The 144179-nt window shown below is 48.3% G+C and overlaps 1 long non-coding RNA gene across 1 annotated transcript; it reads left to right on the top strand.

The window, feature by feature from the left end:
• The first annotated feature begins 51540 nt into the window (after window positions 1–51540).
• LOC146856775 (uncharacterized) lies at window positions 51541–103373 on the top strand. The gene is made up of 3 exons (XR_014979812.1): window positions 51541–51623; window positions 69635–69782; window positions 102817–103373. It is a non-coding gene; the product is annotated as an uncharacterized LOC146856775 (long non-coding RNA).
• Window positions 103374–144179: the final 40806 nt, after the last annotated feature.

Raw genomic sequence — 144179 nt, forward strand, 5'->3', positions numbered from 1 at the left:
AAACTACTTGCCAGGGCTTAAATTCCCCTTTTCTCACATATGTCACCCCTAATGTGGGCCCTAGGTAGCCCTAAGGACAGACTGTTATGTCAGTAAAAGGTAGGACATGTACTTTTCAGTTTTGCATGTCCTTGTAGTGACAAACAACATATTTAGTTTTTCACTACTGTGAGGCCTACTCATCTCAGAGGTTAGCATTGGGGATTCCCCTATATACTTTTTAGTGGTACTTTCTGACCAGAGAGGAGTAAGTAGCTTCTTCATGTTTCCTATTTATGGAATAGTAATTACAAATCCGCCTTACTGATGAAGTTGTATTTCACATTACTGTTTTAGAAATGCCACATTTAGAAAGTGACAATAGAAAAAACAGCTAAGTATGCACTCGTATTGCACAAAATTAACAAATCTTCCAATTTAAACAGGAAATCAAATAACAATATTTTTCAGTGTGTGCACCAGAAAAGTATGTGACCCAGCCGTGGACAGGAAAAAAGATCATGTTGAATTTTGATGCGAATTGCAATACACATCGTGATTTATTTGATTAAATGCCCGTGCGAGTCGGGGCGTGGCCAAGATGGCGAGGTGAGCGGACGGCTTCTCCGCCGGCTCCCGCTTCGTTGGCCCTTAGACCGTAATTAGCCGCTGTATCTCCCCCCGGAGGACCGGGGAACAAGCGGTGGAGCCTCAGGCGTGCTGGAGGGGGCGACCCGGCGGATCGGAGAGCAGGAAATAAGCCCGCGGCGCCCGCCGGAAAAGAGCGGAGATCGCGACCGAGAGGGGGCGGAGCATCAGGCCGGAGCAGGCGGCAGCGAGCCCGGACGCCTGATCAAGAGAGCGCCCGGTCTTGGCGTGGAGATCGGCCACGGCACGAGGGACGGCCGAAACAACAGCGGGGGGCCCCGCATCGGCCTGGACTGACGAGAGCTGCGGCACGGAGCTGCTGTGGGCGTGGCTGGACCGGGGAGGCGTGATCCTGCCCCCGACGGCGAACAAGAGGTGAAAGCACACGGAGTGCAGGATCGGGGGCACCCCCGCGTCCCCCGCTGAGTGTCGCGGAGTGATTTCTGGCCCAAAGAGCGGACAACGGCGGCGGACTTCGAGGCAGCACTGAACGGGACGTAGCCCCGAGTGTGGGGTACAGGCCCTCCACCCGAGCAGAAGCGGGGCAGCAACGAGACAGACGGAGGCCGGCGAGACGCGAGTGAGCCGTTTGGTCAGAGGAAGGTACGGTGAAAGGGTCCTGATGCGGGTGAGGACACGGGAGCACGACGGTACTGCGACCAGAGGATCACCAGTGGGGTGCAGCAGCAGGAGCAATAGGGGGGTGACTAGGTGAGCCCCCCCCCTGGTCCCGCGCCCCCGCAGCCCGCGGGCCCAGTTTGGAGACTGAAGAGGCCTGGATGCCTGAGGGGCGTGCCTGGAGAGAATCGGCCCACGAACACGGCGGTCGAAGGTAGGAAGGCTGGAGTCCGACCTACGAGTCCCCCACAGAGGCGCACGAGTGGAAGGCGCTAGCAGCGGACGGACCGGGAGCGGCAGAGGACTGACTGAGGAGGGGAGTGAGCGGAGAGCTCCCGGCGGGACGCCCCTGCGGACCGCCGGACCGCTTAAACAGAGGCGGGGGGCACTGCAGAGAGAGGACACGGCGGTGGGCGCCCAGGGCCCCGGAGCCGACGAAGCGGGACAGAAGCCCTCGGGTGGCATCGGTAGCACTGAGGAACCGACCAGTACTGTGTCCCAGAGCACATGGCGGGCAGCAGAGGAGGACGGAAGGGGGAACGCACCCTCCCCGAGCTGCTGGGCAGGAACCAGCAATGAGTAGAGCGGGGACAGCAATCGCCCAGCCCCTCTGGAGGGGCACCGGTCGCCGATGGCGGAGAGCCTCCGATCACCAGATCCTTCATGGAAACCCTTTTCGGCTCCCTACGGGAGGATTTCCAAGCCCTGAAGAAGGAGGTGGCCAGCGAAGTGCGGGAGGTCCTGAGGGAGGTGGACAGCCTGGGAGAACGGGTGGCCACGATAGAAGATACCGGACGGAACAGGGATGAAGAACTAGAGCGACTGCAACAAGAGGGGCTCAGCCTCAGGGATCAACAGATCGACCTCCAGGCGCACGCAGAGGATCTAGAAAACAGATCGCGGCGCAACAATATCCGGGTTCGAGGCGTTCCGCTCACAGAGGAAGGGACGGACATGGTAGGATACCTGCAGGCCATGTTCTGAGAGGTCTTGGGAGAGTCGGACGGGCTCCACATCCGGATAGACCAGGCGCATCGAGTAGGGCCGCGGCTCCGGGCGTCGCTGCCGCCCCCGGACATCCTGGCCTTTCTCCCGGACTTCCCGCTTAAGGAGCGCATCCTGGCAAAGGCTCGGAAGAAGCAGCCCCTCACCTTCCGGGACCACCCAGTCGCCTTGTATCAGGATCTGTCAGCCAACACGCTTCAGAAATGGAAAGCGTTCAAACTCGCCACCGACTTCCTGAGGTCGCACGAAATACCATACGCATGGGGACACCCGTTCAGACTCATATTCCGATGGAATGGCACTGTGCATCAACTACGTTCCCTGCAGGAGACATGCGGGGTCTTGGGTATTTCGGTACCGGAGGAGGAGGTGGCCCCACGGAGGCGGGGACGTGCCGACAGTGGCGGATGGCAACGGGTTTCGAGGCGGCACAACCAGACACGAGTTGCGAGGCCAGACTCACCCACCATTAGAGCCAGCATGGCGGAGGCGGTGTCCGAGGTGGCGGAGAATACCCGACTAAGTGACATGGCGCCGACAGCATAAGTCTGCTCCGGGGAGAGATCATCACAGCCTTCTACACTGAGCAGGTTTGGGGGCCGGATGGGGGCGGGGGTGGGGGGAGGGGGGAGGGGGGTTCGGTGGCAGGACGTCCACTGGAGTACTTTACCAAAGACTCGTCCCTTGAGGACTGGACTTGGACAATGTTGACTCAGGTTGCGGGGAGTGAGAGGGGGGCATTGCGGGAATTGTTGGCACGTTGCCGAGGGGTGGGTGGCGGGGTGGAAGGGGTGCTTGTTGCAGGAATTGGGGAGGGGAGGGGGAGAGGGAGGGGACTACGGGAAAGGGGTGGGGGGAGGGGGGATGCAGGAGGGGTGGGGGGGGGAAGTCCAGCACGCGCCCGGAAACATGGCCGCAGTAGCGGCGCACATACTCAGTTCCGTGGGTTCTTGTGGGAGCCCTGCTGTCAAACTTGCCACCGCCAATGACGCCCACGGCACTTAAAATTGTCACATTGAATGTCAGGGGCCTCAACAACCCGATCAAACGGCGAGCCGTCATCTCCCTTTTGGAAGGCACCCGGGCCGATATTTGTCTTCTACAGGAGACACACCTCCTGCCCCGCGACTGTGCTAGACTGCGCTCCTCAGCTTTCCCCACCCAATTCTTCTCGTCCAGTAACACTAAAACAGCGGGAGTGGCGATAATGGTTGCCCGGCACTTCCGGGGAGAGGTGCTCCACAGACGGAACAAAAAGGCAGGCTTTTAGCGTATAGATTCAGGATAGCCGGCCTCCCCTTCACGGTAGGGTCCCTTTATAACCCTAACGAGCATCAAGAACGTTTCCTCAGCGCGGCGCTAGGCGCGGTCACAGCCACACTGGATAGACACGTTATTGTAGGGGGAGACTTTAACATGGTCTTTGATGCTGCCCTCGACAGGTCTGCGCCCCGCTCACCGCAGACTGGAGAGTTCTCGGCGGGGTGCAAGGCTCAGCTGGCGGCTATGGACCTCGCGGACCTCTGGCGTCACCTACACCCGGCGGAAAGGGATTATTCCTTCTATTCGCACACGCATAAGACCTACGCGCGGCTAGACCATTTTCTGGTCACTGGGCCAGTATGCGGACTGGCCACGGCAGCGGATATTGGGGTGGTCTCCATGTCAGATCACGCCCCGGTGACGGCTACCTTCTGTCTGCCGCCGATTTCTCCGCCCCCCAGAGTCTGGCGTCTACGGGACGCATTACTACATAGACGAGAGGTGGTCCAACAAGTGACGACGGCGATTCGGGACTATCTGACCCACAACAAGACCTCAGACACGTCGCGAGCGACACAGTGGGCGGCCCTAAAGGCGGTACTCCGGTGGGGAATTTATTGCGATCTCCGCGGCGGATAACGCAAACCGACGACAGAAACGGGAGGAGCTCACACAGCGGGTCCGGGAACTGGAACACATACACAGGAGGACAGGTGCTCCACGGGTCTGGCGGCAGCTCGTGGGAGCAAGGAAGCTCCTGACGGCTCTAGACATGGACCGCGCGGAGTACGCGGCGCTACGCCTTCGGCACGCCTATTACACAGGGGGGAACAAATGCGGCCGGCTATTGGCGAGCAAGTTGAGAGTAGCGCGGCAGAGTCAGACGGTGAAAGCGATCACCAACCCCACAGGGCCGACGGCCACAGAGGATGCCCAAATCGCGGAGCTCTTTCGTAGGTATTATGCGGACTTGTATGCGGGGGACCCCCCGGCTGCGCCCGCCACAGCGGACTACCTTGACTCGGTCTCTTTGCCGTCCCTGACACCCACACAGGTGGAAGCACTGGATAAGGAGATCCGGATAGAGGAAGTTATCTGCGCCATCGCCAAGCTTAAGCATGGTAAATCCCCAGGCCCGGACGGGTATACCTCCCTCTTCTATAAGACGTTCTGCGCGTCGCTCGCACCGATCCTCACACGGTTGTTCAATTCTTTTGCGACGCAGGGAGCCATACCGCCGGACCTGTTGCGGGCGTCCTTAGTGGTCATCCCCAAACCGGGGAAGGACCGGTCACAGTGCAGCTCTTATAGGCCTATATCGCTCTTAAACATCGATCTCAAGCTTCACACCGGGATCCTGGCGAGCCGCTTGGCCCCACTCCTCCCGGGGTTAATAGATCCGGACCAGGCGTGTTTTGTGCCAGGGCGACAGACAGTGGACAACACCAAGAGAATCACACACCTAATAGAAAAAGCGTCGTGGATCCCCGGGGAAAGAATGCTGCTGTCAGTGGACGCCGAGAAGGCGTTTGACAGGGTCCACTGGCCGCACTTGGAACACGTTTTAACGAAGGTGGGGATAAGGGAGAAATTCCGCTGTACGATCTTCAATTGCTACCGATCCCCGACCGCAGTAGTGAGAGTGAACGGATATGGCTCCCGGAGCTTTGACATAGAAAGAGGCACGAGACAGGGCTGCCCGCTGTCGCCTTTACTTTTCGCACTATATATGGAACCCTTTGCGCAGCGGGTACGGGACAACCCGGCGGTGAAGGGGGTGAAGTTCGGAGGCTTCAGTCATGCCGTAAGTCTATATGTGGATGATGTGATCTTCTCCCTGGATGACCCGCTTTCTGCCTTGCTGGCCTGTATAGCGGAACACACTTCATTTGCGGCGGTGTCGGGATTCCGGATGAACATGGGGAAGTCAGCGGCTCTGGATCTCTCCTTAGCGCCGGGAACCAAAGCTCTTTTACGGCAAAGGGTTCCGATACTTTGGTCTTCGGACTCGGTGTCCTATTTAGGGATCCAGCTAGCCCCCACCCTGCCGGCAATGGTAGCAGCAAACTATACCGCCTTGGGCACGAAGGTTCGAGGGGAACTAACTCGATGGGACCGAAGTACCCTTTCATGGCGGCAGTTAAAATGACAATCCTGCCTCAGATATTATACTTGTTTCGGGCGCTCCCGCTGCAGCCTCCGGCGGAGTGGCTTCGGAAGATGCAATCCGAACTGGGGCGTTTTATCTGGCAGGGCTGGAAACCCAGGATGCGAAGGGCACTCTCGATGTTGTCGGCGGAGGCGGGAGGTCTCGGAATCCCGGATCTGCGTAAATACTTCTACGCGTCACAGCTACGTTATCTAGTGGAATGGAGCCGCTGGGAGTCAGACAAACACTGGCTCTTCCAGGATCAGGCGGTAGCGGGGCGGCCTCTACAGGAGGTACCATTCCTGCGTCGAGTTCACCGCCCGGCTAATCTTTACGCCTCCTTCATCACTAGAGTAACCTTGCGGGTCTGGGATGCCACAAATTTGGTGCATGGCTTGACGTCCTTCCCTTCCCCGCTGACACCAATAGTGGATAATCCGGACTTCACTCCAGGACTAGAGAGAGGAGCGTTTGAGCACTGGCGGCCGGCCGGATGCCGGGCTTTGTGCCATTTGTACGGCCCAGAGGGAGTCCTTCCCTTCACAAGCTTCAGACAGGAGTATGCGCGCCCGGAATCCGAAAGATTGCGATACCTGCAGGTTCGCCATTGGGCGCTGCACCCTCAGGTACGGGAAGCGGCTGGCAGGCGACTCCTCCCTTATGAGCGCTGGCTCCTGACACGCACATCCGACACAAAGCTAATCAGTGGCCTGTACAGGTTTCTCCAGACACCCGCTTCACACTTATATAACCCGGGCAGGGAACGTTGGGAAAGAGAGCTGGGAAAGTCCCTGAGTCCCGCCGAATGGGAGCAGGTCGCTTATAGGGCCAGACATTCGGCCTATCATGCCGGCCTCACGGAGACCTTCACCAAGGTCTCTACGTATTGGTACTACACTCCGGAGTGCATACACGAAATGGACCATAGTAAGCGGGATAATTGCTGGAGGGGTTGCAGGCAGATAGGAACGCTGACGCACGCATTGTGGGAGTGCCCCCTGCTAGATGCCTTTTGGAGGGAGGTGATCGATAAGGTGGATTCACACTTTGACACCGAAATACCGCGCTTCCCGGCTTATACCCTATTAGGCCTCCCAAATGGGCTAACATATCCCTTAAAATCCCGCAGAGGCAGACAGATTGCCATTGCTTTGGGGTCGGCAGTCCAGACAATTCTAGTACATTGGCGTTCACCTACGGTCCCCACAGTCGCGGGCTGGTTGCACAGATTGTGGCATGTGCTGGGGATGGAGAAGATGTCGCTGGCGGTGGCGGGCGACGAGGAGCAGTTTAACGACCTCTGGCAGCCGTTTCGGTCCCTACTGATCACGAAATTCAGAGAATTGACCTGCCCGAGAGATCTGCGACTCCTGCGGCTTACTGCGCGGGAGGAGGAGGCCTCTTGAGGTGCCTGACGGGAAGTATTAGTTTACGGACTCGGGGACCGGGAAGGTCCCACCGGAGGCGCGCGCTGGATTGAGAGGAGGTAGGGGAGGGGGGGGGCTAGAGGGCAGGGGGCATTGGGTGTTGGGAAGGGCGGGAGGGTTAGGGGGGGTTGTTGGGGGTAGAAATTTGGTTCCTTACTAGGGATCGGAGCAGCAGGTGTCCCTCCTGGACAGGACAAGGGAGTGGAGCTGGCGACACGGGAGGGGGTTCGGAGCAGTGAGGGACGGTAACCTCCCAGCGGTTTCTTAAGACAGCTTGTATCACAGGAGGGGCACGCACGGGGTTCGCTTTGGAAGACAGTCTTACAGTGCTCGTCCGTGGGAGGGTAGGGGTCTCTTTTGTTCCGTTTTAGACTAATCGCGGCCGGCCCTGCGGGGTTGTAGGCGGCATGCTGTGTATAGTGAAGTCCTCCTAACGCGAGTCACTGGGCTCTGAAATAGGCTGATTATTTTGGGGAGTAACGTGCCGGCCCGCAGGGTTGTAGGCGGAAGTTACTGATGTTGTCGGTGATACTTGGTTTGGACTAATAATAAAAAGATTTAAACCTAAATGCCCGTGCGATAAGTACTATGTGGGTAAAACTGAGAGGGTTTTACGTATTCGCATAACTGAACATAAGAGCAGAATACGCACCAAAACCATTAGTTCACCATTAGCATCGCACTGGTCTGAGATGAAGCATTCTATTGCGCAATTAAGATTCTGCGTTCTTGAAAAGATTGAACCACGTTTGGACAGAGACATGGCAAAATTTCTGTATCAACGTGAATCTCATTGGATCTGGTTTTTACAAACTTTACTTCCAAAGGGGCTAAATGATAAATTTGAACTGACATGCTTTTTGTAAAAAGATACCTTTGGTTGATTCCTGTCGCGCATTATGTATGTCAATGATTGAGTAGTTGTTGTGTATTTATCCCGCATTGTTAATATCACTGTTTAGGTTGTACCAAATGTTGTATATTAGACATTGTGCATAGTGTATTCACTATTCTTTCTTTCACTTTTTCCTTCTTTTTCCATTTTTTATTTTATTTTAACTTTATTGTTTCCATTAACGTTGTGTACTGACATCGTCTTTATGGTGATGGACTTCCTGTTCCAATATGGCGGCTGTAGTCACAGCCTGCTCATTAGTCCTGTTTCGATGCTAGGGTTTCAGTCCTTCTTTAAAACTTTGGACCGCAGTCACGTAACGGTAGTTGAGTCAGTGACTCGGCGTTCATGGTCGTGGATACAAGTTTGGTGGATTGATCTTTTTTGAGGTAAGCGCAAGTTAAATAGTTTTGAGCTCTATGGTAGAGTACAACCCGTCATTTTTAAAGTTGCAGCATTTCATTCACATCTTTTTCGGCAGATTTAATTGTCCAACTCTTCTCTCAGTGGAAAGACGGGCATAAGATTCAGTTCGTTGATGCTACGCTTTTATTATATCTTGGTAAGCGAATTTCACATCCACATTACAACACTTTTTTAATTGGCATCCGATACTTAGTGAGTTTCCTTTTGGTTACAGAGAGTTTATTAAAATCACAGCCTTTCACCTGCAGAGGATTGATTCAGCACTTTTTAATTTCGTAATCCACGCACTTCAGTAATCCTTAGGTATGTGTCTCAGTTTTATGCATTTGCATACGCTCGCAAATTGGTCACCAGAGTTATTCTTGAGTTTCGGACTGTTAATTACTCCCCAAGCTGCTTTAAATTGATCGTTTTCAGTGCACACGGGTGTCGCTTTTCTTGTTCTTTCTTTTTAGTGCTTTTTGGTGTGATGGTACTGTATTTTCGGTAGCTACACGGTGGATCTATTCGTTCTTTTCTTTTTTTTCTTTCTTTTCTTGTATTTAGGCACACACGTAAATTCCTGGCTCCGGTTGAGCCCACAAGTAAAAATGTTTAGTATGGAAGCTTTGGTTTTATATTTACAATTGATATACTATTATTGCTTACATTCCTAGATTCCCCTGATGAAGGGCTCAGTTGAGAGCCCGAAATGCATTGGGATTTTTTGTTAACATGTGAAGCTTTCACAAAGCACTTATGCTGACTACAAGCAACATTCTGTTTTGTTACAAGAAAGAAGCTATTTGTATTCAACAAGAATAAAAGCAGAAGACTTTAATTAGTTTTTCGACTATTCACATCACTGTATGTGTGTTTTTTTTGGTTATATTTCACTACTTTTGGTGTTCAATTGAAAAAATTGTGTATAAATGTTTTGAAAGTTGTTGCTCAAAGATTGCTATACATGAGTACGCCCCCTTCGGGCACAAAGTAGTGCACTGGGTATTTCTAGACATTGCTCTAGAATACTTAACATTTAGAAAGTGGACATTTCTCTGTGCTCATAACTCTTCATGCCTGTCTCCATTACACCTATGGGCTGTGTGACAACTACACTTTTTGCATTCCTTTTAGACAAACACAGGGCTGGGTGTGACAGAGGACTCCTACAGGAAGACAAAAGAGGTACGGTGTTCCTGGGTGGCAAGTTGGCCACCTCGTGAATACTCAGAGTGGTGGGGAGGTGGGAAATACCTCCTTTCGGAACTAGGACCCTCACACACCCAGCAAGCTAGGTGTCATGCTTCATCATATGGGTCTGCTCCTCGTCGAGCCGGCGCTGCAATGCTCGACGGGCACCCGGTAACAGGTAAGGGAATCCTCTATAATTATTTTTATTCTGGAGAGGTCACAACCTGATTAAAAAGTAAAAAGAAGAAGGAGGGCGACTATTTTGTTTTAATCTGACAAATTACGCTCTACCCCTTAGTGGTCAACATGTTTCTCGCCTATAAAATGTCTCTAATAGATCAGTTGGCGATTCCTCAGGATCTAGTGACTAAATGAAAAATATCTATAGTGTGTGGTGTGGCTCTACATACCACTTCTTCTCTCGGTAGGATGTTCCCCCGGAGAAAAGCAGCCAACCTAGAGTACAAACATAAAGGATCAAAAAACCAAATGGAGATATCGGTACCTTGTCCTATTAATTTCAGTGGGTGTATTTCACCGTACACAACCTCTTTGAATCTATACAAGTGGTAAAAACAACGTGATTTCATACATATCACATTCTAAGTGTGCCTTCATTTGTATTTAGAATATAAAAACCTCTGTATAACCAGTTAGAGTCATTGAACATCATGGTGAGTGTGTATCAGCTCACCTCTTAAGGATTCAAGTGCGGCTTCATCAGACCGAAGCGGAGTATATGGACACTCAACGTAGTGTCGCTGTTTATTAAAAGGAAAAAACAAACAACAAGTATGTTGGGTGTGGGCTTGTAGGCACAATGTTTAGTTGCTAAGGCCATGACTCTAGAGCATTAAAAGTGAAAATAGGCATGGTTCAGGTTAAAGTAAGCCCATAGTCGTGAAATTGGTATCATTGACAAGGTTATTCAACAGACTCAAAAGTGCCCCAGACCTGCCTGCGTAGCTGCTGGCGCCTTCACCATGCGCTCCGATATTATGCGAATCGTGCGGTGTGTTAAGAGCACCTACAGCGCCCAAGCTATGTCTTAGTGCAGAGCTCTACAGAACATCAGAGTCAGCGTACCCTTCCCAAAGACCAGCGGTAACTTGTCAGCAATTCCCAGCACCTCTTACCTCTCTTAAAAGCTTGTGACCAGGCATAGTTTCAACGCGTAATCCATACTCACCTGCTCCCGCTCAGAGCAGTCCAGTTCACCTACCCGCTCCGCTGCATCAGGAAGGAAAAGACAGGCTGCCGGTTCCTGTCTTAAATACCCTCTCCTGGTGCCGTTAAGCATGGTAAATCAGCCGCACCTGGTGTGTGGTGTGATGGTGTTGGCATGACATCATCTACAGTGTAACCATGGAGGCCATTTTTGAATGTGGTGAAAGTCTATAGTTCTGGCTATTACCTTGCTGTGGATGCGCATCACGGGCTTCAAATTTGACATTGAGTGGCGCGGTTTTGTCAACAATGTTAACAAGAATATATACAGTGCAAAAGCGCTCACGTCACTGCGCTAAATTCATGCATAAGTTGCTGGCGACTGCTGATTCGGAGATTCGTATGTCGCATGACATCATCTACAGTGTAACCATGGAGGCCATATTTGAATGTGGTGAAAGTCTATAGTTCTGGCTATTACCTTGCTGTGGATGCGCATCAAGGGCTTCAAATTTGGCATTGAGTAGCGCGGTTTTGTCAACAATGTGAACAAGAATATATACAGTACAAAAGCGCTCGCGTCACTGCGCTAAATTCGTGCATAAGTTGCTGGCGACTGCCGATTGGGTGATTCGTATGTCGGGCATCTTAGAGTTTAGTATTGTACTCTATTGTTAGTTATTAGATATGTCGTCCTAACATAGCCGAATCTCCATATCTGACTAGCCTGATGTCGATATCATATGGCAGAGATGTATTAAGAGGTGAGAGACTAGCGTGGAGTCCTAAGCTGATATACTCATTTGTTAAAGTTGCGGACAATGGTTCTATATATCAGATTAATTAATGGTGCTACAGGGTATGGCCTCATTCAGGCCGTCATTTGCTAAGTCAAGACGGAATACCCACCTTTGTTCAATCCTGAAAAAATCAGTCTGTGTTATTTGTTGGTGGGATTCTAGGATGACCCAGCGTAGACTCTCTGGGGGGGGTCCGAGTTCAGAGAAGTGGGTGTATAGTTTGGTGGTAGTTTTATGGCAAACGAATATTGCTCTTGTGCTCAGTGATTCTGACCTTAACGGGCCTCATGGTCATACCAACATACCTCTTGTCACAAGGGCAGGTCAGCATGTACACACAACGTGGGGTGTTACAGTTAGTGTGTTTGATCAGCGTCCATGTAAATGTGTCTGATAGAACCAATTGTTTGGTGTGTCTGGTCTGTGGGCACACAGTACAAGAGCCGCAGGGATAGTGTCCTGTCACGGGTGGAAGATCCCACAGTTGCCTCTGGTTAGGGATGTTGCTCTTCTTGGGTCTAGTGTGCACCAACATATCTTTCAAATTGTTGGTACGTTTAAACGCAAACCTTGGTTTGGGTATTGACAGTGTACCCATGTTCAGAATTGCCCAGTGTTTGTTCACTGCCTTCTTTATTAGATTGGATATAGGTGTGTACGTAGTCACACAGGTCAAAATGTCAGTGGGTTCTTTCTCATGTACCTCTAGGAGGCTTTCACGATTATTGTTTCTTGCTCGTTTCATGCAAGAGTGAACCTGTTTCTTAGGGTATTGTCTCTTCAGCAGATTGGCAGCCAGTATCTCTGCTTCAATTTTGTAGTCCTCTGTGGAACTACAATTTCTTCTAATTCTTAGAAATTGGCTGAAGGGAAGGTTATTTCTCAGTGTAGCAGGATGATAGCTGCTGTACAGTAGCAAGCTGTTTCTGTCGGTAGGCTTTTTGTATAGGGATGTTGTTATTCTACCCTCTTGTAATCTGATGGTGAGATCTAGGAAGGCAATGTTCGTGGCAGATATAGTGTGGGTGAATTTCAAGTGCTGTTTTTTTTATGTCCCCCTGCCAAAGGATGAGGATGTCACCTATGTACCTCTTCCTCAGTCTCAGGTTAGCTCCGAAGGGGTTACTCGCATGTTGAATGGTCTCTTGTTCAAATGCCGCCATATACAAACATGCCACACTGGGGGCAAAGGTACTCCCCATCGAAGTACCCTGAGACTGGTGGAAGAGTTGGCTGTCAAACTCAAAAAAGTTTTCTATTAAGGCCAGGGTGGCACATTGCATGATGAACGAAATGGGTGTTTCTGCTGTCCATTCACTCCCACTTAGTGCAGATTCCATTACTGTCAATGCCTCTCTCTGTGGGATATTGGTATACAGTTGTTCCACATCCAAGGTGACCAGGAGGTCAATATCGCCTGTGTTTTCTATTTCACCTATAACACAGAGGATATCTGTTGTGTCCCTGATGTATGATGGTGTCTGTTTGACCAAAGGTTGTAGGTAATGGTCGCCGAATTTTGCGAGCGGCTCTAAGAGTGAGCCGATTCCTGAAACTATAGGTCTGCTCGGGACAGGGGTGGTCCCCTTATGTATTTTTGGTAGAGTGTAAAAATAGGGTATTTTGGGATGTTTGGTAATCAAGAAATCAGCTTCTTTACCACTGATCCACCCATTACTCTCTGCCTCATAGACCATGGTGGTTATCTCAGTCGTTAATCAAGTCGTGGGGTTTGTTGTTATCGGAGTATAGAATTTACTATTCCGTAGTTGGCGTTGGCACTCGGTGTTGTAATCCGAAGTGGATTGTATGACCGTGGTGCCCCCTTTGTCAGCTTGCTTTATTGTAATGCTATTGTCCTCAGTCAATGATCTAATCACTACATGTTCTTGATTAGAGAGATTATGGAAAGGAACTCTGGTATCCTGGTTCTTCAGTTCTTTTAAGACAGCCTTCTCAAAGGTCACTACCTCCACAGGTACCATGCCAACGGTAGGTGTGAAGGTCGAGGGATTGCGAAGGCCTGAATTAAGTCTGGCTGGTTCCTCAGTACCATCGAAGTGGGCTTTAAGGCGTATTTTTCTAAACAGGTTCTGGATTTCGCATTGTTCCCGAAAAATGTCCTCTTTAGGGGTGGAGACATAGCCAAGGCCTTTCTCAAGTACTGTTTGTTCCGTAGGTGTCAGTTGTCTATGTGACAAATTAACCACTAGACTCTCCTGCCCTGTGTTTTGCTTCTGGTTTCCATCATATTCGGTTCCTGGTCCTGCCACTGGACTTGTTTTTGTCCTCCTCTTTTGCGCCCTCTTCCTCTGCCCCAGCCTCTGCCTACAAAAGGTGGATTTCTGGCAGGGAAGTATTGCGGTTGGCCCTGTGGATACATCGGGAAAGGCCAAAAAGGAGGCTGTGGCCCTTAAAAATTCTGTACAGGGTAGTGGGGGTTTTGTGGATAATTCTTTCTCCTCTGATTCGAACCCTTCCAGCTCCCATTGCTGGAGTCACTGCTAGCTGAGTCTCTTCTGTCGGATTCACTATTTTCATCAGAAGAGTAGCTAGTTTTGCTGTTGGTATAGTCCGTTTTCAGATAGGGGTATATTTTTTCTTTGTTAAATCTGCGTATATCCTTCTGAAGCTTGCTAACCTTCTGCTTCATCAGAAATTCCTTGTGCTCAGCAATCTCATGGTTGAGTTCTGTTAATTTGGTTTTAAATACAGTGCCATGTATGGTAGTCTTTATGGCCCCTTCAGCAACCTGTATTCAAATAAGGAGGGCATCAGCTATCCTCTTTGCTGAATTAATAATGAGGATAAGTAAGTTCCTGGTGCATTTCCATGCTACCAGGGACCATTCCTTTTTAAAGACAGTCATCCAGTAAAAGTCTAGGGAAGTTCTTGACTATTAGGCCGTTTGGTGCAATATTGGCCCTCAAGTACTCCGTCATCATTGCACCGTGGAGCGTTATTTTCACCCAGTCTCTTTTCATATTGGTAAGGGAGGTGCAGTCCTCAGATGGTGATCCAGAGGCTGATGAACCTTCACCTCCCAGGATAGATGGTGTATTCCTGAGAATTTCTGCAGCCATTGCATCATCAAAGCTCAGTCCGGGATTGTCATCCATGATGACTGGTATGTCAGAAGATTTGGGGCAAGGCAAAATAGAAGGGGCGGGACTAAATAATAAGTCCCAGAAAATGGACCAATAAAGGATAATCTCCTTCTGGTAACCTGAAGAGTCCCACGGGAGGTGCCGTGCAATACTTAGTAAACAACAAGGGGGACAATGAGGGCTTGATAAAAGTCCACCATACTTGCCCTGGGTAGAACTAGAAGACAGAAGAGGTACGGTGTTCCTGGGTGGCAAGTTGGCCATCTGGTGAGTACTCAGAGTGGTGGGGAGGTGGGAAATGCCTCCTTTCAGAACTAGGACCATCACACACCCAGCAAGCTAGGTGTCATGCTTCATCATATGGGTCTGCTCCTCGTCGAGCCGGCGCTGCAATGTTCGACGGGCACCCATAAAGGGGCTCTTTATCGGAGATCTTTTGTTCCTTGCCGTATAGGTGCCGTGGGTGTGAGGGGCCTGGTAAGATGTAGATGTGGTGTGTGGGTTAAAACAGGTAAGGGAATCCTCTATAATTATTTTTATTCTGGAGAGGTCACAACCTGATTAAAAAGTAAAAAGAAGAAGGAGGGCGACTATTTTGTTTTAATCTGACAAAAATTACGCTCTACCCCTTAGTGGTCAACATGTTTCTCGCCTATAAAATGTCTCTAATAGATCAGCATCACACTCAGGGGCTCAAAGGGAGCTGACCGCAAAGCACACACAGTGGCGTAGCTAGAGCTTGTGGCGCCCGGGGCTACCCCTCAGATTGCCGCCCCTGGAGAGGGGGGGGTGCTGGGGGAAAAGGGCGGCGAGCACTTGAAAGATGTCCGAGAGACACGTAGTATCGCCGCTAATAGTTACCTTGATCATGCAAATTACATGCATATACATGACGCGGTCCAAGGCTACACAGTTGAATAGAACGGCGACTGGCAGTACAAAAGAGAACACACAGACTGCATGATCCATCTGGGGACTCAGAAAAACCACATGTGCCATCCATCTGAGAGCTACATGAACAATTACCTGGTAATCCCCTCAGCACAATGCAAACATGCACATACATGACACTGTTCAGGGATCCATCATCTACAGCTGACATTAAATGACCATACATCATGGTCCCCCCATTAAAGCAGTGGGGACCTGCACAAACAATATGTGCTCTAGGGATCCAAAACCAGCTTAACAGTGGCGAAGCCTGTAATTCTTTATCTTTCAAAAACAGCAAATTAATTATTCACAGGAAATGACTCACTGTGTGCCCTTAGAACTAAACGCAGCACAAAGGGGTCAATCAGCTCCACCTTGCCAACACAGACCGGATACAAAGCCCACTCTGGTGGCCCAAAGGCAACAACCAGGGGTCGCGCCCTGTCATTACTTCTAAGCAGCAGCAACCAACTCCCTGGGAATGAAAAGACGTGTGCTCCTGGGACCAAAAACCAGCTTGTAATAGTGCATCTCTCCTTCATAGCAGCCTCAGAACACACATGGTGCACAGCCTGCCCCGGGGTCCAAAGCTAAAAAACAGGGAGGGGGTGAGACATTATCATCACAATCCTTAAACACAGCTGTAGGGGCCATGGGATCATGTTCAACTCTATCCGAGGCCCAGGACAAACTGCTCCGGCGCTGCGGCACTCCATGAATATTCAGAAGAAACAAGGAACATTACATTTTTCTGCGATTTTGTTTTCACATTACTTTCATGGTAACCAACAGTGTTAAAAGTCTACAAGAACAGTAAAATGATAATAATGTGTCAAGTACGGAACGCCAAGGCTTGCACACATCCCAACTTGTCATTCTTTCATACACCTTGACTTCTATGACCAAAAGAAATTGTCAGAGCCACCAGTCGACTAACCCCTCCCCTTGGATAAAAATACACTCCAAAGTCCAAAAGGTTGTGTGAATTAACTTTGCATTAACTACTGCTCAGGATGATGTATAGATAGCCATTCGGTTCCTACTCAGGGTTTTAGCATGTCTGTTACATTAGTAGATGTGCCAGTAATAGTCTAGGTAAGTTTCTATTTGTGAATCGCCAGGACTCGGACTGAAACAACCATGCAGCCACTGAACGACACCAACCAGGGCACAATTCCGGGGTGCACAGCGTCCACCCATTATTTTCACAGGGTGAACGCTGTCCACCCTGCCAAGAAATTGGCCCCACAGAAATATGCTGAACTTGTCCAGGTATCATTATCAGAGTCCTAGACACGTTCAGCAGCACCTGCACAGTGACTGCTTTTCATTCCCAGCAGCAACGTGCAGGCAGCGAGGTTTTTTTTTCTTCATATTTATCTCCAGCTGAACCAAAGATAAAGGGCAAGTTGAGGGGCCATTAGGCCTCCTTTTGATAGAGTGGCCTGGAACTTCACACTTAAATGTAAATACAATGGAGGAACAAAAAAAGCACACATCTGGTTATTTCTTCACAGGTACTTGAGGCTTTTGACTTTGTTAGGCCCCTTTATGTAAGTGCATGAACTGGAAGTATCTCAGATGTGTTGGTCGGTGCCAGTATTTACACACAATTTTAATAGCACTATTTTACTTTCTTTTATAAAGCTACACATACCAATGCAGTGTCAGAGCGATTTACATAACATACAGATTGAAAATAAATCATGCAAGCGTGTAAATCAGTGTACAAGATGTGTTGCATGAGTCAGTGAGGGTTAAAATTTGTAGCAGTCACATATCCTAAATAGCTTACTGTGCTTTATTAAAAGGCTTACTATTTATGAACTGCAAGTAACAAAAGGATCTGTGTTCAAAGCAGTAACCTTAACTAGCTACATTAAAAAAAAAAATCTGTCATCTGCATATTACATGATGTGCTTTGCAGGCACATTAACCTTCTATACTACTATTCTAGCCTACAACAAATCAGGACTATTGGCTTTGTCAATGGTTATTAGTTGCATAAGATAAATAAGCTGCAACTATGGCTTGTTACATATAATATTGAAAAAGCTTCCACTTAAAGCCCTGGTGACAATACCACAATGTTGCTGCTCTTGTATTTCAAAAAGAGAGCAGCAGGGCGCAATGGGGCTTCAAGCCACTGTGAGACATTAGGATGATCATGAAAAACGCTAATTTTCCAGTTCACAATGGCCTAGGGTGGGCCTGGCCCACCCTCTAGAACCGAGCCTGGTTGTAGGTATGATGTTACTTGTTGTATCACATAGCTGGATGCAGTGATAGAAACAGCAAAATATAAGGCAGGCGGCACACTATACTAAACACAGATTTTTAGGGTAAGTGTTTTAAAGCCACGCCCTTAATTAAATCGGCCACCCCCTTTGAGAGACCCCCCCAGTTTTTTCATCCCACTTAAAGCCCTGTTGGCAGCTATGCTGCCACTCTGCCACTCACTAAGTATCCCCAAAACTATTCTCTTACCTCACTCATGACTGCCTCCAGAGTCTCTATAGCAGGCAGAGGGGGCGTGGGGGGGGTGGGGGGTGTTGGGGGAGTTGGTTCGAACGAACTTCAGCAGCCAGACCAGTCTACAGAGCCAACAAATTGCCCAGAGATCAGCACTGCCACAGACTGCCCCAGGCCCCCAGCCCCCGGCCAGAATGAGCGCGAGAGCGCGTAGCGCGTCACTGCTACGTCGTTCGTTCTCATCGCGAGGGCAGGGCTGGCCATAATAAAATCATTTTTTTAATGTCGCCAGGGCCGTCATTGGTAGCGCTCGCGCGCTACAAGATTGATTGACGGCCCTGGAGGCTAAGACGGACCAATAGTAACGACTAGAGGTCTATAGCTGAGCTAATAGAAACGCGGGACGTCGTAGCCGCGATTTTGGAAAGCACTTTTGACTGCCAGTGCCGCTGGCGCACTAGCAGTTTAACAGCAGGTCAGTGCGCACTTTCAAACTGGGCCGCGCGCGCTGGAACCCGTTGCGGCCGCGGTGGCCTTTATAATTTATTTGGGGACACAGTGTCCCCAAATAAATGATAAAGGCCGCCGCGGCCGCAATGGCCCACCAGTGCCGCGCGGCCGCCCTCAAAATTGTGCCGCCTGGGGCGGACCGCCCCCACCGCCCCCCCCTAGCTACGCCAGTGAGCACACAGCACCAACAGAAGACCCTAACCAGGCACCAAGGTCTCAACCATGGTCTTCTGGAGGAAAAAACTTTGCAACAACTGGGATACTAACAGAACCACAGGCTCACAGGCTGAACCTACTAATGGCCCTCACAGCCTCTCACTGAGCCCGCAAAGAGGACACAGCCAGACCCAAGTCGAATCCCACCGACAGGAATCCAATATACGCACAGGATCCCCCTCCAAAGCAGACCATCCGCGAGGTGCACACAAACCCCGAAAAGAAACCCAAAGTGGCGCAAAGGATTTTAGAGGCGAAGGGCGCCGGGAACGCTGGACCAACTGAGCCACCTGAGACACAGCAGGATAAGACCCCATAGCCACCAGGTCCAGCCTCCCAACAGCCAACCTGCCAGCTGCAAGCTGTCGAGACAATCCCGGGACAGAGGGAGAAACGACAGGGGACCAGGAACCACAGCCAACCACCAGCAAGGACCCACCGCCAACCTCAACAACAGAGGGAACCAAGGCCACCAAGACCAAGGAAGAGCCACCAGGACAACAGTGGCCCTTGCCAACTTGACGCTCAGAAGGCCCCACGAAATCAAGGCAAGCAGGGGAAGGGCACACATCAGTCCCCCCTCCCACCTTAGTCTGACCGAACCAGAGAGCAAACTACTCCCACAAGGCAGCCCCCAGGGCAGCAAACAGGTCTATCACCGGGACCCCGAACCTCTCCAACAGGCCCCCAAACACCTCCAGCGACAGGCACATGACGGACAGGAAGGGAAACAATCTGGTCAGGCGATCCGATTCCGAGATCAAAACCCCCGGCAGATGCAACGATCTCAGAGAAAACAAGTTAACTCTGCCCACTAGGAAATCAGCAGTGCCAGCAAGGCGAGGGAAGCCACACATGCACTCCCCCGGCGGGTGACATAACACACCAGAATGTGCTGTCCGACCGCCCCAGCACAACCCGCTGCAGGACCCAAGGAAGAAAAAGAGTCAAGGACAAGAGCACCGCTTTCAACCCACTCCTATTTGAGGGCAACTCCGCCACCTGCACCAACTAGACCCCAGGAACAGAAGCCAGGGCAAACACAGCCCCCAACCCAGTTTGCAGGCCTCCATAGTCAGCACCAACCTCTCCTAGGACACAAAGGGAAAGCCCTGCAAAAGGTACCAAACCTCCAGCCATCAGGACAAATCCCTGACAACTTCCACACCCCCCGGAACAACCGTCCAAAACCTGAGACCCCGGACACCAGCGGTCCATAACAAGATTCACCAGGGGGTACAAGTGCCACCGGGCCCAGGCAACAATCATCATGGCAGCAGACATCAACCCCTTAACCCGCAACCACTGTCGAACCGTGGAAGACAGGGCTACCAACTCCATACATAGCCCACGCACCAGAGGCAGTCTGCGAGGCCCTGACAGGAAAACCGTCCCCATCTCAGTGTGGAAGACCTCCCCCATTTTCTCAACAGTTCCTGAGGGGGGCACAGATGAGACTTCTGCAAGGTCAGAAACCCCTCGAACTACTGAAGGACCCGGCAAACCACCCGGGTAAGTGCTCGAGCCTTATGGGAAGAAGAGGAAGAGATCAAACAGTCTGCCAAGGAAGGAAACACACATAACCCCTGAACTGGCAACAACCCCACCAAGGGTGCCAACACCTTCGTAAACACCACAGGCGAGGCAGACAGCCCAATGGCAATACCCTGAACTGGTAACAATTGATGCCCCCACAGAACTGCAGAACCCCAGGGAAGCCACAGGAACCAGCACAGGCAAGAAGGCGGCCCTGAGAACCGGAGAAGCCAGGAATACCCACAGACAAGAAGGGCAGAAACATCTGCGACACCACCGCGAAGGAACTACGAGGGACGCACACTACACCGCCTCCTGAACAGGACGGAAGTCCCCATTTGGGTATTTCGGATCAGAAACAGGAGCGAGGAACCCCCCCACCCTGTTGACGCACAGGCACCCTCACCACAGCCCCTTTGGAAACCAGGTCCCAACCCCCTCCCAGCAGAGCCCGACAATGGACCCAGATCTGGGAACAGGGGTAGTCCAGAACACATTAACCGGTGGAACCCTACACCCGATCTCAGAACCCAGCTCAACAAACCTCAGGACCCACTGATCCCTAACAAACTTGTCCCATACCGGAAAAAGCTGTGAGTCAACCCCAACCGGTGGCCCAAACGAACCCACACAGAGACACGATCTTGAAGGCACCGGAGAAGGGGAGGCACCGTGCCGACCACGGGAGTAGTGGAAGGAAGAGACCCCCTGGCCACGTCCCCCACCACAAAAGGGCGGGGCGGCCAATGTAGACTGAAACGCCGGCCCAAAGCCCGCCGCTAACCAGTAAACCTCCCCGTCCGGCAAGAGTCGACCGGAGTCAACAACTCCCTGCCCCCTGCCAACTGTGTAATCAAGGACCCCTACGGAACCCCAAATAGTACAGAGCCTGTGAAAGTAATATCCACGAGGGCAGCTGGTGCGCAGCCTCTGCTTTCCAAGATGTAAGCCACAACTGACTCCTAGCCGCCACCGTGGCCCCAGCCGCCACAGCACTAAGGGAACCAAAGGTGAAATCAGCCAGGAAATGCAACAGCTGTTCCAACATAGCCAAAGACTCAGAGGGTTCCCCATCCTGTAAAAGACGCACCAAATACCCTGACAGTCCCACCGAAGAGACCAAACCAGGTAGCAAGCGAAGGCCAGAGGCTGCAAAGGACCACCACAAAGCCCTCAACCCTCCAGTCACCAGGAACAGAGGGAACTGTTTTCTCGGAAACCACCAGGCACTGAGTGTCAGGCCCCAGCCCCGGTAAACACTGACGGCGTCGCAAGGGGCAACCAGGAAGCGTTATGTCCGCCCAAAACTACATTACCCAACAGGCTTAGCGGTGTCGCGTCACACGTGACCTCCGCTACGCAGGGAATCGGATATAGGCGCACACTCCAAACCCAGCGCTGCCGAGTATTCTCGTCCCGGAGGGCGTTCCGTGTAATGCCATATCCTCTCAAAGACCCGGCGGTGTGAGGCAGCATCACTCTGTGTGGTACCGTGAGTACACGGAAGTCTGCCTTTTGTTGACGCTGGCGCTCCGCTCGTTCTTCTGTTGGTGAGACAGCCTCCCGGCGTCTCGTGCAGAGGAGCGCGCTTGCGCCCTTGAATGTTTCTGTGTACTGGTACACTGGACTCCCGTATTTACTCCTGCACCCAAAGCACGCCTGTATTTCGTTTCTCTGTTGGCGAGCCTGCACAGCAGAGGCACGTCAGATAAAGAGGGGGAACAGCTCCTTCTCCCCACATACTCCTCCGTTGGAAGAGACCACGTAGCCGTGGGCCTCATTGCAGAGGAGATTCCAGTGAGATTTCTATATTCCTGTCTTCCGTTGCCTATAATCATAGGGAGACCTGCTGGGTTTCGAACCTTATCTCCTGCAGTCAGGAGCCAAACTCCATGCTTTCCCGTATATCAGCGGCATAAGAAACTATGTGGAGTAAGGTGCAGTACTGTTAGCCTGGGAAACAGTTATCGCAGTACCTATGGATTATTGCAGCACTGTACAGAAGATGAATGTACTGTAGCTGTTGTATCACGTTGTTTTTATTTGCCTATTATATAACATTTCCCTAGGAGAGAGAGTCATTGGAGGGTGTGTCGGTAGCTGCAGAATTGCACCGCTACAGATCCGTGCTTACCTCTGGGTAGGTTGGGGGAGGTAGATATAATCTTTGGGGGTCGCAAAGAGGGGGTGGTGTTGTGAATGGACAGCAGGGACTAACCATGTGATCTTGTGTCCCCTCAGGTCTCCCTCCCTGCAGTCCCCATCCTTTCCTTCCCTCGCTTAACTATCTCACTAGTCCGAGTATATTGCTTTCCGGACTTAGGGCAGTTGAGAGGTGGACACCTTTGAGCATCAGCACAATCCCGAGGACTCTGGACGGCGGACCCTGACACTGAGATGCAAGACCCACCAACAGGGAATCCACCATCACCACAGGTGGAAAACCATTTGAGAACCCCTGCAAAGGATACCTCAGAGCCAGCATACCGGGGAAAAGTATGCCTGACAATATCCTCCAGTTCCCTCCCAACACAAACAACACAGATTGAAGAATAGGAAAACCCTCAGGCACCAGACCCGGAAAAGAGGCCAAACACAGTCCTCCAACTCAACACCTTCAGAGGGAACAGGGAACCCCAAATCGTCCCGCACATGCAGCAGAATACTGTGTAGGTCAGCCCCGTGTACAAACAGACCCCATACCGCCACAACCGACCCCTCAACGGGATCCGGGACAGCCGGATCATCCAATTACTGCCTCATAGGCCCCTTGGAACCCCCTGCTAGAAAGGCTGCTGCCACCACGGCTTCAATCATATGTTGCACATCCGACAAGAAAGGCGCCCTGGAAGGCCCAGTAACCACCACCTCCTCCTCCTGGAGCCCACTCCCCTCCGACTGCCTCCCATAATCAAGGACCCTATCCATGAAGACCAATAGCCAGAGGAGCACACACTGAAGAATATACACCAATCAAACGAGGCCCAGCAAGGGCCAATCCCAGGCGGTCCCCAGTGAAACCATCCGAAACAGTAAGGCACATCACTTGGAATGTCACATCAACGACCCACCATTGTTCTAGAGAATGCGAGAAAGTGCAGAAAGGTCTAGAAGCCAAACCTTAACATACCAGTCAGTGAAACACCAGGATTTTAACCTTTAACCCACAACCCATGGGGAATGAGCCTGTGACCCTAAACACGAGGTAACCGTGACTCCACTGAAACCACAAACCCGTGGCCCCAGTACTGAAAACCCCAGAAATAGAGACCTCAACCACCGGGCCACAGGGACACAGATCAACGCAAGGCACACCCATTGCCCAGGACAGTGGAAATGCTGAAAAGCTCAATTATGCACTCCCAGCGAGTACCACCACCTCCTGTGGACCTGCACAGCAACCGGTCATGGTAAGGGAGCCGTAGGCGACACACAGGCACCGTGTGCTGCAGACGCCAGCAGTAAGCCAGCATCTAAAGTAGTGAGCCAGCGCAAACCCGCTACTGACGGGACAAGCGCCCTGAAACCAAAGCCCGCCTTCCCCAGAATAGGGGCTGTCCCGCCACACAACAGGTGTGCTGAGAAAGCACTGCAACGTACCCCGCAAATCCCCCACAACCCCCAGGCAGTCCCCGCTACAGCAGGGGATCGAAACTGGAAGAGGGGAACCATAACCACCTGAAACCCCAGGAAACCAAAAAAGAACTACGAGGGCAAGAGGCAGCAAGCTGCAAAAATGACAGCACAGTCCCGCTCAAGCAGGGACTTGACCCCTAACACCTGCACAATGGACGCTAGAGCAGACCGCCGCACACTCACCTGTAAACAGCAGGAAGTCTTGCAAGGAGCAGTTCGCAGAAAATATGTGGGAGTGGTCAGGAGGGTAGGGGTGGGCTAAGGAGTTTTGCTTGGATGTTCTGGGGCGGAGCTATTACTCATATGGTAGTGACTGTGATGGGGAGGTCTGACGAGGAGGTAATGCAGGGGGTGGGGGGCAGGTTTGGGGGAAGGTACTAGTTTCAAGCACTACTTCTGCTTTTGTTGCAGGGGACGAAATTGCAGCACTGCTGCAAAACCGGCACCCTATAACAAAAGCTGCTCCGAAACTGCCCTACACCCTTCCAGCCCACCGGGAAAACGCCTGGTACACGTTATGGCTAGTCCGGCCCTCCCTAGCTTCCATATCAGGTGGCCATTCTCAGTGGACAGTCATGGTGTGATGTGGCATGGCGCCCATTCCAAGCCTGCATGATTTTTAATGATCAGTAGTCAAACTGATGAAGTCAGAAAAGTAGCAAAGCATGTTCATGAGTTTTTTAGCTCCTACAGGGTATTCTGACTGCTGTGACTAAAATACTCCATTGCTAGTGTAATGTTTTATTGAGGGAAGCCTGCACTGCTGCTGCTGGCTGTGCTGTACTTAATCTGGTGGTTTCATTGTTGGTTTCCCTGCTGTTACTCATGCTGTCCTTCAGTGGGCATGTGCTAGGGAAACATGCCCTACTGCCCTTATTCTGTTTCATTGACATTTGCAGTGCTATTTCTACCTGGGTTGTATTTAATATTTAGGCTTGATGGCAATTTGCGCTTCTGCTGCCCCTCTTGAACCAGGACAGGGTAAATGACGGTACATTTTATCACTACTCCCCACACCCTACCAGTCGGATTTTAAAAAAGAATACTTGTATTGCAGCTGCTCATGCTGCACCAGTTTGAATCTAGTGAAGGAAGCTTGCACTGCTGCTGCCCAATCTGTACTTGTTCAGTTTTAGTTAAGTAAAGTTGTTGTTGTGCTTCTCCCCGTGCTATATGAGTTTGTAGTTCGCGAGGGAAGCATTCAAATGCTGTTGTTCATGCTGTATCTTTTGGAATTAGTGAAGGTAGTTTGCAGTTCTTCTGCTGTTCCATTTTGGTACTTGCAAAGGAAGCTTGCAATGCTGGTGCCCATGCCGATCCAGTGAAGCACTGGCTGGGGTGGTTTCTCCATTAGGGATCTGGGGATGCGCCCCTCTGAAATTTCTACACATTTACATAAAAAATAATCATATACATCGATTTCTTTGGAGATATGATTGTATCTCTAAACAAATCGATGTATTTAAGTGTGGGCTGTCTGTCCCAGGCTGCCTGCCCCCTCGCTCTGAAGCAGGAGACAGAAGCCACGCAGTACGTTAACTTTCTGCACTGTGACGCATGACGCAGAGCTTACCTTTCTAAAGCTCTTCAGTGCCATTGTGCTCTATGGTCGTATCCACTGTAGGCCAGTGACACTAACAGCGTCACGGTTTTGCATGTCGAAGTCTGTATCCCTGCATGATACCAGACATCTGTTATTCACAGGCATAGATCCCACCCTTTCCAATTCGTCACAAGTAGGTGTGGATGCAAGCACATGTGATTTGGTGCCTTGTCCTAGGTGATGATAAGTGCTATAATACTCATTTTGTGTTTTGTTTATGGTACTGAGACCCAACGTCACAACAGTAGTGACCAACACGGATAGAGGTGGGGGGAGGGGGTGGGAGGGTGGGAAGCAGATATTAAAAAACTAAAACAAATAGAAATAAACTTACCTTCTCATCGCTTCCTTGCGCGCATCTCTCTTCCGTAGTCCTCCCTCGCTGGCCTGAACAGGAAGCATTCCCAGGCTCCCAGTCAGCCAATCACAACACTGCCTTAGGAGCACTGTGATAGGTCTGAGCGCCGCATTTTGGCACTCAGACTCTGACTAGTAGCCTGGGCATGTTCTCCATGCGGGCTGTAATGCAGCCTCCATGGAGAACATGCAAAGTGCGCAAGACTGTTTGGACAGCCCCAGAGGGCCTGCCAAGCAGTCATTCCACACTTGGGATGGTGCTACCACTCCTCTCCTGCCCACGCCCCCTCACGCAAAGCTGCCGGAAGTAGAAAAATAAAATGATAATAACTCAAGTTATTTTCCCTTTATTTCACTGCTAAAAATCAGTGGGGCGACGCTCCCCCACCTTAGCGGAGGAGCTGCCACTGTGTCACGCTAACCTTCCCCACTGTTATACCCCAGGCCCTGGCTACAGGAGCTGCCCCCTTTAGAAGTTGAGCTGCTGTATTTGTTTCCCCTGCAATACTGATCCAAAAGACAAGCAGGGTTCGTGTTCCCTTGCAAAGTTGATCCAAATATCTGAGTCAAGCACAAAGCGAGAAATGCTTGCTTACAGTAGAGACAGTTATATGCTGTATGGCGTTAAAACCGGCCCTTTCTTCTTGCCCTTAACATTAAAGCCAAAAATATAGATTGATTTACGAACAATGAATGTTAACAACATTAAGGTCAAGTATTAGATTTGGGGGTCTCTAGTTGGCAGAGGTAGGTACCTTTGACCAAATAGGGGCCCTTGAGTCACCTGTTCCCCTCTAGGTTCCAGGGCATCCCCCTCAGGGTCTGCCTCCTGGACCGTGAGAACTGTGGGGGCGTCTTCTCTTCAAGGTAGGTACCTGGGGCACTCTTTCAGTCTCCAGGTTCTCTTGAACACCCTTACTGGCTGCCATAGACCGAGTGGTCACGCAGGCCTACTCAGGCAGACCCAACATCTCCAAATGAGCACTTCGCTCCACCTTAGCCCAAGGGGAGCTCTCCAAATCGTTACACAACTGTCAATCAACAGGCATGGCTGGCCTCACAGCTACTTGGAGTCCCTGAGACCCCCCCCCCCCCCACTGAAAGGGAACCTGAGCTACCTTGCAGTGGATCTCTGTGTTGTCAGCGTCTACTACTGGGTAAAATGCATTGGGGACAACCTGCTCCTTAGACACCAGCTGACAGCTGTCACACTGGCTTCGGTGTCTCTCAGAGCCTCCACCCTTTGGCCATTAATGGTCACTCACTGCATTTATTTCTTAGTGTTATCAGGCAGTGGGTCCTGGGGACCACCTCACAGTCTCCTAAAGAGACTAGGGACATCTCTGTGGGACCCCACCCACCTTGGGCACCTATCTCCTCCCCCAGGGCTACACTAGCCAACTGCCGGGGCGCTGCACCAGTGGGTGCTATCTTCCCAAACTGGGGACATGTAGATCCCATGAACCGTGCCCCGCTAGGCCAGACTTAAAACAGGTCAGGGGCCCTCTTTGAACAGGTTTACCTGTCAGGGCCCCTTGCTTCTTCTCAAGGGGAGGCTGGGAACCTTTCCCTCGGTTCACTTGGGAATTACTTTGGGGCCCTTTCTGGAACTCCCTCTGTTTACCCTTCTCCCCCCCATTCTTCTGCTGGGGACCACCCTTGGTGGAGTCTCCCACGTGACCCTTGTGGACCCAGGTGCTCACCCAGCGGTCCACCTCCTAAGCAAGCTTCCTAGGGTTAGTCAGCCTACTATCAATCAGGTGCTGGCGTAGCTCTGGAAAACAATTACTTGACAAGTGCTCCCATGCAATTAAATCAAAGAGCGCCTCAAAATCATTTACTTTGCTACCCTTCACCCAACCATCCAATGCTCTGCAGAAAAAAGTGACATATTCTACCCAGGTACTGCCCTCTAACTTTTTGCAACTCCTGAACCTCTGCCTATACAGTTCAGAGATCAACCCATACCTGGACACTAATGCATCTTTTATGTGGCTATAAGAATTGTGGACTTCAGAGGGCAAGTCCAACAAGGTATCCCACCCCTCACTAAGGAACCTCCCCCACAACCCCTCTCCCCAACCCTTCTCAGGGACCCGGTGGGAGGACAAGGCTACCTCATAGGCCTTGAACCATTGCCCAATGTCATCATTTTTATTAAACTCTTTCACCACATCCTTAGGGATATACACTCTTGCTTCTACAGGCATGGACGGTGTGCTGCCATCAGAGGGAGTCATCTCTAAGCTCCTCGCTTTGAACTCCAACTCCCTCAAACTTCTCTTATGCTCCATTTGCATCCTCTTTTCCTCTAGGGCCAATTTCTTATTCTCTAACTGCCCATTCAACTTGAGCTTGGCCAGCTCCATCTCATGCATCCTACTCTTCTCCCTGTCCTCCAGCTCCTCTGGGGACAGGCCCTTGGCAGAAACACTGCTACCCGTTGGGGAAGGTGCTCTCCTCCCCCCTGGACCAAGCTCCCTGCTCAACTGCATCTTCAGCCCCCTCCACATGCTCTGGGGTACTCCTTACTTTCACTCAGGCCCTCAGCGCCTTCTGGAACTCCTCCTTCTTGGAGAGACCGGTCATAGCAACTTTAAATCTCCTGCAGAAGTGCTTTAGCTGTTTCACATTGTAGCTTTCTGGTTTCTCCTATTCAAAATCATAATCCACAGATGCGATGGATGTTGCTTTATTCATGCTGATTAAACTTGGCAGTTCTTGGCAAAAATAGGAAATCCCAGGAAAAAAAATCTACCAAAACATATGTGGTTGTGTTTGGTCTGCACTCACTAGTAGTGTCCACCAATCACTGTATATGAGTCACAAATGCCAGTCCAGAATCCCACCGCTGCCACCAATGTTAGATTTGGGGGTCTCTAGTTGGCAGAGGTATGTACTTTTGACCAAATAGGGGCCCTTGCGTCTAGTCAGGGTGAAGGGGTACACTCCTAAAATAACCCCTGCTCACCCCCTTGGTAGCTTGGCACGAGCAGGCAGGCTTATCTCATAGGCAGTGTGTAAAGCATTTGTGAACACATACAGTAATACAGTGACAACACTACAAACGGACACCACACAGGTTGTATTATAAAAATAAGTATCTTTATATAGACGTACCACAAGACCACAAACGACAAAAATCCACAATACTGTACTTTAAAAATGGTAGAAATAGCTTGGTTCTCTTTAGATGGTAAATGCGACACTTAGCGTTCAATGTACCTTTGGACGCGTAACGCAATACAAACAAAAGAGTTGTAGGGAAGGTGATGCGTCGGTTCCTTACATGCAAGAACAGTGATGCGTCAGTTCCTTGCTTTGGGGGAGGTGATGCGTTGGTTCCCTACTGCTGCATAGGGGACGGTGATGCGTCGGTTCCTTACCAGAGAGGAGATGATGCGTCTGTTCTTCACCGCGTGGGGAGGTGATGCATCGGTTTCTTACTGCGCTTCTGTGGCGATGCGACTAGCAACGCCGCGATGCGATGACGACCCGGTGCAATGAACAAAAATGGTGTCTTCTTGATGTTGCGACAACAAAGGGGTGATGCGTGCACACCCGACTACCGTGCGGCGACTCTGTCAATCTTCTTGAGCCACGACAGGCCCTGCGACACGCTTCTCTTGTGATGCGACGGCGTCTGCTGCGACGGCAACACTCTTCTCCAGTGATGCGGGCGCTTCGGCGATGCGATGGCGGCAGCGGTGGCACGCTTCCTCAGCGATGCTGAAGAAATAAAAACCTTTTTAGGGGTTCACTAATACACCTGGTCCTTTAACCCAACAAAGAAGAGATTGGCACAGAAGCTGCAATATAAAAAAGAAGAATTTATTAACCTCACATGAGGGAGACTGCGTCATACAGTACCCTCAGGCCACTGTAGGAGACAGTCTAAGGAGTGCAGGGAACAGGGGCCTTTTATACCCACACAGGGGCTCAAAAGGAGGTGGTACAAGTACACATGAGAAGAGTTACACACATAGATGGTCATACAGAAAATGCACAGTCAACAAGTAGGAAGAGTAATGAGTTGCTGACATCCTGACAGTTACAGTCTAAGGCAGGTGCATGAGCAGCTACAGACTCTTCTGAGCATGTGCAAGGCTCTGGCTCAGTGCTGAAAGAGTTAACTATATCACATGACACAAGCAGAATACAAGGGCAGTCAACAGTGAAGAGGTAGAAAGCACATGGCGAGCACATGGCCAACTAAAATGGCTCAAAAAACAAGGAGAGAGCAAGGGAAGGAAAAGGGGGGTGCGTCCGTATCCCCTGTGTAATATATGAATTAACAATGATGGACAAACCCAAGTATGTGTGGTACAGTCACTGCAAGGCAGTGTTTGGGAACCCACTGGGTTAGTTAAAAGACCCATCACACACCAACCTGGTTGGTGTCATGCTTCATCATTGGGGTCCCAACCGGGAGGCCGTATGCCCCCCGGTTGTGCTACGACGCCTGATTACAGCAGAGCTGGTGTGGTGCAAAGGTGTGATGTGGATTAAAAATATCTCTGAGAATCCTTGCCTTTCTAATTTTATTAATGGCGGCTCAGGATATGATTAAAAAATTCTTAGTGGTGCAACTAAAAACAGAAATAATTATCTTGTAGTTGTCTATGTGATAGGTCTACATGTTTCAGCCCGCAGAGGAATGTAGGTGGTGCTTTCTTCAGGACCAGTGAAAGTGGTGAGTGGCAAAGTGAGTAGTGCCACGTGGAAAGTGAAAAAAGTTATTTTGTACCTACACACGCGCTAAGGTGTGTGGACTAGGTGTCTAAGTACTTACGGACACCAGAGCGAAAAAAAACTGTAGGGAAAGAAAGAGACAGCACACAACATGTATATACATATTATAGATAGATAACATGATATTCAGTAATCATTCAGCAATTATAAAATGCAATCTTTAGTGCTGTGGTCAACTTAGTGGGTCTGCCAAGTGATGGTACCTAAGGATGCAATGAAGACATACGGTGCGCATGCTGCATGCTGTGGCGGTGCAGCAGCTGGTTTAAAATCTGGTCTTAAGGATGCTATGAAGCTGTGCGATTTACACATGCTTACCTAGTGGCAACCAAGGGTTGTCATGAAGTTGGTTTGGTTCACGGTGAAATGAAGTGCGGGAACGCAAAAGTGTGGAGCCTTGTCACAGTGGAGGCATAAGTGAGAAAGCCGGCAATAGCCATCATGCGGAGCGCGTGGCTATCTCTATATGCGGTATTGAAAAACAAGGGGAGCGGTGCTTGGTCAAGGGAGTATAATTACACTATGGTTGAGCGTATCTAGCTGATCGGGGCTCGGGAGGAGTGCGCTCCTCTAACAGACTCTGGGGAGAGAGAAAATAAAATTGTACGAGTAAGAGGCATGTGAGCTGTGGGGTCGCGAATGCTCACAGGGGGCCTCAATGGGATATATACCGCGCAACCTTACTTGGTGTCAGAGCGTCACCCGCCATAAACCTGTGCTGGTCTCCCGTCGTCCTGGATGGTGTCGGGGGGCGGCGAGTACTCTGGTGTATATAGCTGCTGACTCCATGGAGTATGTGTCGGTTGTGGGCGAGTGCCAGGCCCGGTAGTGGGCGTGGCAGTGCGAAATGAATGTATTGCTCATGTTATGTTATGTTATGTTATGTTAGCCGGATTTGTATAGCGCACAGATGCCCCAGCAAAGGGGCGTCCCGGCGCTTTGAACAAGTAATCGGCACACAAGCAACCCAGTGAACAGGCGATGACAGTGCTAAGCGTTCAGGGAAAACAGGAAGGTCTTAATGGCCCTCCTGAAAGTCAGGAGATCATCAATGGCCCGGATGTGGACAGGAAGAGAATTCCAGAGCTTGGCCGCAAGCACACAAAAAAAGAGCGGCCACCGGCCCTAACCTTTTTAAAACGTGGGACTGAAACCAGATGAAGCCCTGAAGATCTTAGAGTACGCGAAGGTGCATACGGCGAAATAAGATGTTTCAAGATCTGAGGGGAAGAGTGATTCAAAATTTTGAACGAAAGGCAAAGAGATTTAAACTTGATCCTCTGGGATACAGGAAGCCAATGGAGTCCATAGATGGTTTTTTTGGCCGAGCAAAATCTCGGCAGGCCAACCAGAGCCCTGGCGGCAGCGTTTTGAACTCGCTGGAGTCTACAAAGTTCGGCTTGATTAACTCCAAGTAAAAGAGAGCTCGCATAATCCAACCGAGACAGAATAGTAGCCTGTACGATGAGCTGTCTGGTTGGAGCATCAAAAAATGTAAAAATAGGTCTGAGCCTACGGAGAATACCGAAACATGTGGCAGCGATTTTCTTGGTATGAGAAACAAAACTAAGGTTAGAATCTAGCCAGATGCCTAGATTCTTTACCTCGGTAACAGGAAGAGGGGTAGGGCCAAGCTCAGAAGGCCACCAGTAATCACCCCACAGATGGCTCTGACCGCCGACAACAAGCACCTCAGTTTTCTTTGCATTCAGCTGCAAACAATTGTCTGTCAGCCAACGAGCCACTGACCTGATTCCCTCACGAAACTTTGGGGCCTCTATGTCAGAAGCCCCACTTATCGCAACCGCCAGCTGAGTGTTGTCAGCATAAGACACCATGGTCAGATTACAGCGCTTGACGACCGCAGCCAGCAGCTGGACAGAGATATTAAAAAGTGTGGGGCTAAGAGCCGACCCCTGCGGAACCCCCTGTGTGATAAAGTGGGGTTTAGACTGATAGGGGGGTAGCAACCCTGAAGGTACGACCAGATAGAAACGATCGAAACCATTCAAGTGCCACGTGATCAACACCAACCTCAACCAAACACTGTAGTAGAATTGCGTGGGAAACGGTGTCGAACGCGGCACTAAGGTCTAAGAGCACAAGGGCTGCCGTTTGACCAGAGTCCACCAAAGTTCGTAGGTACTCAACCATAGAAAGAAGCGCGGTCTCAGTACTGTGGCCAGGTCGGAAGCCATTCTGTGAAGGATCTAAAATATTAGCAGAATGGATGTGGTTGCAGAGAGTAGTGTTAACATGAGCCTCAGTCAATTTTGCCACCCAAGGAAGGAGGGAGATGGGGCGATAGTTCTCAAATTTTAGAGGATCCAGAGCAGGTTTTTTTAGAATGGGTATCACCTGCGCTTGTTTCCAACTGTCAGGAACGGAGCCAGACATCAAAGATAGATTGACCAGATCACGTAACAGAGGAAATTCAAAATGTCGCAGATTCTCTGAATTGGACAGGTCGTAAAGGATCCATAGGAGAACCTGATTTGATTTTCGTGGCGATTTTATTAAATTCCTCCATCGAGAGCTCAGAAAAGGAGCGTAAGGACAGAGTAGTTTTCAGGCCAGAATCCAGTTTCTCCAGAGAAACAGATGAGGCAGGGAACGAGCGATAAATGGCCTCCACCTTTTCTACAAAAAAGGTTGCCAAGCCCTCACAATGAGTGGCCGAACAAATGTCGGTGTCTGGGGCTCTACTAGCTGTCAAATCCTTAAGCACCTTGAATATAAGTTTAGTGGGATTAGTGCTAATATTAATTTCACGGGAGAAATAGGCAGCACAAGCTTTACAGACCGCCTTATGATAAGTTTTTATCCTGGAGAGATACAGAAGTATTTATCAGACAGGTATGACTTATGCCAGGCTCTTTCCGCTTGTTTGCAGGATTTCCTTTGGAGCCGAAGTGAGTCGTCATAGCAGGGATTGGGTCCAGCACGACGGTGCTTACTCTCAGTCATAGGAATCAGACAGTCTAGGGCTCCCGTCAGCCAGTTACAGAAATGATCATAGCCCGCCTCAACATCCGTAAAGGAGCCCAAAGGATGTGAGCTAAGAAGCCGGTGAAAATCCGCTAACTTTAGCTTTTTCCATGGACGTTTAAAAGATGCAGGCGCAGCTACTCTAAGAGGAGAATCCTCAATCCAAAGATGTAATTCTATAAGATAATGGTCAGTCCAAGCCATAGGCCTTGGGGGTAGCACTTTCACCATCAATAGATTAGTAAAAAAAGGGTCTAAGATGTGCCCACCAGTATGAGTACAGTGTTTTACCAACTGAGATAGCTGAAGAGCTTCCAAGTCAGCAAGAATACTATCTGTCGCAGGAGAATGCAAAGCATCAAAATGAAGATTTAAATCCCCAATGATGCTAAAATTAGCAGCCTTTAAAGCTAAAGCGCTAACAACTTCAGGTAAGGCAGATCTAAATTCCGCATCAGGCCCTGGCGGCCGGTAAAAAGGAAGTCCGGAGAAGGTAAACTGCGGACTAACAGAAATACGGAAATAGGCACATTTGCAACCAGCTATATCCAAGGGCGTCCATAAGCAAGTATAACAGGATTTGACCGCGGCCGCAATACCCCCACCTCGCGAATTGCGGTTATGCGTATATATCACGTACTCCGAGGGAAGAGCCAGATTAACCGCAACTAAGGCTTCGTCATGCAGCCATGTCTCTTACATGAATAGAATGTCCGGACTTTCCTCCGTAAGAAGGGTGTAAATATCCAAATGATGTTTGACCAACAATCTCACATTAAGATGACAGATCTTAAAGTCATGAGAAGCCTGTGGAATCTTTGGTGGAGGATTTGGGCAATCAGAGCACTCAGGAGGAGTTATCTTATGGCCAGTAATGAAAACAGGAGATGTAAGCCTGAATACACACTCCGGACACTGATATGGGCCAGAGAGGGATTGTAAGCATACCTGAGTACAGCGCGATGAGTAGCGAAGCCTAAGCAGCTCATTTCGCAAATACATTCAGAACGTGCACTGGAGCCTGCCTCGAGCACTGACTCGGCGCGGACGAGTGCAGACGGGCAGGACTCTGGCACGACTCCGGCGCAGGGAGGGCGCTCCCGCTGCGCGCTGAAAGGGCTGGCTTACATAGGGTGACAGCGTAGAGGCTGCACCGCTAGGACGCTAAGATGGCGCCCGAGGAACGTCCCAACAGCTCCCAATCCAAAATGGCCGCTATTTCCCCAATTGTCAGACCCCTAGGACAGGACCCGCTCTAGCAGCGGTGAAACAACCGATTTATGGTGCAGGTAAGAGGGCGACCCCCTAGCAATAAAAACAGGGCGAAATAAATGAACTGAACGTAAATACAAAACGCGGTAATTTTTAACCCCTTCAGTGCCCGCCCCTTTCCCCGCCCAGTGCCGGCCGTTGCATTAGCGGGCGGGGTCTATGACGAGCTGGACTCGTCATGGGCACAGCGCCACCGCGGCCCATGACGAGTCCAGCTCGTCATGGGCACTGAAGGGGTTAAAAATATAAAATATGTAAAGCGCGCCTTCAGCAGAGCAAAGCGCGCGAGTCCACTGATACTGATGACCGGGATATCTTGACAAGGCTGGCCCCCTGAAAGTACCGCCTTAAATAGGGTGACAGCGTAGAGGCTGCACCGCTAGGACGCTAAGATGGCGCCCGAGGAGCGTCCCAACAGCTCCCAATCCAAAATGGCCGCTATTTCCCCAATTGTCAGACCCCTAGGACAGGACCCGCTCTAGCAGCGGTGAAACAACCGATTTATGGTGCAGGTAAGAGGGCAACCCCCTAGCAATAAAAACAGGGCGAAATAAATGAACTGAACGTAAATACAAAACGCGGTAATTTTAAAAAATATAAAATATGTAAAGCGCGCCTTCAGCAGAGCAAAGCGCGCGAGTCCACTGATACTGATGACCAGGATATCTTGACAATGCGGAGGAGTGAGTGTTGGGACTCCCGCATGCGCTGAATGGGTGTTAGGAATAGCATAACGCGCATGCGCAGTGTAGCAAATAGCCACGCGAAGAGTGTGCCAATGTTCAGTGGACTCCAAGGACTGCTATGTGAGGGGGAGTCCTCACCCGGGGTGCAATGATTGAGAATAGGTAATGTCCTGGGTGATAGTGGAAGTATGGTCACTTTAAGGGGTCTGAGACTACAGTGAATGAGCTGGTGACCCTCAAAGGTGTTATAGGAGCTGTCAGCCTAGGATAGGAGGTGTCCTATCTAGTGTGGTGAGGCACGATACTGTATGAGGGGGTCTCATAATATAGGGGTTCCCGAAATGTGTGCTGAGTCATTGTTCAAGGGGGACCCCTGCTGTATGTGCGTTGACTAGAGCAAAAGATGATATGACTTTGACACATGAAAGGGAGGTATGCTTGACAGTTTAGTAGCAGGTGGAAGTCTGTGATCTACTTAGACTGTTCCAGGTTATGTTATCGTTCAATCCTGTAATGTGGCTTGATAGGCGATATATCCATCACTGTTCTTTTTTAAGAAGGCGGTTCTGGATGTTGGGGGAGTTGGGGTCTAGTGCTTCTATGACCACCCATCTCATGTCGTTGGTTGTGTGACCCGTCTCAAGAAAGTGGTTGGTCATCCTGGTTGTGTTTTTCTTGCATCGTATCGTGCTGCGGTGTTCACAGATCCTGGTTTTGATTTTGCGGGTCGTCATGCCGATGTATGTGAGGTTGCAAGGGCAGACGATCCGGTATATCACATGTTCTGTGTTACAAGTAGTGTGTTTGCGCAGTTCCCATACTTTTCCAGGTTCCAGGTTGAGGTTTTTAACTGTCTCAGTGATGTGGCAGACACTACAATTTCCGCATGGAAAATGGCCTGTGATGTTGGGGAGTCCCCACGCGTTTAAGACCGTGCTTGCAGGTCTTTGTGGAGGTGTAGGTCCGGTAGATACTAAGGCGTCTTTTATGGATCTCGCTCTCTTGTTGGAGAGAAGGGGAGGGTCCCAGTTGAAGTTGCCTGTTTTCAGTATTTTCCAGTGTTTTCTGATGATTTGTGAGACTTGTCACAGTGTTATATGTAGTCACACATGTTTGTGGTGGTGTGGTCGGTTCTCGCATGTGGGTTTCGATGAGTCCTTCACGGTTCTGGTTTCTGGCCCTCTTGTTGGCTTTCTTCGTTATGCGTTCAGGGTAACCACGCAGTTGTAGTTTTTGACTCAGGTCTATGGCTTGACTTTTGTAATCTTTTACTTTGCTGCAGTTTCTGCAGAGCCAAAGGTATTGGCCATATGGGAGGTTCTCGCGGAGTGATCTAGGATGGAAACTGGTGAAGTGTAGTAGGGAGTTGTGAGCAGTAGGTTTGAAATGAGTCTTGCTCTTGAGTCCTCCTGCTACTGCTTCAATGTCCAAATCCAAGAATGTCGTCTGATGTCTATCAGAATTGTGTGTGAAGCGAAGGTTAGGATCACATGTGTTAAGCCAGTCACAGAATGTGGCCAGGGAATCAATAGTTCCTTCCCAAATCAATAGAATGTCGTCGATGTATTGTTTATAGAATTTGATTTGGGGGATGCGTGGTTGGTTGTTGTCGAGAAGGTATTTGGTCTCGAAACCCGCCACACTTGGAGCGAAGACGCTCCCCATGGAAGTGCCATACTTCTGGAGGTAAAGTTTACCCTCATATTAAAAAAAATGTCTTTGAGTGCAAGAGTTGCACATTCCAGAACAAAGGAGGTGGAAGTGTGGTATTGCCAGTTGGAGTTGTTCAGAGTTTTTTCTAGTACTCTGAGGGTGTCATCTTGTGGGAGGCTGGTGTATAGGCTCTCCACATCAAGGGATACTAGGAGTGAAGTGTTAGGGACATAAGATACATGGCCAACTAAAATGGCTGCCACAAACAAAATGGCTTCAGCAGATGCTAACAGCTACTGCAGCTAGTTTTCCACAATGCGACGACAGCTTATCCGGTGATGTGACGACGTCTGCTGCGACAGCGACACTCTTCTCCGGTGATGCGAGGCTTTTCGACGATGCGATGGTGACAGTGGGGGCACGCTTTCTTGGTGATGCGACAACAACTGCTGCGGCGGCGACGGGCTTCTTCGTCTTGAGTCGCGCTTCCAGCTCCCAGCGACACGCAGTCTCTCAGAAGGCCTAGCTCAACAGCAGGCACTTCAGATTCCCAGCAAGGGAACTCAGGGGAGTTGGTTGGTGAATTCTAGTATCCCTGAGACTTCAGGCAGGAGGCAAGCTCTAGTTCAAGCCCTTGGAGATCTTCTTACAAGTTGATGAAAGTAGCACAAAGTCCTTTCTCCTTTCTTTGGCAATCAGGTAACCACTGCAGGCCATTTCCTCAAACAGCCCACAGCATAGGGATAGTCTCCTCCTGCAGTCTCTCTCTCTGGTTCCTCACCTCAGCAAAGGTTCTTCTTGTTTCCCAGAAGTGATCTAATGTCTTGGGGTCTGTGCCCCAGGATTTATAGTCATATTCTCTTTATTCTCTGAAGGCAGAGAGGCCTTTACCTAGTCCAAACCAGTTCTGGTCAGTCTTGGAGCACTTTGTTTACAGGACTGCTTCTTTCCTTTGACAGTGTGGGCCAGGGACATCAGACGCACCACGGGAGGTGGAGCCAGCATTGTGGAAGGCAGGCACAGCCCTATTCAGGTCCCAGGTGCAACTCCTCCCACCACTCTACATGCAGATCTCTCTATTCAGCCTTGTGCTGACTCACCCTGTCTCCTTGAATCCCCCAGCCCCTGTCACTCAAACTCCAGGCAAGGAATACACAACCTAGCAGAGGCAGGCTTGGATAGTTAGGCAAGAAAATACCTACTTCCTAAAAGTGGTATTTTCAAACACAGAATGTTAAAACCAACTTCACTAAAAGATGTATTTTATCATTCTGAGTTCAGGCATACTAAACTCAAATTTCTACCATGTTCTCTGGGTCAGTTAGGATTATATGGTGTTATAATCAAACTGCCCATTCTGGCCTATGGGGAACAGATGCCTTGCAATAGTGAAAAATGAACATGGCTGTAATACACTATTAGAACATGCCACACACATCAGGGCATATCCTACCTTATACTTACAATGCACCCTGCCCTTGGGCCTACCTTAGGGTTGTCTGATATGAAGAGAAGGGAAGGTTTAGGGACTGGCAAGTAGGTGCACTTGGCCAGTCAACGTGGCAGTACCAGACTGCACATAGGCTCTGCAATGGCAGGCCTGAGACACACTTTACAGGCTGCTTTGGTAGGTGGCACAACCAGAGCTGCAAGCCCACTAGCAGCATTTGATTTACAAGCCCTGGGCACACATGGTGCACTGTACTAGGGTCTGACCAGTAAATCAAATAATCCAATCATGGAGTCACTAATCCATACATCAATTTACCATAGGGAGTACTTGCACTGTGGCACTGATTAGCAGTGGCACAGTGCCGAAAGCATCTAAACCCAGCAAAAACATATGTGGCAACAGCAAAAAAAACGGAAGGGAGGCCCACGCCAATGGTGCCAGGTCTAACATAAAGCATGGCAGCAATTTAATTTCTCTCTTATGTTTTCACTTAATCTTTTGTTCCCTAAGAGACTTAGCTATCTCATCATGTTGTGTTTCTGTAGTTTTTTTTCTAGCATCTTATTACCCCTGCTTAGTGCATACTTTGAGTTGTACCAGGTGTTTATGCGGGTTTGTTTTATTTAGGTATATTTTAGAGTGCTGGTGCTGACGCTGAAGGCAAAGCAATGTGCCTGCCAGCAGGTTGGCATCTCTGCAAAGCACACAGAACAATGGTCATGCATTCCAGTTGCAATTGAAATTCCATGAAAATGTGTGTGAAGGAGGTACACAGATGTCAAAATATTTACAAAGTAAAAGGAAATAAAGTGCTTAAATGTGAGTGAGTGCAATGTATGTTTGGGGACAGCGAAATGAGGGAGATGAGATGAAGTACATTGGGAGGGGAGTGAAAAGACGGTGCTGAAGAGGAAAGAGAGAGGGATGCAAATGTGCAGATGAATGGGATGTGCCAAGAAAAAAGGCATACATATCTGACATAAAGTAAACAAAACTGAAGGCCAAAGGCCTTAATAATATGTGATTCACAGTCCTACAATTTTAGAACATTTCCAATGTTAATTATTTATGCCAAATCATTGTTCTTGCTCATTTCTCTTCACAGATAACAACCGTTGACAAAGTCAATCGTACTGACAAGTTTTAGGTGTATGTAAGTTGTGTTGTATATCAAGATGCAATAACATGTCAGAGAGAGACCAAAATACTGGTCGGGTGGCCAACTATGGAATCACAGACATTTCTATTACTTGTTCCCCTTCAAACAGTCCCTACTTTTTTCACCCCATTTTGAAGACCTGTCTGCACATATTTCTTTATGACTGATTGCAGCCAGCAGCTGTGAGTGCTTCCCAAAGGCTGGTTACAGCATTTTCTTCCAAAGTTGATGCCTTATGCAGTGTAAAGACACTCGGCAAGCACACACTTTAGAAGGCCTGAAGTTGTCGTGCTGTACAATTTGCACTTTTATGCCCACCGCTTTTAAGTGTCATAACCTGCCACTGAGTGTTAGTATAGAAAGCTTGCTGTTCTGTATCTGCCCATGCTGTACAAGTTTGCTAATGAAGGAAGCTTGCAATGCTCCTGCCCATGTTGTATCTTTCAGGGCTAGTGGGTGAAGCTTGCAATTAGTTCTACTGCTGCTGACGCTGCTCGAGTTCGGTACTTGTGAGGGAAGCTTTCACTGCTGCTGCCCAGGCTGTAACAGATCAGTCCATGTTAGTGCAGTAATCTTCTACTACTGCTAATGCTCCATAACTATTTTGTGTGGCGGAAGACAATTTCTATTGCCTTCACCCCTGCAGCTCTTTTCTTTGATACACGTAGAAAAATATCACCAGAATATACGGTATCAAGACGGTCACCTCTCTCCCGAATGAGCTTTGGGGACAGACGACCAAAGCTTGGTGTACCCCCATGGACTTTAGGACAATGGGTCAGCCCAGCCTTCATTTGGCTTCATTGGGCTAGTCCTGGTTTATATCAAGTTGGGCTAAATGCTCCATATATATGCTACCATTTTATAATTGCAGGCACCATTTTGTTGGTGTCACGGTGGCTGTTCAAATAGCAAGTGTATTTTCCCTCCCACCAGGCCTCTGTCCCTATGGTTCTTTCCTTTTCGTTATGGATTGGCAATTAATTGGTATTCCTGGGTGGTTGGTTTGTTGAGCACAGGACCCGGGTTGGGGGGGGGGGGGGGGGGTGTCTTTGTATTTGTTTGTCATTTGTAGCAGGTGCAAAAAGGCGGGCAGTTTCCGTTGCCATGCTTATACATTATGATGATGGTTGTGAACATAGAGGAATCAGGACAATGGAGGTGGTTATAAAATTAAACATGGAAACAGCAACAAATTAAAAGTTGAGACTTAGGATACATAGATAGTTATATGTTAATAGATGTAAGTTAAAGTGATAATGATATAAAGGTTATCAGTTCAATGCCAGGATAGGACTTACAGTTGCAAGATAAAGATGTTAAAGGGGGCTGGAATCTTACGGGTTGGGGACGGGGAAGTGCATGAAGTATTGTATTGTGCAGTGTAGTTTTGTGAGAGGAAGGCCTGGGGTTTGGGTTTATGTGATGTGCTCCTGTCTTCAATTAAGCGGCCTTTTTCCACACAATAAACCAGTGTGTGGTCTGTGCTGCTGCTTTTTGGTCCAATGAACTTCAGGAGACATGAAAAAGAAACAATCATTTGAAAATAAACAATAACACTTGATTGTCTTTCCATCAACATTTCACACACACACATTTGCATAATTTAGCATTAATCCTTCACTTCAAAGAGTTTATGGAAATTATTTGAGTGCGTTGGGGAGCCAGTGGAGAGCTAAGGTGCAATCTAAGCCTGCATCGTTTCCGGATTTTTTTGTGTGTCTGTGTTTAGCACTCTGCACATGCGCACTGAGCTATAACGCAAGATTGACAGATGTGTCATGCCTCATAAACGCACAACAATCACGCTATTGAACCGCAGCAGTGAAAGGAAGGGGTGGCTGCGCAATTGTTGTAAACTGCCCATCTGTTCTAGCTTTCATGGAGAAAAGCGGGCTGCGGTGCGAGAAATCAGTGAGGGGAGCCAAGACTTAAGTAGCTGCTGGGATTAAATGCCCTGTGAACAGGAATATTTGCATGTTATTGTATTTTATGCACTTATTTGTATTGTTCAAAGCAGGCCAATTGTTTGCATGGCATATAATATCTGAAGTGCACAAATACTGTGTGCTTTCAAATATTTCAACAAAGAAGCAAACTAATTATCAATTATTTATCATTTGACATCTGCCCTTCCTTTTGAATGATGTGTTGCAATCATGTTTATGTACACAGAGCTTAACTTGTAAAAAGAATAATTAAATAGACACATGGATTGTCTTAGGCGCCAAACAGCAAGGCTGCCTAATCTTGATTATAGCTCATTCTTCACCACCATATCCTTAATGTATCTTTGTCTCACTTTTTCATCCTTGCATTCTCGCTTTGTCACAGTTTCTCATCTTTCTCTTCCTTCTTTCTACAACCTTATCTGCCTTGCTCCATTTTGCTCTGGTTAAAGTCTGATGATGAAAAATAAGTCTCAGTCCACCAAAAATGAGCGCTGTTGCCCGCCATTTGGAATCATTGGAATTGCACATATGTAGCATGAACCCAGTGAAAAGCAGCAGAGGTCTGTCAAGGGCTCCGGGGAGGTATACAAAGATGGTGAAGAGAGGGCACTTCAGGTGGAAGGTCAGTCTTCAATGAGCATTCAGGGCTGATTTGACTGAGGCCAAAACATTTCTTGAAGAGGTGAGCCCTCAGTTACTCCTGCAACTGGAGGAGAAAGGAGGTTTCTGAGTCAGAGTTTTGATGGGGTTACACATCCCAGGTGAACAGCAGGAGAAGGCATGATGACCAGTGCTTTAAATGGGCCGGTACTGCCCAGTACTGAGTACCTGCACTTATTTATTTTGAGAGCAAGAGCACCGGCACTTCTCAAGAGAGACATAATACTTTTAATTAGAGGATAAAGGCACTTCTCAGCAACAAACAGGTACTCTGGTACAGAGTACCTGCACTTCTATTTTTCCATTTCAAGCACTGATGATGACTAGCATTGCTTTCTGAGCACCATGATCGTAAACCAGGAAATTACACTGCTTTAGGTGATGCATTGACCATTCAGGATCTTGAGCCTATGAGAGTTCACAGCCTTGAAGGTGAGGAAGCACATCATTAGAGTGACACGTGGAGACTGAGGGAGCTGGTGCAGTTCCTAAAATGTGAGAGTAATCATGTTGTACTTTCTCAATTCCTTGATGAGGTGCCATATTGTAATGTCAGGGATTTTAGGAACTGAAGTAGAACATCAGAAGAAATTGGATAATATTTCTAGATTTTTTTCAGAAAGCATTAAAAGGAAGGGAGAGGAGAGATTAACGCTCTGGAAAAAAAAAGTCAGGAAATAGATTGGTTGATAATCTTGACAAGAGCCTTGGGCCCGATTCACAAAAGTAATCTGAGACAAAATCCTAACTTTACGACTTTCGGTATTTACAAAAGGCATTTAGTAGTAGTAAAGTTAGGATTCCAAACTTTACTACTACTAAACTGAGACAAAATCCTAACTTTAGGACTTTCGGTATTCACTAAAGGCATTTAGTAGTAGTAAAGTTAGGATCGGTAGTACCACAAGACATTAGGCACTGCCAGGCACCCATCTTGTTTAGTTTGTTGCAGCAGTTGTTTTTGTAATCTGGGCTTTGTCTTTTCTCAGATAAAGCGATCAATCTCTCTGTGGAGATTGCGAAGCACTCCAGGTGGGGGAGAAAAGGGAAGCATCTGGAAAATGAAAATGGCCCGGGATAGAAAGTCAGATGGTCTACTCCCGTGGTACTTATAGTACTGCCTGCGGGCCGCCAGCGCCCCGGCAGGCCTTCCTTGGAGGCCCGCGGACCTTGCAGGTAATGTACACTTGGCCCCCCAGAGAGAGAGAGAGTGGAGAGAGAGAAGGTGGAGAGAGAGAGCAAGTGGAAAGAGACAGTGGAGAGAGACTGGAAAGAGAGTAGAGAGAGAGACTGACTGACTGAGAGACTGACTGACTTAGAGAGAGAGAGAGAGAGAGAGAGAGAGAGAGAGAGAGAGAGAGAGAGAAGAGAGAGAGAGAGAGAGAGAGAGCGAGAGAGAGACTGACTGACTGAGAGAGAGGGAGGGAGACTGACTGACAGATAGAGGGAGACTTATTAACACACAGGGAGAGACTGACTGACTGACTGACTGAGACATAGACTGACTGACTGAGAGAGAGAGAGAGAGACTGACTGACTGATAGAGAGAGAGAGAGAAAGAGACAGAGAGAGAGAGAGAGAGAGACTGACTAAGAGAGAGAAAGACTGAGAGAGAGAGACTGACAGAGAGAGAGAGAGAAAGAGAGAGAGATAGAGACTGCCTGACTGACTAGGAGAGAGAGAGACTGACTGACTTGTTGGGAGAGAGAGACTGACTGACTGACTGACTGACAGAGAGAGAGGCTGACTGACTGAGAGAGAGAGACTGACTGAGAGAGAGACTGACTGACTAAGAGAGAGGCTGACTGAGAGAGAGACTGACTGACTGAGAGAGAGACAGACTGAGAGAGACTGACTGACTGAGAGAGACTGACTGAGAGAGAGACTGACTGAGAGAGAGAGAGAGAGAGAGACTGACTGAGAGAGAGGGAGACTGACTAAGAGAGAGGGAGACTGACTGACTGGGAGAGAGGGAGACTGACTGACTAAGAGAGAGGGAGACTGACTAACTGGGAGAGAGGGAGACTGACTGACTGAGAGAGAGGGAGACTGGCTGACAGAGAGAGAGAAAGAGAGAGAGACACTGACAGACTGACTGACTTAGGGAGAGGGAGACTGACTGACTGGGAGAGAGAGAGAGACTGACCGAGAGCGAGACTGACAGACTGACAGAGAGAACCTGACTGACTGAGAGAGAGACTGATTGAGAGAGAGAGAGAGAGAGAGAGAGAGAGAGAGAGAGACTGTGTTGGTATTGGGGTCAAAGACTGTATGAAGCTATGCAATGCCTCTTAAGATTGCTATTGTCTGCTAATAAAAATGAAGTATCAAAATGTGATCTTTGTAGTTACATCTGCTTTCGCATTGTCTAATGTTTTGAAGCGAGTTTGATTTTTTTTACTCTAGCCCTGCCCCACTGACTCCGCCCCCCACTGACCCCACCCCTACAGGTGGGGCCCTCGGCCACAAACCACAGTGTAATTTTGGCTCCCGACAGAAAGTTTGTGAGCACCCATGGTCTACTCAGACAGAAAAACAGTTTTCCAAAAGGAGATTTCTCAACTTCGCATTACTTAGTACATTATCTGATAAATGAATCTCCAATTGCCAGACAGGCACACCCTTGCTGTCTGGAGTTCCATGGTGGTTCACATTCCAGTACGTTACTACAATACAATAGTATCTGTCTATGTAAAAAATGCTCAAATGAATAAAAATAACACAATGGATGTAACCAAGGATGTCAAATGCATGATATTTGTGTCTGTGTGCACGCCAGAAAGACGTCAGACCTAAGGCAAAAGCTAGGAGCAAAGATCAACAGGAAACAGAGAAACAGAGCAAAATTAAAGAATAGTGATTTAACTGATTGTTGGCAGCTACCATTGTTTATGTACCACGGGTTAAAGAAATGTCAGGGCAGAACTATCAGTGCAAAAGTGAACGCTCTCCCTCTCAAAGATAGACAGATAGCCTCATTTTTATTTCAGAGTGTACACACACCACTGAACAGCGAGGGTGCAAGTAGTAATTGTAAAAGGGTCATATATAAGGAAGGGCAAAGAATAATGGCTATGGTTGGGGCCTAGGCTATGGCAATAATGGTAGGGTGACCAGACGTCCCCGTTTTCCCAGGACGGTCCCCGTTTTTGGGGAAGTGTCCCCGTGTCCCGACACTTTTCTCCAAGTGACTCAAATGTCCCTGTTTTCAAACAGTGTCCCCGTTAAACACAGAAATGTCCCTGTTATTCATTGTTCCGGTTGAGCATGCGCGCGCATGCTCTCTTTGCACTGTTTACGGCATGTGTCGTCACTGAGGTGAGTGCTGTAGCAAGAAGGGAAATCCTTTGAAGAGAGACATTTTACACGCAGCGCCACCTACGTCATCGTGCCAGCCAAAGTTTCTACTTTGGATAAAACAATATTTCTTCATCCTGTAGCTTGTATTCATAGTCATACAAACTTTTCAGTAGCCCTTATATGCATACCGTGCAAGGATTAATGCATTGCTCATTGCATGTTTTATTCATAACCAATTGATGCATGCTTTGTCTTCTCCATATCAAAGCTCTGACTTGACCTTTTGACTGACCTTTCAGATCACGGCAAACTGTTTAGCTGGAAAGGACTTAAAGGAGCAGGGTTAACGCCTGTGGGAGAGGCAAGCAGCGCTGCTCGAGATTTTTGCTCAGGTCTTCACACTATTGCATTATGAGATGATACCAATGGCTAGAGTGCACTATACATACCCCAGTAAGGTAACATGACATCTCAGCAGTGACTACGTAAATGTGGGAGGACAGTGTGGTCGGCCAACCTTTGCCACCCTTAAGACCCTAAGGCAGTAATACCTGGAGAGAAGTTTTTCTTTTGTACATTGGTCCATGGCTGCCATTTGGCAATTTAGCATTCCGCAGTTTACTTCCCATGCTTTTCTGTCATGAGCAACTAAGCAACATTGGTGAGTTGTACTTTATGTGGTGCTGACGTGCAGCTATAGAAACGAGCATTGATAAAGCTAGTAAATCTGGCGTTTGCTAGCCTGTGATGTTTTATTGATTTTTGGCAAATATATGCTATAGTCCTTAAAAGTGTAAATGTAATAAAAAGTACTAATTCTGCTGTGTGAAGGAGAGGGTTGCCAATAAAAGACCGCAGATTTGTTGTCTGTAATGCTTCATCTCGGTCTGTGGAGGGAGCTGTACTTGTAGTCCTTTTTCTATGTCTATGACAGCTGTCAAATAGTCCTACTTTTATGTCGATGGTTACTGCAAACCGTAGTCCTACTTCTATGTCTATGACCTGTCCCCGTTTTTTGTTTTGAGAATCTGGTCACCCTAAATAATGGGACACACACACCTGCAGTTGCTGTGGTGGGTGACGACAACCACGAGCGGCTGTCACCCATTTTATTTATAGCCTCAGGTCCATCCCCGGGCAGGAAGGCTGAAGTGGATACATTGTTTGGCAATAGTCGGGTGGCTCACTACATCCCTCGTAACCTTTAATTAAGAGAAAATAATACAATAAAAAACAAAACACAGTTAACCATGAGTCCACCGGCGAGAACACTTTCTTCAACCATGACACATTTCTCGACAGTTGTCGACTACCTCTCCTGGCTGTAACCATGGTTCCTCTCACACCGACAATGGTCCAGATATCTCGCTCAAATGGTGTTTTGAATTTTGAGCCAGGATATTGGTTCTTTACGACCACACGGTCTCCCACCTCCAGATTCACCTTACATGTCCTCCTTTTCTGGCTGGCTCTCTCATTATTCTTCCTCCTTTTTGCTTGAGCCAAATCGGCATCAGTGTTCCTGGTATCCACCGGTCGCTCACCGGTACAACATCTCTCACTGCTCTTCTCATCATCAGCCCACTTGGCGAACAGCCGGACGTGCCATAGGGTGTCTGCTGGTATGCCCTCAGGCATTGGTGCAGACATCCCTCCACCTCAACCTGCTGATCCACCCCAATCCTCAGCGTCTTATTGAGGGTCTGCATAAACCGTTCTACCTCCTGATTAGCTTGAGGTCATTGTGGGGTCACTTTTCTATGCTTAATGTTGCGATGTTGCAAGGATTCCCTGAATTCCTCTCCCTGGAATGGCAGCCAATTGTCTGTCTGGACTTCTTCTGGCAACCCTAACATGGCAAAAGTCTTTTCCATGATCGGTTTGATGTGCTCCAAAGCTGTGGACGACACCACCTCCACTACCGGAAAATTTGAGTTGCTATCCATCATCACCAGTGTGGCACGCCCATCTGGAAACCTTTCAAAATCCATGCTGATGGCAGTCCATGGCCAGGTGCTGGCCTCTTCAGTTATTATGGGATGAATGGGAGGTTTGACGCCCGTTATCAATCATGAGTGGCACCCTCTCACTATCTTCTCAATCATTCTTTCACCCCCAGGAACCATACCTTGGTTCTCAGTCTGGCCTTGGTTTTGGCTACCCCCTGGTGACCTTAATGCACGAGCTCCGTTGTCCTTCTCCACAGTGTCTGGGGTACCACGATCTGTGGTCCTCATAAGACCAGGCCTTCTTCATTTTCACTGAGCTCTTCCCGGCATCTCCACAGACAAGTTCTGGTCTCTCTTTCTTTATCTGTCAGTCTCCTTACAACATCCAGGAAGTTCCTCCACTTGTGTCCCAGCAGGGCCTCCTTGATGTTTGTCAAGCAGCTGTCCTCCTTGGTAGCTTCCAACAGCTCCACCAGCGACATCGTCCTTGGGCACGCCAGTTCTATAATGAGCTTAACGAACTCTCAGCACCCCCGTCTACCTCCCGCTGACATCTGGGTTGGCCGCCATGAGATGCCGTTAGAGATAGTCAGCTGGATTGTTGACTCCCAGCCGACATGTCACCTCAAAGTCGTACTGCTGGAGCTGGACAGCCCAATATTCAACCTCGGGGCCCATTTCTCTCCGTCCCTCCAAACAGCAGCACCACGGCTTGTGGTCCGTGACAACTCTGAACATAGATAGATGTCAAAGTCAAAGTGTTAATAAGCCCACCTGATCGTCAATGCGTCTCTCTCTCGATCTGTGCATATCGTGTCCTGGAGGCTGTCAGCACCTTGCTGGCATAGGCAATCGGTACCCATCCCTGCCGGTCCACTTGTTGCAGCAGTACCGGCCCCAATCCTTCCAGACTGGCATCCACATTGAGCTCGGTGGGGCTCCCCAGCTTGAAATATGCCACTGTTGCTCCTTTCAGGAGTGCTTCTTTTACCTCTTGGAAGACTTGGGATGCCGCGCTTGTCCATGCCCATTTTGTGTCCTTCTCAATGACGGCCCTCAGTGGTTCTGTGCTGGTCGCTAGGTGCGAAATTAAACTACCGCAATAGTTTGCCCTCCCCAGAAAATTCCTCATTTCCATTGGATTTTGGTGAATGGAAGCCGCACGGATTGCTTCTATTTTGGCAGGGTCCACCTGGAGGCCATCTTTCGAACATTTAGCCAAAGAATTCCACTTCCGTGGAGTAGAATTTGCACTTGTCTCTAAGCAGGGTCAGGCCTTGTTCCACCATCCTTTTTAGCGTCGCTCTCAGCCTTTCATGATGTTCCTCCAACTTTTGTGAATATATGAACACGTCAGCACTAACATTGATGACCCCGATCAAGCCAGAGAGGGCCTCATGAATGGCGTCTTGGAAGACCTCGACCGCTGATGACACTCCAAAGCTCAGATGCTTAAACCTGCGAAGTCCTATGTGGTAGAAAAAAAGTAATGTAGCGGCTAGCCTCCTCCAACACCAACTGGTGGTAACCAGAGTTAAGGTCCACCTTTGAGAACCACCTCGCTCTGTTGATGTCCGCTACAATCTCATTGATGGTGGGCGTGATGTAGCTCTCCCTCTTGATGGTCCTGTTGGAGAGACGCATGTCCATGCACAGCCTGATCGCTTCAGGCTGTTTGGGCTTAGGGGCAATGACCAATGCGGACACCCATGGCATTGGTCCCGACACCTTCTCGATGACGCCGGCCTTCTCAAGCTTATCCAGCTCCACTTCCATAAGCGGATGCAGTTGGAATGGCACCCTTCTGTGGTACAGCACCACCGGTTTGACTGTCTTGTCGATGTGCAGCTTCACTCCTTTGAGGCACCCCAACTCGTCAAACAGAGCTGGTAACTCCACTATGATGTCTTCCGCGTGAGACTGGTGAACCTGGCGCGCAAACAAAACCAGTCCTAGGCCCTTTGCCGAATGGCAGCCCAATAGGGTCCCTGCATTGTCCCTGGTCACATGGGATTTAGTCTTTGCTGCAATGTCGCCATGCTGGAACTCTACCTCAATCACCCCTTGCAGAGGAATGGGAGTGTCTCCTCTGTATATGAATACCTTTGCCCTTGTGGGCATCAACTGTGGGCCAGGGCTGAGCTGGCTGTCACATCCAGGACGTTCACCGTCACCCCTGTGTCGATGAGCGCAGTCACTTGGCTGTCGCCAATTGTTAACTGACACATCGGTGGAGGCCTTTCCTTCTTGTTGGTCCTAATACCACGAAAGCTTCATCATCGTCAGCGTACTTCATGACCTGAAACCTTTGGCACAGTGCATCCAAGTCTTCTGCGTCCTCTGATGCCACGGCTACCTGTTTGACCTTCTCCGGCTCCCTGATCCTGCCACCAACTTCGAACTCATACATACTTTGGCTAAGTGGGCCATCTTGCCACACTTCAGGCACAACTTCCCAAATGCCGGACAGCTTCTCGGTGGATGGGTCTCCATTCCACAGTTTTTGCAACCATGTCTCACATGGCGGGAACTAGGGTAACTTCTGCCACATCCACCACCTTTCTGGATGGCGTCCACCCTTTGCTCCTTGACCACCACTGGATGCGCCTGAGGTGGAACCAACAACCGAAATGCCAGCGCTAACTCCATCTCCCCTGCTCTGACATCCTCCAGCTCGTGCGACCGTCCCAGAATGAGTATCTCATCAAGCCAGATACTGGGTTAAAGTAAGATAAGTTTTCTCAGATCGGATGATCTGCACCCTTGTATGAGCTGGGCCCTTATTTCAAGTTGCTTGTCTATTCCTGTGCAGGAACTCGCCAGTCTCCTGAGTCGGGCAAAGAACATATCCACTGCTTCTCCCTCCTGCTGCCTCGCTTGACGCAGCTTGAAGTGTTCAAAATCAGCTGCGGGTCGAAGTGTAGGTTGAGCGCAGCCGGCCCTTAGCATAATCATTTCGGTCTACGGTGTTAGGCAGGTCTTGAAATAATTTGTAAAGTTCATAACCAGTTATGTGGAGCATCGTCGACCACTCGACCCCCCCACATTGGTTTCTCGTGCCACCTCAAAGTAGTTTTCCAGGAGACCAATCCACTTCCTCCAGAGGGGTGCAGCCATAGCTGGGTCCGCTGGCTGACTAAACGGGGGCAGTGCTGCCAGCGTGGGGTGTGAATGATGCCCTACCACTCCTCTTGCGCCGTCTCCCGCCTGCACTGACATGCCCTTCTGCGGTGTACTTCACGATGTGGATGCGCTGTGTTGTCTTTGCACGCCCCCCCTCCTAAAGTCTTTTCCTGGCCTTACCTTTACCAATGGTTGTTATCCCAGAGTACCTGATGCTTCCTTTGTTGTGTGCTTTTTCTCTCTTCTACGTATTGCTATTTTCTCCTTTACCTTTGTTATTTTCCCTTTTATAATTGTATTCCTTTATTTTCTTTCACTTGTATAGCAGGCTTCTCCTGGGCACCTGTGCATGCTTTCACACCTCGCCCTGTGTCCTGAGTAGAGACGATCTTCTGGCTCTCCTCCTCAACAGGCCTCTATGTCTCCTACTTGACTTTCCGCTCTGGCGTGCCTCGGAATGCCGCCGGTGTTCCATAATGGATTGCTCCCCTCGGCAATGTGCTCCCCCTAAGCATGAGCGCATGCGTATTTCTTCGCGCACGCGCATGCATCAACAAAACATTCAGGCTGTATATCAGGCTATCAGGATCTGCTCCCCAGCGCACAAGTCAACGCGCATGCGCGGAAGCATTGCCCTGCGCATGCGTCTTTGTCATGTATTCAAAGCTCCGGTGGCAACGTTACCTATTGTGGTTACCTAACCGTTACCAGTGATTGTGGATGTTGGTGCGTGGTGGCCGTTCGAGGAAGAAAAAGGTCTGTCTCTTCCTTTTCACGCCTATATATAGATAAGGTTCGCCCCTTTGTGGCCGTTCGGGACGGGCGGGTGGGCAGAAAAGACTTTTCCTTCTTACGAGAAGACGAGTACAGTGTCAGCTTCCGCTCTGCTGCTGGCAGCTGCCCCCATCTCTCTCTCTTTCTTCCTCTTCCCCCTCTTTCTGTCTGTCTCGCTCCTTCTCAGTTGCTGAAAACCGTAACTTCAAGCTCTTACCCTATCTTTCCTTTAATTGTTCCCCTATGAAATGGATCCAAAAAAGAAAGAAACTCTTTTACTGTAAATGTCTTTTTCTGACATTTTACTATTGTAAAGTGCAGCCTCGGGCAGAGAGAAAAAAAGGTCAGAAATACGAAAAATAACTAAATAAAGCAAGCCAGAGTGGTCGCAAAGTGGCCAGATTGGTTGTATCCACACCCAAACATATTGGGGCTACTTTACAGAGTTTGCCAGTAAAACGCTTCTTTCATTTTCTCATCTTTTTTTGAACAACGGGGCCTATTTACAAAGCAGTGACAGAGCAGAGGCGTTAGCCTTCTTGGCTAACGCCGCGCTACGCCACTTTTGAAACGCAGGGCTGCACCCTATTTACAACAATATGGTGCAGTCCTGAGTTTCCCCCTGCGTTTGTCGCTAATTTCAGCTGCCTAGCGCCAACAGTCACTCTTGCACCATAGTGCAAGGGCGCCTGTGCTGGAGGGAATGATTGTTCATGTTCAGGAAGGTGCCCCTTCCTGCACATAAACATTCTTAAATGGTGATTTATAACTTCTTTGTGTGCTGCTATGTGCAGCACATATAGAAGTTGCAACGCGTCAATTTTTACATTATTGATTATGTGCAGGAAGGGACACCGTCCTGTACATAAACAATCATTCATGGTCTTATGCTGTTTTTATGTGAGCTGCACAATGCAGCACACATTAAAAAACAGCAAAATCGAGGAGAAATAAAGCATTTCTACTCGTTGCGCCCTGTTAAGACCACGTTGTTCCTGCTTACATTTATCATGCTTTACTTAATCTTGCATTCCATATGAGTAATTGCTTTTTGTAAGATGTTATTACTTTTTTCAGGCAGCATATTACTCTTGTCTAGTGCATAATTTGAATTGAGTCTCATCCAGGTGTTTATAGCGGGTCAGTGCAGTGCGAGTTTCTCTCAGTGGGGCAGTATGTTGCTCAGTGGGGGAGAGGATGTGGCGCTATGGCTAGAGGTATCAAATTTAGAACTGGGGAACCAGGTTCAGCCTTCACAACCAGCCCACCAGATCACTCTACTTAGGGAGCACATTCCCATGCTAGACCACAGAAGCCCCCGTCAGACTGTACAAGTCCTGTTGTCTTCGCACCAGCAGGTGGACCCTAGCGATAGCAAGTGTGGGTTAACCTCGAAAGCCTGTCCATCACAATCCGTGCTGAAGTTCACCTCCAGTCTTGCGGGCAGGCCTACAAAGCAGCGCACCCCAGAGTGACAGTGACTCTGTCACAGGACCCTTGAAGCCAGTCCCCCTCACCCATTGGTATCTCCATAGGCCTTGTTTCAGCAGTAGTAGCTGCCACTCACCATGGATCGGCAGTGCAGGATTTGCAAGCACAGCAAACTAAGTTCACAAACTTCACGGTCTCTGCTTCATGCACAAGCACTTTTAATATGGGCTGCCTGCTTTGGGGCCAACAACATTATGCAGCAATGGAGAATAAAATGATGCCGCAGTCTTGACTAAATTAAGGCTGCAGCGTAATACAGTATATTTTCTGATACTTTATTATTTTTATATGTACTAACAGTCTCTGCACATATTTTGTCTCATTAGTTCCAGTGTAACATACAAATGCAGCAGTGAGAAAGGTGACCAGTCAACCTTTTGAAAGGGCCAACCACTTTTCAGCGACATAAGTCAAATTGTTTAGTTACTTTTGATCCGTTTAAGCTACAAACAATTTATTAGTTAAAATCATCAGATTATGCAGCAGAGGATGTATTATGTGGCAAATATGGCAAAGCCATAATTATGTTGAAAATATTTAAAAACTAGGATATATTGCCGTTCATGTTTGAATTGCTCTTATGGAAAAAGGGAGAAGTGATGATGATGATAGAAACTGCATGGCTCGGACACAACTGGGTTGTGATTCCACTTTGTTGCATATTTAGGGCATTCTGTGATTGGAAACATATCCCACTTTTTGAATATATTTTAATGTCAATAGCTCATTAAATCTTTAATAAACCAGTGTATCCATTGGTTGAATTAAATAATGCAATAAGTTGTAATTGGCCAGTGAAATGCCAAACAAATACGAAAAATTGGGATGTTTGGCTCTTTCTGGCCACACCTCTGACTCCACCCACTGACCCATTCCACAGGTTATTCCCGCCCTCTGATTCTCCGCCCACAGTTCCCCTACTTTTTTTTCCCCACTTCGACCACTGTGAAAACCACCCACTTGTTGGAAATGTTGTCTTTATATGACAGTTTTGAATTCCAAAGTGCAGCCTAGCGACGGATAGGAAAAAAGGTTCAACATAATTAAATAAAGCAAGATCGAGTGGTCGCAAACTGGCCAGATTGGTTATTATTCACACCCAAACACATTAGTGCCACTTTTACAGAGTTTGCCAGTGAAGCGCTATTTTTTTTTTTTGGTATGTTAGTTTGAACAATATTGTTTTCCCCGTATGGGGAAGCGCACCATTCCTGGAGGTACTGCAATACTTAGTTGGCATGTGGAGTGGAAATTGTTTAATGTGATCTGTGTCAGCTGTTTTTCTCACTTTAGTTTATAAAATGTGTACCGCTGCTCTGTTCAGGGATGTGGTCTTTTTAAATCGTACTGCTGTCATGTTAACTCTTGAGGCAAAAATACTCATTGATTTCTGAATAATGTAAAAAAATGTTCACCACGTTGTTCCTGCTTACGTTTCACTCGCGTTACTTAAACTTGCATTCATTTTAAGTGTTTACTTTTTCGAAGGCTTTTTTTTTTTTTCCAGGCAGCATATTACTTTTGTCTAGTGCGTAATTTGAATAGGGTCTCATCTAGTTGTTTATAGCGGGGCACAATAGGGTTGTAGCTAAAAGTACTGCAAGTTTCTCTCGGTGGGTCAGTATGGTGTTCAGTGGGGAGAGGATGTAGCACTATGGCCAGAGTTGTTGATTTTGGAACTGAGGAATTATGGTTCAGCCTTCATGACCAGTCCACTCCCCAGAGGGAGCGCATTCCTATGCTAGACCTTAGAAGGCCCCACTACACCTTAGGAGCGCTGCTGTCTCATAGCACCAACAGGTGGACCCTAGCAGTGGCATTTGTGGGTTAACCTTGAATGCCTGTCCACTAAAATCCGTACTGCAGTTGACCTGCAGTCTTCCGGTCAATCCTACGAAGCAGCACATCCTAGAGCAACAGTGACTGTCACTGAGGTCACAGGACCATTGATGCCAGTCCGCCTCACCCTTTGGTACCTCTATTGGCATTGTTTCAGCAGTGCAACTCACCAGGGATTGTCAATGCAGGATTTGCACGCACACCAATCTAAGTTTGCATGCTTCAGGCACAAGCACTTTTAACTAATTGTTCTAGCAGGGAAGCCAGGAAAAAATAATAAGTTTTCAGATTTTTACATTCCTCATTCAGCTACCAGATTATCATGTCTTGCCCTCTTACACTTTACATTAAAGGTTAATTTTAATAATGTGTTTTTCTTTAATTTGTGGCGCTTTAGTTTACAGCGTGTGACATCCAAAAGCCACAACGAAGCTCGGATTATTTGAGCTCTGGCTCAAAGCTCTCAGTGGCTCGCACACATTTTAGTTTAATCTCACACCACCTGCACTCGGTGGGAATGTGGATACTGCCAAAGTGTTAATTATCTTCCCTGTTTGTGAGGGGAAAAGTAGGCCAGGAAATCAGATTTTATAGGGAACACTCACCTAGAACAGTCTGGTGTGTACTGGGTGCAGTGAAACTACAAATACTGGTCCTGCCACTGTGGGACGGATCACATAGACCGCCCTTTAGTTATGTGGTCTGCTGATATGATTCCTTACTTCCCAAAATTCTTGGTCTTTGCAATGTTTGTAGATTGTCCGGTATTTTAAGCCATCTTTCTCATTGTTGTTTATTTTCCACTTTTCCTTTGGATTGTTTACGACTCCCAGCCATTGCCACCCCTGTTTATTTATTATTTGTCCTGTATCTGACAAATGGGAGCATTTTGATGTTGTTGCCATGTTTAGTGCTCCCGTACCGAGGGGGTTGTGACACAGGGCGGGAGCGTGGCCTGTCGGTAAACGGATGGTGCGTGCATTCTTTTAAATGGAAACCTCTTGAGAAGGGCGACTGATAAATAGGGGCCTGGGGGAGGAGGGATGTGACGTTTCCCTCATTGGAAAGTCTTTCATTAACTCTTCAATACTCTTGTGATTCAGTCGCACACAGAATTCTATTGAGTGGTTGACTTGCATCAATGCACTTGCCTTTCTGTCAGTGCATTAAAAAGGCTTCCAATGTGTCCATAATTGTTTCCTGAGGCAAGCATGAGTTCCTGAATCAGACTGTATGACCCAGTGTGTAATAATTGTATAGCTCTTCAATCCCTGGCGGCACAGCACCCCGGATAATGTGCTGCACAACTGAACACTTATAAGGTCCCAAAAGTGCAACCTATTGGCTATGCTGATGCTTGTTCACTCCAGTGAACTCCACAAAGAGCTGATGACTCACCTGATGGTTTTTGGTACAATCTGTATAGAAAGTCCGCACTCTCGTGCTCCAAGTACTGCACCAGGCGACACATTTGTCCTAACAACTGGCTTTATTAATTTTACTTAAGGGATGCCTGGCTGCCAAGAGGATATCAACCACCTCTGGAGTAAGATCAAACGTGTTCCGCTGTCGCCGCTCAATCTCCATGCACGAACATGGATTTTTCAAATGCCTAGGCTGGGAACCCAGCCCTTCTAAAGCAATAGCAGGTTCTCCCGTGGACACAGCCACATCAGTGGACAGATACTCAAACCCAGGAATTCTGATTATCATACCCTCCGTGCCCAATTGGGGTCCTCTGAGTCCAAGTTATCCAAGTTGGTCCTAATATTCTTGAGTGTGAGACAGGAGTGGTATCGACAGGAAGGCAAACAGGAGTCTGGTCGGCCGCGTCTAGGAGGCCGGCATCCAGGGCTCTGCCTTGGCCTGGGTCCGCTCCTTCTTGAGCAACCGCCATCAGGCGGTTCGGCTCTCTCAGTTCTCTGCTGACGAGGTTGAGGTAACCTGTGGCGTCCCGCAGGGCTCCTCCTTATCCCCCCTTCTTTTTAATTTATACCTTACCCCCCTTATTCGCTCTTTACGAGGCAGCTGTGTCACCGCGTTTAATTATGCGGATGACATCCAGCTGGTCTTCGATATTAACTCCACGGCCCAGTCTATCGACAATTTTCAAACTACTCTTTGTTACATCAGTGACTGCATGGGGGCGAATCATTTGAAACTTAACCCTGACAAGACAGAACTCCTGCTTGTCGGGGGTACAATCAACCCCTGGAACTCCACCTTTTGGCCCACAAGGTTGGGCACCCCCCCTAATCCCGTCAGCTCAGTGAAGAGCCTTGGGATCATCATTAGTAATGATCTCTCGATGAAATCCCAGATTGGTGCGGTGGTGTCTTCCAGCTTTTTCCAGTTGAGAAAAATCCATAAGATTGCCCGCTTCCTGACCACCGAAGCCCTCACCCTGGCATTACTGGCGCTAGTCATCTCCAGGATAGACTATGCCAACTCCCTCTATGTTGGCATACCAGTATACCAATCAAAGAAGCTTCAACTGGTCCAGAACCAGGCAGCACGGCTCATTCATCACCAACCCAAACACCAACATGTACGCCCTCTTTTAAAATCTCTTCACTGGCTCCCTGTCACTGAGCGATGTAAATTCAAATTGGGCTGCGTTATTTTTAAGTCCTTTGTTGGTACAGGACCCTTGTTCATCTCTTCACTTTTGCACCCATATGTTCCTTCTCGCAACCTTCGTTCCGCCCACCTGGCTCTACTCCAGATCCCAACCTTCAAACGTAAAAAACAGGGAGGACGAAGGTTCTCATTTCTTGCCCCTTCCTTTTGGAATGCCCTTCCACTAAGTTTAAGACTGGCCTCCCCCCTAACCCACTTCAGGTCTCTCCTAAAAACCCACCTGTTTCGCATAGCCTATAACTACTCTCCTTAACCCCTTGGACTGTTTGTTTTCTTTTCTCTTTGCTTCCAGCGCCAAGAAACCGTCTGGTGTTAGCCGCGCTTTATAAATTCTTTTTACATTACATTACATTACATTACATAAGGCGGAACGCACATCTGAGTGAGAGATGCCTTGGAAATATTGTTCTGCAGAAGTGCTGACATTGCTCGTTCTTTATGGTGGCAAATAGATCAAGCCAAGTTTCTGCCCATTCGTGGAAGAGAACCTGCCGTTGCCTCCAGGTGTAATTGCCGCTCGTGATCCACTAGGCGCTGTCTGCTGAGCCAATCCGCCAAGACCTCTGGCCTCCTGGTCAGAATACTGCTTTTCCCCTCATGCAGCACCCCCGTTGAGTGCCTGCCCCCAGCGCTGCAAGGTTGGTGCTCGAGGCTTCTGTGCCTCCTCCCGCTCGTCTCTGCTTCTGTGCCTGATTCTTTCCTCCTTATTCTTGTCTTTTAATTTTTCTTTTCCTTTTCCTTTTCATGTTCTTTTTTGCCTTTTTCTTGTTCCTTTATTTATTCTTCCCAATTCCCCCTTCTTTTTTTTTTCCTGCGTTTTTCGTCACTGCTGCCCCCACGTGTTGGCGCTCCCGCCTCTCAGCTGTCCCACCGTCCCAATATTTAATGGCAGCAGCGGGTGCACCAAAGGCAAGCCGGTCTGCGTCCCGACCAGTGCCAGGGACCCTGGTCCTTCGACCCACCAGCACTACAGCTCCCCGATCCTCTACGCACTCAATGCCAGCCAAGACAACTACAAGCATTCTTCACTTATCGACACACACAGACCTTTTACCTGCTGCCACTGTCGGCACTTCTTCGCCTTCACTGAGACCCAGGACCCACCTCAACCCACCCGCCACAACTCCACTGCACCCCAAACCATGCAATGAATCTTCCTCAACGTGGACTCCCTCCACAAACATATCGTTGACCTCCTTGACAGCACTTCCACTGACGTCGACTTCCTCATAGAAAACTGGACGAGCGCCGTCTTGGGACCGGACATCGTGATCGCAATCCCTGAAGGCTCCAACATCACCCGGAAGGACCGCCACGGAGGAGGCATCGCCATTGCTCACAAATCTAACTTCCGACTGAGCACCTACACTGACGGGCCCACAGACATGATGGAACACCTTCACTTAAAGATACAGCCCAACCCGACCGCCATCTTCCGAGGCACCCTCCTCTAAGGACCCGCACACCTTTCTCCGACTCCATCACCAACATCACCCCGCATGACCTCGCCTCCACCGACCTACACCTTGCAGGGACACCTCAACTTCCACGTTGACAACCTCCAAGACCCCAACTCCTCCTCCCTCCTGGACAACCTCATCAACATCGGATTTAAACAGATCGTACCAGAACCCACACATTCATCAGGACACACCCTCGACCCCATTTTTACAGCAGGAAACTCCATCACCTTCAGCCCCACCACTCAACTCCCATGGATGGACCATCATTGCCTCTACTTCACCTACAAAGCCAACATCACTCGCAAATGTCCACACCAGCTCCAATGCAGGAATTGGAAACCACATCCCCGATGAACAGCTCCCGCATCCCTCATCTGCTCTGCTCCCACCACCGTGGACGACGACCCAACCACGCCTTCTTCCACCACAAAATTAGAACAACCTCCAGGACAACCTACACGCGGAACCTACACCCACCATTCCCTACACCATGCGGCCTACACTCGACAGCTGGACCGCCCTCTCCATCAATGACACCCTGAAGACTATGAAGTCAGTCCACTCTGGGGCCCCACTGACCCTTGCCCCCACCACATCTCCCACAGAGCTGCCAACATCATTGACCCACTGAGCTTCTACGAATCATCAACCGCTCCTTCGAGACCTCCTTCCCCGGTGACTAGAAACACGCCAATATCAACTCTCTCCTTTTAAAAAAAAACCCTCAGCGGACCCCACCAACCTCCAAAAACTTCAGACCAATCTCCTTACTCCCTTACCCGGCAAAAGTCATTGAAAAAGTCTTCAACAGCCAGTTTGCCTCCTTCCTAGAAGAAAACAGCATCCTCGACTCGTCCCAATTTGGCTTCACGTAAAATCACAGCACCGAAACCGCCCTTCTCGCTGTGACAGACGACATCTTCTCCCTCCTCGACAGAGAAGAGATTGTGGCCCTCATCCTCTTGGACCTCTCCGCAGCCTTCCACACTGTATCTCATCACTCCCTAGCCCAAACACTACATGATGCAGAAATCCAGAACAAGTCCCTATACTGGATCCTCTCATTCCCATCTGTCAGTATGAAGCAGGTCAGACTCCCACCCTTCCTCTCGTATCCCACACCGACCATCTGCGGAGTTATCCAAGTATCCTCCATCAGCCCCACCCTGTTCAAGATCTACATGGCCCCGCTCGCACCCATCGTCGGATCCCACGGACTCACTATCCAATAAACCCAATATCTCCAAACACAACTTCCAAGAAGTAATGGAAGCTGTCGCCAGGTGGATGAAGAAAAGCTGCCTACAACTCAACGCGGACAAAAGTGAAGTACTCCTCATAAGCCCACACCCAGATGCCTGTAATGACTCCTTGTGGCCCCCACCTTCTGGAACCCTCCCTCCCCCACCACCACACACGGAACCTCTGAATCATCCTGGACTTAAAACTGCCAAATAAACGCCTTGTCCTCCTGTTTCCACACCCACCGTTCCCTACGAAAGACCTTCAACTCGATTCCTTTTGAGCACAGGAAAACTGTCATCCACGCCCTCCTCAGCAGCTGTCTGGCCTACGGCAATGCACTCTACGCTGAGATCAACAAGAATCTTACCCCAAACAAAACGTCCAGAACGCCTGCACTAGACTACTACTCAACCTACTTCGCCACATCACCCAACACCTGCGGACACTACATTGGCTCCCCATTGAGTATAGAATCCCCTTAAAGCTTCGCCCACAAAGCCCTCCAAAACACCAGACCTACCTATCTTGTTTTACGCACCCCAAAGATCCCTCCGGTCAGCCCAGCTCTCCCTTGCTATGGTGCCGCTCATCAAGAAGACTAGAACAGGAGGCAGTTCCTTCTCCTTCCATGTGGCCAGGGTATGAAACATCCTCCCACCTCACCTCCAATAGACGCCAACACTCTCCAAATTCACGCAGGACCTCAAGACCTGTCTCTTCGACTCAGTGAACATCCGGGACCTGCACGTGCCCCCTGCCCCTCCGAGCGCCTTGAGACCCTTCGGGTGAGTAGTTGCGCTTTACCATCCTTGATTGATTGATGGCCCTCTACTCCAGAAGGTTGATGTGGGGCTGGGACTTCGACAGAGGCCACTGATTCACCCCCCCCCCCCCCCCCATCTTTCACAGATCGCCACTCTCAAACCAGAAGCAACGCATTGGTCACTGTCCGCTCTGGGTAGGGAAGGCTCTACTGCTGACTCAATCACAGTTCAGTAAGAATCACTGAAGATCTTTCGCAGTGTCTTCCAAAATATCAATTTAGTCTGAGATGTCCCCTTGATATTAAGCCCACTGAGACTTCCGATCCCGCTCCAGAGCCCACATTTGCCACTTGATGTGCTGGAGGCTATCAGTTCCGCAGCCTTAGAGTTGGCCTTAGTCCAGTACCACAGTGTTACATTGAAGGATGCTACTTTGATGTTCAAACATGTATGTAAATATGAGTACTAAAACATGCGGCCTAAACCTGTATATTATTTTTAGCTTTGTACATCAGGCTTTCCATCCTCCTGTTAAACATTGAGGGATTCTGCTTTGTGAGGTTTGAGTGTGGCAAGCATAAGCCATGTGGAGCAAGTGAAGTCTCTTCAAAATTCACATAACCACACTTCTTGTTGCTTTGTTTTCCATGGAAAATAATTTCGTGTTTGTTGGTATTCCTCTCTGCATTTCTTTAAAATGCGGGAGATCTTCACCTTATTCTTAGATTTTCTCCTACACGTTGTACATTAACTGTTGCACCTTATGTGTTTGAGCATGACGGTTCAGAATCCACATGCAGCAGATGATTGATCTTCAAAATTCCTCCAACTTTATTTTTTAAACATGGGTATTTTCAACTTTTTACATTAGATTTTCGCTTGCCCATTCCACATGAAGAGTTTTTTAGATTTTTCTCTTGCCTGTTTTATATTGGGTTGCTGCTTTGTATCTGCACATCTTCGCCCACAGACACAGGCCAGCACGGACGCGTAGGCCGTTGCTGCTGATTTCGATTCACCACTGAGGCTACGCAGAGTGACCTCTGCCTCGGGTCCAGAGAGGGCCCTGTAAGACCTGGGACACTTTTCTTGTCATCTTGCTAGGGCTGTGGTGCGTCCATCCCTGTTCTTCTCCAGGTCTCTTCTCCCCTCTAGGAGTTATTCTGAGCTCTAAGAGCAGCCACCTTCTCACGGTTCTGCTCCTGCTGCCTCATACCGCATATCCTCATTATGCCTCGCTCTTTCCTCTGCCTGTTTGCTATACTGCTGTTACCTCCCAAGTGTGCCGCGTTCTCTCGTGCCTGATTATTAGATATCCTAGTGTTCCGTGCTCTCCCTACTGACCTGACGGTAATACTGTTTACCCCTTCATTGTGCTTTGGCCTCTCCACTCCTTATTGTTAGACTATGTTTGTTAAAAATCTGGTACATTGTCTCCCCTCATTATTTCTCTCTCACCCCTCTCTCTCTCTTCCCCCTCCCTCCCTCGTCACCAACTCTACCTGTAGGAGAGTAGGATCTGCTTCTTATAGTTACCCCCACTTTTTGCTGATGTTTCACTGTTTTTTCACTTATGCTGGGGTCCTGATTGGCAGGATCCCAGTCAGACTATCTGATTTCCCTCTAAATTGATTCCATGTACTTTAGGTACACTCCAGATTGGATACTGGGGTACCCTTATGAGTCCCTAGTATACGGTACACTATGTACCAAGGGCATAGGTACCCCAGAGGTCTACCAGGGTCTGCAGCATATATTATGCCACCTCTGAGCAGCCTTCCAAAATGACACCACAGGTCTGCTACTGCAGCCTCAGTAAGGTGGTGCATTCACCCCTTACTGTGGTATAGGTTACCTATATAAATTTTGATCACACACATATAAACCTATAAGTCTTAACAATCCTGAAGGCAGGGTGCTTTGTTTTCATGTGAGAGGGTGCCCATGCATGAGCAGATCCCCTCTGCAGCCTTCGGAATCTAATCCCCAGGGTTGTATGTGATGCAGCCAGATCATATACTATTAAATGCATTATAACCTCGCGGTAAATGCTAACTTTGGAATGGCTGCACAGAAACATGTTGTGTTTGGTGCCAAACACTTTGGAATCATACCTCCCTGCCAGTAACTGGCGTGGGAGGTATGATTCCACCCTACTAGAGGGAGAAACATGACTACACTGGTACCAGCTTAACAGACCCCGGTGCACCACAAAATGGATGCTGCAGACACAAGTCTGCCCTCCTGCTGCTGGACGAAACTCTGGCAGGGGAAGGCCTGACGATCGGTTTCCTGTCACAGAGAGGTGTGACCACCTCCCAGGCAGGCTTTATTGTATTGGGCCTGGGTGGGGGCACTCCAAGAGTGCTTTGATGTCTGCACTGGGGCACGTTTGGTGCCCCTGTGCATAGTCCAGTTCAAACCGGTCCCAGGGGCTACCAGCCCCTGCTCTAGCGCAAAACTGGACAAATGAAATGGGTGTAGCCACCCCTCTTTCCTGACCCTCCCATAGGTGGGTCCACAGAGTGTACAATCCCTTCCTTGGGTATAAAGTAGGAACTCCTGGCTACAGGACTTTAGATATTCCTGGAAGAAACTCTGACACTGAATCCTGGATCTTCGACGATCTACAAGACTAGATAACTGAAGAATCTCCCTTGAAGTAAAGGAGTTACTCCCCTGCTTGTCAGGCACCAAAAAGACGCATCTGTTCGGAGTCCTCAGGAGCTTCGGAGATGCCAACAGAAGACTGTTGCCACACAGGAGGTGGGTTTCCAAGCGTCCATGAGGCTTACATGATTCCTCAGCAAACCTGAGACCCGTAGCCCTTGTGGGGACCGTGCAACCCGAACCCCTGGACACTGTGACCATTTCCAGCTGCACACTCTTCCCGGCATTCCCCGAGGCTGTGCTTTGGGCTACTTGTAGTCCAGACCCCGAGCAGCGATTGCACTTAAGATCACTGGCCTACACTCTCCGAGTGTTCCGTGGGCTGGTTCCAAGTGTTTTCTCTCAACACCCCTTTCTAGATCTCTTGTCCGTTGACTTGTGGGTCATTGAGAAGGGCAACTTTACTTTTAGCAGGCTTTCCTGATTGCTCCACAAGTTCCCTGACTCTCCATTGCTTGGGGAGTCCCCTGGACCTCGCTTGTCCCCACCGAAGCCTTTGTTCTCTCACCACGTGGGTTGCCACTGCCAAGGCTTGTTGGTTCCAATCCGGTAACTGAGACCCCTCACTGGACATCCTTTGTGGGACAGCTCGCCTGCGGATCCTTGTCGTCGTCGACTTCTCCTGGTCCTCGTGGCAGCAGAGTCCCACTTCACCTGTCTTCAACTGAAGCACACGACATCGGTGGGCATTCGCCTATCTTGCCCCTGGTCACTGGCTATTGACCCAGACTCTGTCCCCTCTGCTTTCAGGTTCTTCCCATCTCGGATCCAAGCTTGGATCTCCTCGGACACTTCTCCTCTTCACGGCAGCAGCACTTTACATCATCTCGCCATTGAAAACAAGGACGACTTCCGACACCATTTCACACCCATGCACCCGGCTTCCCTGGGTTAGTTAACACGAGTACTCCGGTGCTCCCGTGGGTGTTGACATTAGAACCTTCTATGTCCAAAAGGGTTTGTTCCTAGTCCTCCTCTAAGTGTCCTTAAACTCTAATTTCTCAACCGCAACTTTGTCATAGCATTGTACGGGGCTCTGTAGTATATTGTGCTTATTTACTGTGTTGTATTGATTGCAACATATGTGCTTTGACCTATAATCTCATAAAGAGATTAGTAGGGAGTGTTCAGAAATAAATACATATATATATATATATATATATATATATATATATATATTTGCTCCTCTGTCGGGGGAAGATTTGGAAAAGGTTTGAACGGCTTGGTTCCGGCGTGGAGGTACGCACCACCAGCAAGTGTGCCAAATTTGCCCGACCTTTAACCATTTTTGTTGCCCGCGAGAGTGTAAGGGTGGACTGGCGCTACCGAAGACTGTCTCCGGTATAGATCCAAACATCCTTGAAAATGGGTTGAACACGGAGCACAAGTATGAGCTGAAATTAACAAATGTTAATAATTTTCCAACAACGAGGAACCGCCCACTGGAGGGTATGGACTAAAAACTGTTCAAAGAACCACAAGTTCCAGGATGCCTTTCGAACTGTGATCGCGCCCCCTAGAGGGCTATAAAAATAAATTTAGGCAATCATTTTGCATTTGAGCAGTGCCGTGTGTGCTTGGTCTACCTTTGAGAAAGGTCTTTGTAAGACCGAAACGCGTCCGGATTGCCAAAATTATTAAAAAGTGAAAAGCCAACTGTGCGAGTGTGCCTCCTTTGCTCCTCTGCTGGGGGAGAGTTGGAAAATATATATCACACACACCTGGTGTAGATCTCCTTTTATTTGGTTATTTAAGAGATTATAGACTGGTAAAACAAGCTGCTTTACATTCCTTCAAAACTTATCTTGAAGGCTGCTCACCATAGCTACCACTAGGATAGCTTTCAATAAAGGTTGTCTTTAACCTATCATCAATAAGGGTTGTTTGGACTGGTGCAAGGTGCCCACTAGAACTAGTGGACAGCATATACCAGGCCAACTTCTCACACTATCCACATAGCCGGACACACGCCTGACCCCATTTTCACGTCCAGAGACCTGGTCAGGTTCAACCACATCTCGCAGCTCACCTGGACCAACCACTACAGCATCCACTCCACCATCTCAAGACTTACCAACACTGGCACCATGCTCCCCAATTCCATGCGCAGAAACTTGAAAAATATAGCAGAACAGTGGAACAATACTCTCAACTCTCACCTCCCACAATAAGCTGTGAAAAACTTCATAGAATCCATCGACATAATTACCACTGCCAAGCAAGCCAGATCCAGATAACTTGTCAGAAGAGCTAGCTGGTTAATCGCTGAGCTGACATCCACCACATGCAACTGTTGGCAAGTAGAAAGAAGTGGCGCATCAGCAATGAGATGGGGAGTCGCACCACCTTCAAGACAGCTCTAAACCAGTACCACCCCCTCCTGATAGAAAAAAAGAACGCTCTAGCTGACCGCATAGAGCCCAGTACAAAACGAAGCAAGGAGCTCTTCGACATCGTGAATGAGTTCTCTAACTCCCCAGCCACCAAGAACTACACCACCCACTCCATAGAAATGTGACACCCTGACTAACTACTTCCATGACCAGATCAGTCAACAACGAAAACTTCAAAAGCCTAACCCCCAGCTGCCAACATAATCAGCCTGCTCACACCCACAAACAGAAACCCCCAACACCTGCTCACCAATTGGGACCTTCACAATTCAAGCCACAATCTCCCTTATGAACTCTATGTAAAAAGGTTTACCCACAGACCACTGTCACCACCCCGCCTTCACCCTCAGGAGCAAGACTATTGGCGACAAGCTCAAAGTCCTGAACACCTTCGTTCCCTCAGCATTCTTCCCTGAAGACTGGAGACACGCTTAAGTGCAGCCCCTCCAGAATAAACCATCTGTTGATCCAGGAGAACTGAAGGTCTACCGGCCCATCTCCCTGCACCCGTTTCAAGCAAAGGATCTCAAAGACATTCAACCAGCTACTCGCCAAACACCTAGAACACAACAGTCTCCTGGACTTCTCTGAATCTGGATGCCGAATCAAACACAGCAGAGACAGCCCTCATTGAAGCCACCAACGACATCGGGGCCTTCATTCTCTTGGGCGTATCAGCTGTCTTCAACCCAGTCACCCTTCACATCTTGATCAACAGACTTCACCACATCAGAATCCAGTGAGACGCTCTTAAATGAATCACCTCTCACAGAAGAACTCCGAGAATCCTTCTCGCACCAGTCACCTCTGAGCCGGAGAAGATATGCAGCATCCCACTTGGATCGGTCATCAGCCCCACTCTCTTCAACATGCACATGACCCTCCGCCCGTCCCCCCCCCCCCCCCCCCCCGGCAAACACACAGTCAGATCGCCCAGACTCCACATCATCTCCTGTGCCATTGACACCCAGATCATCTTCACACTGTCCGAAGACCCCTCCCCCCACAGACAACTTCCACAGATGTATGAGAAACGCAGCTGATTGGATTAATGGCAGCTCTCCCAAGCTCAGCACACATAAGACTGAAGTCTTCATCTTTGTGGACAACACCTCACCATGAAACAATGCATGGTGGCGTGCTTAACTTGGCCCATGCCCCGCCCCGACAGACCATGCCCGCAACCTCTGCGTCATCTTGAACAGCCATCCATCTATGAAGAAACAGGTAAACGCAGTCTCATCCACCTGCTTCCACACCCTACCCAGCTTGGCAAGGTCTTCAGTTGGCTCACATTTAACACCAGAAGGACCGTCATGCAGGCCCTTGTCACCAGTAGTCGGGAACACACTCTACAAAGGAGTCACCGCACATCTTCTGAAGAGACTATAGACAATACAAAACTCAGCGGCAAGACTCTTCCTCATCTCGCAGACAGACCAGCATTACACTCAACATCAAGAAACTACACTGGCTCCTGTTTCGGAAGAGATTCCGGTTCTAGATGCTGATCTACTCGTACAAAGTCCTGCACAACGAAGGACCAGTATACATCAACAAAAGCATAACCTTCCACTAACAGACCAGACACCTGCGATCGGCTTCCCTCTTCCTCGCAGACAAGCCCTCTGATGCCCCGTGGTTAATAGTCGAGGACGCTCCTCACACCTGGTGGCAAAAGCTTGGAATGACCTTCCCCTGCACCTTCTGGCCGTTCCGGCAATTCAGAAAATGGCTCAAGTCCTGGCTGTTAAAATGAAAAGAGCACCACAAAGCAGTTCAGCAACTCCAGTGCGTTGAGACCCTCACAGGTGAGATGCCTTGCTTTATAAATCCTTGATTGATTAAGAGGTCCTAGACTGTCCCCTCAATTGCTCTGTGGCACCTGGATAAGTGTAGGGAACTGCAGAAGCCTGAATCCTGCTCTGTACCTACTCAGAGCCTTGCACAGCAGCAATGACTCTCTGTGGTCCACCTCTTGGATGCCTTTTCAGGCTGCTCGAGTCATGCGGGCCGGTTGGGGTGTGCCTATACCCTCCCAACGTGAATATGGCTATGCTGTTGGAGAGGGGCGTGACTAGCTCCCACAGCTGGCCCAAAGACAAATTCACCAGTACATTGAACCTACTGTAGATACCCGGTGGACCGCAGAGCACCTCCCCATTAATAACAATAAACAGACATGCCCATCATTCTCAAAGCAATTCAAGGCGCCTGGTATCAGTAGAGACAAAAGTGAATGAGGTCTAGGTGGATGTCACCCTCCTGTGCCAATATACTCACAAAATAGCAGACCGGTTGACTGAGGCTGAAGCCGGGGTCTCAACGGTTGAGGATGAAGTGACGATCCTTAAACTCCAGGCCTCCAAGTTGCTCTCCACAATGGATATACTGGAAGAACGAGCACAGGGTGCTGAAAACCAATGCCTGAGAAAGAGCCTGTGGCTCGTTGGGTTCCCAGAAGGAGTTGAGACCTCAGTGACAGACTGCTTTCTGGAGCAATGGTTCCATTCTTGTGTCCCATTGGATAAGCTGTCTCTTAGTTTCGTGGAGGAGAGGGCGCAGCGGGTCATGGCTAAATGTCTTCCCCCAAGGATTTTCTCATCCCATGATGGGCCACATCTTCAACCACCACTGTCGGTATGTCATCTTCCAGGATGCTCAAATCACCAATATCTGCGCTTCACCACCAAGCCCATGTTCTTCCCAGACTACACCTGGGCAGCCCAGCAATGCAGATGCTTTCTTTAGGTCGTTAAACAAACTTGTGGCCCTTCAGATCCAATATATGCTCCCATTCTCGGTCCATCTGAAAGCTATTTTCAACCCGTCCACCTATTTCTTTGAAATTCACCAACAAGCATGGAAGTGAGCGATGGGTACTCTGGCCCACCAGAGTTGGGGAGGCAGCAAACTCTAGGACAGCTGGGTCCCCCGTGAGCTCTCTCAGGTACCCCTGGGGAATGAGAACCCACTCAAGGAGAGACAGACCGAACCAGCACAGGTGACTATGGTTATTGAACCCATCTCCTGCTGGGAGTCCACCAGGAGCTCTTGACCCAAAGGCGTCGCTCTCAGGCACCCCCACTCTCTTTCAGACTAAGATAGCGATCATGAGCCAATCAATTGAACCCTGGCAGGTGGAGAGGTGCAGAATGCCCCAGTCATGGATAGCCAACCATTGCTGCAGACGCTGTGAACTATTCTATTGCTATATTGCTTAAAAATGTTTTGGATGTGGGGTGGAGGGAGTGTTTTCCTGTGTTCTTTTGTTTTATTGTATGAATTAGAAATTGTTGTCGGCCAGTGTGATCCTTCAATTGAGCAACAGGGAGCCTCCGATGGATCCTGACCCACCCTACTAGTTTCTTTATGTTGAAATATTGGGCGACAGATACTTTATAGTTGTAAGTATGTGCTGGAGGTGGGGCTGTTGGGTGGGATGGGTAAGTGTTCTGTGTTCCTTTTATTCTTGTTTTCTTTTGCAGGCATTTAAATCAAATTTCGTCCACTGCGGGCACTCTCATACAAAATGCTCTACGGCTCCACTAAGTCTATCCCCCTTTGGACCAGGAGGCCTCTCATGAGGAGAGGGGCCAGTTCACCACTTTCCAGTACAGCCCCCAAATGGCTAAGGTAATTTCCTGGAATGTAAACCATGTCCTCAGTTTATAAGAGATTGGCAGTACTTTGCTATATAAAGCGGTTTAGCAACAATGTGGTCCTGCTTTAAGAAACGCATCTTTTAGGTTCCCACTGTCCCTTCGCATCATGTTTGGCTATGACTGAGTTTTTTAACTGAGTTCTTAAGAGGTTCACGAGGGGTCGTGATCCTGCTGCATATGTCCTTCCTAGTTGCGGTGTCCTCCTCATACATTGACCCACAGGGGAGGTACATAGGGATGGAGGGCCCTCTAGAGACTAGACACCAGTACTTCATATCGGCCTACGTTCTCCAACAGAGGTTGCACTGGACACTACAGGCTCTCCAGGACCTTGTGGTGCCTCCCAACCCCCTGGCCTATCTGATTGGGGGTGTGGGTTATTTTTAATGCCGTCCCAGACCCCAGTCTTGATATTTTCGAGGCCCTTTGCCCAGGCTGAATTGCGCGCTCATCACAACTTACATTGTAGGCCAACTCAATTGGCCTATGCGATGCTTGGAGATTATGTAACCCCTCACAAGGGCTGTACACTTGCGTGTCAGCAGCGCATAAACTGGGTCAAAGACCTTGAGACCCTCATTGTTGAAGCATCTGTGTTCTACAAATCATGATTGATTTAATCCGTCTGACTTGGCTCCCAGCCAGTGACCTCCCTTGTATTACAATGCAAAAAGATCCTGACCTGAGTCATCTCGGAACACACACCCCTCTTTAAAATGGAAACCCTTTTGTGCACCTTATGACCTATGTAGCGCATCAACGCCTGGCATCTAGTAGACCAAGACTGTATTGACTTTATAGAGCACTAAAGATCTTCTTTAAGCTCAGCTGTAATAATGTGGCCTCTGCTGGAACCCCTATGGGCGTCCAGTAAACCCACCCTGAGGGGGTCTGACCAAGGGATATGTAGGGGGAAAGAAGACACGCCAACTGGTACAGGTAATGGATTTAGGAGCCCATATCCTCTCCTTGGAGTGGTGGACCTGTGGCTGCACCTCGGCGACATTGAGCGACAGCTGCAAGTCCACCACTCTAGATAGAGGATCTGGACTGCCCACCCTGAAACAGATCTTCCTAGAGGGAGTGTGGGAGAGGGTTGGCCCAGCTGGTCTACGAGCATAGATACAAATCTAGCAAGCTCTTATTTTGGCTGGCAGCTTATGCTGCCTCGACTAGAACTGTACCGGCCATTTGCAATTTTCATGGAACCCTTCATGAAAGTATGCCCGAGGTTGCTCATGTAATCGCAGTGTAAAAAAGACTTGTAGGGTGCAACCCCTGTACCCCCACAGGAGTCTGCATTCCCACTGCTAAAGGAGATTTCCCATGCACTCGATTCCCTGCCTTTTATAGCCAAAAAACTTGACCAAAAGATCACAACTGAGGAGATAAACATGGCAATTTCAGCTCTCAATTTGGGAAAGACCCCTGGCACAGACTAGTTCAGCATGGCATTCCTTAAAAGTTACCCGACCCGTTCGCTCCATCACCTACTGGCCCTCTAAACTGAGGGGGCAGAGCATTGATCATTCACCCCAAGACCTGGCACTGCCATTATTGTGGTGATTTCTAAGGACAACCAAGCCGCAGAAGATTGCTCCTCGTATATGCCTATCTCTCTCAAAAACGCAGACATCACATTTTTTCGAATGTCCTAGTGACTACATTGTCAGACACTGAGTTACCTAGTCTACCCAGACCAAATGTTGGTTCATGCCTGGCAGGAGCACCCGCTGTTGCATACGGAGGGTACAACTCACCCTGCCCCAGGCGTGCCGATTGAGCAGCCCCCCCTACCGAATTGAATTTGAAACGGCCTTTGACACTGTTTTGTGGACCTTCTTGGAAGCTGTGCTGAAGCACGCAGTTTTTTTAACTTACTACTTTGGGCTCATCAGCCTGCCATACAATGTCCCTGCATCCAAGTCCAGGTAAACTGAGTCCTATACCCGCCCTTCCCAGTAGTCAGAGGCTCCAAACAGGTCTGTTCTCTGTCTCCATTTCTTGGCTTAGTAATTGAACTCTTGGCACGTCTTATCAGATGCGACTCCCAAATTCTGGATGGCTTTAAGAGGAGGATCCTGAAGAGCGCACAGCTCTGTATGTGGATAACATCCCATTACTTCTGGTTTACATGCAGTCTTTCGGCCCCAGACACCTCCACCTATATGGTGAAGCCTCTGGTCTGCAGATAAACATGAACAAGTCACTGTTGGTACCAGTTGAAGACACAGGAGGACATTCCTGGTGCCCTGCGATCCCGATATGCTTACTCCTTCAAATAGTTTGATGTATGTATATTCTACACCTCCCAGCCCTGGCTTGGACTCTTAATTTTCAGCCCCTTTACTAAAACCTTGACTAGGGACCTGTAGAAATGGGGCATCCTGCCTTTAAGCGCTATGGGGCGGGTAGCTTTATTTAAGCAGATGTGCTTCCCGCTTTTTGTATGTCATTGTGAACTTCCATCACACAATCCTTCGAGGACAGCCCTGTTGTGCCTTTTGGAGGAAGTTGGTTGACTGAGACTGGAGAGAACCTTTATCGGCATGGCCATAGAGAGGGTTGGCCTAGCTGGTCTACGAGCATAGATACAAATCTAGCAAGCTCTTATTTTGGCTGGCAGCTTATGCTGCCTCGACTAGAACTGTACCGGCCGGATGAACGCCTCCTCAGCGCCCGACATTGTCACAGACATTGTCACAGCCATCCCGGACGGATACAAGATCTCCCGGAGAGATTGCGTCCACCAGATTGGAGGAGGCATCGCCATCGTACACAAGAACACCATCTGCATCACGACCAACTCCGACGACACCTTCACCGCCGCCGAACACCTCCACTTCCAGATACACTCCGACCTCAAGACGACCCTCAGAGGCACCCTCATCTACAGACCCCCGGGACCACGCGCATAATTCAGCGAAGACATCGCAGACTTCATTAGCCCGCACACCCTCCCCTCCGGTGACTACATCCTCCTAGGGGACCTCAACTTCCACCTGGAGAACAACAAGGACTGCAACACCACCACCCTGCTGGACAACCTCGCCTCTCGGACTCAAGCAACTGGTGAACAGCCCCACCCACTACGCCGGCCACACGCTTGACCCAGTCTTCTCATCCAGCAAACACATCTCCTTCAGCCACTCTACCGGACTTCATTGGACTGACCACAGCTGCTTCATAAAAACCACGACCCACCACCACCTGCAACGGGTTCCTCGCCGAAGCTGGAGCAAGATCGCCGCCGAGCAGCTGACCACCTCCCTCAGCCGGAACCCTCCCGCCAGCACAACGGACCCTAACGAAGCAGCCAGCAACCTCACACAGTGGCTGACCGCCTGCGCCGACGACCTCGCACCACTGAAGAACCCTCCCAGCTGACCCGGCAGCAAGAAAGCCCCCTGGTTCACCGACGAACTCAAGGACTCGAAGAAGAACTGCCGCACCCTCGAGAAAGCCTGGCGCCACGACCAGACCAGACAACATGACCGCCCTCAAGCACGCCACCCGCAGGCACCACCAGCTGATCCGCACCACCAAGAAGACAGCTTACAAGGAAAGACTGGTCAACAACGCCAATAACAGCAAGGAACTATTCAGCATCATCAAAGAGCTCTCCAACCCCAGCGCCGGAAACAACGACATCACTCCCTCACAAGACCTCTGCAACTCACTCGCCTCGTTCTTCCACCGCAAGATCGCCAACATACACAACAGCTTCGGCACACCAAACACGCACCCAACCAACGCCCCCCACCACCACCACCCCCCTCTGCACCTGGACACCGGTCAGCACCGAAGACCCCACTCGCGCGATGAACACCATCCACTCCGGATCACCTGCCGACCCCTGCCCCCACCACATCTTCAACAAGGCCGACTCCATCATCGCACCCCAACTACGGGACATCATCAACACCTCCTTCCACACCGCCACCTTCCCGGAGAGCTGGAAGCATGCCGAGCTCAGCGCCCTCCTGAAGAAACCAACAGCGGACCCACCGACCTCAAGAACTTCCGCCCCATCTCGCTCCTCCCTTTTCCGGCCAAAGTCAAAGTCATCGAAGACCCTCAACAGACAGCTCGCCGCCTTCCTGGAGACTAACGGATCCCTCGACCCCTCGCAGTCCGGTTTTCGAGCTAACCACAGCACCGAGACCGCACTGATCGCAGCCACCGATGACATTAGATCCCTGCTCGACAACAGGGACACAGCGGCCCTCATCCTCCTGGACCTCTCTGCAGCATTCGACACTGTCTGCCACCGCACCCTAGTACAGCGCCTCAGCAACATCGGGATCCAAGAGAAGGCACTGGATTGGATCATCTTGTTCCTCGCCGGAAGAACTCAGAGTCCGCCTCCCCCCCCATTCAGATCCGAGGCCACCGAAGTCATCTGCGGCGTACCACAAGGATCATCCCTCAGCCCAACCCTCTTCAACGTCTACATGAGCCCCCTCGCAGCCATCACACGCCAACACAACCTCAACATCATCTCCTATGCCGACGACACCCAGCTGATCCTCTCCCTCACCAACGACCCCGCCACTGCCAGAACCAGCCTCCAGGAGGAAATGAAAGACGTCACCGAATGGATGAAGAACAGCCGCCTGAAACTGAACTCAGACAAGACGGAAGTCCTCATCCTGGGATCATCACCCTCCGCCTGGGACTACTCCTGGTGGCCCCCCGCCCTGAGCGCCACTCCCAAGCCTACGGACCACGCACGCAACCTGGGCTTCATCCTGGACTCCTCCCTCTCGATGACCAGACAAGTCAACGCCGTCTCATCATGCTTCAACAACCTACGCATGATCCCTAAGATCTTCCGATGGATCCCCAACGAAACCAGGAAGACGGTCACCCAGGCACTCGTCACCAGCCGACTGGACTACGAGAACACCCTCTACGCCGGTACCACAGCTAAGCTTCAGAAAAGACTCCCAACGCATCCAGAACGCCTCCGCACGACTCATCCTGGACATCCCCCGACACAGCCACATCTCCGGCCACCTGAGAGACCTGCACTGGCTCCCCGTCAGCAAGAGGATCACGTTCAGACTCCTCACCCACGCACACAAGGCTCTCCACGACCTGGGCCCCAAGTATCTCAACAACCGCCTGACCTTCTACACACCCACACGCCAGCTTCGGTCGACCAGCCTTGCCCTTTCTGCCGTACCACGCATCTGCAGAGCCACCACCGGAGGAAGATCCTTCTCCTACCTGGCAGCCAAGACCTGGAACTCACTCCCCATCCAACTTCGGCTGACCAAGGACCATCTCTCCTTCAGGAAGCAATTCGAGACCTGGCTTTTCGAGCAGTAACGGACCCCTCTCCCCCAGCGCCTTGAGACCCTCCGGGTGAGTAGCGCGCTATACAAATGCTATGATTGATTGATTGATTGTTGGGCAAAAAAAATATCGCCCGTAACTGGAAGTCGCTGGAACCATGCCTCATTCGAGGGGTAGAGAGGGGTGGACTGGTGTGCCAGCCATGAGAAGCCGATTTACAAGGCCCTGTTTTGCCAACGAAATTATAAGATGTGGAGCGGGTGTTGGATAAATCATGGCCTGAATGGGTAATGATGTTGATGATAATGTATTTACTATGTCTATATCTCCAATGCATTTTTTTTTAGTCTTGTAGAATTTTGTGGAAAATGACGAAATCTGAGAACTTGGGTATAAAAAAAAGAATGATGCTTTAAATTCCCACAGTTTCCTGGATAAGGACAATTTGTCCTAGTGCCGGCAGTGCTAAAGTTAAAGTAGCTGCCACCCATGGGCTGTGCACCACAAAGTTTTATCTTGCCCGCACCACAGGAGACCTAGCTGCAGGCCCAGAAACATTTGGTAGTCTGGCTTATAATTCTACAGCGGCTGGTGCTGGAAAAGAATACCCGCCTATTTGCAACCATCTCTGGACTTGGATCTTCACGCTGCTCTTCAGAGTTGACAGTAAGTTCCTTTGGTTTCTGACAAAGATTTTGAGTGCGTCAGTGTTTACAAAGTTTATTGAGCAGATGCACTTATTGTGTGAATCTCGACCCACGCTGGTGTTCAAGATCTCCTCTTGCAAATCTCAGGTGTCTTTCACACACTCAAGACGACGTCCCAATTCTGGTCACATCACTGCCTAGGGTGACATCCTGATCTTCTCCAGCAGCAGTGTACCAATGGCGATGGCCCTTGAATCCCCATGAGCCTTTCCTGGTATACAGAGGTTGTGTTACTCGCCTAAGGAGGCAAGCTTCTTGGGGTCACAGCTATAGCCCTATTATTTCAACATCGCTGAACCAGGACAACTGTCCCTAAGTTCCTGTTGCTCACTCTTGTGCAGTGGTTGTCTCTCACATTTATGGCAGCCCTATAGTCTCTGATGTATTGTTAAAACGCGATGGCCCTAAAGTTTCAGTCCCCCCTTTTCTAATTCAGGGGTCATGTCTCGCATGCAGACAGGTAGTCCGATCGGTGCAGTGGTCCGGATGCACCCTAACCTTTCATTCTGCCTCTCAGATTCTTGCACCATGACTTCTAGATCTTGCTACTGACTAGCTCTGTCCTGAACCTCAGAGTTCACTGGTCTTGGGTTAGGTAGAAGGTTGTGCACTAGGTGAGAATTCTTGATTCTCTTGGGTGATGTTTCCTCAGCAAGCATGGGAGATTGGACGACCCTCTGGGTCACAATCCTGGTTGCAATAAGCTGAACTTTGACCAAGTCTTCGTCTCAAGCCTCCTATTTAAATATTTTCCATATACACTGTTAGATTTTGTCTCTCTGCTTTTTATGTTCGTGTAACGGGTCGCCTATTTGCAAATGCCCACATCTTATGACACTGTAAGTCATCTATCACTAAAGAACAGTCTTCAAATTTGGGAACTCCCAACACAGGCCACCTTGATTTTTTCATCAGTGATATGTGGTTTTAAAGGTTACCCGTGACATTGTTCCCACTCGTTGTGATTCCCTTATCAGTCCTATAGTCTTCGACAGGTGTGCTCAGGCCTCCTTTGACCAGTGATTCCTTACGAATGAAAGAGTTACCTTTTGAAATGCAGGGCAGACCCTTGCTCTCCCTTCACCCTGTGTTTTCCCTTCCTGTGTGAGAAAATGCAATCCACATTTCTATTTTTAAGATTTATTGATTGACATCTGAACTTAGTGTTGTTTACTGTTGATTATTATTAGACTTTTTTGACTACAGTCTGTCACATGACCTCTTCAGACTTCATGGCAGAAGACAGAGTGCAGGAGTTGCTACGCTTATTGCGAGAAGCAAGGTGCCTTGATTCCCTGTTGGACATGGGAGCGATCTCTGTGTCAGTTCGTCCGGCTAGCCGCCGCAGTATTGGCATGCACTCTAAGTGAGAGCCAGGGGACATTATGAAGCCTAGGTAGTTGGATGGGCCGCTTGTGGGTTCAGGGAGGGCCTCTGAAAGCAGGGAGATGTCTGAGTGAAGTGAGGGTGGCAGGATCGCAGACAAGTGGCATAACTCAATGCACTTACAGTGCAAGATGCTTCCCGCTTGGACTCATGGCATGCAGAGAAACAGAGATAGCTAGCATAATGAAGCGCATGTGGGGGTTGGGCAAAAGTCATGGCAAGCGAGTCCGGGCACAGAGGTGTCTTGCCCAGGGTAGTAAACAAAGACTGATGCATTGTGGTGCGGCCACAGAAGAAAGCAGGCTAAAGCAATTCACAGGCAATGTTGCACAAAATAAGGTTACAGTTCCTTACATAGGGTGAGGGGGTGATATGGCTGATAGAAGGGTGGGTGTACTGGGATTCGGTTGCAGCGGGGGGGGGGGTCTAAGTGATCAGATCTGAATGCCATCAAACACCCTGAAGGGTGTCCAGCTTCATCATTGAGCAGCTCCTCATTGGGCTGATGATGCAGTGCCTGACCGGCTCCTCAGTGGGGTTCTTTAGCTTTGATCTTAGCCGTATTGATGAATTCAAGTGAGTGGGTGTAAGATAAGGGTGGTGTCTCGGTGACCGAAAATAGCCTAAGGAGTGCCGAGGTTACTTTTACTAAAGTGGTCCCCTTGACAAAGTAAAAACAATGGAGCAGTCACGGGTAATGATGTACCAAGATAGCTTCAAAAAGGGTGACGTGGGATCTGCCTGACGTAGGCCAAGCACATAGTCCAAAATAGCTAGGTGGGCCTCTTTGAGAGTTCACTCCCAGCCTTTGCTAGACATGGTGGTCCCCTCACAGGATGACCAAACAGAAGCTCATAGGGACTAAATACCACTGCTTTCTGTGGCACTTCTCTGTAGGTAAAAACCAGACATGGCAAAAGGACATCCGTAACCTTCTGAGTTCATCAGAGAGTCTCGTGATCATACCTTTTTTACATTTTCGTGAATACGATAACAGAAAGCAATCCCAGAAGTACATCAGTGTTGAGCAGACAACGCAGTAATATAAAGAATGCAAAGCATCTACTCAGTATGTTACATGGAGATACATCAATGCAATTAGGTGCATAAATAGACACGATGTTTGATCAACGACGAGCAGAATCTAGTACTCACAGGGCTACAACACATGCAGTGAATAACAGGGTTGTTGTCCAATCATCCCACAGGGTGAAACCCTTGTCTCAGTCTGCACCATCAGTCAGGACCATCCCCTTCAGTCACATCCATCTCTTTTCCCGCTATATAGTGCTGATACAGACCCCAAAAACGTTTAGGGCGATTCTAGGGCGATAGTAATTCACTATACAATTCAGATTGTGTAGTACATTAAACCATATCTTTTGACCAGTCTTTGACAATAGGAGCTGGTCCTCGAGCCCAGCGCATCGCAACCCTGCGTTTTGCAAGCAGTAGACCCATGTCTATTAATCGGTGTGTCTTTCAGCAGTCGCCTTGTACAACCCGGCAAAGCCAATAGTGGGTCCAATGGCAGTGGCAACCCTGTGATTTTGCTCACCATGCGACAAATTAATCTCCAGTGGTTCGCAATCACTGGGCACGACCAGCGGTATGCAAGAACACAGCTGGCGTGACTATACACCGCTCACATTCTGCAGAGTCACGGAGGGCATATCTGTGCAGCCTGTCAGGCGTATAATAACCTCTATTAAGGAACTTAAAATGTATGACTCAGTGTATCCCTTTCAAGGAAACATTCTGCGTGACCTCACAGCAATATGGCCAGGTGATGTCATGGAGACCCTCCCCAAGATCATTTTGCCATTCCAGCTAGCCTTGCTGAAGTGATTCCTACGATAGTCCAGTGATATGTTCTAAATACTGGAGTCTATCTTACTAGGAGATTCCGTACACAGAAGGAAAGAAAAGGAGGCTATCTTGGGCAGTTCCGTCATGTCCTCCCCAAGTGTTCTGCGAATGGCATGCCTCACCCTGTGAAAGTGAAACTTCACAAGCGGTGTGTGAACATGCACTTCCGCCTCATTATCAGCTCATCCTCTAGCCGTGCCTTCAGAAAGTAGCTCCCCAATTTTAACAATGTTAATTGATACCAGTGCTTGGACCACCTCTCTTTCACGGTATGCTGGCAGCCAATGGCATCACTCCAGCGGGGTTGAAGGGAAATACAAGATAGTGGCCGCCTGCCTTTTTAACAAATTTTGACATGCATGAGTACCCGAATTAACGGAGTCCAAAATACCAGCTCGCCTGAAACAACAACAATGAGAGAGGAGGGGGCCCAGCCGCAACCATTTCAATCTGTACATGTGGGAGGCCACTGGTGTACCCAGTGGTACGCATGTGAACCTTGTTCCACAAAATAATTTAATTCCAATTCCGGGGCCCGCCTCAACACTACCTGCATGAAAGGATTTCACTGCGTCGAGAGACCTCAGCAGCTTTGGTTTCTGGCTTAATATGCAGCAGCTTTGGTTTCCGGCTTAATATGCTGTATTGTTCCAAACTCAGTCAGTAGATTGTATGTCGAGGTATGCCCTGGCACAAACCCTGATTGTTCCGGACCAACAAAGAAAGCAACCAGCGGGCCAGCTGGTTAGCTAAGATTTTAGCGAAGAGCTTGGTATCCACATTAAAAAGTGACCGGGCCTAAAGGATGAACATTCATTAGGGAGTTTGTCTGGCTTTAATAATGTAACTGTTAAGGCTTCCCTCGTTGAGGGGGCATTCCCCCCACCCCCTATCTCCTCAAAAAGAGTAATCCGGTGTGGAGTAAGCAACTCCTTAAAGAAAGCAACAGTAAGGCCATCTTGCCCTGGGGTGCTTCCAGCACACATTGCATTTAGCGCAGCAAGCACTTCACCGGCATCTAACGGCCTCATTAGGTGCTCCTTATGCTAATCAGTCAACCAGGGCATCCAAATATGTTCTAAGTATTCTTTGATCGCTGCATCATCAGCAGTCACTCTAGAGTGGTACAGATAGGAACAGTACTGATCAAACTTATCTGCTATTGCTGTTGGGTCTCTCAGTAGCTCGCCACTCTGCACGCAACTCAGACACACAGCCCGACTCACACCAATCTCTCAGCACAGCTTCTTACACTGAGCCCGGCCTTTCCCCTCCCCATATGTTTTGGCAACTGCGTATTTCCCCATGTGTTTAACCTTGCTGTCAGCGATTTCGTGGTACTCCTCCAATGAATTTAATTATTCCGCTACCCGAGCATCCCAACTCACCAAGGCCTCCTGCTCTATCTCGATCAACCAAACGATTCTCAAGGCTAGCCAGTGTAGGAAACTGGCTCTGTATATACTATACCAAAGTGAGTTATAGTGTGCACAGAGTCCAGTTGAACCACAAAGGTAGGCAGAGGTAAAGTTAGATAGCACCTCACTCTCTATTTGTGGTAGTGTGGTCAAGCAGGAAGGCATTATCAGAGCACCATGTTAAGCATTTGTTGCACACACCCAGTAAGCAAATTAATTCAAAGACTGAACTTCAGACCAATTGGTTTTGTATAAAATTACTCTTTGTTATTTTATTTCCTAGAACCAAGTAAGCCTGGCACAGGTAAGTTGATAATTACTTTGCAGTAAATATACAGTTTGAAATGCCGTTGCAAATGTACTTTGGAATGGTTACAGTTTGAATTAATGGTTATGCAATACTGTGAACTGCTGCACATATACTTTGTATTGATCTTGCAGTTAAAATTACAGGCAAGTTATTTTTACGTTACTTTCAGATTTCTTTTTAGATTGTTTTCTACTCCCTGTGATATGCCTAGCTATCACACTGGGACATTTCCAAGAGAAAAAGTAAGTTAAGTCAGTTTTGCACAATTGTTATTTTTCAGGTTTCCATACAATTCAACTCCACACTTGGAACATTTTTCAGAGAAAAACAGTAAATAGGTTCCTATGGAGAGAAATTAAGTTAATGGTTACCAGGTAAGTAATCGGTCTTTGGAGTTGAGCTTCTGGGTTAGAACAAGGGTTCCCCCAGGGTCAAGGATTCACTCTCGTTACACCCTCAGCGGCACTAGGGCGGCCGGGTTAAGAGTGCTGAGGCACAATATTATCCAATGGGGAATGGGGGTTCTCCGGTTGGTGGCTGCTGGCTAGCAGGCCAGTTGGCTGTGTGAGCAAAGCTCCTGAACTTTAGCTCAGGGCAAATGGGGAAACAAAGGTGCACCCTCAGCGGCACTAGGGTGGCCGGGTGCAGGGTGCTGTTTCGACGTCAGGCACCCTGTTGTTTGCTATGGGGAACCTCCGGTTTGAAAAGGCACTGCAGGGAAGAAGGTCTTCTGGGTGCGACCACCACTTCAAAAGGTAAATTGGGGGTTGGCTAAGCACCGTTGGTTGGGCCACCCAAGGCCACGTGGCGTCGGTTGCTGGGTTGCCTTTTGGGGTCCCTTTTGGGGTAGGATCTTCGTACCAGCTCCTGGTCGCGGTTGAGGGGTCCTTTTGGATTTAGGTTGCAGGCGTCGGCTGGAGGCTTGAGGCAAGTCGGGCATCACTGGATCTCGGGTCAGGATCACCAGGGGGACCACCTCGTGCTGTTTGCCCACTCGAGCTCCGGCCGTGTACGGCGGGTGCAAACTTGTGCGAATTCTCAATTTCCGGCCGATGCCAGAGATTGCAGGTTAACAAATCCGGTGTTCAGGGGAGACAAAGTCTTTGTGGTTGAAGGCAGGTAGGTCCTCCGGGGTTTTCAAGGTTGCTGGCTGCAGGACACAACAGGATTTTGCAGGAGCAGGTTCGAGGGGGAGACAGGCCGGTAGGGCTGGGGCCAAGTCAGTGGGCGTCTTCCACTTGTGAGGTTCTGCACGGATGTTCAGTCCTTCTTCTTCTTCTTCTTGTAGTTTCATCTTGTTTGAGGAAGCAAGGTTCAGGAGTGCCCCTAAATACTAGATTCAGGGGCGTTACAGTTTGTTAAAAAGGTTGCGACCAATGGCTCCCTTCCCTGTGGTGGGTACTGCCCCTATTATGCTACCCTACAGTGGGAGGGGGCATAGGCCTATCCCTGGTTAGCTGGGTCCCCCCATCTGCAGGATGGCATGGACTGAGATTTGTGCTTCACCTCGCTTCCCCCACCTGAGGGGTGAAGTTGGCAGAGGTGGGCACACCTCTCTCCTCACTTGTTGTTCCTGCCGGTTTTCCCGCCCAAAGTGGGGTTCTAAACCACTGGGGGCCAGTTGCTGAGAGCAGCAAGTGGCCTAGGGAAGCTTACAAAGGCGGTAAGCCTTTGACGCTTCCTCTTCGTGAACCCTGCCAATCCTGGGGGAGGAAGCTTTGTACCTCGTCCCAGGATGTACATTGTTTCAGGCCCCAGAGAGCAGTAAGCTCTTGCCACAGGGGTCCAGAAACATGTTTGGTGGTGGCAGCTGAAACACTAGTGGTAGGTTAGTTTTCAGTGGGCATCTCTAAGATGCCCTCTGTGTGCATTTTTCATTCAGTCCCACACTGGCATCCGCGTGTGCTTAATGTGCTGAGAAGTTTGATACCAAACTTTTCAGTTTACAGTGTGGCCATTATGGCGTTTTGGAGTTCATAATGACAAACTCCCAGCACCATATACTCTTAATGGCAGCACTGCACTTACAACATCTAAGAATGGACTTAGACACTGTAGGGGGACATGGCTCATGCACCTGTATCCTCACCACTGGTATAGTCCACCCAGCTAGAGGGGAGCATGACCTATGCCAGAGCAGTGGGTTGCATGCATGGCACAAAGAGAAGTGTGTCATGTTGACTCTTCACTTTGTTCTGCACCAAAACACACAGCCTGCAAAGGCAGTGTGTGAGTGAAATGGTACAGGACCTCTAAGGGTGGCACAATAAGTGCTGCAGCCTTTAGAGGCCTTCTCTGGTCACAGTGCCCTGGGTACCTGTGGTACCATTTACCAGGGGCTGACCTTTGGCCAGAGATGCCAATTGGGTTTAGGCTTCAATGCAGTTTTAGGGAAAGAACATAGTCCCTGGGTACCTGATTAGCAGGAGCCCAGGGCACACTCAGTCAAAGCACATCATCTATTCAGAAAAAGTGGGGACAACCATGCAGAAAGAGGGCACTTACTCGCAGCCAGTCTCCCTCTAAGAGAACAGAGGACCCCAGAACGCTTGGACATGACTATCCCCTGTATATAGACTTTTAAAGTCTCCCATACTGTATAAAACTGGCGAACAGAGCCAATATTTGTTTCAAAGAAGCTCTCTATGTCCGCAGCCATCTCGGATTTGAAGACCCTGTCTAACAACGAGTATGGCGGAAACTGCCATGTGAAGGGAGCAGGCCTCTTCTCAGGTCTCTCTATGTCCAGCATTATTGGTGAGTGATCTGAAAAGGAGTGGGGGTGAGTCAACCAGGCGCAAATCTGAGGATACAAAGTTCTAGCGACCAACCAATAATCCATTCTGGTATGGAGGTCATGCAGGGCTGAGTAGTGGATAAAGCCCCCGGCAGCCGGTGAGAATGTCTGCCAGACATCCAGCATATTCAACTGAGTTACCACATCAGTAATCACTATCCGCAGCTGAAGGGCAACGAGCAGGGCCCCAGGATCGGTCCAATGCCTGGCCCAGCACGCAGTTGAGATCCCCACACCATATTTGTGTTAGAGAGGACTCCCCTTCCAGACCCCCAAACAAGTTGTGATAGAATTGGTGATTATCGTAGTTAGGTCCATTGATCTTAACTATAAGTATGTCAGCTCCCTGCCCTAGACAGCTAGAGATCACAAACCTGCCCCCTTGGGTCTGCCTCAAGCACCTCCAAATGTATACCTGATCTGGGGTTGACCCAGGTGAGCACCCCCATGGCATGCGTAGTGAACCCAGCCGCATGAAAGGTACCATGTAAACGCCTAAGTGTAAGCATTTTACTATCTATGGGCAAATGGGTCTCCTGTAATAAGGCGATATCAATCTCGTGCCTAGTAAGATAAGATATCACCTTTCGCGTCTTTCTAAAATCATTAAGGCCCCAAATGTTCCATGTGAGGAAGCGAGCTCTATTGCCCTGGCTCTGCGTCATTTCAAGTTACATTAACTAGATCTGCACTATCTATAGGATCCATGCGTCTCCAACCCTCTCTCATATAACAGTGCATTGTTATAGAATTATGTAAGTACTGTATGCATACTGTTACCAGCTCACCGCTTGGAAATCCACAAAGTCAGAAATAAGACGTGGCCATTTGAACACTGTTTATACACCCATCGAGCAACAGTTAACTGGATCCCCTAAAAGTTGAGGTAGTCTCACTGTCACCAACTCAGAGGCCTTCCTGCCAGGCCAGAGAGGACCATTCGCAAGCTGCGGCAGATCTAAAGTCTCAATGTCGATCTCCATCAAAGCTGACCGCATCCCCAAACAAGCATCTGAAGTTATCCCCTCAAACTCTGGGCAGCAGGCATCCATGAATCACCTCTAGTGCACTTCAAACAGTCCATATGTTACATACCTGTTCAGAGAAATGTAAGAAAACCAGAGGACAACCGTGTTATACTTGCCCCTCCATATCAACCCAAACGCCCCGGCCAGCTCCTCAGTGTCTCTTCTCCGTCCATCAGTCTTGATGTACTCCTTGTTGGCCTTCTGCAGTGACTTTGGGTCAGTGAAAATCTTTGATCCGCCATCCACGATGACCCTCAATTATGCTCCCATAGGCAACTCATCAAGGGAGCAAACTGTTGTCTTTCCTCATGCACCCTCATGGTGAAGTCTGGGAAAAGCAAGATCGAGGAACCCTCAAATTGTATATCGAGTCTCTCTCTAGCTTGCCTCAACGCAGCATCCCTGTCCCTTTAGTTCAATAATTTAGCAATAACAGGATGTGGGGGAGCACCAGGCGGTTTCCTAGGACCCAGGGAGCCTTGGGCACGACAAATATGGCTGAAAATGTGTCGCGACCCAGGAGTGTCACCAAGAGCTGCTCAACTAATGCCTCCATATTGCCCATTGCTGGAGATTCAGGAAGGCCTGGGATGCGGATATTGCATCTCCTTGATCTAGCCTCCAAATCCTCTCCCTTGTCCTGCAGGACGGTAATGAGCTTCCCCATCTGTTTCTGGGCATTAATTGTTTCCATCTCAGCGTCTTCAGTTTCGAACACCAGTCTCTCCGCCATATTTAGGCGCTCACTTTGCTCAGACATGCGGTCCATCCGGTAGGCCAGAGAGTCACTTTTGCCATTTATCGTAGACCAGCTTTTCTGTCTTGCCCTCAAAATTTGATGGATATCACCTTCAGACTCCTCGGTGTTATCACTCTGCACATCGGGAGACTTGTCAGCGCCTATATCCCTCTGTTTCGACTTGCGCTGCTCAAACTGCAGCTTAGACTGTGATTTGTCCATCTTGCCCATAGTCTTTAAATGTCCAAGCCCCACCACAGCTGCCACAAGGCTCACAGTCTCGTAGTACTCTGCCCACGTCAGCAAGGGTCCACAAATCAATCCGCTCAATATTCAGGTCCAGGCAAGAGTCCTCTGCTTAGTAAAAGCCTACACGGGTAGCACAGCAGGGATACAAACAGGAGAAAACCATAGGGGGAAAGCCCAATCCCTGAGTCGTTAGTAGATCGTAGCAGTTGATAGTGGGCATGGGAACTCCCTAATCTATCTTCTGGTGCCAGACAGGACAGAGTAACAAGGCCCTCTGTGTGCAGCGATAACGTCTAAACATGTCCCTCATCCGCCGGCCAGCAATTTAAGTCTCCCCTCACCGATCCCTAGCAGTCTCACCAGGCCTCCCCCAGCAATCTGGAACCAGTATAACAGGGCCCAAATTGCTATCGCTGCAATTACTGTCAGAGAGGCGGCTGGGGGCCGTCCACCGGTGTTTGCAGTGCACTCCCTGTCTGCCAGCAGGAGCGTGCTCGATCCGGGCAACGTCGTGGATATTGCCCAGCCGCTGACAACCAGGACCCAGCACCACCCGCCGTCCACCGGTTGGGCACAAAGATCGCTCACGTCCAATGTGGGCACAAGGTTGCGGTTTTGGGCTACAGGGCAGCCATGCAGAAGCGTACCACACCTCGCCGCACAAGCAGCTTGTCCGTGCCCAGACCGGTCAGCAACGAGCCAGATGCCGCCAGCCCCAAGGATGCCATCCGAGCAAGGTATGTGCTCCGCTCACCAGCGGAGGTCCGTACGGGCCACAGGCCCTGAGACTACTGGTGTCCGTGCTGCCACGTCTCAGCCGGTAATAGACTGCAGCACTCGTCTTCACTAGGCCCTTGGAGGCCGTAGCGCAGCCCCGTCCACCAGCAACTCGGACAGACACGATGAGCACGCCGATGGGCAATGAACCTCAAGTGCTTTACAGAGCGGCAGCGAGCATGTAATTTGTTGCTTGGATGTTGCCGGATTCCTGCCGGATAGTTACGATTGCATACGGAGCTCACCTAGAAAGCGGCCATCTTGAGACCAGGAAAATGAATTGGTGGGTTGTATGGACTTTGACTATGAGAAGGATAGCCTGGAGGAGGACGAGGTCTTGGGCAGTCATGTAATTGATAAGGCGTCACAGACGTGGTGGCAGCAAGGGGCAGGAAGGTCAGTGGGTGCTGGGGGCTGGATTTGTTAATCAGTGTCCACCTAGTGTTTAACAGGTTTAAGACACAGTATTGTCCAGATCCACTGACACAAGGTTGGCGGGCAGGTGACTTCTACTGGCAAGGCAACAGAAGCAATGCAGCAGACTACGGAGCGGGTACTGACTTTAATGCCAGGTGAGGATGTAAGTGCCACTTTCTCTGCCACTGTTATGTTTTCAATTGTGGTGGAGGCTGAGAATGGAAAGTAGTAAACAACATGTCTACAGATGTACTGGTATGTTAAGGACACTGGGTTAGGCACGGAGGAGCGAAGCACTGATACAAAGGAAGAAGGTACGCAAAAAAAGGAGGCTGTACAAAGAGATGGAGGATCTTGTGCACGGACAGGTAAGTCAGCAAGAGAACAACGAGGGGGCAAGGTCAAACACGGGAACTGATGCTGTGGAACAGATTGTGATGAGAGGTAGAAAGGTACGGTCAAAATAGCGGAGTTCAAAGAAAGAAAGGATTTGAAAAAAGTTTTCATACATGGTGACAAAACAGATGGGGGCACACAATCTGTTGTCCACCACAGAAAAGATCTGGCAGGGATTATATGTCGGAATGTTTAAGCTGTTGCATAGGGAGCTGAAAACTACAGAAAGGTCCAAGGAGGAAGAATATGACCGGTTCACTGTTAAAATATCGATGTAACATATCGCAGTAAAAATATTGAATACCAAAATATCGACTACCCAAAACTTGAACAGGTAAGTACAAAAATATAGATGTAAATAATATAGATTTTTTTAAAATATATATAACCAAAAATATAATGTATTAAATACGAATGTTATTTTTAACCAAACTAATTAAATTTAATTGACATTTTAACTAAATATTACAAATAAAATTAATTTAAAAAATATAAACACACAAACAATAATTTATACATATATTTACTTAAAAATAATTTAACAATTATCTTTATTGAATTTGTAAACTTTTAAATTACATAAACATAAAATTAATTATATCAATTTAAAATTTAAACATACCATTTTATAAGTAATTCTAACATTTAACTATTATAAAAATAATTACAACATACATTTCACAGTAAAATAAATAAAACAGTAGGGAAAATGTTGGATAGCGGAGGGGTAAAAATTACTATTCCCACTCCAGTGACTGCAACAGTAGGAAAAGTGTTTGAAAACACAGGGGTAAAACTTACTATTCCCATTACAGTGAGTGCAACAGTAGGGAAAGTGTTGGATAGTGGAAGGGAAAAAATTACTATTCCAACTCCAAAGAGTGCAACAGTAGGGAAAATGTTGGATAGCGGAGGGGTAAACATTATTATTCCCACTCCAGCGAGTGCAACAGTAGGGAAAGTGTTGGATAGCAGAGGGGTAAAAATTACTATTCTCACTCCAGTGAGTGCAACAATAGGGAAAGTGGTGGTGGTGTTATATGGTAGGGAACAAAATAAATAAATTTATGTTTTAAATGTTTTTTTGGTTTTCAAATTTGAACGTAATTAATTATGATTTTACAAATTAGTATAAAAAAAGATTAATACACATTTGTTGAATGCACATTCTTTAACACTATAATATGCACAACACACCGAAAATAAATTAAACAATTACCAAAATTACTTATTAATTTTTTTAAAACTAATTATTGATTCCGAAATTTAAAAATAAATTACTTCTCACTCTTCTCATCATTTACACCTATAAACACCACAACACCCCTAACATTAATTGCACAATTACCATAATTAATTACTAATTAATTCAAAATAGTTAACTAATTAATTTATCAATTAAAAATAAACTACTTCCCACTCTTCTCACCATAACACAAATAATAAAAATACAAACAATTCTTATACAAAAAATACATGCATCACAAACATAACATATTTACTAAAATACATAACATTAATACAAAAATTGACATTTTTAACATCTATATTTCTGCAAACTATATTAAACACTTCGATATGTTTTACATTTATATTAAATACACAAAATTGATATTCTGCATCACAATATTTTTCTTTCGATATTCTTGACCAACAATATTTTTAGCACGATGTTCTGGCTCGGCACCATATGACCTGCCCAAACGACCTAGGGTTCCCATGACAATATGAAACTGAACAGCAGTATTTTTGCTTTTCGCTAGTGTATATTTAGAAAAATCTCCAGAGCAGAGTGTGGTCCTATTTAAAAAGTTGGATGTTGGCAGATGCTTGCTCTGTATATGGTATACCACTTAGGGGCCGATTCCGATCTCGGTCGGAAGGGCACCGAATCGGGTTACGGCATTAACGAATCCGATTCGGAGGCTGATTTTCAGTCCGAGTCGTACACGGGTCGAAGTACGATGCGAACAAGCGCGAAATCTCCGTCCGAATCTTTTCCGGTTCCGAACCGCTCGGTACAACATGGTCACAAGCAAACCGTGGCGTGCAATGGAGACGTTTCACGACTGAGCTAGTATGATGCTCGATTCGGACAGCCAGATCGAGTATGAGCGTCCGGCTTGCAATAGCTCCCGGAGATGGACTTCGGGGGTCCGCGACGGACCCCCCCCGTCACCCGCAGACTTACAACTCGGACACAGGGGGAGACCTATGGGTCTCCCTAACACAGGCATGTACGGTTCGGATGGCACCGACGCGTACCCACTTTAGGGGGCGCACTTGTCCGCGACGTACCCATTCAGTCAATGGGAGCCCATGTACGACCGGCTCCCTTTGACTTCTATGGGAGTTCGACTGAACCTAGTCCGACAGCATACGGCCGCATCGTACTTGCTCGGTCGGACTGCAGGACCCCGGCTCTTTTGGAAAACACTCCGGATCTGTCTCGGTCGGATTGCTGTCCGACCCGGATCGGAATCGGCCCCTTAATTGTAAAACTCATTACCCAATGTACAGTGTTAACGCATTATTTTTTTCTACATTTTGTAAAAGTTTTTCTCTTTTGCATTAAGGAGCACATTCAAGGACTTCATCTTGAAGTAGATTAGTGGTATAGTAATAATAATGTTACAAATATACTTTGCATGTTTTTCGTGTTCATCCAAGGATTCAGATGTTCAAAACGTTTTAAAGGGTTTCAGTGTAAGTACAGCCAAACAAGGATGGGTTCCAGGACATCTGGATAACTACATAGGGGGTTAATAACACACTCCACAGGACAACATGATCAGTGTCCAGGGCTGTTCCTTAGACTCTGTAAAAAAAAAAAAAAAAATCAAATAGACCTAGTATTTCTGTACTACTATTAGGTCTTGGACACAATGTCTACTCATGGTCTAGCCATCATTAAATCAAGGAATTGTGCTTTGGAAATTACATGGAAAATCACTATTGAAGAAGGGGCCATTATTCTGGCTGAGTCAGGTGTGTCGCACAGGCGTCGTAAGGTTCTGGATGTGTTACCTATGGTGCTTTTGAAGTCGGACATGCTCTCTCCTCCTTGTGAAGAGCCTTAATTAATCTACAAGTCAATATTAGGAAAATATTAAACCTATTTTGATTTGGCATTGTAGGAACCTGGATCTCTATATAGTGCACCCAAGTAAGGTATACTATGTAGAGTTAAGATGACCCTTCTTGCTTTACAGGGCTCAAATGACGACCACTACATGCTCTATTTTGTGGCAGTGTGGGTGGGAAGTTTAGGCTTATCAGAGGTTATTGCTAAGCATTTATATCAATTTAGATACCACAAACTTCGTATATAGGTATGTACTTTCTGTGTTATTGATTTTAGCAGGTAAGTCAAACATAAAATATATTGCGTCTTTACGTGTAATGCTTTCCTATGAGACGAATAACATTTACTGCATACAGATACTTGTAATGCATTTCCGTGGGACCCATTTCGTACGTGACACGTTTGAGGGATCAGGACCAAAGTTTCATCAGCCGGTTGGTCATATCTGCCCTGGTGAGGGTTCGCTGACAGAATATCGACCGCAAAATATTGCGATACATAAATATTGCAACCAACATATCGATTACAAAAATATTCTCATCCTATGTTCATAATCTGAAGTACAGAAATATCAACAAAAAAAATTTATGTAATTACTAGCATTATACTTAATAATATTATTTATTTTATGTACTTTTAAAAAATAAGTTAAATAATAACATTCAACAAAGTGAAACACATTAATAAATATATAATTTTTTAAACTAATAATTTTAATTTATATCAATTTCAAAAATTATATATTCTAAAAAAATACATATACGAATAAAATCTTTACTAAAACACCATTCTAATTAAAAAACAAAACAACTTTTTAAAAATTTGGTAAGATATTTCACTCATGAAAAAACAATAAATAAAATTATCATAATTTTGAATAAAAAAAACCAATTGAAAAAATATGTAATAAAATATAACATTTAATACATATACTATTCACACTAAAATGTATTTAAAACTATGTAAACTATTATAATAAAAATAGTTAAACGTACAATTCCCACTTTACGCAACGCATTTATTATTATTTTTTTTTTTTAAATCTCCCTCCAATAAATACGATAATAGTGAAAATGCTTATATTTCCTGCCGGTAACCACGTTACACCTAGTCCTACTCCCATTTATCTCTATTATGCAATCAGGCCCGTGTGCCTCATAGACACACTCCCCTACCAATATAAAAAGACATCGGCCAGTACACAATACCTGTATGTACCAAGCCAACATAGCCAGTTGGCCGGGCCACCAGGAGGAAGGGTGAGCCGCAGTGGAGATAAGCGAGAGCAGGACTAGGAGTAATGTAATTACCGGTAAGTAATATTACCTCCACGTCCCTCTTGCTTATCTCCATTACGCAATGAGCCATACCAAGCTAAGGAAAAAAACAGGCCAACGGTCCAAGCATCATCCCAGAGCACCACAAAAGATGCCCAAATGAAGGGCAAACAAACAGAAAAGATAGGCCAGTCCCAACACTGTGGACCGAATCACGGAGGTACGCCCGGCCTCAAACACAGGAAAGAAGATGACCCACAGATAACGAGCCGAGGACCCCCGAGCCTGCAAGCCGACACAAAAGGCAACCCGAAAACAAAAGGAAGAAAGCCAGCAGAACCAGAAGGTGCAACACCCACAGATAAACGCAACAAAAGGACCGGTACAACAGACCCAGACTGATCAACAGACCCCAGCATTAGGACCGCTAAGCCCCTAAAGTCCAGCCGGAGTGCCAGAGAAACAGAAAGGAACCACGAGCACACCACGTCCCAGCCAACAGTCGACGCAGAGCACCGTAAGACCAGACAGACCCCCAAAAGGCACTCTCACAGAAGAGGCGACCAAAGCCGAGAGACCAAGGCACCATCGTCCACCATGCTCCATCTGCAAGACGCCCACTTGGGAAACACCCGAGAGGGCACCAGGAAAAAAGAAACCACAAGGCCACAGTCACCAACGGACTCGGAGATTCCAGACCCACCACCAACTCCAATAACAGAGGGACTAAAGGAACAGGACAGGCCGGAGGCACCAGAAAACCAGACTCACATCCCACTGAAACCGAACCCTGGAACAAGTCCTAGAGAGAGAAGCCACCAAGAGGCCCGGAGGTCAAGTAAACCGCAGAGCAACCCCCCCACATCCACAAACCAAAGCGGTAAACTATGTAAAAGAGGCGCCTGAACAGCCCCTAGGGCAACCCACACCCAGGTGATCACAGGATATAGCCCGGTCGCCAGGAACCAGAAAGGCTCAGAGATCACAGCGGACCCCCCAAAAAACGCAGAAGACATGGACCAACGGGGACGTGCAGGAACTTAACCAGCAAAAAGAAGCAGGAACGAAGACCCAAGTGCCAACGGCAAATGTCCCTCCCCTGACCCAAAGCCGGCAGAACCAAGGGGGCCTGCCAGGGTACGGGAGCAGGGAGGCACTACAAACTAGTTTGGAGGAAAAGACGGGAGACCCGAACAATCCAACACACCCACTAGAAGGAAAGGCAAGCCCCCAGCAGGATTACCCACGGCAACCAACCAGCCACAGGACAGGTGCACACTGGCCACCCCAGACTAGGCACACAGCCAGAGGGACCTTGCAGGACAGCAGAAAAACAGACGCCAATCTCATCCAGGCAGAAACCACCCCACAGAAGGAAAAGAAATGGGGTACTGCATGCAGGAAAAACCCATGGGATGCAGGCAGCCAAGCTAGAAAAAGAGCCGAGAGAAGACCAACCGGACCAGGAGGGCAACCAAGCCTGGCAACCTGGTAAACCAAACAACCGGACACCAAACATGGAACCAGCAGGCCAGGACAGAAGAGGAGGCTGTCACCGATGCCCCACGAACCCGAAAGAAGCAGTGGCAACAAGAGGGGCCATGAAGGAACCAGGCAAGACCTCTGAACTCCTGTTCAGGGACTCTGCCCTCTGCCCAAGCAGCTCCGCTAGTGTCGCTGTCGCTGCCCCCTCACCTCGCCTAGTGATTAGGTGTGGTGCCTGGTGAGCGTTGATCCACCAGGATTCGTAATTGTGCCTGTATTGTAATAGTGATTCTGATGGATACATCTGCCAGTGGATTCCTCACCTTGTGAATATCCCCTGCGCCAGCATTCCACGGAACTTTTCTTTCCCAGCACTCCACGTCGACGTGGGCGACGTCACAATGCATCGGCTCCGCTCGCGACTCCGATCGACGTCACCGGAGCCATAAGAAGCCCATGTCAGCGTGATGACGTCAGTTCCTTTTTTTCCGCGCCTTCGACGCGCAACGTTTTTTTTCCAGTGCTAGTTGGCTACTTTGTAGTTTAGCCGTGTTATTCTGTTAATTCGAGTATGTCTTCATTTTTGAATATATTTTTTAAATTATATTAGATGTGGGTTGTGTTGGAGATTTTGGGTGCGAAGTTAAGTTATTCTTGATTATTTAATTGAATAAAATGTAAATTGTGTAACTATCATATTTTTAAAGGTACATTTTAGCGGCAGGTTTAGTTTGTAGGTCAAAATGGCTTGGCAGGTAGTTAAATAACTATTTGGTAATTAATCTTTATTAAAATGTTCAATTTAGTGATAATTTGCAAAATTCTATTTGCACTTTTTACATTGTATGTTTGGTGTTTTTGTGGTTGTAGGAGAACAAGGTGGGAAGTTTATTTAGCAGCTAAATTTAAAATAATTTATTTGATTTATTACTTGGGGCCACATTACGATCTCGGTCGGAAAGTAAACCACCTGACTTCTTGTCGGATACGGTTCCAACCGACTCGTGGTTAGCTGTTACGCCTGACTGATTATTATGCTTCCGAACACCGTTTGGAAGGACTCACATTGACTTAAATGGCAGCCTGTGTTCCTACCAACAGCACAGGTGCCTTTATGGGGAAAATGGGTGTTTGCAGAAAACCTTGCACCCTGTGGCGGTGACCACACTGCATTATTTTACAGGGGGGTTCCTTGTCTACCCCCTTGACTCCAAACCGGAGGACTCAGGATGAGGGTGGCCCTACTAGTCACTTTACCACAGCCTTTTCGTGTCGGCCCGACTCAGACATGCTGTTTGAAGCCAACATCGTTATTGCTCATCTGGAAATGCAGTCTGTAGGGTTGTATGATGCGGGTCTGACCGACATGAATGCTCCGAGAGCTGATCATAACCGATTCGGAAAGACCATTTGGTTTGAAATCCCACCGTGAACATTGTAAGTGGTCGGAAGGTTTCTGACACTGTATAGGGGAATCCAACTGTTGGGAGGCGGCTTTACGCCTGACATCGTAATGAGGCTGTTAATTGTAATTGAACACTTAAAGGTTATCAAAACCGGCATGAGCGTTGAGTAGTCATCTACCCGTCGCGTTACCAATTAGAGTGCCATTGTGCTAATCCTCACGGATAAGGTTTAACACACCTATTTCTGAAGCTAATTCTGCCGCAACTAGTTGAATTACGGATCGAAACTTTCAGTTTAAGTATCCATGCAATAGATGGTTGGAGGCGTGTTTTGGGAGCCACGAATGGTGACGTGTGAGCCAGTAGCTCCGCGCCGGCCCAACAACTTTAATGCCGTAATCAAGCCCTAGCCCGCAACGCCCGAGATTGAAACGGTGGCGCAGGAAGGGGAAAGTCTGCTGCATCAATTGAGACGCTTTGATTCAAGGCGAGAGGAAGAGACGCATTATTACGAGGCTTCATCTGCCCCGTCGCCACTGATCGCAATATAGTGGCAGTGATGTGTGGATGTAGAGATGTGGCCCTCCCTCCCTGCTGGTAACATGAGGTCGTGTCTTGTTGAGGGCCTGAAGGACTGCTGAGCTGACTGCCTGGATCCCGTGAACCACACGCTTTGCCGAAGATCAGGCCGTGAGTGTTGGGAGCCTGAATTGGTCACCGTCCCAGAACCAGTTTGGGAGCGGAGGGCTGAGGCCTGCTGCTGGTGCGTACCACCGGATCTGCGACGGGAGGGAGGAGAGATTAGCCACTTGATTAGCTCCTGCGACACCGCCTGCACCGGAAAAAGGTGATGCACCTTGGGGAGCCGCACAACTGCCCAAAACTGCATCAGTCCGATCTGCCTGAGGGGAGAGTCCTGTACTTGTCTGCAACCCTCAACTGAGTGAGAAGTTGAGCCCTGCCCCAAACACCTCGTAACGAAAGTAGGACTTGGGGCGGGTGAGGTGGTCTGCACTAGAGACTTCAAACCTCACCGCCCAGTTGACAATTTTGCCCAGGTGGAGGGAGGCAAGACCTGACAGCCCTCCACAAAATCAGGGAGATGCAAGATACTGGGGCCTGCAAGCTGGAAAAATCACTGGACGCCACTAGTGGGGAAATGCAGCGGTGTTCCTCATTGGACCTAGTAACTGGAATGTGAGAGTACTCATCCAACCCCATGCGTGGCCTGGAGGGGCAGGCCTGCGCCTCCCATACTGCTCAACCTCGATCTCCATCATGACCCCCACAACCTGTGGAACTGGGGGGTGGGCTCAGAGGACAGAGATCTAGCCCTGCCTCGGATACACCGCGGAGGAGGGTCAGCTTGAATTGTTAGGGGCACGTCCACTCGCATAAGCCCTTGGGGACAACTATACATTTTGTTTGTTTGGAGTTATTGCCCCTTCCCCCCCGTGGTCGACAACCACCCCCTTGGTGCCTGGAGATTAGCCCCGCTGATGACACTCTTAAGTACACGATAAGACCCTAACATGGGTAAACCCAGTACGAAGGCGTATAAAGGTGCAGACCCTCCACAGGTCTCGGAGGCAACGCCATCAATGGCCGACCCAGTACAAGGGTGACTAACTAAAATCCTGGAAGCGATAGTGGACACCAAACCTACCTTGCACAGGGTCCCTCCTCGCCCCCCACACCCCCCCTCGCTCCCCCACCACCCCCCGGCTTCGGGGCGCCCAGCACACGCAGTGGTAGCGAAACCCCTGCACTATAAAGATCGACATCCTACTGCAGAAGACACGTACGGATGGCCCATTCACCGTGGACAACTCCTGGGTCTCAAGTTTCTCCGACTACGCCACTGAACTACAGAGAAGATCAGCCTCATATTTGGCAAAAAAAAACCACTTTGAGATGAAGGCTTACAATACTCTGAAGTTCCCAGCTCGTCTTCGTATAATACTAGATGGGAAAAATTACTTTTTCAGCCTGGGAATGGTTTGAATCCTACAAAGGTGATAAAGACCCAGGTACAGTCTTTGAGCGCCCACTAACTATAGCGTAACCAGGAAAGAACACAGACCCATTCAAGACGGAAACCACCAAAAAGACCGAGCCCACCCCAAACTGTGAAGGAGAGCTGCAGCCCTACAAGCGGTGGCTGACCTCATGAAACCAACTGACTGTCTCAGAGCCCGGAACTAGATCCCTCAAATGAAATGATAGCTCAGATTCGGACAATTACGAAGCAAATAGTGCCATAATGCCAGATGTTACCGCTAGAACAGGTGATGACCTATAGCCAAGAAGAACCTCCACATTAGGGGTCCAAAAGGAGAAGACATCATGAATCGTATCACCATGACAAAGGACACTACTGCTGGAAACGTTGAATGCATGGACTGGCATTGGCTACGTCGGACACAGGACTTCGTGAAATAAACAGTGGTTTGTCCATCAATAGCCTGCCCCTGTGGAAAGCTCCACCCACCCATGGATGGAGCCTGCCGAAGTCTTGGACAATTGGCCTGTAGGTTGGGCGGCTGGCCGTTGCCAGGCTGCTCCGGGGAGAAGGGAGTTTTGGTTTGTGGGAATTTTAGTTTTCATATCCATGTTTTGGGTTTTTATGTGCAAGTGGGGCCCTGGCCCATCGCCTCTGTGTGTGGGGGGAGGGGAGGCAGACCTGGATGCCTCTATTCTTACAATGCCCATGGAAAGGCTTACACTATAATGTGTAACATAGAACATTAGTCGAATGGGCTCTACCGTCAAGCATCACAATATACATAGATATCTGCGCATGAGGGGGTGCAGATTGAACTCCTCCAGGAAACACACACTACCTGTGGGTAGGGTGAGAAGCTGCGCAGACGATGGAGAGGGCAGGTATTTGCAACCTCTTATTCTGCATACGCGAGAGGGCCATTGATTTTGATCAGAACTGGCATACCATTCGAACCCTTGCACGTACTGTTTGGTAGAGAAGGTAGATATGTAGTGCTGAAGTGCAGAATTTATGGACAGGAACTCACATTGGGTAGTATACATGCCCTTAATCAAGATCAAGTGCAGTTCCTCCGTAGGCTTTCATGCTCCTTGACTGCGGTGCTAACCCCAAGCGTACTACTGGGAGGGGGCTTCAATTGTGTTGCTGACATGGTTCTAGATTGCTCTCACCCCCCACTGCCGAGTGCCCAAATACATAAAACTGCGGCGGTGTTCCAAGATTGGAGAGGACACTGGAGGACATGCCAGAGACCGAGACTACTCATTACTCGCCCTTACATCACTTGCAAACAAAACTGAACTTCTTCTTGGGTACACTGGGCCTGAGTCGCTTAGTAACACACAGAATATTTGGGGCGGACGCTTTCTGACCATAGTCCCCTTTTGCTAGCAGTCCAGCCGGAGGAACACCGCCCGCCAATTCCAATGTGGCGGTTGAACACTCTGGGTCTTTAATATACTTGTTTCAGAGCGACCATAGACACAGCTATAGACTTCTACTTCGACAGCAACAGACAGACTGCCTCCAATACACTGATAGAGTGGGAGGCTTTCAAGGTAGGACAGAGAGTGAAATGTGTGGGGGAAACAGTGGGAGCCCAGAGGGAACTTCACCTGGAAAGTGGACACCTAAGAAGGTGACCTACATAGACAGGAAAACTAACAAGGAACTAGAGTAGACACATCCAACTCCCTCAAACATGCACGTCATATCAAGCTCTTGACCGACAGCTGTGTCACGACTTTAGGAGTTACCTCACCTAGGTGCAAGAAGTAGTTTGGGGGTTGGGTAGGTTGTGGCTTGGCTATTTTAGCCGGAGACGCGGGGATCCCCAAACGCAAATTATACCTCCTGAGGGCGACCCATTTTATGGTCCGTAGGCCCTTCATGCCTTATTTTGTGACTACTATTCATCACTAAGGCACCTCCCCTCATATACAGAAGGAATTCCTGAAGTTGCTGTGCCCCCAAATCCTTGATGACCACATAATTGACATGCTGGTAGGGCTTCTGACAGTCCCCGAGATCCGGGCTGTGAGGAAAGACCCCTGGACCTGACTGTCTCCCGGACGAATTCGACTCAACTTACACTGCACAGCTTCTGCCGCAATTGGAGAAGCTCTACGCAGAATCCCTGAAACTTTGATGCCTGCCAGAGACCACAGGCGATGTGCTGGTCATCCCCCCTCCCCAAAAAGCCTAAACAGGTGGCATAAGTCGAAGACTTCTGGGCACTTTCTATGTTAAACATGGATTTCAAGATCGTTGGTAAAACCCTGGCGCTCTTCCTCCTACCCCACGTGCCGACCCTGGTTCTCGCTGACAAGAATGGATTTATTCTGCCCAGGAACACATCATACAGCCTGCGAAGGATGTACTTGATGCTGTTCCATGCAGATACTTGTTATTTACAGCATGCAGCCTTCTTGTTGATAGATCTCGAGAAGGCCTTCAACCTCATGCAATGGGACTACTTGCTTGAAACTATTAGACACATGGGCCTGGGGGAAAGCTGGGTAAACTGGGTGAGGGTGCTTTATGAACGTCCCACAGCTAGGATACAGACAGGGAAAACTGTCCCACAGTATGAGATCTTCCGAGGAACACAAAAGGGATACCCATTGTCACCTCTGTTGTTTGCACTGTCAATGGAACCATTGGCAGCATCTTTCCACCAAGGCGGGGAGGGACTAGGCATCCCATTAGGGGGTAACACTCATAATATCTCCCTGTACGTAGATGACTTATTGATATACCTCAGTGACGCAATGGTGTGTACCAATACTGCACTGCGCCTGATAGAGCAGTTTGGATTGCTGTCTGGCCTCAAAGTTAACCGTGGCAAAACTTAACTCTTCCCCATCTCTGCCAATGTGATTCACCCATTCGATTTTATGGTGGGCATTACTGGGCCCCCACAACCTTCAGTCATCTGGGGATTCCGGTCTTCCACTCGATGGACTACTTACGTGAAGGTAATCTTGGCATGGCCCTCCGGTCTCCGAGATCAAATGTTTCCTTCTGGTGCACTCTACAACTGCCGATCATGGCCTGGGTTTCCCTTGCAGAAATGGTCATGCTGTCTCGCCTGCTGTACTTTTTCAGCAATCTCCCCATAACCGTTCCTGCTTCGTCGTTTGGACAACTAGATGCTCTACTGCGAGATATGATATGGTAAAAAGGGAGGAGGCGGTAGCCCTGTCGATCCTACAACGCCCACCCGCGGAGGGACGACTCTGAGTGCTTAAATTCGAGCTCTACTTTTTAGATTCTCCACTCCAGTGGCTGGTGCAGTGGTTGGCAGATATGGGCACAGTAGGCACTGACCAAGGGATCCGTACGTATCTGATGCTGGCAAAGATGCTAGACGCGGACAACACCATCTCATCTATCCCTGCTGCAGACCACGGCTCTACGCTGCTGGAAACGCTGCCTCTTTAAAGAATGAAAATCTCCCCTATATACCCCGGCCCTGCCCCTGGTGGGCCTCACCCACGGGAACACCAAGCAGATACTAACCCCAGCAATGTTGAAGCCCTGTAATAATGCCAGACCATAACTGGTGGGGCATTGCTACCAGCAAGCAACCCTGGCTCCATTTGAAGACCTACTTGAGAGCTACGACCTACTAACAGGCCAAATCTTAACCTATGAGATAATACTGCGCACCTTTTGAGGACTATGGGAGGGAGCCAACAGAAGCTTAAATCACACTCGATATTACACTCTGTCCTTACATTAGGCACTGCAAGACACCAGGTAAAATGGTTCTATACATCGCAACTGGAGATGGTCTGCACAACCCTAACGAAACTGCGCACCTGTTGAGAGACTGCTCTGGATAGACACATCACAGACCCAGAATGGTCCAAAATGTTGCCATACCCTAAGAAATTGTTACGCAATACTAGATTGAAGTACACACAGTTCAATTACATAAACATGACACCTCACAAACTTCAGCTTGCCTTTGGAGACACTGGATACAAATGGCAAATATGCGACTGTGCAGACGCAGACTTTTTATACATGACTTGGGATTGTGGCCCAGTACGCTAGTTCTGGGAGGAAACAATACAACTCATGTGTGCAGCTGTGGGGCGCATACTTTAACCTTCAATGGGAGTGTTACTGTTGGGGCTCTTTCCCTGTTCTCCTAAAAGGAAATTAGGGAAACCGATTCCTAGATTTAACCCTGGTCTTAGCCTGGAGAAGAATAGCACTGGCCTGGGAATTCGTACATGGACCAGCAATGGAAGCCTGGAAACACGATGTAACCCATTGGGCGGGGGCAGAAATCATAGTACTGACGAGGTAAAAGGTGCTTGGATTGTGGCAACTCACCCTTGCCGACCTCCGGAAAGATACTGGAGGCATGGGAAAACACAGACCGAGACAGGTGCGACATAGGGGGGGAGCGAAGAGGGAACACATACGAGCGGCGAGGAGGATGACCAAAGGTATGACTCCTAAATGAAAACACTGAGTTGACCTTCATAAAAACACTACTGCAAACAGACCCTGATATACCACACGACAATGGCCAGATAGGGACTGCACACACTGCCCAGCTCACACATAAAACTTGGGGACACTGTGAACTTACGGCCCGACATGTGGATACTGACCCACTTGTGGTCTAGCGCTCACCCGGCCCCCGCCTCCCATGCCCCACACACCCTGCTTAACGTATTAGCAAATACACAACCCTTGGCCCCACTGCACAGTTAGTTAATTACATAGTATGATTCACGAGTTGTATAGTTTTTTTTATTAAATCTGTGAGATATTTACAGACTGGCATATAATATGTGATAGTATACAATAACCGTAAAGTTTCAGGCAAAATAAGACTAACATATGAGACTATGATTCATGTGTAAGAACTTTAATGGATAACCTGCTCTGTGGCTTCTTCGAAATGTAAATAAAGTTAGTACAGGACGATTTTATATATTCTATATGCCAAATAAGTGCTGTATAGTGATATATCACTAATTGCTGAACTATACAATTATGGATGTATATTAAAATAAATGCCAATAAAAATGTTTGGGAAAAAAAAAGGTATCCATGCAATAGATGTCTGGACTTAGCGGGGACAGGGGCGGAGAAGGGAGGAAAAACGTACTTCATGCAAAACTCAGTCGGGCTTAAGTTCCCACCAGAGTGGGTCTCTTTAGTTCGAGTGTGACGTGCTGGTCCGGTAACCTGGCAGTGGTTTGTATTGACAGTATACTTAAAAAACCCTGGAAAGCGGCCGGTGACTAGAATGCTAACTGCAATCTGGTACGCTAGTGCGTCTAGGCATGTAAATTAGTACGCGGATTCACCAGCAGCAGCTATGGAGAGCCGTTCTATACAGTGGACTGCTGTGTTGTGCACATGCGTGAGTTTAGCAAGTAATTTATTGTGTAAATTCAGAGACCCAGTTACCTTAGAGCGGCACAATACATGCTGCAGCTATAAGGGGCCTTCCTCAGGACCCATGCCCTACATACCAAAAGATAGCCCTTACAGAGGTGCAAAGGACCTTGCCAATTGTGGCACAATTAAGCATTTACATACATTTTTGGGAAATAATACCGGCACTGTGGCACCTGGTTAGCAGGAACCCAGTGCTCTTCAGTCAAAGATGCATCAGATATCATGCAAATCATGGGGCTAGCCATGTCCAAAAGGGGCACTTTAATACAGGCCTTTCCAAAAAAAAATCCTCAACATGACTAGGGGCCTGATTACAACTTTAGCGCAGCAGCAACGGCATAATGCAGCCTCTGCTGCACAAGCACCGCCGACCGTATTACGAGTTGCAAATGTGCAGCTCGTAATATGGTCGGCAGTTCTTTGGCCTTTTCCATGGTGATGCACCCCAATAGGAACTGCCAAAAAGTTCCAGCAATGCATGGGCGTTGACTTCCATGCTGTGCTGGAACTGTGGGAAATACAGGGGGGGGGGACATGTTTTGCCCCCCAAATGTACACCCTGTAGTACTAGCAGCACCAGCTTTTTCATGGTGGGCCTGTGCCATGAAAATGCTGGTGGTGCAAGAACTAAAAAATATGCTGCCTCGGACTGCGCCAGTCCCTGCTCAGTATATTGCGTTGTGGCGCTGCAGCACCACCGCCACTGTTCCCTGGCGCAGCTTGTGTTCCACCGGCGCCATTACGACTTTGTAAGTTGTAATCTGCAGTACAGTGAACCGTCCCCATCCCTCACCCTCCTCCCGTGCCACCGCAAGACGGCCAGACTTGTAATCAGGCCCTTAGTTAGCAAAGCTAAAACTTTTGTTATGCCTAAGAAGCAAACTGTCTAACATATTTTTGTTTTATTTGTTCCCTTTTCCCAGCAGGTACTATGTATTTAATTCTTCAGATGGATACATTTACAATGCTTTCAAACAGAAGAGGCAACCTTACTAAAGCAATAAGGCTTTCAATGTAGTTATTAATGATCTTTGGAGTATTAAATGCAGAAGTATAACCCCATTATGCTCTTAGTGGATCGAATAGAAATATCATGATACGTAGGAGGTAGAATCTTAATGTGTTTAAAATAATATAAATATTTGTTGTGCTCATTGTTCTGGTTTTAAAAGTAAAAGTTTAATTTCATATTTATCTACCAATTGTAGCACCCTTTTTGTACAAAAGTGAAAAGATTACTGTAAACATTTGAAAAGTGAATTGTGGATTTCCTTTATACTGTCTTGGGTGTGTCAATCATTTTTGAATATGCAACTACAAGGTGATTTTCCTCGTCATCACTGACAAAGAGAGTCTGGCTTTGCGTAACAACGGAAAAAGGTCCATTTTCAACATTTAAAATAATGTAAATGCATTGGAAACTACTGCCATTTTTTAAAGATTTTTTTTTATTGCAATAAAGGCTTGGTTTTTTACTTAAGGTGTACATATATGTTTTTTTTGCAAATTTTCAATTCATCATCTAATTTCAAAGAAATAAAGAAAAGTGGTTATTTGTTTCCTGTTGCTCACTCTAAAATAAGGTGTTTCGCTGTAATTATTATTTATTCATAATGATTGTGGTTTAATATTTAAATGTCTGTTAAAATCTCACTGTTGTATTCATTTTTGCCCTTAAAATAAATTTCAGTTAGTATGTAAAAATTAAGTATTACCTGGGTATTAATGTACTACCCCGCCCATTACCCCTATATCCCTTATATCCTGTCACTAAAGGTGAATATAGTAGTGCAATTAAATTATTGAAGTGTAATGCTAAAATTAAATGTATTTAAAGACCAAGGGGCATATGACGAACTCTATCATATACCCTCCAACCTTAGGTCAGAGGCTTTACGACGATATCGCCTGTTTTATTTCTGACCAGCTGATTACAATGCAGCTGGTCAGAATTGAAACTGGCTGGTCATTACAGCTGAATTGAGACAGGCTCTAGGAACCCATTGGCCATTCGGAGACCGGCCTGTAGTCCCATAGGAAGGCGTTTCCACCTTCAGTATTAGGATTCTTGTTTTCCCACAGTCTTTCTGACGTGGGAAGCCTGATGGAAAGCGAGTTTGGGGGCCCCGTTGCCCTTGCTTCTCCACCTTGAGGTTCCTGCCAAGGAGTGCAGGGATTAACACAATCTCTGATTGGGAGTTTGTGTTATGCTCGGTTTACGGGTGTAACACAAGCTCCCATAGAGAAACCGGAGAATGTGACCGTGCATGGTGCGGTCTCATCGTAATAGCGGTGTCTGACATCGTAATCGTGTCCCTAGTAATTAGTACTCTGGAATTAAAATTTATGCCTGGGTATTAATACAATTTCATCTCCCGTTACCATAATATTATTTGCACTTTGTCCCTAAAAGTGTTAATACACAGGTATTAAAATGAATTCTCTTTCCTAAAGGTGAATGTTCATCAGTTCCAAAATATATTTAAGTTTAAAGATTAAATAAGGTATATTGTGGTCACATCCACAGGTGCTCAGGGTTTCCAACAAAATAAAGACGGAGGAGAAAAACCTAAAATAAAGGCTTACTCTCTGAAATGGCTTCCTTAACCATAGTAAAAGGATGGTTGCACCCCAATGTACAGTGTGCTACAAATATGGGCACAACAAGGGTAAACGCAAATGTCCCATAAGGGCACACCCCTCTACCTGTGGGCAGACACCTGGGTTGTCTAGTGTAGTGATCGTGATGGAGGTAGTCACAGTTACTTTTGGGGGTGACAGGCAGAGGTGACCCTAGTTTCCATGGATGATAGAGGAATAGAACCATAATCCAACATGCCTTCAAATGCTTCCAGATATAGGCAGTGGGACACCATTAAGAGGTGGAGGCTCTGTGAGACACCGAAGCCAGCATGAAAACTGTCAAGTGTTAGCTGTTGACTGCAGAGCAGGTCCTAACAAACACATTACACAAAGTCCTAATTTTCTGGCACCCATGCGAAACATCTACCAGTGTCTCCAGTCCCATTTGAGGGGTGGGGGATCGTCATAGGTTTGCAGGTCAATGTTGTTAACATACAGCTTCACAATATAAGCAAAGTCTTGAAATAGAGAACGCAGGATTGACGCTCATGGTAGATGGGGGGACATGGCCTTTCGATTGAAGCTAAGCATGGATTAAAAGTTATTAAAAAGCTGAAATGCTCCAAGCTCTGCTGGGTTGAAACAGGTGAACTCCAAGTGGGTGAGATAGCAGATCAGCGGTTGCCAAATCTAATGAAATGTAACTTCTATGTGAGGTAAGTTGTGGAAAAGTTGTTGCATCACCATCCCCTCCCATGGGCGGTGAAACATTAAATTATTGGGAGGGCAGTTGTATTTTTCAACTATATTAATACCAGCTGTGCAGCATTCAGTATGTGGCTAATAAGCTTCCAGTCAGCGTGGGTTATTGCTTTCAAGGCAAGGTATTGCACACCTAGTGTAACTGTGGTGGTAAGAGGCAGGGAATGGTTCCCCTATGGTGACCTTGTTCCAGAATCACTTTCCAATATGTGGTAATGAGGCTGCAGGAGCATCGGAGGTGGTAAGTATATCCCACTACTAGCACACACTGATGGCAGAGGGAAGATGTTGATGGGTATATGCTGGACAAGTAAGCTGGTGTATAATACCATTGAACCATGATCTTGTAAGCCATTTACCTGTGGGATAAACTGCGGTAAGTTTTAGGAGTCTCACCAAAGGGTTTCCTATTGCTTAGACGAAATGCCCTCTATATTGGAAGTCTGCAAGAAAGTTTGAAATCTGTGGGTTTGAGGGGGTGTGGAGTGTTGAATGGTCCGGTATATGTTGGAAATTAGTCCCTTAGAACCGTCATGTTTGCAGTCATTTTTCAGATGGAATATACAATATGGTAGCCCTATAATAATTAGAGGGGTGCAACACTCAATGATACAGCTGGCGATACTCCAGCCTGGTCGTTTCAGGGTGATGGTAATCAGCCTTACATTGGTCAAAAAACGTTATGGAGGCTCCCACAAAGATCAAATTTGCATGCAATCAGACTGAGGGGGAGGAGAAGATACTAAGCCCCTCCATTATTCCCAATCTGTCCTATATGTTGAGCACTGTTCTAGTGGGCATAGCTGTTCAGACTGTTTTTGTGCTACCAACATAGACATATATACACACACACACATACCTATAGGTGCTGCACAGTCGAGCGTGCTGGCATAGCCATGCTAGAACCCGGATTGTCCGGCAGGCCACTGCCAGATCCATGTGGACCCCATTTTTCACACTCTAGCGGACCACCCAAGACATGTAAGTGGGCGGCCAAATAGTGCTAGAGAATATTAGGGCAGACCAGTCTACCGCTTTCTCTAGGGAAGAGTTGCAGATCTTTTGGCTGCTTCCCATTCTGGATAAAAGAGTGAATGCCCTGTTGTATGTGAGTGTTATAATCTTGGGTGATATGAGTAGGCAGGGACTGGAAAAAGATATATGGCCCATGGGATGACATTGATTTTTATGGCATTAATGTGAACCACTTAAGAAACAATGAAGGGTTTCCAATGTCTTAGATCTGCTAGGATGGACCTTCGGAGTTACTGCCATTTGGTCTGTGTCTAAGAGGACCGCGTAGGGCTAGATTATCACCCAAATATCTAATTGCGTTGGGTGCCCATTGTAACTGCGTTATGGCTTGCAGAGTAGGGAGGTCTTGCCCGGCTATAGTTCGATTGAGCATGCAAGATTTAGTAATGTTGATTTTGAAGACCGATACCGCCGCAAATGTGGCACGTCTGTCAACTATAGGCAGTAGAGAGGTAGTGGTCCAACAGAAGTAAGCAAGGGATGATTTGCAAACAAGTTAAACTTATGATCTCAGCCACCAAAGGAGATGCCCACAATAGCAGGATTGCAGCAGATGGAGATGGCAAATGGTTGAGCTGCTAGGGCTTAGAAAAACCCGCTGACCAGCATTTTTAGCATGTATCTCGTCTATAGCTTTATTGATACCACTAGAGGTCTTTACGTTGGTAGGCATAGACTTGACTGTGTTCTAGTTTAGTTATAATACACCCTGCCAGGGGAATTGGAGAAGGAATTTTGTATAGTCAGTAGTTATCCACAGGTAACTGAATTCAGGTACCTTTTTCACTTGTATTAGCAACCTTTTCCTTCCCTTCCACAGAATCATTGCATACGTTATCCTCAAAACATGGTCTAACCTGCACTTTGTCGATAATACTCTCTGTTAACCGGATGCACCTCCTTGATGTGGCCTTGGTAGCAGTTACCTTTCCCCACACAGAGCATGACTAACCCAGGGACCAATTAAGATGCGGCCTGTCAGGGCTGCGAACATCGAGCGAAGAACTACAGCCCAGATCGTATTCTCGTTTTTGATTCTGTACAGACAGACCCTTTTCAATAAATTAGTTTGAAAGTGAGTCCAATTTGTTTTTGAAAATATAGTACAACGGGCATTGATAGCCCGTCAGCCATTCAGAAGTCCTGCAGTAATCACACCCCCTGCTATATTACTGTCGAGAAATTACAATGGCGGATTACCACTGCCATTCTGTGCAGGCCTTTCTGACACTGAAAAGCATTGGGAATCTATGTTTGTGGCCCCCCAGGATGTACAATATGAGTGAAAGGATGCAGATTGGCAACCTAGGGGATACCTGTGACTCACTACTTTAGATCAATGGATACAATAGGCGTTAAATTAAGGTACCTGCGCCCGGGTGCAGAACTGAAATGCACCCATGATCTTTACAATGAGAGCATGCATTGCTTAATTAATGCAAGCTTTAATTGTAATGCAAAGGATTGCGACCGAACAAGGTTGAATGGCATTGCACTTGCGGAGCTGTAACCAACTCCAGATGGTCATTCAGTTACTGTTCATAACCAATGTGTGATGGTCTCCGGTCTGTCAGGCATCCGAATATGCCCGTCAGACAGGATTGTGTGGGTGCTGTGATACTTGCAATTAAGACAAATCCCACAACCCAAGTAGCCACTTGACACAGAAAAAAAAAGGTGTGACCATCCTGTTATTGAATCCCTGGTGCTCAGATCATTGTGGACACGGATAGAACCAATGGGTAGATATGTCTAAGTAAAAATATGGACAACAAATAAGGTCCTGAAAAAATGGTAAGTTTTCTGCTTTCGGATGTGAAAAAGTGGGCTTCCTTGCCAAAATTCACAAACTACCTCTTTTTTTTGGCAACCGAGATTTGCAATGTCTAGAGTGCTCATGGTTGTGTGTTTCTGTGTGGGAGGGACCTTGACACAGATGGTAATTTGATGGTGCTACCCCAGCGGAACAGATTCCTGTTATCTGACATTAGAGATGTTAATGCCATGACAGATCCCTGTTGAAAGACACACCAGAGAGGCAAAGACCACCCTTTGACCTTATGCCTCCAAAGCACAGGTTTCCATATCGACTAATTTTTACTCCCTAGCGCGCTGCTTGTTAAGGTAGATTTTACTGAAAAAAAAAAAAACAATAAATCCTCACCTTAAGATCTCAGCAAAAATATTTAAATATGTAAAATCTATTCATAATATATATTAGCACAGAAAATCACAGAATCATTGAAGTTAATTGTTCGTTGCTACTAATAGCATTTGAGCAAATATATATTTTAGTTTATATGAAAATCTCAATTGTAAGCATAAAATAAGGCAAATAAGAACACAAATTTAAATACCATGCAAATTATATTATGGTTTAGAAAAATATCTATTAAATATAATTAATTACAGAAATTCGCAGAAAAACACACATATTTAAAAATATATATATCTATAAAACTATAAATATATATAAGCATATATATTTATGTGTATATATATATAAATGTGAAAATATATATATATGTGGGAATATCTATATATATATTTTTTTTTCAACCAAAAAAACAATAAAGTAATAATTTAATTAAAGATGTAGATTCAAAGTTAAAACTATTATACAGTAAAACGTTTTGGCAATTTTGTTTTATTTTGAATTGTATATTAAATCACAAAAAAACTTTAAAGAAAAAAAAATTACATAATAAATGAATAATTTAAGAATTGAAAATTCTTTCTAAACCTAAACGTAATAATAAACTTTTTATAAATGTAGATTATACTATACAATCTGTCAATTGAAAGATATAATATTCACACTAAAAGGTATTAAAAAATAGTAAAAATTTAAATATTATAATGTGTAAAATGTACGCAAACCACAAAAGAAAATCACACATTAGTAACAAAATAGGATTTGTCGAGGGGTAAAAAAAAGTATTTCGATTTCAATAAGCACACAAGTAGGAAAAGAGTTATTTGACAAAGGGCTAAAATTTAATATTGAGACTCTAGTAAGCGCAATAATAGGGAAATAGTTGTATTGCCTAGGGGTAACTATTATTAATTACTACTTCAGTAAGTGGAATATTATAAACAGAGTAACTTATTCAAACAATGTATAACATGTTTGAAATAATACTAAATACACACAAAAATTACATGTGAAAATACATATCAAAATATGATAATACACAAAAAATATAAATATTTCAAAAACTATATAATATATATGTGTTATAACTCTAAAAACAATGTGCATGATTATAATATCGGTAGGACCGTCAGTATCTGTAGTACTTTGATCTCTACACACGGGCGAGAGCCACATTAGGATGCAGTCCGAAATAATTGCCGAAGGATCAACCAAGCCAAATCTTCCAATTGCCTCAAGTAAAACAGCGGACGGTACGATTGAATTCCACCGCAATGGATTATGATGCAACATTCTGCCAACCACTTTGCTTAGCTTGTGCTGACTTAAAAAGGCTGGTGGAACATTGTTTTGGGGGTACGTATCGGGGGCTGTGCCACCTATGGGCCTCCGCAATGTTCAAATCCTTCCATGGTGCAACACCTAAACATACTTGCATGCCGTGCCTGCCATGTGGTACAGGGATGTTTAAAAACAGGCCTCCTTGGATTGAAGCTGGTGATGCGGTACTTTGCAATGCTTCAGTACAAGCCTTTATAAAATAGACATGTTTAGGAATGACTGAAAGGCAGTCTGATGATAAATTTGGTATGGTGGGACTAATGAGTACCTGTTGGTCCGTCACATTCTTGCAACAATGGTGGCAGGACAGTCTTCCAAATGCAATCATAATAAGAAATAATGTTATTCACAAGCCAAATCACACGGCAATAAAAATATACAATAACCAAATATTGTAAAAAAACAAGTAATTCTAAAAACCTTTATTATTTTTTTTAAAAATGTATACACTTTACATATACAAAGTACACAAAAAGAATCGTAAACAAAGTATTCAAATGATGTAATATACACGTTATTAAAATTGTAATATGTGAATCTATTAATAGCAACTAATAATATAACACACTATTTCTAATTATAAACATACATACAGTTAAGAGGATAGAATAAAAAATCAACCAAAACATAATATACAAATTAAGATAATATTCAGTGCTGTTTAGATGATTACCAGTTTAATTATTATTAGTTATTAACTAAAGCGAATGAATTATATTACATTAACTTAATTTCAATAATGTTCCGACAAATGCCAAACGTCACACCGATTATATCAAATAAACATTATCACAAGTACAGAATAAGAATAAATATTTAACATTTCATTAGTTAATAGGGATCAACATGGTATTTAATGATTAAAATTACATTACTTCAGAGGGTTTAAACATACTGGAATAACATATTGTATTAGAGTCGCTCAATCAGTACATTTGTAGAGCCCACAACTTACCTGTGAGGGTGTCTCGACGCTGGGGGGAGGGAGGGCGTGGATGCTGCTAATGCTCAAACAGCCAGGTCTTAAGCAGTCTGCTGAAGGCCAGCAGGTCCAGGGTCTGTCGTAGGCTTGTGTGGAAGGTGTTCAAGGTTTTTGCGTCGAGGTGGGAGAACAATCTGCCGCCGAAGGTCGATCAACAGATGCAAGGGACTGTGGCGAGTGCGAGGTCAGCATAGCGAAGCCTGGCGGTTCGGGGTATAGAAGGTGAGTCGTTCATTTAGTCCAGAGTTGTGGATTAATTTGTGAGGGTGGGTGAGGAGACTGAAGGTGATCCTCTTGTTGACTAAGAGCCAGTGCAGGTATTTCAGGTGGGCTGTGATGTGGCTGTTGCGTGGGTTGTTGAGGATGAGGCGTGCAGAGGCGTTCTGTATGCGTTGTAGTAATTTCTGGAGTTTAGGTGACGTTACTGCGTAGAGAGCATTGCCGTAGTCCAGTCTGTAATTGACGAGGGCATGGGTAACTGTCCTTCTGGTACCGGGGGGGATCCAACTGTAAATCTTGCGGAGCATGCGGATGGTCTTGAAACATGAGGAGGAGACGGCGTACACTTGATGGGTCATTGACAATGAGAAGTCTAGGATGATTCCCTGGTTGCGTGCGTGGTTAAAGGGCTTCAGTGCAACTCCTGGTGCGGACGGCCACTATGAGTCATCCCAGGCAGAGGGGGTGGATCCGATGATGAGGAACTCCATATTGTCCGATTTCAGTTTAAGGCGGCTGTTTGTCATCGGTTTGGAGTTGGCCTTCATTCCTTCGTGTTGGTCGATTTGGCGGTGGTGGGGGCCTTGGTGAAGGAGAGGATCAGATGGGTGTCGTCAGCGTATGAGACGGTGTTGAGGTGGTGCGATAGGGTGATGTTGGTGAGAGGTGCCATGTAGATGTTAAAGAGTGTCTGGCTAAGGGACGATCCTTGGGGTTTGCTTGTGGTACGTATTACAGAATAAAATCAATACATTTTCAAGCTAACCTTGAAAATCAACTAATAATAATAATTACATTCAAAATCTTTGAATAAACATCATATGCAACTGCACAACACAAAAGACTGAGCAAAAAAATAGGGGTCTAATAGGATAGCAGAAAAATGGTTGCCTCAAGGCCGGCGGTAGCAACCACCAAGCCAGCGGCGGCCATCCGTCTGCGAGCGAAACCCGAAAAATGGATGGTCACATTAGCATTGCGGTGATAAATTCCACAGGCCACTTTTCCGCAGTTAGCAGTCCTCACGCTTGCATGGTGGGCAGAGATGGACCGCTAAAATGGTGCATATGCAGGGGGAGGCTCTTCCGGCACTATTATGATGACAGCGGAAGCCAGCCTTTCCCCAGCATTGGAACCTCCATTGAAAGGATGGCGGAGACATGTTCCGGTGGGCCAATTGGCTGCCCCAAATGTTTTGGGGTGGGTGTGGGTGCGCTGGGGGGCTAATATGTACCTGTACCAGGTGGCAGGCACTGTGCAGTGCCTGCCACACAGTGCATGGAAATCAGGACATACCCCTTTTGATATTGCCGCGGTGCTGCTGGCAGCAGCAACCAGAGCAATGTTAAAGGCCAGGATTGTACCGCGGAGGTCGGATTTGGACTGCGGAGCATACTAATTGGACCGTTGGTAATGCCGCGGTCCTTGTGGGCGGTCTTTTTCCGCTACCATGAAGGTCGGGGTGATTTTGCGACCTGCATCCTAATGACCCCCATTGTGAAAAATTGTAGTATTCAATTGACATACATATTTCTCAAATAAATAAGTAATACTATCCAAAACATAATAATTAACTTCAATTCATTACATACCTTCACTATCTATACACCTAAAAAACACATGCCGCTAAATAATCTTTATTCATAAATAACATTTAATTATATAAGCGACAATTAATGTTTATTTATATTTAATAAATTTTATATATTAATAGTTTGCTGATGAATTATAATTTATTTACTATCCACCCTAAATGGTTATGAACCACACAACCATTGTGTATTTTAACATCACAAAAATAATAAAATGTAATTAAAAAAATTAATTACATTTTAAAAACACTAATAGAGATAAAAATAAGAAAAAACGTTTTATAACAGATAAAGTCAGAAAACATATTAAAAAAAAATCTTTAATATTCTTAAATTTCAAATTTATGTAAAATATAGAAATAATTTCAATAATACTAACAACTGTATTAATTTCATCAAAAGCAATAATTCTGATTCTTATATTCTAGCACAAATTATTTCTATGTGCCAATATTTAATACTCGATGTTTATGCATGGCAGTATTTTATGTAACATATTTTATTCAAAAAACAAAATATATTGAATACCTAGATTGTAGTGAAGCATACATCTGAGAAAGAATGTGTGTTGCTGTAACTTGAACTGTGTCTCCTGTAACCCGACCAGGAGCCCTTGATTAGGACCAATATACAGTACAAGGCACCAGAGGACAAGCATTGGTTGGGCCACTAACTGAGATTCTATTTGGTATTAGAATGCTGTATTAATTTGCTCTACACAGGTACTCTGTACAGACAGATATTAATCCGTGAGAGGAAATTTGTTGAGAAACTCAACTGCCTGGAAGCCAAGTTGGTTGAAACAATGCAAGTGGTTGACTGACATGATCATTTGCCTGAGTATGGCACATAACAGTTTACCAACCCACTCAGTACATATTGAAATTAAAAAAACCAAGATCAATAGAATCACTTATTGTAAGGAGTTAAAAGAGAAAATAAATTTTTTCTTCAAGCTGCGAATTTTAAAAAAAGGATAAAGGCTGGATGTTGATTTGCTGCAGAGTTTTACCATGCTCAGTCGTGTGCAATGATAAAAACAATAAAATAAACGTGATATGCCAGTAACTGGCAAGCAAGAAAAATTGCGTAAATATGCAATTATTAGCAAGGCACTTACCTACTTAACTAGGCAATAACCTTCTTTAACAAAACTAGTGTTTCAATAAAATTCACAATTAAATTTCCAAGAACGCAACTGTGAAGGACACGGGAAAAAATAAATTTTTCCAATTGCATTCAACGAACAGACTTAAAACATTATAATGCATTTTTAACATCAAAATGATACTGTGTATATCCAGCATCCCAGATAATCGTGCATTATTAAGTAGGGGGCTTATTTCCTTATTTGCATGCCTATCAAAAAATTGATGTAAAAAATATAGATCATTTAAAAAAGGTTAAAATAAAAAGCCAACATATTAATTACCTATACCTTAACAGGTAAATTCGATAAATGTTGGAAAAAAACTAATTGAATTTAAAAATATTGTTCTGAAAATTATATATGTATGTGTATATATATATATATATATATCTAATATTTTATATAGATATTTTCTATATATATATCTGTGTGGGAAATAAATTAAATATATATATATAATTAAAAAATTATTTTTTTATTAAAAAATAAAAGTAATAAACTTTTAACAACATATACCTCATAAAAATTAAGGTAAAACAAACATACATAATCAACAATTGTATAGATATTAACTTTAAAAAAAAATACATTTTTGTTTTTTTAGTTTTAAATTTATTTCGAAATATAAACACACACACACACATACACATATATATATATATATATGTATATATATATATATATATATATATCTCTTCAAACCTTGTTTCGCGATATCCTCTGCCTCAAAAGGGTGGCGGGCTGCCAGCAAGGACGCGACCCTTAGTATTCCATCAATCAATCCTTTGCTCATAAAGATTGCGCCGAGCCCCAATTTGTTTGTAACAGCGTGCTTTATTCCATCAAGTTTGTGGCAAACAACTCCCGACGCGTTTCGAAACCCTACGGTTTCTTGGTCACAAAGAAACCGGAGGGTTTCCAAACGCGTCGGAAGTTGTTTGCCACAAACTTGATGGAATAGAGCACGCTGTTACAAACAAATTGGGGCTCGGCGCAATCTTTATGAGCAAAGGATTGATTGATGGAATATATATATATATATATATATATATATATATACACATTTCAATAACATAAAAATAGTAAAAAATAAATCTAAAAGTCTTTTAACTATAATATAGTAATACAGTCAGTGCAACAGTAAGGAAAATGTTGAATAACAATGGAGTTCAAAGTACTATTCCCAATCTATGGACTGCAACAATAGTAAAAGTGTTGGATAGCGGAGGTGTTAAAAAAACTTTTCACAATCGAGTACGTGTATCAGCAGGTGAAAGTGTTACATAGGGGAGGGGTAAAAATTACTGTTCACACTCCAGTAAAGGCCCGATTCTGGTGCGGGTTGGAAAAGCTTCCCAAACAAATCTTTTGGGAAAACGTTTCCGACCCACTCGGATCGGGAGAGTCCAGCCGGCAGAGTACGATGCATCCGGATGCTTCCAGATACCATATGGTTGGACTCCCCTGGACTTAAATGGGAGCATATGTTCCTAACCGCATCATAATTGGACCCTTGGTCAGGAAAACACGTTCCTGATCCAATTTGGAAGGAGCAAATGCCATTAGGAGGAATTCCTAACCGCATCAGTGGTGAAAGTGTTGGATAGTGGCGGGGTAAAATGTACTGTTGCCAACAAAATGAGTGCAACAGTAGGGAAAAAATTGAATTTGCGAGGGATAACATTTACTATTCCCACTACAATAATTGAAACAGTAGTGAAAGTGTTGGAAAGCAGAGGGGTATAAATTAAGCTTCACAATAAAATGAGTGTAACAGTAGTGAAAGTGTTGGATAGCGGAGGGGTAGAAATTTACAATTAGAAATGCAATGAGTGCAACAGTAGGGAAAGTGTTAGATAGTGGACTGGTAAAAAATAATATTCGAACTCCAATGAGTGAAAGAGTTGAGAAAGTGTTGGATAGCAGAGGAGCAAAAATTATTATTCATACTCCATTGAGTGCAACAGTAAGGATAGTGTTGGATAGTAGCAAGCTAAATGTTAAAATTCACACTGCAATCAATAAATAGAATTAATATTATCACTACAGTCAGTAACAAATTAAAAAGAATAAAAATATTAAAAACAGCAAACTTATTCACAAAAAATATATATATATAAATCTGATAAAAATTCAATTGAAAATATATTTAATATTACATATTGAGCAAAACATATACTAAGGATAAATGCATATATCACATGACTAAATATTATATTGAATTAAAAAAACTTAAGAAATTGGCTTGACCCAAAAAGAAAGAAAAATATTAATTTTTACTTAAACGTACTTATTTTTATTATCTCCCCTATAAGACTATAAAATTTGAAAAGCCACCTCTAAATTTAAAAAAAAATAGTACTTACCTAATACACTTAGGTGCCGATTCCGACCCGTTAAAAATATTCCCCGTACGAATCGGATCCGTATTTTTTTACGTACGATTCGTACAAGTCCCGCACAAACTGGCAAGTACGATTCGTATGTGAAAAACTACATATGAATCGCATTGGGAAACTTTCTCGACACGTCGTCGGATTGAAAAAAGTCCCCAACACGTCCCCGTACATTTTTACGTACAATTCGTAAAATTGATGCCCAAGCGTGCAAGTACGATCCGTCCCGTCCGTCCAAATATACAACCGTATGAAAAAAACACCGTACGGAGCGAACTCCAATAGCAACCATGCAGATGTCTAAACATGTGCCCGCATATGCGCTGAACACCCCCCCCCCGTATGTACGCGCCGTACCCCCAGCCCCCGTATGTACGCGCCATACCCCCGGTCCCCTGTATGTACGTGCCGTACCCCCAGCCCCACCTATGTACGCGACGTACCCCCAGCCCCCCCGTATGTACGCGCCGTACCCCCGGTCCCCCGAATGTACGCGCCGTACCCCCAGCCCCCCGTAAGTACGACCTGTACCCCAGGCCCCTACACCAGCACCCTCACCTAGCATCGTGCATTTACGAATCGTACCAAACCATTGCAAATGTGAGCACTGTACAACAACATGGCCGATGTACGCACCTTACAGACGCAAAAAACACTCGTACTGAACCAGGACACTGCAAAACACCACAAGGAGGGTCAATTCGAATCGCACAACACCACAAAACACGTCCAACAAGCCCAAATACATGGAATACACTGACCTGCAACATCCAAACAGGTAAACAGAGGCCCAAACCACAACCACATCTTATAACACACCCACCCAAATTTCAAACACAGCCACACCCACAAATGGACCAATAAAAAGGGCCCACACACACAAACCATGAGCCTTTGCAACAGACCCACTGCTGACAGACCCAACATACAAACCACTGCACCATACCTGAATCCTGACTACACCTTACACTTGCACACCTTCACACAACCACCTTCACAAACACCCCCTAATCACATTCACACACACACCGTCACAACCACACACCCACAACCATCCACACCCACACCCCACACCATGCCCACAGACAAGGATCCAAAGTTCACAAGGGAGGAGCTGGACATCCTTGTCAACGAAGTCATCAGAGTCGAGCCACAGCTCTTTGGAACATTGGTCAGACAGACCAGCATAGCGGAGAAATCAGCCATGTGGCAGAGGATCGTCGATCGGGTGAATGCTGTTGCGGCCATCAGAAGGACCAGGCATGAATGCCAAGCCAGGTGGTACGATCTGCGGAGGGCGGTAAAGAGAAAAATGAATGAATAGCACGCCCAGACAAACATCACTGGAGGCGGTGCCCCCCGCAGACCAGTACATTACCATACCTGGGAGGAGAAGGTGATGGGCACGCTTCCGCCGGTGGGAGTACATGGGCTTGAAGGAGTCGCATAGCCTGGTGAGTACACAAACAACTCACGTTACATGGGGGAACCGCATCCGCAAGCCAACTCCAAATAATACACGCAACTACCTCAAAGCCCACACCGGACACAACCACACTAAAAAAAAAACGCACATGCCACTAACGGGTCCATGCCCCATTCATCAAGCAAGGCCATGCCAAGTCACAGGCCACACAAAATACCAACACAAGACTGGATGTCCGCAATGCCGGGAGGGTGGGCCTCTCAAAACACATTGTGCAACTCAGAAGCAGACACCAATGCCCTCAGCCCATATGGCCTAGGGCAGAGCTTTCCAAACAGTGTGTCCCGACACAGTACTGTGTCGCCTGCAAATGGTGGGCGCGTCGCAGGATGACATCGGTATGAACAGCCATTTTGCACATAACAGCAGCTAATGAAGAGGCATCCCTTTGAAAGAGTGTCAGCACACACCGCCGCAGCAGCGCAGACTCAGAGACACTCTGCTCTATGGGGGCCGGGAGATTCAAAACTAAGCCTCATGAACAAGCAAATGGCCTGTGAAAGACCTGCAAAGTGTGTGTGCCCAGGAAGCTGGGCTGAGGTGACAGAGGGTGACAGACAGACGGAGGGAGAGGGAGATAGAGGGAGGGAGACAGACAGAGGGATGGAGAGAGGGAGACAGAGGGAGACCAAATCCCCCTTGGGTGGTTTGGGCTTGCTCGCTCGTCAGCAGGTGGACTATGTGCATGGTTACAAGGTTTGGCAGTGCGTGAACCAGCCCTTCTTGTGTTGTAAATCACTGGGGCATGTGTCAATCTGTGCATGAGTAGATTCTTGCTTCAGAACAAACCTAACCTTACACACAGTTTTGCCACTCACTGTGTTTGTTAAAACTGATTCACAAATACATAAGTAACCTTCCTGCTTACTCTAATTGTTTTGAAAATGCACCATTTGCCCACTTAAAGTGCAAACCGTCAGGCGGTACTGCCTCGCTCGCTAAGCTCGCTCGCTAAACAGACTTACTGAGTCCCAAAATGAAGCATCTACAAAAAGTGTGTCACCAACAGGAAAGCAGTGGCCTAGGGACATACCCATGCACCATGCTCAATGCACAGGGACTTGCCAAGTACAGACAAGGTAGATGACACTTGGCCCTGCTGTAGACAGCACAAGGACCTCCTGTGACCACTGTACACTCAAACACCAACTCCACATGCCTCTACCTACCACAGGAACTCACATTCACTGTCATGCCAGCATGCACCATGAGGGGATAGAGACATCACCTGGTAGACCCAATGACAAATCACACCACACCCAACAGCATGCCCGGTCAAACCCCCCCCCCCCCCCTTACACAAGCACACACCCCCATGGCAGGCAACGGATTTTGACACTGACACAATGGACATGTGACACAACAAGACCAATCCATAGCCAAATAAGCATCCTACCACTCATTAGACAGGCCAAAGACTCAGGAGTACATATCAATCTGTCCCCCGCAACATACCCATCCACAAGTGTACTTTGAGAGGAATGCTAGCCATATCCAACTACCTAGAGGAACTGTGCCAACATGAATATGTATCAATCATGGATGTCGCATGAAACACCATTAACATTGTCTCTCTCTCACACACAGGGCAACGTCGTCGATCTTCCCCCAACTCTGGGGGGGGAAGAATCACAGGTCCAGGCTCCGCGTGACGATGATCCCACCGGCAGCGACGACTCTCACCACTCCGTGGTTGACCCCGACCAACCTGTACCCTCTGGTGCCCAAGCCCCTTCAGCACCTGCATCAGGTACAACTGTGCCAACCACCACCCCCATTCCTGCCACATCCCAGGATACACCCAGGAGCCCTGCTCGCACTGGACAACACAGCCAGTCTGACCAGGAGGGACAAGGTTCTCCGGGCACCCAGGAGGAGGCAGGCGACCCCGCAAATGCCATCCCTCAGGGGTCCCGTAGACCTGATGTGCCCACAACGGCAGGCCAGGCTCGTGTGGGCAGGGGTGGTGGGAGTGGAGGACGGCGGAGGCGAGCACCTGACCAGCCAGCTGAGGGAACCGGTATGGCTAACGTACGCCACATCCTCGACACATACCAACGTGACACCAGGGCCATCAGCCAGGTTGTGTCGACCCTCACAGACATCAAGGGGACCCTCGAGGAGATGAAGACCCTGCAGGCCGAGCAACATGCCAGTCAACGACAACACCAAGGACGGATGGAGGCAAGAGTGTCTGAGCTCGTGGCGGTGCAAACGGACATGAGCCGTTCACTCCGTCGGATTGCCGACAACATGGGCAACCCTCCCTGTGCCACCAGGTGAAGATCACCACCAGCCACAGGGAGGGATGAGGAGGAGGAGGATTCGTCCGACAGAGCATCACAAACATCGTCGCGGCCTGCATCTGAGGGTCCCCAGAGGAAGGTGGGTCGTCCACGGAAAAGACCGTGAGAGTCAGCGGACCATCAACATCTCCCACGTCACCTGGCCTGGCACCTGGCCCTCTGGCGCAACAGCAGCACCTCATCCAATGACATTCTCTGCCACATGGACTTGCTGGTCACAGTCTGACCAATGATGACCAAGACTGTGCCATGGACTTTGCTGACTTCCAATGCCAAGGATACCAACTCCCCCTGTGAACTTTGGATTCTAGACACCCGGCGAGCACCTCTTTTCATCCACCCAAACACGTACCCCAACAAAAATAAAAATCCTCACAATCATGAGATGATGCCGTCATTTTGCATTATTCCATTACATGTGTGTTGTAATGTCAAACAATGCCTGAATGTTGAAGTAACTCCAACCATCCATACCCTGGGATCTGAGTCTGGCACAGGACACACATGGGTTACAATGTATCATTCAATACAGACATGGAGCACTATACTCACCCGTGATGGGCTCAACCTGCTGAGGGGGGGCTTGCACAACTGTGCGGACAGACCTATTTTGAAGAGCATCATTCATGCGCAGAGGTCAGGGCTCATGTGGAGTGTCCTGGGGTGGGAGTCCCAGGTATATGTAGTCAGGTGCGAGAACTGTGCCCTGCATGCTGGAGTAAGGTGGATGTGGAGAATGGTGGCCAGGCCAAGGTTGGAAGCATGGAGATGGCACAATGGGGTCTTGGATGACAGTGCCACAAGGTTGTTTTGGGCTCGTGGTCGTGGACTGCATCCTGAGTGTGGGTGTGGATTGTGAAGGTCATCCTGCAGCAGACAGTGATCCATTGCAGCTATCTCTGCTGGACGGTGATGTGGCAGGGTCGCCGGATGTTGAAGCACAGCTGTGCAGATGCACCCTGGATGTGGACAAGTATAATGGGAGTGGTAATTTACTTGCTCCGTAGAGGGCAGGGTAGGATTTGGCACGGATGTTGTAGTGGACCTGGAGGATGGTCTGTCTTGCCTTGAGGTGGATCGAACTGGGGATCATGTGCATAATGCAGAGGGCGCTGCAGCATGAGGTACAGATGCTGGTGATCAGCATAGCACATGTGATCAAGCAATACATGATGCACACCAGCTTGTGTGCGTGGCCACTGGGTGCTTGTGCAGGGCTCTTGCGGGTGGGACACAAGCAGTTGACCCAGCTGTAAGGGGACAATCCGCAGATGATCACCTCAGTCCTGTACAAGTCCAGCCTCAGGTGGCTGATGTTCAGCCATCTGCCAATGGATCTCATGCATTATTGAATATGAGAACTGGCAAGGTCAGCGTCTTTGGGGAGGGTGAGGAGCACCTGGCTGTCAATGGCACACGAGATGATGATGAGGTGCTGTGCGCATGTGATGGTGTAGAGGGGGATCCAGGACACATTGTAGACTGACACGCTGAGACATGATACCTCTGCCATGTGTCCGACACCATACTACATGCAGAGGCCTTGAGTACCACTCCCATGGGCTTGTTGGGGTACATAGCCGGTGCGGAGTAGGAGGGACATGACCTGGTTGGTGTGACAGGGCCTGGAAGGCGTGCCAGCGCTGTGTAGGCAGTTGGAGTTGCACACTCATTATGCAAAGGTGTCGTGTGGGCGCTTACTGCATGCCTGAGTGCAGGGGACAGATGTTTTGGATGGACATTGCTTGGAGGGTGGCTGCAACATCATACTGTAGCATGATGTGGCTCATGCAAGGACATGAGGCTCGTGCAATGTGCACGTAGCATGTGCAGACGGTCCAGCCTTTGGCACCGCGTGGTCGCAACTGTGTCACACACAAGCTGATTACACCCAAATGAATGGGTGGAGGGAGGAAGGGAGGAGCATCTTAGAGGCGTGTGTGTGAGGCCAAATATAGAAACTGTGTGCCCTTGCTGCAGGGCCTGCACCAGCAGGCGGCATGTCCTGAAAACCATGCCACAAGTTTCACACAAAGACAAGGATGTCAGAAAGGACTACTGCAAAAGGTGTATGTTAAGGAAGAAGTGTCTGGTTCAACATGGCACACACAGAGACAATGGATGCACAATCAGCAAAGATGACTGACAATGGATCAGTAAACTGAAGGGCGAGATGCGCAGAGGAAACAAACACTCAGCAGGTGTTGAGTGCCCGTTGTGGGGACAGAGATGCAAAAATACCTACACAGCCATGGACTTCATGCACAATACAGATTCTAATCCCTGACAAACAGCCTGCATCTTGCTACTCTGCACATAGACTCATATGCACAATCTCTGATAACAAAACAAGAGATGCCGCATGCACAGTGGCAAGAGACCTGCATTGACAGAGATGCGGCACCTTGGAGCATGAGGGACACCTTTATTATTCATGCTCGCATGAAGGCAAATGCATCAATATGAACAGACGCACAGGTCAGGTGGATGAACATGTGGGGCCTACACTGGCACCCCCCTTTGCACCACAGATGCTGGAAATCCATTGAACTGGCACACAAGTGACAGGGTTGAGCCAAACACCCCCTGCTGGTCACAGAGAGGCTGCTATTCACCATTGAGCCTCTAATGGGGATGTCCCACACTATGTCAAGCCGGTGCATCCCGTATGTTTCCGAGGGCAGTGTGACACACATTGATGCCTTCATCACAATCCACAGTCCCATTACAGATGACTGTCACCAAGTGTGACTTTCAATTCATGTGAATACTGCCACATGTCATGTGCCCCATGCTGAGTCGACATGTATGCATAGTAAGAAAACAAGCACAGGAGCAGTGCACACACATTGTAAACAAATACCACACCCAAAAAGCCGTGCTGCATCCTATACCCAAAGGAGACTTTTCACCATGTCCTTGCATGTAACGCTGATTCAGCACAAAATGGTTTGAATAATTGGTTGATGATTATTTGTACCAAAAATTATACAAAAATGTTGAAAAAGTAATAAAAAAAAAATTTAAATATAGAAAAATAATTTATGGATAAAAATTTTTTTATGTATAAACCTGTATTTCAGGTTCAAGTGATAAATTAAAAAAAATATTATTTAAAATTATAACATAATTTAAGGGATGATTAGCATTCAGCTGTAAAAGCCTCCGACCTTTCATCAGAGCCTTTAAAGATGCATCGTAATATGCCTGTAAGATTACTTTACGAGTGCCTCATTTTCATGATAGCAGTCGTAATGGAATTCAAACGGTCATTCAGGCTAACTTAGAGGCGTAAAAAAAAAATTATGCCAATTCTGTATTGGACACCCGACCAAGTGAGGTATCATTTTACTCGGAAGACTGAGAGGACTCTGTGTGGTAAGACATTTGTGCCAGCATGGTGATCACACACAAAGGTGCTGATTCCGATCCGGTAAAAATAATTAGCGTATGACCCGTATCCGTATTATTTACCTACGAGTCGTACAAGTACCGTACAAACAGGCAAGTACGAATCGGTAGTGAAAAATAACTACGAATAGCGTCGGGAAAAGGGTACGACAGTGCGTCGGATAGTTTTTACGTCCGAATATAGTCGGGAAAAGTGTACGAGAGTGAGGCGGACATTTTTAAGTGAAAATCGTAAAACACAAGTCCGAGCGCGCAAGTACGATCCCGACGTCCGTCCGAATACACATTTGCACGTAAAATGGCCCGTACGGAGCCAACGCAGTAGCACACATGTACACGGTAAACTAATGCCCGTGTATGAGCCGTACAGCCCCCCCACCCCCAAATATGTCAGCACCATACACCACCCTGTCCGCACTGTACCCCAGCCCTGCAACTGTACATGCCGTACCCCCCATGTACGCGCCTAACCCCCCCTGTCCGCACTGTATACCAGCACCGCACCTGTACGCGCCATACCACCACCCCCATGTACGTGCCTTACCCCCCCATGTATGTGCTTAACCCCCCCATGTATGAGCCTTACCCCCCCATGTACGCGCCGTACCTCTGCATGAACGTGCCGTAGCCCAGGGACGCACGTGTACGCACCGTACCCCCACCACATGTACGCACCTCACCCCCCCATGTACGCGCTGTACCCCCAAATGTACGCGCTGTACCCCAGGGCCGCACGTGTACACACCGTACCCCCACCGCATGTACGCGCCACACTCCAACACCGTACCCCAGCACCTTCACCCAGCATCGCGTATGTACGGATCGTACCTACGCGAAAACTAGTCTTACAGAACCAGGACACTGTAAAACAGCACAAGGAGGGTCAATTCGACTCGCACAACACCACAAAACACGTCTACATGACTAAATACATCTCAATGACTGACCTGGCACATCCAAACAGGCAAACAGAGGCCCTAAATCACAACCACCTCTTATAACACACGCACCAAAATTCAAACAGAGCCACACCCAAAAATGGACCAATAAAAAGGGCCCACACACATAACCCATGAGCCTTTGCAACAGACCCACTGCTGCCAGACCCCACAGAGAAACAAATCTACATTACTCATACCTGCACTACACCTCCACTCACACACCTTCACACAACCTCCTTCACAAACATCCCCCTCTTCACATTCACACACACACCGTCACATTCACACCCACACACCCACAACCATCCACACCCACACGCACACCCCAAACCATGCCCACAGACAAGAATCCAAAGTTCACAATGGCAGAGCTGGACCTCCTTGTCAACGAAGTCATCAGAGTCGAGCCACAGCTCTTTGGAACATTGGTCAGACAGACCAGCATAGCAGAAAAATCTGCCATGTGGCAGAGGATTGTAGATAAGGTGAATGCTGTTGCGCCCATCAGAAGGACCAGGCATGAATGACAAGCCAGGTGGTACGATCTGCGCAGGGCGCTCAAGAGGAAAATGAACGAAGAATATGCCAACAGTAACATCACTGGAGGTGGGCCGCCCCGCAGACCCGTACACTACCATCCCTGGGAGGAGAAGGTGATGCACCTGCTACCGCCGGTGGGAGTACACGGAGTCGAAGGAGTCGCAGAGCCTGGTAAATACACAAACAACTTACGTAACATGGGGGCAATGGGGTCCACACCACATGTACACCAAATGCACGCAACTTCCCCAAAAGACCTTACCGCACACAACCACACTCAAAAACCAAGCTCATGCCACTAACGTCACCATGCACCCTTCACAAATCAAGGCAAAGCCATGTCCAAGGCTACAGCAACCACAAACACAAGACTGGATGTCCGGGAGGCTGGGAGGGTGGGCTCCACACAACACATTGTGAAAATGAGACGCAGACACCAATGCCGTCAGCCCACATGGCATAGGTACATAGCCATGCACAATGCACAGGGACTGGCAAAGTACTGACAATGTAGCTGACACTTGGCCCTGCTGTATGCAGCACAAGGCCCTCCTGGGACCACTGTACACTCAAACACCAACTCCACAAGCACAGGTATCTAGCACAGGCACTCACACTCAATGTCATGCCTGCATGCACCATGAGGGGACAGACACATCACCTGGGAGACCCAATTACACCTCACACCACACACAACAGCAGGCCCGGTCACAAACCCCCCCTAACACAAGCACACACCCCCTCGGCAGGCAACGGATTTACACACTCCCACAATGGACATGTGACACAACAAGACCAATCCACAGCCAAATAAGCATCATAGCCAACAATCTACAGGTCAAACACTCAGGAGAACATCCCAATCTGTCCCCCGCAACATACCCATCCCCAAGTGGACATTGAGAGGAATGCTAGGCACATCCAACTACCTGGAGTAACTGTGTCAACTTGAATATGTATGAAAGATAGATGTCGCATGAAACACCATTAACATTGTCTCTCTCTCACACACAGGGCAACGTCGTCGATCTCCCCCCAACACTGGGGGGGAAGAATCACAGGCCCAGGCTCCGCGTGACGATGATCCCACCGGCAGCGACGACTCTCACCACTCCATGGTTGACCCCGACCAACCTGTACCCTCTGGTGCACAAGCCCCTGCAGTACCTGTGTCAGGTACATCTGTGCCAACACCACCCCCATTCCTGCCACATCCCAGGACACACACAGGAGCCCTGCTCGCACAGAACAACAGAGCCAGTCTGACCAGGAGGGACAAGGTTCTCCGGGCACCCAGGAGGAGGCAGCCAAGCCTGCAAATGCCATCCCTCAGGGGTCCTGTAGACCCGATGTGCCCACAACGGCAGGCCAGGCTTAAGTGGGCAGGGGTGGTGGGAGTGGAGGCAGGCGGAGGCCCGAACCTGACCAGCCAGCTCAGGACACCGGTATGTCACACATACGCAACATCCTGGACTCATACCGGCGTGACACCAGAGGCATCAACCAGGTCGTGTCCAGACTCTCAGAGATGCAGGGGACCCTCGATGAGATAAAGAACCTGCAGGTCGAGCATCATGCCAGTCATCAACAACAGCAAGGACGGATGGAGGCAAGACTGTCTGAGCTCCTGGCGGTGCACAGGCACATGAGCCAATCACTCCGTCAGATCGCCCAAAGCATGGGCAACCCTCCCTGTGCCACCAGGCGTAGACCAGCACCAGACACAGTGAGGGAGGAGGAGGAGGAGGATGAGTCTGACGGAGCGTCCCAAGCATCGCCAAGGCCTGCATCTGAGGGTCCCCGGAGGAAGGTGGGTCGTCCACGGAAAAGACCGTGAGAGTCAGCGGAACATCCACATCTCCCAGGTCACCTGGCCTGGCACCTGGCGCAACAGCAGCACCTCATCCAATGACATTCTCTAACACATGGACTTGCTGGTCACAGTCTGACCAATGATGACCAACACTGTGGTCTGGACTCTGATGACTTCCAATGACAAGGATACCATCTCCCCCTGTGAACTTTGGATTCTATTCACCCGGTAGAGCCCCTATTTTCATCTACCAATACACGTACCCCACCGCAAATAAATATATTACTTTGGTCATGAGACGTTCCTGTCATATTGCATTATTTAACCACATATGTGTGTGGAAAAGTCAAACTATGCCTGAGTGTTGAACTAACTTCAGCCATCCATACCCTGGGATCAGAGTCTGCTACAGGACACACATGGGTCAAAAGGTATCATTCAATGTAGGCATGGAGCACAACACTCACCTGTGATGGCCTCTGGCTGCTGAGTGGGGGCTTGCTAAACTGTGCGGACAGACCCATTTGGGAGAGTATCATCAAGACGTAGAGGTCATGGCTCATGTGGAGGTTCCCGGGGAGGGAGTCCCAGGTATGTGTGGCCAGGTGGGAGGACAATGTCCTGTATGCTGGAGTACGGTGGATGTGAAGAACGGTGGCCAGGGCAAGGTTGTATGCACGGAGATGGCCCAACGGGATCTAGGATGACAGACAGTGATCCATTGCAGCTATCTATGGTGGACGGTAAGGTGGCTGGGGTGCAGGGTGTTGAAGCTGAGGTGTGCAGATGCACCCTGGATGTGGACAACTTTCCTGGGAGTTTGGATGTACTTGCTCCGTAGAGGGCAGGCCAGTATTTGACACGGATGTTGTAATGGACCTGGGGGATGGTCTGTCTTTCTTGGAGTGGATCTATCTGTGGATCATGTGCATAATGCAGAGGGCGTTGCAGCATGAGGTACAGATGCTGTGGACTACCATGGGAAATGTGAGCGAGCCAAACATGATGAACGCCATCTTGTGTGTGTGGCCACTGGGTGCTTGTGCAGGGCTTCTGCGTGTGGGACACAAGCACTTGACCCAGCTGGAAGGGGACAATCCTCAGATGATCACCTCAGTCCTGTACAAGTCCAGCCTCAGGTGGCTCGTGTTCAGCCATTCATCAATGGATCTCATGCATACTTGAATAATGGAACTGCCAATGTCTGTGTCTTTGTTGAGGGTGTGGAGCACCTGGCTGTCAATGGCATACGAGCTGATGATGAGGTGCTGTGCGCATGTGATGGTGGAGAGGGGGGTCCTGGACACTCTGTAGATTGACATGCTGAGAGATGATACCTGTGCCATGTCCCAGACAATGACACCATACTAGATGCTGAAGCCTTGAGTCCCACTCCCATGCCCTTGCTGTGCTACTGAGCCGGTGGGGAGTATTAGGGACGTGACCTGGTTGGTGTGACAGGGCCTGGAAGGCAGGGCAGCGCAGTGTAGGCAGTTGGAGTTGCACACTCAGCATGCAAAGGTGTCGTGTGTGTGCCCAGGGTATGTCTGACAGCAGGCGTCAGATGTGCGGATGGACATAGCTCGGAGTGTGGCTGCTACATCAGACTGCAGTGTGATGTGGGTCATGCAAGGACAGGAGGGTGGTGCAATGTTCACCTTGCATTTGCTGATGGTCCAGCCTTTGGCACCGCGTGGCGGCAACAGTGGCATAAACAAGCTGAGGACAGCCAAATGAATGGGTGGAGGGAGGAAGTGAGGAGCATCTTGGAGGCGTGTGTGTTGCCAAATCAGGATACTCTGTGGGCCCTTGCTGCAGGGCCCGCAGCAGCAGGCGGCATCTCCTTGCAAAATGCCCGAATTTGCACACAAAGACTAGGATGTCAGAAGGATAACTGCAACAGGCGCATGTGTAAAGTAAGGAGTGTCCAGTGTCACATGGCACACCCAGAGACAATGCATGCATGTAGGAAGGTGGATATCTGACTATGGTTACCCCCAAATTTTTTCCTAGTGTCTAGCTGGTTTTTCGACTTAGTTGGCCTGAGATCCTGCCATTCAGGCTCTCAGGCTATCTGCTCTCTCTTTAAAATGGACTCTATGCACCCTAGGTGCATAACCAATTGGAAGTGGATCACCCTGTCAGCCCCTGTACCAGGGTACACTAGGTACCCAGGGCATTGGTGTACCCAAGGCCTGCCAAGGGCTGCAGCATGTATTATGCCACCCCAGGCTTGGCCTAACAATTTGACACAACTGGCTGATCACTCAGCTGGGGTAAGTTGGTGTAATCACCTCTTACTTAGGTGTAGTATACCTATACCTAACCTTAAATGGGACACCTGGTAACCTATAAGTCACTCCTATGGCAGGCCTTAACAATCCTGAAGGCAGAGTGCTTGGTTCCATGTGAGATGGTGCTCTGGCATGAGCTGAGCCTGTCTGCAGTGGTCGGAACAGCTTCCTTCTACTGTTTCCAGATATCGTCATACCATATACTCTTAAGTGCATTATGAACCTCGCGGTTAAATGCTATCTTTGGTTTGGCTTTATCAAAACATGTCGAGTAAGGTGTCATACGAATTGGAATACTAACCCCTCGCCAATTCTGGCGACGGGGTTAGCATTCCACCCTTCTAGAGGGACACGACATGTACAGTACCTGAAACCCGGGTAAAATCAGACATAGCCTCAGCTCCACAAAATGGATGCTGCCACCACAGACACAAGTCTGCCCTCCTGCTGCTGGGAGTCCTTCCAGCTTGGGAGGTGTGGACAAAGGGTTTCCTGCCAGGGGAGGTGCATGCACCACCCCAGACAGGATTTTGTGTATTGGTCAGGTAGGGCTTGAAAGAAACCAGACATGCCTGTGGCTCACAAGGAGCCTCGGTGCATATGCCAGTTCAAACCGGTCCTGGGGCACACCAGTCCCGGGCCTGGGGCGAGCTGGACAAAGGATTGGGGGTGTAACCACCCCCCTTCCTGGTCCCACCCATAGGGAGGGACCTAGCAGGTAGTCCGGCCCCTAGAATCCGCTTAAAGGTAGGAGCTGTGTCCTAAGACTTCAGACATCCTGGAATCAACTTAAAACTAAGAAGAAGACGGGAACTTCGACGCTCTGCTGCACAGAGGACTGAAGCCAATCTCCCCTGTGGTCAGGGAGTGACCACCTTGCTAACGCAAGCACCATCCAGCGAATCAACGTCTGCTTTGCCGCCGCCTCCCGCCGGAGCCCGAGCCCAGAGACTGACAAGACCTGGACCTCCAGACCTCTCACCGCCCGATCCACAGTCCCTGCAACGAGGAGACCCGTGGAGGCACCGAGACACGTGGAGCCAGCCATCTTGAAACGACTACGACAAGCTGACCAGTGCAACAACCGAGGCTCCCTCCAAGTTGTGCTTTGGGTCCTGAGAAGCCCAACCCTCGAGCAGCATCTGCACCAAAGGTGAGCCCTCCAGCATCTCCACGATCTGCGTGGGGCCCTTCTGCATTTTGCCACTCGACGCGCCTAACCGGTTGCTGGCCCGCTGGCTAGTGGCCATCTTGGCGACGAAATCTACGACAAACACCGCTGGTCTGGTTGCTCCAGACTGGCCCTTGCTCCCCTCCAAAGGAGCAGTTCCTCTGACCTTGTTGGTCAGAACCATCAGCTTATCTCCTTGCCTACAACAATTGCTTTTGCCAAGGCTTGTTTGCTTCGATCAAGTCGCCGACACCGCCGACAGCGAGAGCCTGCGTGGGACAGCTCGTGACTCGACTCCTGGACGTCGTCGACCTTCAGGGACCACGTGGCTGCAGAGTCAAGCTACACCTTCCTTCCTGTTTGCACCCGACATCGCCTGGTACTCACCTGGTGCCACGCTGGTCACTGGCTAGTGACTGTGAACACTGTCCCCTCTGCTTACAGGTCTTCAACATCTCCGATCCACTCTTGGATCCACTGCACCTCTTCCCGACCGACCGCCTGCAGCACTTTTGTCTACAGGCCCCACGGAACCGATAGAAGAAACCCGACGCACTTCGAGGCCTATGCACCCGCTTCCTGTGGGTGAGGTAAAGCTGGCACTCCTGTGCCCAAGTGTAGTATTACATCTCTAGTGCCTGTGTTCCAAATCTTAAGTTCCTAGGTCATCCGGAAGATTCCTTTTGCAGTAACTTTGTACTTTTTACGCACCCATTGAAACCTATGGGAGCACGCGTGTGACTATTTGCTCTGCACACGCCACCCGTGGACCTCCTGGTCACTAACTGACGTTAGCTCCTTGTAGGCCCAGCGATTCTAGAGGCCCTAGGCCTTTTCCCTTTCCTGTTCGTGGTACTTATACCACTATTTTAGTATATGGTTCGAGTGGCCACCAGGGCCTATCCATATAAAGTGCAACTTCTGTGTACTCTGTGATAATCTTGTTTGACGATTTGTGCTCCTGTGCTCATAAAGAGACTAGGGGTTACTTTGAGAAATAAATACATATATATTTTGAATATATATCTGTGTGGTGTCCTTTCATTGGTATAAAAGGGGGTTACTATTGGTAAAACAGCTTGCTTAACACGCATCACGAGTTTAGCCTCAAAGACTGCTTAGCCTACGCTACCACTAGGGCAGCTAGTCCAAAAAGGTTGACTTACAACCACACCATAAGGGTTGCTTGGCATGGTACAAGGTGGTCACTAGAACTAGTGAACAGCATATACCAGGCCAACTTCTCACATTGGTGAGCAGCGGTTGGATTTGAGCTTGCTGTGTTTTACCATTGTAATCTCTTGGTTACCAATTGAAAGATCACATAGGTACCTGTAGGTACATATAAAACAAGATTAGATATACTTAAGTTCTACTGAACTTAGTTGTTGTAGAGCAAAGGGAGTAGCACACCCTGACTACAACTACTAGATAGGTTTAGTAGGTAAACCCAAGTGTAGGTAGATTGCAACACATCCACCCACACTTAAGAGCAATGGCTGGGGCAGAGGGGTCCACTGTACCCATCTCTGTTGAGAGTGACCCCCCGAGGGCACCATCCATCTTTGCTACCCTTAATCAGAATGAGCTCAGGCAGTTGGCAACTCTTAGAGGCCTTAAACAGCCCAAGAACCCTACCTCTGCTGTGCTCAGAGCACTCTTGCAAGAAGATGAGAATCAAAGAGAGCTCAAGAGAGCTTCCCAGTTAGCCCCCTTAGGGACAGGAACAGGAGGCCCCCCTTCTGAAGATGCCACTGAAGTACCCCTTTCCAATAGCCATCCCTTAGATGAAAACCATACTACAGAGGAGGAAAGTGAGGGGGATACAGACAGTGGTGAGGATGAAGGGAGAACTAGCCCAGTGCCAAGTGTTATACTTGGCCCAGCTAAACCAAGGCTATTGGGGACTGACAGTGGGTTCACCCCACTGGATCTCCCCAGTGGACTTAACACAGGGCTTGGAAGGCAAAGGAATCGCTCAGGTGACTCCAATGCTTCCCATGGCTCTAGAGGCTCTCAAGGTCACTCCAGGAGAAGGATGACCACCCCTCAGAGGAGGGAACATGAGGCCAAGATGCAAGAAGCCCAGCTGAGGATCAGGAAGCAGGAGCTAGAAGTAGCCCTGATGGAAGAGAAACTGAGCAAGGCTAGGCAGTATAGAGAGAGTGGGTCTATACCCACTGGTGGCAGCAATGTCCCTAGGGACAAAGATAGGGTCTTTGACAATAGGAACCTGTCCAAGATTGTGCCCCCCTACAAAAGTGGGGATGACATCCACAAATGGATGACTGCTCTTGAGAGAGCCTGCAAAGTGCAGCAGGTTCCTGAAGACCAGTGGGCAGCAATCTTATGGCTCTCCTTTGAGGGGAGAGGCAGAGATAGACTCCTCACTGTTAGAGAAGAGGATGTCAGAAACTACAGAGTCCTGAAGAGTGTTCTAGTTGATGGGTTAGGCTTAACCACTGAACAGTACAGGTTAATGTTCAGAGACACCCAGAAGACACAGACCCAGGACTGGTCTGAATATGTGGAATGTGCCACTAAGGCTTTGGAGGGTTGGTTGCTGGGAAGTAAGGTGTCTGATTATACAGGATTGTACAATTTGATGATGAGAGAGCAGATTTTAAGTAATTGTCAAAACCAGCTTCTCCATCAACACCTGGTAGACTCAGATTTGACCTCTCCCCAAGAATTGGGAAAGAGGGCAGATAAATGGGTCAGGACCAGGATCAGGCCTAAAAACCAGGGTGGTGACCAAAAGAAAGATACCACCAAGCCTCAAGAGAAGGGTGGGGATAAAGAAAAAGAGAAACCTTCCTCAGGGCCCCAAAACTCCACACAGGGTGGTGGGTCCCAAGCTCCCTCCTCTACCACAGCTAAAAAGCCCTACTGCCATGAGTGTAAAACTCCTGGGCATTGGAAAACTGACAGCGGTTGCCCAAGGGCTAAAAACAAAACTGTTCCTCCAATTACTCCTGTCACACCACCTATTACTGTCAGCAGTAATCCCCCAGGTGGTGGGAGTGCCCCCAGAAATCTGGGTGGGTTTACTTGGGGAACACAGGGGGACCCTGGCTTAGCCAATTCCCCTACAGCAACTACTCTTGTCTGTGATGGTGGCATGGGGTTTGCCAACTTCACTGCCTGTCCCAACACTTTGGGTAGGTACAGACAGGAGCCCTACATCAATGGTACAAAAGCTGAGGCCTACAGAGACACTGGGGCTAGCATCACAATGGTGGCCCATTGGCTAGTTCCCTCTGAGCAGCTTTTGCCTGGTTTCTCCTACCAGGTGACTAACATTGATGGCAAACAGAACAGTCATCCCATGGCAGAGGTATGTCTCAGCTGGGGAGGGGTCACTGGCCCTAAAAGGGTAGCAGTGTCCCCAACCTTGCCTGTAGACTGCTTACTGGGGAATGACTTAGAACTCTCAGCTTGGGCTGGAGTTGAACAAAACACCCATTCTAAAATGGTAGGCCTTTCACAAAAGGGTAGTGGGGTTGTGCCATTCACAACCCCTGTCCAAATAGATTTCCTCCCTGGAAAGGTTGGAAGGGCAGTGGTAGCCACAGCCCAGGCACAGACAGACTTCCCTGTAGAGACTGGCAGAGCTGTGACAGTCACAGCTCAAACACAAACTGAGTGCCCCCCTGAAAAGGTTGGCAAGGCTGTAATGGTCTCAGCCTATACTCAGACTGACATAGGTGTAGTGAAGCCTGAAACAATGGATCACTCCACACAAACTGAGAGTAGTGGGGAGGAAGAAAAGTCTCCCTCTCCCCAGACATTAGGAAAAAGTCAGCCTCCTCAGGGAGCTGACCTCACCCCTTGTGAAGGAACTGCCCCAGAGGTAGCCAGGCCTGGCCTGGCAGAGCCTCTGATGTCAGTGGCCCCTTCCAAGGTGGGACCCAGTCTGGTGCAGGTAGCCTGCCTCTCTCCACCCTGCCTCAGTCAGCCCAGGGCTGCAGAGGTCAGGGAGGCCAGTGGACCCCCAGAGGGCCCCTGTCCACAAGAACCCCCCCATCAAAAGAATGAGGATTGCCTGGCTAGTAGCCCTAGTCAGGTGATGGGTAAAAACATTCCTGAGGGATCTCCTTTACAGGTAGTTAGGGACCTCCCCCAGAGGGATTCTGTTGGGCACAGGCAAACCTGGGACCTTAGGGCCCCAAACCTGACCTGTCCCTCCAGTAAGCCCACAAAAGGGACCCAGCCTCCAGCTTTAGGTAGCCAGAGGCTGACCCTGAGAGCACAGTGCAACTCAGTTAAGGAAAGAAAGGCATCCATGGTGAAGGATGATTGGAGGAAGCTGAGGCCTCACTTTGAGGACACTCACTTCAGTACTCCATCTCAACACCAGCCTTTTACTTTGCCAAGACACGCCAAAGGTAGAGATTCCCTATGGTGGAGACCCTCTGATACCCTTAGGGTGAGGGATTGCTTAGTGGACCATGAGACAGGGGGTAACCATGCCAGTGCTGGTTCCTCCTTATATGGCCACTTGGGCAATATAGGCTTACCTGGTCAAGGTCAGCCTTATCTCCCTTCGTTTGGGGGGGGGGTTGTGTAGGAAGGTGGATATCTGACTATGGTTACCCCCAAATTTTTGCCTAGTGTCTAGCTGGTTTTTCGACTTAGTTGGCCTGAGATCCTGCCATTCAGGCTCTCAGGCTATCTGCTCTCTCTTTAAAATGGACTCTATGCACCCTAGGTGCATAACCAATTGGAAGTGGATCACCCTGTCAGCCCCTGTACCAGGGTACACTAGGTACCCAGGGCATTGGTGTACCCAAGGCCTGCCAAGGGCTGCAGCATGTATTATGCCACCCCAGGCTTGGCCTAACAATTTGACACAACTGGCTGATCACTCAGCTGGGGTAAGTTGGTGTAATCACCTCTTACTTAGGTGTAGTATACCTATACCTAACCTTAAATGGGACACCTGGTAACCTATAAGTCACTCCTATGGCAGGCCTTAACAATCCTGAAGGCAGAGTGCTTGGTTCCATGTGAGATGGTGCTCTGGCATGAGCTGAGCCTGTCTGCAGTGGTCGGAACAGCTTCCTTCTACTGTTTCCAGATATCGTCATACCATATACTCTTAAGTGCATTATGAACCTCGCGGTTAAATGCTATCTTTGGTTTGGCTTTATCAAAACATGTCGAGTAAGGTGTCATACGAATTGGAATACTAACCCCTCGCCAATTCTGGCGACGGGGTTAGCATTCCACCCTTCTAGAGGGACACGACATGTACAGTACCTGAAACCCGGGTAAAATCAGACATAGCCTCAGCTCCACAAAATGGATGCTGCCACCACAGACACAAGTCTGCCCTCCTGCTGCTGGGAGTCCTTCCAGCTTGGGAGGTGTGGACAAAGGGTTTCCTGCCAGGGGAGGTGCATGCACCACCCCAGACAGGATTTTGTGTATTGGTCAGGTAGGGCTTGAAAGAAACCAGACATGCCTGTGGCTCACAAGGAGCCTCGGTGCATATGCCAGTTCAAACCGGTCCTGGGGCACACCAGTCCCGGGCCTGGGGCGAGCTGGACAAAGGATTGGGGGTGTAACCACCCCCCTTCCTGGTCCCACCCATAGGGAGGGACCTAGCAGGTAGTCCGGCCCCTAGAATCCGCTTAAAGGTAGGAGCTGTGTCCTAAGACTTCAGACATCCTGGAATCAACTTAAAACTAAGAAGAAGACGGGAACTTCGACGCTCTGCTGCACAGAGGACTGAAGCCAATCTCCCCTGTGGTCAGGGAGTGACCACCTTGCTAACGCAAGCACCATCCAGCGAATCAACGTCTGCTTTGCCGCCGCCTCCCGCCGGAGCCCGAGCCCAGAGACTGACAAGACCTGGACCTCCAGACCTCTCACCGCCCGATCCACAGTCCCTGCAACGAGGAGACCCGTGGAGGCACCGAGACACGTGGAGCCAGCCATCTTGAAACGACTACGACAAGCTGACCAGTGCAACAACCGAGGCTCCCTCCAAGTTGTGCTTTGGGTCCTGAGAAGCCCAACCCTCGAGCAGCATCTGCACCAAAGGTGAGCCCTCCAGCATCTCCACGATCTGCGTGGGGCCCTTCTGCATTTTGCCACTCGACGCGCCTAACCGGTTGCTGGCCCGCTGGCTAGTGGCCATCTTGGCGACGAAATCTACGACAAACACCACTGGTCTGGTTGCTCCAGACTGGCCCTTGCTCCCCTCCAAAGGAGCAGTTCCTCTGACCTTGTTGGTCAGAACCATCAGCTTATCTCCTTGCCTACAACAATTGCTTTTGCCAAGGCTTGTTTGCTTCGATCAAGTCGCCGACACCGCCGACAGCGAGAGCCTGCGTGGGACAGCTCGTGACTCGACTCCTGGATGTCGTCGACCTTCAGGGACCACGTGGCTGCAGAGTCAAGCTACACCTTCCTTCCTGTTTGCACCCGACATCGCCTGGTACTCACCTGGTGCCACGCTGGTCACTGGCTAGTGACTGTGAACACTGTCCCCTCTGCTTACAGGTCTTCAACATCTCCGATCCACTCTTGGATCCACTGCACCTCTTCCCGACCGACCGCCTGCAGCACTTTTGTCTACAGGCCCCACGGAACCGATAGAAGAAACCCGACGCACTTCGAGGCCTATGCACCCGCTTCCTGTGGGTGAGGTAAAGCTGGCACTCCTGTGCCCAAGTGTAGTATTACATCTCTAGTGCCTGTGTTCCAAATCTTAAGTTCCTAGGTCATCCGGAAGATTCCTTTTGCAGTAACTTTGTACTTTTTACGCACCCATTGAAACCTATGGGAGCACGCGTGTGACTATTTGCTCTGCACACGCCACCCGTGGACCTCCTGGTCACTAACTGACGTTAGCTCCTTGTAGGCCCAGCGATTCTAGAGGCCCTAGGCCTTTTCCCTTTCCTGTTCGTGGTACTTATACCACTATTTTAGTATATGGTTCGAGTGGCCACCAGGGCCTATCCATATAAAGTGCAACTTCTGTGTACTCTGTGATAATCTTGTTTGACGATTTGTGCTCCTGTGCTCATAAAGAGACTAGGGGTTACTTTGAGAAATAAATACATATATATTTTGAATATATATCTGTGTGGTGTCCTTTCATTGGTATAAAAGGGGGTTACTATTGGTAAAACAGCTTGCTTAACACGCATCACGAGTTTAGCCTCAAAGACTGCTTAGCCTACGCTACCACTAGGGCAGCTAGTCCAAAAAGGTTGACTTACAACCACACCATAAGGGTTGCTTGGCATGGTACAAGGTGGTCACTAGAACTAGTGAACAGCATATACCAGGCCAACTTCTCACAATGCACAATCACCAAAGAGGCATGACGCCGGATCAGGAAACTGAAGGCCGACCTGCGCACAGGAGACACACCCTCAGCAGCTGTTGATGGCCCATTGTGTGGACCAACATGCAAAATAACATACACGACCGTGTACTTCATGCCCAATATGGAGCATAATCCATGAGCAACTGCATGCATGTTGCTAAACTACACATGGACTCCTCTGCATAATCTTCCACAACTATGCCAGATATGCCGCGTGCAAAGTGTCAAGAGACCTGCATTGACAGAGATGAGGCACCTTGGAGTGTGACGAACACCTTTATTACTCAGCCTCACACTAAGGGAAATGCATCAATTGGAACAGACTCACAGGTCATTTGGCTGACCATGTGTGACCTACACTGGACACCACCTTCAACACAAAGATGTGGCAAGTCCTACAGAGCTGGCACACAAGTGAAGGGGTTGAGCCTAACACCCGTTGCTGCACACGGAGAGTCTGCAATTCCCCAATGAGCCTCATATAGGGATGTCCCACACTATGTCCACCATTAGCATCCCATATGTGCCTGAGGGACGTTTTACACACATTGATGCCTTTGTCAGAATCCACAAACCATTACAGATGACTGTCAGGAAGAGTGACTATCAATTTATGGGAGCCATGTAACACGTCATGTGGCCCATGGTTAGTCGACATGTATGCATGGTAACACAACATGCACAGGAGCAGTCCCCACATATCACAAACACGTACCACCCACAAAATGCCATGCCACACTCCTTCCCCCAAATGACATTTCACCATGTCTGTTCATGTTACTCTGATCCAGCACACGTAGCAATACTCATGAGGAATAGCAGGAGGGCAATGATGACATGAGCAGACGACCGGCGCAATAACCTGTGGAGGACAGACACACAACAAGTCAGCAAAGAGCTAGTAATCCACAAGGAATGATGTTGTCACCATGCTCTTAATAATTTATTGTCCCAGCAAAAAGGTGTGGAATGACATCATCACTTTAATGACATCAGAACACAACTCCAAGTCACTTAGCACACAGTCAGCTGGACACACACATTGCAACACATGCCACACAAGGCTCAAAGCGTGCACACTCAGACACAGGGACTCACCATAATGAGAAGAAGTTGCAGATAAGCTGACTCCGGATGTGCTCATCCTCATCCTCATCTTCACTTGCCCAAGCCCTTCATCCTCCACGGGTGGATGATCCTGCTCATCGGGATCCAGGATGAGTGGCACGGCCTTCTCCACTGCCATGTTGTGCAGCATGCAGCACACAATGAAGATTTTGCAGACCTTCACCGGGGCATATGGGAGGGCGCCGCCGGTCCTGTGGAGGCACCGGAATCTGCTCCTCAGGAATCCAAACGTCCTCTCAATCACGCGCCTCGTCTGCCCATGGGTGTCGTTGTACCGGTGTTCTGCGCCTGTTCTGAGGTTGCGGAGAGGCGTCATCAGCCATGGCATGTTGGGATAGCCAGAGTCCCCTACATGGAAACATCATGTGAAGAAGTGGGTCAGGAGATGCCGTACGATACAAAGATAGCGCTAAACACAGGACTAACAGAGTATACCCACCAACAAGACATGCTCGTTCCGCGTGCAGCTGCAGCATCATTTCTGGCACCCTGCTACGCCTCATGATGTATGCATCGTGTGCGGACCCTGGAAAACGTGAACAGACATGGGATATCAGCATGTTAGCAAGACACACCACAAGGGCATTAATGGAGTGATAATGTTTTCTGTTCCTATAGGCTACCTCCTGTGCCTGTGGTGGTACCAAAGCCACATGTGTCCCATCAATGGCCCCAATTACATGAGGCATCCCTCCCAGGGCATAGAACTCACCCTTGACACGTGTCAACTGCTCACGAGTGGGGAAATGGATGAAGTCATCCAGGTGCACCAACATGGCTTCTAAAACATCATGCAGGACACGGCTGAACATTGTCTGGGACATGCCACAAACATCAGCTATGGTCAATTGAAACGTGCCGGTGGCAAAAAAATGTAGGGCTGCCATCACCTTCATTTTGGGGGTCAGAGCCGTAGGATACCTGTGTTGTGGTTGGAGGTGTGGTGCAAGCCGGCGGGTCAAGTACTCTATCAACTCTTGCGAGAAGCGGTATCTGCGTATGCAGTCATGTTCACGCATGGCATCCAGGTCTGGCATTCGTCTGGGGAGAGGCGGTGCCCTGCAGAGATTTGGAAGGAATAACAAAGAGTGAGTACATTACCACACCAATGTCACTGAGGTGAGCACATGTTCAACAGCTAATACACATCTGCTTAATACAGAGTCTGGCCTGTGCAATACATCCAGGACACGTAGGCCAGCCAGGTGATACTCCTACGAAGTGCCAGCCACAATAGTTGCATGACAATGTTGACGTGACATGCCATTAAAATAGCTGTGTGCCAGTGTAAGTGACAAGCCAGACACATTACATGAGTTACAGACATCCACATATCAGCATTTGAAGGATGTCATATCATACAGACAGCTGCCGGGAGTCTAGACGCGCAGGTCACATGTCATCTGTATAAGGACAGATAACACACATTTCCATGAAGGGGTACATGTCAAAAACTGATGACACAGACATTGAGAGAACGCAGATCTTGCCTCATGTCAGGAAGTCATCTTCGAACCATCATGACATATGCAAAGTGTGAGTCCACATGCGGCATGGTGTGCGTATATGTGTGTCATGCAAATATGCACACAGACACATGTTGGATGCTGCAACAGCAGATGGAGTTGACGGAACACCAACGCCAAGCTCATGGGAAGACATGACACACACATGACAGTCACATCGTGGCACGCTGGTAGTCACATGTCAGGTGTAATTATCCATGTACCTTGCATCAGGGGACAGTTGCGGGTATTGCTGACTGTGCCATACCAGTGATGCAGTGCTTGACACGTGTGTCCCACATGCACACATGTGCAAAGTGTGAAGGGGAAGTGTGCCACGTAGTGCCCCATCACACATGACATGTGTAAACAGCTAATCACACATCTATTGTGCCACTACATGAGGACACATGTGCCGCATCACTGCCTGACACACCTAGGCCCTGCACATGAAGGACTGCACTGACAATGACTTGATGTCCAGCCTTGTGCGAGTCTGACACCTCCATTCCTTTCGTGTGCGCCTCCTATCACCAGTGTAAGCTGTGAAACGCATTACACACGCTCTGAGGGCGTGTGTACGGCCCGTACTCACGCGTGAGTACCTGCCGTACACGCTTGAGTACGTGCTGATCACTCTGCCCTACAGTAACACAACTATAGTGATCAGTGTTCGGCACGTACTCACGCGTGTACGGGCCGTACACTCGTGAGTACGTGCCGATCACTCTGACCTACAGTAACACAACTATAGTGCTCAGTGATCGGCACGTACTCACGTGTGTATGGGCCGTACACGCGTGAGTACGTGCCAATCACTCTGACCTACAGTAACACAACTATAGTGATCAGTGATCGGCACGTACTCACGCGTGAGTACGTGCCGATCACTAGGGCCGACGGTAACACAACTATAGTGATAGGCACGTACTCACGCGTGTACGGCCCGTACACGCGTGAGTACGTGCCGATCACTGATCACTATAGTTGTGTTACTGTAGGGCAGAGTGATCGGCACGCACTCACGCGTGTACTGCCCGTAAACACGTGAGTATGTGCTGATCACTCTGACCTACAGTAACACAACTATAGTGATAGGCACGTATTCACGCGTGTACGGTCCATATCACTGTAGTGACGGTGCCCTAGGGGTACGTGTGTAACGCGCCGTACCTGTGTGGGGATGTAAGAATTACAATGGAGACACATGAGGGACAAGTATTAGGGTCTAAATGCATGCTGGTTGTCATGGATACCGAGTTTCAAGTTCAAATTTTTACATCATGTGGTCTGGAAAAATCAGTTGGCCACATTATACATTGTTGAAAAGTGGTTGTTGACTTGACATGATGCTGCAAAATCGAAAGATGCAAAGGCTGTCACTGGTGTAGGTTTAAAGGGATTGGAGGAAACGTAGGATGCAAATGAGTCTGACCAATCACTCTGTACTCCTGTAAATGAAATAGGCCAGCAAGGCAGATATAAGGCAGGCAGAACCCATGAGAGGGCACTTGCCTGCACAACATGTCAGTCGATACCACTGCTGCTGTATTGTCTACCTCTGGCACCATGTCAAGAACTGTGGAGAGGGCCCAGCCTTTCACACAGGAGGAGAACCAGGCCCTGCTGGATGTGATCCTCCCACAGTACCCCATGCTGTATGGTCGACCAGGGGAGCAAGTGAGTGCTGACTCCACTACCTTTGCCTGTGCACCTTTATTGTGTCTGTCACTTCTGGCATTGTGTCCAGGTGTGACAGACATGCTATGTTGGTTGGACTGGGTCCCAGGGGGAAGGGGTGGCTTATGTCTCTCATGCAGGGCTTGATGTAGTTAATGTGTGCACTCATCACTTGCATTGTGCTTACTGTGACATTCACTGCTTAGTGCATGGCACATTCAGCCAGCCTAATCCTCTTGGGCATTCTTGTTCTATTGTCCTGCGGTGATGCAGTGGTCACCCCGGTGTGACAGGTGACTGCACCCACAAATGTGTGTGAGAGTTGAGTGGAGCTGTGGTGAGAGTGGTGAGTGTCAAAATGATGTGTACGCCCCCTGAACATTGATGTGTGTGAATGTTTCTTGTCATGTGGGTGAGTGTCTATGTGGAGTGTTGCACCACAGCTGCATAGTGGATGCAACTGCTAAATCCATCTGATGTGTGAAGTAAGCCGTGCTGTGTGTCTGACTTGCTGAGCTAGCCCCACACCTGTGACCCCCCCCCACCCCCTGGCAAGTGGCACATGTGCAGAGTGATGTTTGCATCCGCTGTTGCCAATGGCTGGTGATTGATGTGTGCCTGTGTGTGTCTGTGTACTCTGCTGAGGTTAAGTCAGTGGCCTGGGGCATGTGACTGCTTGGAGGTGCTGTCCATCAGCCTTGTGTTGCTTGGGATGCACAGTGTGTGCCATGATCAGGGATTGTTTGGCACCCCTCATGCCACCTGTGTACTTACTATGCCATGTAGTGCATTGTAGCGTCTCCAGTGGAATTAGTCCCTATGACTTAGGTGCTATTACTTGCCAGCATACTATGCCCTGTTCAACAAATAAAAGATGTTCAAATGTGTGTCTCTGTGACATGGTGCAGGTGTAGTGATGTTGTCCCACTTTGTCATCCACACAGGTAACCGCCTACCACAAGGGGAAGATCTGGAAGGACGCCGTCAAGGCCGTGCAATCGGTGGAGGGTCGCAGTCGGCGCCTGGCACAAGTGAGCAAGAGATGGCAGGACATCCGGTGCTGGACCCGGAGGATCGCCCGGGTCATGTTGAAGGATGAGTCTCCTCGCAAGCATGGCGGGCACCGGCGCCTGACCCACCAGATGAAGCGTGTCCTGGCGGTGGTCTTCCCTGACCTGGATAGGCGGATACAGGAGTTACAGCAGCAGGAAGGGGGTAGGTACATGTGTGTTTGTTGTGTGTCGCCAGCTTTTGTACATGTATATGTACTTACTGATACGCCATTTCTGCCTACCAGTGGCTGATTTGAATGAGTCTGGCAGCTCCAACAATGACTGTGTACATGTAGTTTGGTGTGCTCATCCTTGTGTGACTTATGCTATACAGACACATGTGTGTTATGTTCACAGAGTGCCACATTCACACATGATAGACATGTCCATTGTGTGAAGGGTTGTGATTCTCCAGGAGTCACAATGTATTTCGTTGGGGTGTCAAAAGTACTCACAGGTCTCTGAGTGTGGGAACACCTTCTGCATTGGCATGTGGTATTTTGCCTTGGGTGCGACAATACTGTTTGGTTCACAGTGCACAAGAGGTGGCATGCCTTGATAGTCTTGCTGTGCTCAAATGATCCCAGACACTAGCTTCTCATGATCTTGGTATTTCTAGTTTTTTGCTGTTGTGCCCCAATTTTCATTGTTCCCAAGTGGCATGGTGGGTCATACAACTGGGGAGTGCAGGGCTTACATATGTGGGGAGTATTCTAGATGTTACTCATGATGCCTTTCCTGTTATGCACTGTTGCCTATTTTGTTTGGACTCATGTGTCAGATGTATACAGGTGACTGATTTCTTCCTGTCTCTTCACCTTGCCCACAGAATCATCGGAGGACACCGAGGGAGACACCGGCACGGACATGGAGGAGGGATCGAGCACTGGTGCCGCCAGTGCTGTGGAGTCGGCGGAATCAAGTGGCACGGAGGGCGAGGGGAGTGAGGCGGAGGACCTGCCCAGTACCAACACTGACTACGAGGCAGACGGGTCCGAGGCTGAGCTCCCAGGGGGGGCGGAGGCTGCTCCCACAGCTGAAAGCAGCAGTACATCTATGGCTGCCCCCTCCATTCCCATCAGCGCCCTCCCACTTGCTCGGGTCCCTTCTGTCCGTGCTAGGCCACAACGTGTCTCCTTCGTGCCAGGCACCGCACCCCCTGCCCCTGTCCCCCCTGCTGCCCTCACTGCAGAGTCTGTGGACATTCAGCGGCAGTTGCAAGTTGGGCAAACATCGATCCTGACTGTCCTCAATGGCCACACCAGACCGCTGACCCAGATGGTGTCGTACATGGAGGGCATGTCATCAGCGATGTCTGACCAACGGATGTTGCTGAGGTCCCTCCCCTACCCCTGCCCCATCCACAAGTCCCACACCAATGCCTGTCCCAAGCACAGCAAGA

Source organism: Triturus cristatus, chromosome 3_2 (assembly GCF_964204655.1).
Source record: "Triturus cristatus chromosome 3_2, aTriCri1.1, whole genome shotgun sequence".
In the NCBI taxonomy this organism is placed as follows: domain Eukaryota; kingdom Metazoa; phylum Chordata; class Amphibia; order Caudata; family Salamandridae; genus Triturus; species Triturus cristatus.